Genomic DNA, 144179 nt, shown 5'->3' with positions numbered 1-144179 from the left:
GCACCTTCAGCTGTTGACTTTACAGGGACATCTAGCCACCACCAGTGGAACTGCACCTTCGGTTGTTGCTTCTACAGGTGCCTCTAGCCACGACCAGTGGTACTGCACCTTCTGCTATAAACTCTATAGGAACATCTAGTAACGACCTGCGGCACTACACCCTTGGGCCACTAACTCCACAGTTAAATATTTAAAAGGCCTGCTATGCTTGAAAATCTGTAATACATTACCCCCGCAAGGGACTGATTATATGGTTACACTGCAATGTTTTTTGTCATTCTTTTTTCATGTGATTATACCCTCTAGGAGCTGACTATATGGTTACATGACCATGTTTCTGCCGAATGCTATTTCTAATGTGGTGCTCTGTAGGGGCTGTTCGGATTATTAGAGTCTAATGCCAAGTGTATGAAGAAATGCACAAACACAGTTTATTTCTGATAAAGGTTTAATGTGCGGCATGGCTAAATATTTCAGTCTTTTTACTGAGGACCTGGTACTTCTTCAGCTGTTAGCGGGTTTGGAGGACATTCTGAGCTTCTGACATCAGAAGAAGTTCTGGCAGCGTTCTGTGATACTGTACTCTGAGTGCGTTCGGCTCCCCAGGGACATCTAGCCATGGCCAGTGGTACTGCACCTTCAGCTGTTGACTCTACAGGGACGTCTAGTAACGACCTGTGGCACTGCACCCTTGTGCAACTGACTCCACAGTTAAATTATATTTGAAAGGCCTGCTAGACCTGAAAATGTGTAATACACTATGCCCTCAAGGGGCTGATATATGGTTACATTGCAATGTACTTTATCATTCTTTTTTATGTGATTATGCCCTCTAGGGGCTGAATAAATGGTTATATGAGCATGTTTCTTCCAAATGCTATTTTTACTGTGGCACTCTGTAGGGGCTGTTCAGACCATTACAGTCTAATGCCAAGTGTATGAAGGAATGCACCAACACAGTTTATTTCTGATAAAGGTTTAATGTGATGCCTGCCTAAATATTTATAAGGTCCCAAATGCGAGGTTTTCATTATCATTTAAAACATCAACAGCTCTAACCCTCGCTAATGCAAGACCTATTGCATTGCAAATGCTTGTTTTCATATCTGCCTTGTCTTCTGAAAGGAAAGCAGCAGCTGCCTGACCCACAGGACAAACATTTTGTTTTCTTTTCTCATGCCTTTTTTGGTCCATCACCACAATATGAAGTTTTAAATATGCCATAAACGAATACTAAAATAGTGTGACAGGAAGAATTTGTAGGTGAGTCTAGGTATAATGAACTTAACTCCACACCTATGAGCCTTGACACTATTTATATTAGCAAGGTAGATAGTTAACAATAATAAATCTAAACTTATCTTCACTTTATTTTGGTAGTCAATATTCTAGCTCCAATATTTTTGCAGTACGATAATGTTGTTCTCCATACTCTGAAAAATGTTGTGGGAACCAGAAAATTGCAATAAACTGGGGGGCTTTGAAAAAGCATCCTCTTAGCTAATCTGTGAATCTCGAAGTACAGGATATAATTCTTAATGAGCTCTGTCTAAGGAGGGGACCACTCAACCATTCAGGGTCATGAAAGTAGGAGCTTCCGCCCCCCCCTTTGTGAGATGCAAAGAGTGGGGTTTTAGCATAACTTTTAGCAATAAATGTCCTAAAGCAAGAACCAACAAAAGTAAAGACTCTCAAATTTAGATAATCTGCCCATATTTCTCTGGAAATGCTTCATAAACAGAAACAGAACGTTTGAAAATATCCATGTGATTACAGATATACTGGACAGTCCCTTACAATGCAGACATCAGTAGTAATGTGCCCTGGAAACCTTGTCATTATATGTGTTAATGGAATACACCTTGCAATAAATATTATTTAGTGCAGAGGGGTCACCATCCTCACATATCTCAGTCAGGTTTTGTTGTTACACAAACAACCTCAGGGTGCTACCCCTTATATCCATCTTCCACGCAATAGGTTGTTTATATGTTCCTGCTTCCTTGATGCACATTATACATCATGGTTACCTTAGTAGCTGCCTTTCCTATACCACTGATTATTATAGCTATGATAAATACTTTTTCATGTTTTGTATTTATTTTGTCTGTATTTACTACTTTCTCCGTGCCACTGATTCAGATATGTCAAGATTACTCCTATACTTAAACAGACAAAACCGTTCAAGAACGCTAAAGAGAAGTCAGTATGGCATACCTAACATACTCCCTCCCTCTACATAAAAATCTCTCCCATAGAAAATAGAAGTTTCAATATTCATCTTCCTATCTCTTTTAACCTTTGACCACTCTTTCACTTTTCAGTTCAATCACACTACAATAAATGCAATCTTCTTGGACTTTGCCACAGTAGTTCTTCTGCAATTCAAGATAATTGCATTCTGGTAAAACACCTAAATATCCATTACAAGTTCCCCTATAATTCAGTGGGTCTTTATCACAAGCTATCAGCCAGAATGGATTTACTAGATACACTGGAACACAGCAGAACCATAATGTTTCACCTAGGGAATCATCTTCTGAAAGTGGCCAAAATTTCTAAGTGAAACACCGTGGGAGAATAAAGAATAAGGGCCTGATTACGACCCTGGGGGATGGGATACTCCATCACGAATGTGACGGATAGGATATCCGTCACGTTTGTATCCCATCTGCCAAGATCGTAATCAGGTCCTAAGTGTAGGAAATAGACCAGGAATTACTGATGCCCCTGGAAATTCCTAATTTGTAAGGGAACCTACAAGTTCCACCAGTAATGTAGCGTAATTCCAGTTACCTTGAAGAAAAGGATTGGGGGACTGCAATTTCCACCTGAGAATCCAGGGCACTCTTACTGAGCTCCTAATATTCCAGATCAATCCCCATTACCACGTTGATGTTGGGTTGAACTCAACAAAGGATCTCACTGTCCTCTTGCCTATCTGATTAGGGAGTAGGAATCAAAGTTACTACAAATATGCTTTAAATGCCTTAGTCTGGACCCAGACAGCAATTATCAAATCCAAGGTCAGCAAAACTATCACAGCAGACGAAAGGTCATCTTCTATTGAGGCATAACAACATATTTTAAGATTGGACAGAACAACTATATTCTTATGTCCAAGATGGAACCAGGAAACAGCTAATTTATCTACACACAACATTTCAGTATGTGATCGGAATCAACAATGTTTTTACCGACAACCAACTTTTGGCCACATTTAGAGTTGGGTGGATGATGTGAAGGATGTTCTGGCTCCCATTCTATGAGTGCATTTAAGTCACTGGCACTTAAATTATGGTGGACAGGACATCTGCCACTTTTAGGTGGGTGTCTGCTCTGCAAAACTCTAAGTAAGCCCTTTATTTTTAAAATATTTTTGGGCCTCTCAGTCCATTGAAGAAGGTCCAGATAGGGAGAACTGGGGCGGAGTAGGTCTCCTGTAAGATGCACTCAAAATGAAGAGCAGGAGCATTTGATGGTGAACGCATTTTCTTTAATCAAGTACATCTGTAGGAGGGACCTCATCCACAGCAAAGCCTCTGATAAACTGCCTCTTAAGAACACAACAGTAACTCATAGCAACAACTCCACATCCCAATTGTCTTACATCACTACGAGGGTACCAGTGTTGTACATCATAACCTGGAAACAGAATTATGTTACTCCACACCCTAGATATAGAACATCACATCTACCAACAGCATTATCAAATTTAAAAAGACCAATGGCCAGATGTAACAAAAAAGACATTTGCGATTCGGAAATAGCGATTTTTAAGAAATCGCTATTTCTGATTCGCAAAAGGCAATGTATCATAGTTGCGATTCGGTAATAGCGATTTCTTAAAAATCTCAAATGCTACTACTGAATCACAAATTGTGATACCGGCCCTATTCGCACCTATGGGCCTGTAGGCCCATATTTGCAAATATTTTGCATTTCCCAAATTGCGAATTCCTAACTGGAATTCTCAATTTTGGAAATGCAAAACCCCAGGGTGCTGGAGGCCTAAGACCCCCTCTGCTGCACTCCAAAAACGTTTTTGGGACATGTATGGCGCACACATGCCAAAGGGGCATGTGTGCGTTACATGTCAATTTAAAAAATGCATTTTTATTGCATTTTTAAAATTTGCACATGGTTACCACCAAGTTCAACTTGGTGGTAATAGCGATTCCTTAATGCCCAATTTGCATTAAGGAATTGCTTGTTACATGTGGTTTAGAAATCGCAAATAAGAATTCCAAATGTTGATGCCTTTAAAGGGACGAAAGTGTGCAGCAAATTGCATCTACAATTAGCTTGCCACCAAATTAAACCACTTTCAGATTTAAGACATATGAGAGTGCTTGTTACATCAAAGAATAGCTTTTGTTCTCAAAGACTGATGCAAGAATGCATTCATTATTTCCAGCAAATAATATTGGGGTATACATTTGATGAGGAGAGAACACTGGAAAATGTATTATTAACATGGAGAAAAGCCAAACATTTGAGCTTTTAGGCTGCATCGGTCATGTGCACAGTGGGGTCTCTGATTTCTGAAATTTTAGTGCGGGTGAAGAAAGTTAGGCCCATATTTATACTTTTTGACGCAAACCAGCGCCGGCACTGGTTTGCGTAAAAAATGTTACAGCCGTCTAACGCCATTCCTACGTGCCATGCGTGTGCCTTATTTAAGGAATGACGTTAGCCGGCGCTGCTTACTGGTCTGAGTAAAAAAAAATGACTCAAACCAGGCAGCGCCGGCGTAGGGGAAAATGAGGGTTGTGCGTCAAAAAATGGTGCAAGTCAGGTCTGAGGCAAAAATCATGCCTCAAATCGGACTTGCGCCATTTTTTGACGCACAACCCCCATTGAAATGACTCCTGTCTTAGCAAAGACAGGAGTCATGCCCCCTTGCCCAATGCCATGCCCAGGGGACTTCTGTCCCCTGGGCATGGTCATTGGGGACAGTGGCATGTAGGGGAGCCTATATTAGGCCCCCCTCTGCCCTTTAAAAAATAAAAAAAATACTTACCTCAACTTACCTGTACTTACCTGGGATGGGTCCCCCCATCCATGGGTGTCCTCCAGGGGTGGGCGAGGGTGGCAGGGGGTTTCCCTGGGGGCAGAGAAGGGCACCTCTGGACTCCTTCCGAGCCCACAGGTCCCTTAATGCCTGCCCTGACCCAGGCGTTGCGTCGTTTTTTAAGGCCCACCCCCTCCTGCGCGTCAAAATTACTCTGGAGTATAAATAAGGCGCACAGGCCTTAAGGTCATTTTTTGGGCGGGAACACCTACCTTGCATATCATTAACGCAAGGCAGTTTCCTGCATTCAAAAAATGACGCATACGGTGGAATTTGGACATCCGCGGGGTCGGGCGTCAGAGTTTAAATATGGGGCAAGGTTTGCGCCGAATGTGTGTCAAAATTTTTGACGCACATTTAGCGCAAACAGAGTATAAATATGCCCTGAATTCACAATATTTTACGAAGAATTAGTAAGTAGGGGATAAGTGCTATAACACTTATCCAGCGTTATAGCCACAGACAGTGGTGTACCATTTATATCAAGAGGTGAAGGGGTATCCAATCACAAAGGATAACGAGCTAAAAAACACATCATACCACCCAAAATGAAAACAAATGTTGAGACCATGAAGTGAATGATAACAGGCACGATAAAAATGCTATAACGTCTAATTTAAACATGAAAACAGCAATTCTGAACATGGTAAATGCACACCAAAGCACTACTAACGTGACAACCTAAATATGTGGTGATCACAGATTGTAATCAAAGCACATAGGCAAACTAACACTGGTAAAGGTGCAGAGAAAAGGAATAGTCAGAATGTGCAAAACTATACCATCAAGACGAGAACAAAGCTCATAGAGAAACGGGAAGTCGTGAGGGTGAAGCTGCAAGACACAAGCCACCAAGGCTTTCACATCGACGGAACTGGAAAATTGAGAAAAAGTGAGAGTAGCCTGAGTTGTGCCATTGAAGAAGAAGGAGGAAGACTGCACAGATATCGGTAGCATGGTAAAAAGAGACAAAGTTGTTTTATATGATGACATTACCACTGAGGGAGTTAGGCAACAGCAACCAGGAAGGGAAGAATGACGTGTTGAAAGAAACACTCCCAAATGAATAATCGAATGAGGGCTGAACGTGGGTAAAGGGTTGGGGATCCCTCAGCATCACAGGGGCGTAGGAGACAATACATTTCTGGGTGCAACAGGGACAGCCTTGGGGACTTTTCTATTTCGGATACAAATTATATAAATATAAATATACATTTACACAATGTTATAGTATGGACATGAAATAGGGAGAGAGACAGGAAGGCATGTTGTCACAGTTTGAAAATATGTTTTATTGTTGTTTACATTTGCAAAGTAATTAGACCAAATGTGATAAAACTGGTTGATTAACCTTGTATCCTCATGAACCAAGCAAATAAAGGTGGGAGGGAAAAAAAAACCTTTGTGGCCCGCGCAGACCATGCCCTTCGCTTCAAGCAAATTGAAACCGCACTGGAGCTATCAAAGCGATACGTACAATTGCAAAACTGTGCTCTGAAACGATAGTTCTAATAACACTTCTACTCCTCTGTGTGATCTTGGGCAGCTCAGCTCCACATCAGTCAAAACTGGTAACATTTACACTGAAGAAACTCTTGGTGTCACAAGCTATATAATACAAACTATATAATATATGGGATTCTGTAATCCATGTATGAACTGCAGTCACTAATTTCTTTGTAATGCACCAAGTGACCGACTATAAAAAAAAGACATCGGAGCTCAATTTTTATAATGTTGTTACAGTTGAGTTCTGATGTTATAATGCCTTCTGCCAGAGCCAGCAGCCAAGGTGAAAGGCAGGTCAGGACATGGAGCATAATTAATGCAGCTGTTTAAAGCAACACATGGAATGTTTTAAGCGGTTTGTGGGAAAGTTGATGGTGTGACCATGTATTATATGGGCAAAAGTACCCCCTGTCATACATAATAAGGATATTGCATGTCTCCTTGGAGTTCCATACCTTGTAAACAAGGCATTGGCAAAGCCAGTAGGTCTCACCCATGCAAGAGCTATTGGCTTTGCCAATGTGTTTTAGCCATGTGTACACTAGCATGGCTACTGTTCAGCATGGTTGAAAGTTAATACATAAAGGAGAATGATGTGACGTAGAGTGTCATTGATTGGTGTGGTGTGGGGTGTCACAGAGTGGGTAGAGTGTTGTAGAGTCCAGTAGTGGCATAGAGTGTACTAGCTCCTTTGTCGCCAGGCCTTTTCCCCCTCCTGTGCCGAGCTTTTTTTGGGCTATTTGGGGCAGTTCGTGCTTAGGCCCTCATAACTTTTTGTCTTCATAAGCTACCCATGCCAAATTTGAATCCTTTTTTCCCAACATCCTAGGGATTCTAGAGGTACCCAGAGCTTGTGTTTTTATTTTTTTTACAAAATGGTAAAAAGGGCTGCAGAAGATAGCTTGTGTTTTTTCCCCGAAAATGGCATCAACAAAGCATTTTGTGGTGCTAAAATCACCACCTTCCCAGCTTTCAGGAACAGGCTGATTTGGATTAGAAAACCACATTTTTCAACACAACTGTGGCATTTTACTGGGACATACCCCATTTTTACTCTTTTTTGTGCTTTCAGCCTCTTTCCAGTTAGTGACAGAAAAGAGTGTAAAACCAATGCTGGATCCCAAACAGCTAAAACATTTCTGAAAAGTAGATGAATGCAGCAAGGGGTAATTTGTGTAGATCCTACAAGGTTTTTCTACAGAAAATAACAGCTGAAATTAATAAATATTAAAATTGAGGTGAAAGAATCAGCCATTTCTCTCCACGTTTTGCTCTGTAACTTTTTCCTGCTATGTCAGATATTCAAAAGCAATATACTGTTACGTTTGCTGGACACTTCTTGTTGTGGGGATATAAAGGGCTTGTAGGTTCATCAAGAACCCTAGGTACTCAGAGCCAATAAAGGAGTTGCACCTTGCAATGGGTTTTCATTGTATGCCCGGTACATAGCAATTCATTTCATGAAATATAAAGAGTGAAAAATAGGTATCAAGGAAAAATTTGTATTTCCAAAATAGGCACAAGATAAGGTGTTGAGAAGCAGTGGTTTTTTGCACATCTCTGAATTCTGGGGTCCCCAAACTAGCATGTGAATGACAGGCCATTTCTCAAATAGTCGTCTTTTTTACACACTGTCTTTCATTTGGAAGTAAAAATGTAGAGAAAGATAAGGGGCAATAACACTTGTTCTTCGAATCTGTATTCCCCCAAGTCTCCTCATAAAAATGGTACCTCACGTGTGTGGGTAGGCATAATGCCCCCGACAGGAAACACACCATGGAAACATCACTTTTTACATTGAAATCTGCTTTGTTTTTTGGAAAGTGCCTAGGTGTAGATTTTGGCCTGTAGCTCAGCCAGCACCTATGCAAACCTACCAAACCTGTGCATTTTTTATAACTAGACACCTAGAGGAATCCAGGATGGGGTGACTTTTGGGACTCTCACCAGAATCCTTTGCAAACCTCAAAATTTGGCAAAAAAAACTTTTTCCTCACATTTCAGTGACAGAAAGTTCTGCAATCTAAGAGGAGCCACAAATTTCCTATTACCCAGCATTCCCCCAAGTCTCTTGATAAAAATGGTACCTCACTCGTATGGGTAGGCTTAGTGCCCGCAACAGGAAATGCCCCAAAACACAACATGGGCACATCACATTTTCCCAAGGAAAACTGACCTGTTTTTTGCAAAGTGCCTATCTGTGGATTTTGGCCTCTAGCTCAGCCGGCACCTAGGGAAACCTACCAAACCTGTGCATTTTTGAAAACTAGACACCTAGAGGAATCCAGGATAGGGTGACTTGTGGGGTTCTCACCAGGTTCTGTTACCAGAATCCTCTGCAAACCTCACAATTTGGCAAAAAAACACTTTTTCCTCACATTTCGGCGATAGAAAGTTCTGGAATCTGAGAGGAGCCACAAATTTCCTTCCACTCAGCATTCCCCTAAGTCTCCCGATAAAAACAGTACCTCACTTGGGTGGGAAGGCCTAGTGCCCGCAACAGGAAATTATCAAATACAAAACTACCTGTTTTTGAGGGGAGGGCACCTGCGTTTTTGGTCCTGGGCTCAGCAGCCATCTAGGGAAACCTACTAAACCCAGACATTTCTGAAAACTAGACACCCAAGGGAGTCCAGGGAGGTGTGACTTGCATGGATCCCCCAGTGTTTTCTTACCCAGAATCCTCAGCAAACCTTAAATTTAGCTAAACAAAATCACATTTTTCCCACATTCCTGTGTGGGATCACCACACACGCACAAATTTCCTACCACCCAACGTTCCTCTCAGTCTACTGATGAAAATGATACCTCACTTGTGTAGGTGGGCCAAGTGCCTGTGACAGGGAAGAGCCAAAAACATGTAAAAAATGAGGGGGAACCAAAGCGGGTCCAAAAGGGCAGTTTGGAAAAAAATGATTTTAGGCTGACAAGGGGGGCAGAATTTGTATTGGTATAGATGCAACAATGCTGAGTGGTAGGAATTTTGTGGATTCCTGCAGATTCCGTAAGGTTCCATCACAAAAATGTGAGGAATATTTGGGTTTTCAGGGCATGGTGGGTAAGAAAATGGTACGGGGTGCTTGTGAAGGACACCACCCTGGACTCACCCAGATGTTTAGTTTTCAGATGTGTCTAGGTCTCGTAGATCTTTCTACATGGCAGCGTCCCAAAATCCAAAAAGTGCAGCCCTCACCATTCCAAGTGGGATGATTATGAGAGTAAGACAAGCTCTCGTGGCCCAAATGTAAAACCAAAACCCAAAATAATCAAATGTCCTCTTGCTTGCCATTGGTATAAGATCTTTTAGTGTGCGGGGGAGAGCTGAAAGACTGTTATCCCCTTTAGTTGGGGTGGGAGCATAACCATGCTCTCACTGGTTGGTAGCCACCACCCCACTGTTTTTTATTTATTTAATTCCCTGGTGTCTAGTAGGCTTTCTGCCACCCCCCCCGGAATGGATCGGGGGCAATTGCCCCATCTACCCACCGGTGGGCAGAACAATTCTGTCCCTATTTTTTGGGGGTGAGGGTGTGGCCATACCCCCACCCTCTTTTGTTGAAAAAAAATCTTCCCTGATGTCTCGTGGGTTTTCTGTTCCCCTGGGGCGCAGTTGAGCCTTACAAAAATAGGATGGTCTGCCCCCAAGGGGGGGCAGAAATGGCCTAAAACAAATTTGCCCCCAGGGGAGCGACCCTTGCCTAAGGGGTCGCTCCCCTTTTTTGACATTATCACAAAAAAAATACCCTGGTGTCTACTGGTTTCTGCCCCCCTTGGGGGTAGATTGGCCTAATAAAAATAGGCCGATCTGCCCCCAAGGGGGAGCAGAAACGGCCTAAAAACAATCCCCCCCCCCCCCCGGCCAGGGGAGCAACCCTTGCCTAAGGGGTCTCTCCCCTTATCAATATAAACACACACAAAAAAATCCCCGGGGTCAGATTAGCCTAATTAATATAGGAAGAAATGGCCTTAGCAAAAATGCCCCCCCCCCCCGGGAGAGCGACCTTGCTAAAGGGGTCGCTCCCCTATGACAATTTTAAAAAAACAACAACTCCCTGGTGTCTAGTGGTAGCTATGCGATCGTGCTGCAAGAATGCACAGAGAGACATGAAAAGGAAAGGAGAAGCCTTTCCTTTCGTTTTCATGCCTCCCTGACCTCCCCTGACCCTTTCCGAGGAGAAACTAAGCGATGGCGCGCTGACTTCATCAGACATCACTGGGTAGTCAGGGGGATGGAGGTGGAAAGGGAAGTGATTCCCCTTCCATCCTTGCCATGGGGAGGAGGGTGGGAGGCTCATGGGGGGTGCGGTAGCAAGAGGTAACGGTTACGTCCGTGGCAACCAAGGGGCAGAGGGGCATAGAGTGAAGTGGCAGAGTGTCATAGAGTGGAGAAGCATAAAGACGAGGGGAGTGACGTAGAGTGGAGTAAAGTAACGTGGAGTGGCATAGAGAGAGTTGAATAGCGTGTCATGGAGTGTATAAGTTTGTCTTATAGTGGCGTGGCATAAGGTGTTGTAGAGTGGAGTGGCGTAGAGAGTAGTAGACTATAGTAGATTGAAGTGGCACAGAGTGGAGTGGCATAGAGTGGAGTAGATCGCTATAGAATAGAATGGAGTAAAGTGGCATGGGGTGGCTTAGAGAGAGTTGCATAAAGAGTCACAGAGTGGCAAAGAGTGGAATAGAGTTTAATGGAGTAGAGTGTCAGAGTGGAGTATCATGGAGTGTAATGTCGTAGAGTGAAGTAGGGTGGTCTAGAGTGAAATGGCAGAGAGTACAGTGATGCAGAGTAGTTGGCATAGAGTACAGTGGCATAGAGTGCATTGGTTTTGAACAAAGCTGTGTAGAGTGCATTTGTGTAGAGTGGGCTGGTTTAGAGTAGAGTTCAGTAGTGTAGAGTGGGAAAGAGTAGAGTGGTGAAAAGTAGAGGGGTGCAGAGTGGAGTGGCACTGCATAGATTGGAGTGACACAGAGTGCAGTGGTGCACAATGCTGTGTCGTAGAGTAATGTGGTGCATGGTAGAGTGAAGTGGTGCAAGGTAGAGCAGAATGCCATAGAGTGCAGTGGGGAAGAGTGCAGTGATGCAGAGTAGAGTGGCACAGAGTGGAGTAGCATAGAGTGCATTGGTGGAGAGTGCAGCAGAACAGCATAGAGTTGAGCAGTGCAGAGAAGAGTGCAGTGGTGCAGAGTAGAGTGGCATAGTTCAGTGGCAAAGAGTGCAGTGTTGCAGAGTATAGTGTTGTAAAGGGCAGTGGTGTAGAGTAGAGTGACTTAATGCACTGGTGTTGAGTGCAGTTATGTGGTGCAGAGCAGAATATAGTGGTGTAGTGTGCAGTGTTGCAGAGTAGGGGGTCATAAAGTCCAGAGGTGTAGAGTGAAGTGGAGAGCAGTGGCACAGAGTGCAGGGGTGCAGAGTAGAATAAAGTGGCAGAGAGCGCAGTGCTATAGAGTATACAGATGCAGAGTAGAGTATAGTGGCGAAGAGTAGAGTGCTGCAGAGTAGAGTATAGTGATCTAGAGTGCAGTGGCACAGAGTGGTGTAGAGTATAGCAGTACAGAGTAGAATGGAGTGGCACAGGGGAGATTGGAGTGGTGCATGGTAGATTGGAGTGGACTTGTGTAGAGTGCAGTGGCGTACAGTAGATGGTTTCAGAGAGGAATGTAGTGCCCTAGAATGGAGTGGTGTAAAGTAGTTTAGAGTCGCATAGAGTGCAGTGGTGTAGAGTAGAGTGGTGTAGAGTTCAGTAGCAGAGGTTGCAGTGTTGCAGATTAGAGAGTTGTAGACAACAGTGGTGTATATTAGAGTGGCATAGATAACAGTGGTATAGATAAATTGGCATATTGTGCAGTGGCATAGAGTGCATTGGCTTTGATTAAAGTGATTAGGAGTGCATTGGTATGAAGTGCAGTGGTGTAGTGTGCATTGGTTATAGTAGAATAGTGTAGATTGCAGTGGCCTAGTATAGAGTGGTGCAGAGTAGAGTGGAGTAGTACAGCATAGCATTGGTATAGAATGCAGTGGTGAAAATATCACAGAGTGGAGAAGAGTGACGTAGAGTGTAGTGGCGTAGAATAGATTGATTCAGGGGAGAGTGAAGTGGTGTAGAGTGGAGTGGCCTACAGTGGAGTATGCATGGTATGGTAGCGCACTACCATTACAGGCAACACATCTTCAATTGAAATGAATATTACATTTGCACAGACACAATTTTACTACGAAAAGTATATCGCGCACAAATGTTAGTGAGTGGAAATGTCATTACCTAGTGTATTGATTTATTTTGATCATATTACAATTTTGTTTCCTCCACACATATTCTTAAATATCTGCACATTTCATTTACAGACGTTTCAATTTGTATTGTGTGATAGAAAAACATTGCTGTCCCCTGCCTTCCTCCAGCACACCCCCAGTAGCTAGCATGATTGTCATATAAATTCTCTCACTTTGAAGCCAGAGAACGAAAGATAAACACCAAGCACCATGGTGAGACAGAGCCTTTCATTTGACCCTGGTCTTTGAATGATGCACTTCTTGTGACAAGATAGGAACAGGATTTAAAGGCCTATTTACAGAAATCGATCACTGGTGGAAGGATACAGTAAACAAGGAATGCTCTACAGGAGACATGACCTCAAGATGGACAGTCTAAAAGAAATACCTCTGGCAACTAGAAACAAATCAAGAGTGAGTTACAAACCACAAAGCCAATCGTAGGCAATGGTTGGCATGCAATCCCAGGGAAACTTTCCAAAAATGTCTTAAATGACTTTAGAAAACCAGACAACTGGGCAGTCTGGTAGGCTTCAGCCCAATGAACTCAGCCTTCGGCTATGTTCCTGTAGTGAAAATAAGTATGTTTGACCACTGACTTTGCGTTTCACCACTGTGCATATTAGTTGTTCAATGTTCACCAGTAGTACATTACATTTTGTATTCAGTTTAGCTGCCTATTGGCTTTAACGTTGCATTAGACATTACAGGCCATATATACCAAAGCATTTTCCCATTGACACAGAATGGGTAAAACCCTTTGATACATCTGGCCCTACATTCTGTATTCAGTTTAGCTGCCTATTGGATTTATCGTGGTGTTAGCCATTTCAGTTAAGACATTGCATATGAGCTGTGTTTTTCCACATGGTAAACTAAGCTTGTGTTTTTCGTATTTTCTCTCACCAAACACGATAACATGATAAGAAAGCGCATATTTTGTGTTTTTCTTTAGTGCAGAAAACAGATAGACATTGAGAGGCATGTCTCGAAACGATGGCCAGCTTTCAACACATTCCTGTCAAGGTTTACCTAAACAAGCCAGCATTTTTTAATAATTCATATCTGAGGGGGGAAGGGCCTTTCGAAGGCTTTTTCCCATGCTTATTTAACCTATAAAAGGTGTCCCTGGGCAGCAGTGAGGGGAATTTTCTGAGACTTCAGTCAGGAGTGGACGTCAACTGCCTGACCTCCAGTGAGGGTGGAAAAACTATTTCTCGCAGTTGAACAGGGGTCATCAACTTACTGGCAGGAGAAAGATGAAGAGCAGTGATAGGCCATACGGTGATGAATTTTGACTTTATTCTTTGCTTGGCAGTTATGCTATAATATAATCACATATATTTGCTGTGTACATTGCAGTTGAGAATCACTTTGATATATTTTTAAACGTGTGCCTCCAACCCACTAATCTCTTCTCTCAGGAACCTGGTGGTGAAGTAATAATAAATGTCTACTTAAAACTAAGAAGTGGATTCCAGAGATTTTTGTCAGCTCGGTCATAAGTGAGAGCAAAACATTTTGGCATAGAGTTGTCAGTCTGGGAGTGGAATTGGAGATTGGAAGTGCACGATTTAAAAGTGTAATTTTTTTGTTGTTTAGAGAATTAAAAGAATCACCGCAGACCATGTTTGAAAATGCATGTGGAGTTAAACTGCCATATGGTGCTGTGGCAAACATGTTTTCTTGTATACCAGGACTTTCTAAGTTTTGGGGTGAGTGCTTGGATAAAACAAAAGTGTTTTCATATTTAGAAAAGGTGCTTTTTTAAACCGAGTGATGTCCCTTTTGTTCTTGACAGAAGGGTTTGGATACTATTGTCTGCTTACAGAAAAATACATGAGAGATGTAAACAGTTAGAACATGAAAATAAGAATTTACATGAGCAAATTAGCCAGAACAAATTATTGCAAGATAAAACTGAAATCTACAAAGCTGTTACAGAAGAATCTGATTACTCCCATTCCAGTAATGAGGAGGTAAAAAAAGGTGGGGCCCAGTGTGAGCCTCATGAGCAGAGCGTAGTTCTCCGTGGGCAGAGCAGCCCACAGTTTTTGGCAGGAGTTTTAGTGCATTCTTTAAAAGATTACACTGAGCGAGAAGTTGACGATGTTACCTGTATATTCAGACCACTTGAGTACGATGTGTAAAATTAATTCAGACAAGACAGAGGTACTGTAGCAAAATGTGCAGTTTCTGTGAATTCAGTGGAATCCAGAAAATAGTCAGATGTTGTCACAGGTAAAACAAAAGATTTTAGAGCTTCTTACTATTTGCACTAAGCAAGAGACACCGAGTTTCATGAAATTGTTTGATTTTTGGAAACAGTATAGCCCTCGTCTCAGTAAAATCTTAACCCTTTGGTACAAAGTAACTAGGAAAAAACATGAGTTTGAATGGAGTGAAGAGCAGCTGTGTGATTTTGATTTGGCAAATCAAAGAATTCAACAGACTTCCGATTTGTGCACAGTGCAAGAGGGAAACACTGGGTTACATGTAACTGTTCAGGAACAATATGTAAACTTGAGTATATGGCAGAAACAGGGGAGGACAAGGGTGCCCCTGGGGCTTTGGATTAGAAAACTATCTGACTTTGTGGAGCGCTATACTCCTTTTGAAAAACAGTTTTTGACTTGTTATTGGGCTCTAGTGAATACTGAGCAAATGACACTAGATTACAATGTAATTCCGAAACCTGAAATATCAATCATGCACTGGGTGATGGGTTCACCTAAATCTCACTGTATAGGACATGCACAAGAGGCTAGTATCATACACTGGATCTGGTACATACAAGACAGGGCTCGAGTAGGACCGACCGGCACTGCAGCCCTAAATGAACAGGTATCACAAGCCCCTTTAAAAGATGAGGAGAGAGTGCAGGAGGTACCACAGGTAAAAGAATCATCAGTGAAATTGAGTGCACCATTTGAATTCTTGTCCCCTGAGGATGGAAAGTATGTTTGTTTACTAATGATTAATAGAAATATGTGGGTACTAAAGGACATTGGAAAGCAGTGTTATACAATCCAGTTACTGAAAAGTTGTTGTCAACCACAGGAGAAGGAAAAAGTAGCCAATATGCAGAGTTGTACAATGTGTGTCAGACTTTAAAGCAAGGGCTGCCTGATAAGTGTCATTTTTACACTAATTCTTGGTTCACTGCCAATGAATTAGCCGTTTGGCTTTCCACATGGCTTGCACATAACTGGTTCATTCATTCAAATGAGGTGAGGAGCAAAGAGTTGTGGTAGGAAATTTGGGAAATGTTAGAACAGAGTAAAGTCATAAATGCTCATTGTACCATTGACTCATTAGAACCCTGGTTCAATTCCCTTGCAGATGTAAAAGACAAAAGTGCAAAGGCAGACGTGTCAACCCAGAATTCTGACTTGGTGGGTATGGCTAAGTGGGTGCACCAGAAATGTGGACATCTGGGAGAAAGAGTCACTTACAGGTGGGCAGAGATTAGAGAGATGCACATTTCCCTAGATTTGATAAAAACTGTGATTTTGCAATGTCCTATTTGTCGGCAGGTTTTAAGGGGAGTGATTGCTGCAGATTCCAAAGGTGAAATCAAAGTTATTCTGATAAGAGAATCTGATTCATTCATACAGATTGGAGACAGAATTGCCCAACTTGTCATAAGTGCAGTGAATGTCGGTTTGGTAAGGAAGGAGTCTGCCTCAGCCCTTCTGACAGTGCAAGAAAAGGGAAGCTGTGGTGCAGCCGATAAAAACCTCAGTGCTAAGGTGTGAGTTGAACCCCCAAATGGCCCTCCAGAACCTGCAGGAATTATAGCAAAGGGTCCCAATAATGCCCTGATGATTATAAAACAAGGAAAGGAAAAAGGAGCGCACATTTCAGATGACAAATGTTATTTGCAAGAAAAGTCATACTTTTTTCTTTTGCAGATCCTACTACGGCTCGCCACTGACCGTGAGTGTGCTGTGTGGTCCCCCCTTGGGCGTTTGCATTTGGGGTCGGGGGAGGGACCGCACCCCCACCCTGAACCTGATTGATTAAAGTACAAAACCCATGGATCCATTTTGCGCAACTGGCGTCTCTGGTTCAAGTTCTACATGGGGTCAATATAGAGTACAATGGATGTTCTGTCAACTTGCTTGATTACATTCTTCCACTGGAACTAACCCAGGGTTGGTTATTATCTGATGACTGCTGCCAGTCTCATTAAGCAGCATTGCCAGTTAGCAGTCTGTTTTTCATGTGGAAACTTGACTTCCACTTACATTCCAGCAAACCTTTCAGGTGGACAGTGTACCTTTACATGAGTAGAACTCATGATGTTTTCATCTAATTCTACATCAACTTGCTATTTTAAAGACACTATTCAATCAGTTATTATCCCAATCAGAGTATATAAGCTTTAGTCTTTTCATTGTAGGTGTATCTGATTTGAAAGTTTATAAGATCAATATGTTACTCCACTTCTATTGATCTACAGTGATTGCTTTTATCATTACATTATGTTGCTGTATACAATGCAAACCTGATTTGCTCACAATGTTTTTGTTTTTTCTTTTAAATAAGAGAAAAGTAAATACAAGTCATTGGTCAGAGGGTGGGGATGTAGTGTAAATAAGTATGTTTGACCACTGACTTTGTGTTTCACCACTGTGCATAATAGTTGTTCAATGTTCACCAGCAGCACATTACATTTTGTATTCAGTGTAGCTGCCTATTGGCGTTAACGTGCCATTAGACATTACATTCTGTATTCAGTTTAGCTGCCTATTGGCTTTATCGTGGCGTTAGACATTGCAGTTGAGACATTGCAGATGAGCTGTGTTTTTCCACATGGTAAACTAAGCTTGTGTTTTTCGTATTTCCTTCTACCAAACACGATAGCACGATAAGGAAGCTCATATTTTGTGTTTTTCTTTAGTGCAGAAACCAGATTGACCTTGAGAGGCATGTCTTGAAACGGTGGCCAGCTTTCAACACATTCCTGTCAAGGTTTACCAAAACAAGCCAGCATTTTTTAATAATTCACATCTGAGGGGGGAAGGGCCTTTCAGAAAGCTTTCTCCCATGCTTATTTAATCTATAAAAGGTGTTCCTGGGCAGCAGCAAGGGGAATTTTCAGGGACTTCAGTCAGGAGTGGACGTCAACTGCCTGACCTCCAGTGAGGATAGAAAAACTCTTTCTCACAGTTGAGCAGGGGTCGTCAACTTGCTGGCATGAGAAAGATGAAGAGCAGTGATAGGCCCTACTGTGATGAATTTTGACTTTATTCTTTGCTTGGCAGTTATGCTATAATATAATCACATATATTTGCTGTGTACATTGCAGTTGAGAATCACTTTGATATATTTTTAAACGTGTGCCTCCAACCTACTAATCTCCTGTCTCAGGAACCTCGTGGTGAAGTAATAATAAATGTATTGTTTAAACTAAGAAGTGCATTCCAGAGATTTTTGTCAGCTTGATCATAAGTGAAAGCAAAGCAGTTCCTCTATATGGTTATAGAACACCTTATAATGTACAGCAAAGAGTACTTTACCCCTTACATTGAGAACTGAGTACTGAACTTATAACTTCATGAAAGGCTGGGTGAACCTGCACACTGACCCTCCACACCCCCTTCCACCATACATGTGCACCATCCACCATCCCTACATCACTTGGAGGGGTACTGTTTAAAATCGAAAGTTCATGATGAATCAATTATGATAAACGTCAGAAGACTGGCTGACATACCTTGCCCTCTTTAACATAGATTAAATATATGCAGAACTACCGCTTCCTTCTTTGAGACCTAACGATATCTGAGGTCTGCTATGTACCTTTTTATTCCACTCTGCAGAAGATGATGATGTTAAACCATCAACCTTCTCTAGCCTAACCAACATAGGATTCTATGCCCATTAAATGCTGCCATTACACAGAGATCTGACAGACTGGAATCTACTGGCATCTAATGCTGTGACAGTCAAACGGGGTGACTGGGAAGGTCTAACATGCGCTCTTATGGGCATGGACTGCATTCACTGTATTTTCCTGTAACATTGTTAAATGTGTGCAGATTTATGCTAATGCATTGATACGAACTCTGTATTGCTGATGCTTTGATTATGTGCTTGTGCACTGTAATGTTTTTCACATAATTATAGATATGCCGCATTTGCCACAAAATACATCATCTGATGAATGATCGGCTGAATAATCTGCAGATTTAAACATAAAAATTCTAATTCAAATGATTCAAAAGTTACTAAAAACACAGCAAGATGAGTTGCTGCACAGTCAAAGGCTCCTTTACAAAAGGTGACTGATAACCTTTCTTTAGCTTGTTGCTATATTTAGGGGTTAAACTGGTACTAATGAGGTGCAACCTAAGGCTAGAGAGTGTTAACAAGTGCAAAAATGACAAAGTAATAAAATACTATCACATGCTGCACAATTTGCCTCTGCTTGCTGCATAATTTAGTCAACACTTCCACATAATTTGGCCCTCTCATGCTGCATAATTCCAGTGGACCTATTACCAATGTGTCCACATGTAACTGCTATTCTTTATTTCCCACTTGTTTCTGTCTGTACTCATGAAAATTAATAGAACACATTTAAAATACAAGTCAAACAAGAATGTTGAAAACAGAAAAGATAATTTACTTCAATATACTTCAATATTCTAACAATAACAGCATAATAATAATGCTAGGCAAAACTGCCCAAAATGAAATATGACTTTTCCCTGTTACCCACACTGTAATCTATCCGTTCATTATTACGTATATAAAAACATTAAGCCAAAATGTTAGAAAGAGATATCCCTCTAGTAACTTAATTGTGTGAAAAGGTCAAATCTAGGATTAATCTTGCCTTCCCTGGTGTGATATTCGGCAAATACAAGCACTGCATTTCACAGAGTCTCCTTTCTAGCCTGTAGGCATCAGGCTGAGTAGCACTCTCCTCCATCTTTACTTCTTCCTCATTGTCTTGTAGGGCTGGTCTTAAAGGCGGAAGGTGGGGTTAGGGCCGAGGTTATCAGCAATAAGCAAACACTGTTGTCTCCTCCTCTCTCCCTTTGTTCTCACGGGTGCTTAATGTGAGCAGCTGTAAATAGCACAAACAAAAGGGCAGAGGGTGTAGGTGGCCCCCTTACTCCCCTACATTTGGTGACCAGCAGATCAGTCACTAATAAATGGGGTTAGGTTAGCAGTTCAAGTGCAGGGCCATTATAAGTAGCGCTTTTGCGTGCTAATGGCCCTGCAAATCATAGAACTGAAAGAGGAAGTTATTTTGTCCCCTTGTCAGCCCCCATCCTCGTCCCATGTGTCCCCCATACTACAAAATCTAGGGGGATACCTCCCCCGCATCCCCCAAACATCCTACGCTCAGGGCCCAGAGTTACGCCCCTGCCTAAAGGCCCCTCCTTTCTGTCCTTCACCTTCTGAAGAGAAAACTATACCTGTTTGTCTGTGACACGCCAGAAATGCAACGCGTCACCAGGAGTCACATTTACAACAGGGGGACAAAGTGAGGTATATTCAATAGTGTCCCAGAGCCTACGATACTCCTTCTGCCACCTGAATAACCATCGGTCTATTTAACCCCCTTGGCTGTCCAAGGGAAGCAACAGCAAGCAGGCAAGGAGCCGCTTATTTTTAAATTTACCTCACCAGGAGTTTTATTGCCCTTGGCCCTGGTTAATGCGAAAGATAAACTGTTAAATATCTTCTTGCTTGCTGGGTTTGGTTACTCTTTGCCCAGTACGACTATTTCTGAATTTGTCAAGCACAAAATTACATTTCGCATCAACCTCTTCTAAAATACATTTTAGGTCCACCATAATCTTCATTCCAGTCAAGCCACTGGTGCAGGAATGTCTTAGGGCATTGCTAAATTCCTAGCCACTGAAATCGAACATAAAAACTGAAGCGCATGCGCACTTTCCCTGGTCAGAGGTTAAGATTAAGATGGACCCATCGGCTGCGCCATACAAAATGACAAGCAACGCTGTAAAAACTGTCTCTGTCACTACCTCTCTATTTGTAATGACCTTTCAACAGCAATGGCCTTCACACCACTGTTGCCTTGGTAACAGCGTGCATAATAAGACCCTAGGGAACAGCCGGATGCTCTGATTAATTTTAGCTGGAACTATGGAGCTGCAGAGGCGCAATCTTGTTTTAGAGTGACATTTAGTTAACTCTAATCTAATTTTGAAATGTTTTACATATCACGTCATCACCTAGCAAATGCGTGGCTCCTCGCATTTTTTTTTCTTTTTGATTAGGTCGCTTGGTTTTTAATTTCTATTTGATAGTCTTATGCTATTGTATATTCTTAGTCAGTTCACGTTTCCCACCATATATGGACAAGAGAAGAAATGATCACTGATTGACAATTTCTCATTATCAGCGCCCAGGAACAATGAAGCATGAAATGCTGTTATTCAAGTTTATTAACTATTGTTGTCGTTATCAGAAGGTCTATGACCTGGAAGGGCAGGAGCCGCGCTAAAAATAGATGAAAGTCCATCACATCAATTTGTCTAAACGGGGATAGCACTTCTAAACAGCTCTGGGAGTGATGTCACCTGCTGGCAGCAAGCCTCATTACCAAATATCAAGAAGTAGGTCATAGAAGGCATAGCCCTAGAGTGCTAGGCTAGACATTGCACTCTTAAAGGCACAGTACCACCATGGTACAAAGAACTATTCGCCCTTTTCAGCAGGAAAGCCAATATTCCACAAATATGGACTTCCTACAAACCTTCTTTCTTCAGGTAACTTATGTAACATTAGGGCACAATTTAAGTTATGATTTCTGGAGTATACCTGCTTGTGCTATCCTGTGTGTGCTATATCTTGAACAGTGGTTCCCAACCTGTGGTCCGGGGCCCCCGGAGGTCCTGGAAGCCTCCACAGGCGGTCCGCGACTTCTTAGAAAATTAAATAATATTAACAGATTAGGCCCACAGCTTTTATTATTGACTCGGGGTGGGTCCCCTGATTCAAATAATGATTCATTGGGGGTCCCCGGGTTCCAGTAATGATAAAGTGGGGGTCCACAGAAGTCAAAAAGTTGGGAACCACAGATCTAGAGTATTCCTACATAACAGTATATAACATGCATGGAGCTAGTTCATTGAGCACCACTGAATTGTGCCATTTCATTTGGTGAAGCTTCTAGGTGATTGGGCAGGTCTACTATCCTTCGCCAATTAGAAGGTGCAACGAAATGGGGTGTATAAATAAGGATCAATGGCGCTATGGGTGATATTCTACCTTAGCCAATTAGAAGGTGGAATGGTCAGCGATCCGAGTTTGTCTGAGAAAGGAAGGGTTTGATGTCAGTGTAGCCTCATGCTGTGGTGTTTATGGTACTTAGGAGCTGTAAAACCCATATTTACAGTGATAGCATGTGGTTGTATGAGTTCTGTAATTGTACAGTGTTTGGTTGTTTTGAAAACTGAATTCCCCATGTGGTGCTATGAATCTATAAATAGAATGCCTAGCAAGGTGGAAGTTTTTCTCAGAAGCCTGCAATGCTGCCGAATGTTAGGGTAGTCGAATACCAAGGCAGCTTGGTGTTGATTCCATCACATGCATCTTTCTCTCACTACTGTACACTTCCTGTGTCTTTAGCAGATTCTCGTAAGTTTTCCCTTTCACCTTCTTCTCCCATTTTCTGACTTTTGTTTCTCTTGTTCTACATCAACGTCTGATGATGGAAAATAAGTCCTGGTCCTCAAAAATAAGTACAAGTGGGACTCACCTGCAACCACCTGCACAGTATAAACTCTAATGTTACAGAAGGAAAAAGCCTTTATGAATTACACCTACAGGAAAGATAGAACAAGGTTCCTTAAACCATGGGTACAAATAGGCCATGCAAGCCACTGCCAATGTAAAATAGAAGACAAGACAGGCAGATCAAACTTATTTAAAACAGAGGAGCAGGACAGGCTGAAAAAAACTGTAAAAATGCAAGAGGCAGAGGAAGGTTATCGAAATCACACGTTTTTCTCAAGATTTTTGGTTGGAAGCACCTGGCATTGTCAAAGGTACAGATGCAAGTTGTCCTTACTTGTCCAGGATTCAGGATGCAAGACTCTGACTATGTATGGGCTTTCAATCCCAATTCAAACCTTAACTCCCATTTGAAGACATACCAAGATTACAAAGTGGGTACAAATTGTATGCGATGTGGCAATTGGCACGTGCTGTTCACAGCAGCTATCTTGGGTACAAAGCACATGCTATTCCTATCGGCGCACCTTGGAAGGGGTGAAGTCGTGAATTGTGTAATTTCCCATTCCAGGGGATACAAGCATAAAATAGGATGCAAATTGTGCACTCCAATGTACCAGTAATTAATCAATTTGCAGCTGTGGTTTGCCGGAGATATGCAATTACCACCAGGTCCCCAGGTCCTCGTCCCCTTCATCACTAGTGAGATATTAACTATCTCACATACAGACCGAAAAAGAACAGAGGAATGCTTGCCTCTCCACCTCCTACTGGAGGCTACATAGGTAGCCCTTACCCAGCATTCCACCTGTTCTTTATCTGTCCTGCGTCAGGACGAAGAGGACCAAGAGTGGTGGTGGTCCTGGCAGGGCCTGGTCGACCTATTTTTTGCGGTATGTTCCTGGCCGGAGTGACAGCTGGGTGGTTGTGGCGGCCAGGTGTGTTGGTGTGTTCCAGTGTTGACACGTCTCCCGGGCTGTGGGGCTTGCTAGGAGACATGGTCCTGGCCTGGATGGACTTGCGAATTGTGGCAATGTCTCGTCTTGGCCTTGGGCTTGAAGTCTGGCTTCTGGGTAATGGCGGCCCGGGCAGGCGGGGTCGGGCAGTGCTGTGGCTGACATGGGATGCTCGTTGATTTAGGGTGTGGTGAAAATGAAACCTTTACCTATCCGGGGCACGTAAGTACAGCGTAGCAGTTTTTTAATATATATGTCGGGCTACTCTTGTGCTGTATGGTGTCAGAATGTTGCGACTCCTAGTGACATGAGGAAGCATTCCAGAAAGAGGAGGAATTTGGAGCCCTCTTCTTCCTCTACATGGGATTATTCTTCTTCCCCCTCTCTCCCAAAGTACCCCATGGAATCTTTGGACTCCAGGTTACGGTGCCTCATTAAGGAAACTTTGGGGGAATTTCAGCCTGATCCCTATCTACGCAAGGAAGTGGCATCAACGCCATCTTCTCGTTCCTCAGAGTCTGAGGAGGAGGTACAGGGGTCGGAGGAGCAGAAGGGCAAATATATTACCAGGGAGATATTAACAAATCTTTTGGGGCACGTAAAGGAGAACAGGGGTTTCCCCAGGGAGGAGGTTCCGGCACTTCACCGGCTCTCTTCTTCATCAGTTTCAGAGTTCGGCGCAGTTGGATGTTCTGGTTCATCCTTGTATCTCTGAAGTCCTTAAGTGGGAGTGAAGGGACCCTGGTAAGATTATCCTGCTCCACGTCATGGCGAAATTGTATCCTTTTCATGATATGCAGTCTTCCTGACTCTGTTCCCATTGTTGACTCTTTTGTTGTAACTCTGGTAGGGCGCACATCCTTTGCAGATGGTGCTGTCATTAGGGACTCTGAAGATAAAAAGGTGGATGCTGGCATAAAGAAGGTTTATTCTGGAATGCATTTTAAGCTGTGTTCGGGGATTTATGGGACCCATGTGGCACTTTCTTTGATTTAAGACCTTAAGGCTCTGCACAGGACAGTGATGAATAGGTCTGACTGCGTTGGGCTGCTAAAGGTCATCGAATGTCAGGTGGAATATCTCTCAGATATCTCTTTTGATGTCGTCAGGGTGGCTGTTCCTCCTGGGGGTGCCTTTATTTTGGCGTGGCACAATTTGGTCTTAAAAGATTGGTGCAATGATTTAGCACAGGAGGTTTCCACTCTTCGGCTTCCTTTCCAGGGCACGCTGTTGTTTGGGGCAGAAATGGAGGAAAAACTGCCCAAATTGTTCAAGGAGAAGAAGCAGCTGGTTTCTGATTAACTGTCTAGCAAGCACAAGTCACCTTTTCCCCAACCTTCTTGGCGTTCCATTCAACATGGCAAGTTTCAAGCCTGCAAAAGCAAGGGCAAAAAGGCCAAGTCACTTCTTAAGTCTTGCTCCTGATTATATGATGGCGTCACAGGACAGGGCCATAGGGGGTCATCTTTGGAGGTTCTTTCCTGTTTGGGAGGCCTCTACTTCAGATACCTTGGTGTTGGGCATACTGAGGGTGGGTCACAGGCTCGATTTCTCTGTCCTGTCGGTTCCCTCTGGTGTAAGGCCCACCACTTTGCCCTCAAAGGTGGAAAAGCACGTGGCCCTTTCTAAAGTTATCGACTATTTTCTCTTCTCGTGTGGAAGTCACTCAGGCAGAGCAAGGAAAAAGTTTTTATTCCATAATTTTTCTGGTGGCAAAGTCCACAAGGGGCTTTCTTCTGGTCTTGGACTTAAAGGCTATGAACAAGTTTGTAGTGACGTTGCCATTCAGGATGAAAACTCTTCAGCGGATCATTCCTCTGTTTCTCAGGTATCACTGGATGTGTACACTGGTTCTGCAGGACATGTACTATCCTGTCACCATTCACCCTCTGCACCAGCAGCATCTAACGTTTTGCATTCAAGGTCGGCATTTTCAGTTCTGGGTGTTGCCTTTTGGACTGAAGTCAGAACCCCAGGTGTTCACGAAAGGGGTGGCTCCCTTGGTAGCATTCCTGCATCTGGGGATTACATCAACACCTGTATCTCGATGATTGGCTGGTGTATGCTCCCACGCAGTCTCAGCTGCTTCACAATCCGGGCTTCGTCTGCTCACAGTCTCTGGCTCCTGGCTTCCTCATCATCTGGCCAAGTGTCAACTGGTTCCCTCTAGGGATATGACATTCATCGGCGCCCGTTTTGGACAGACCTCAGCAGGGTATTCCTTCTGATACCAAGAGCAGAGGTCCTGAGGTCCTTGGCCTTGCAAGCCACAGATGGTCCATCTCTGCCTATGAGACTGTGGTTTAGACTATTGGGACATGTGGCAGCAGCAGTGTTCTGGGTGCCTTGGGCCCGCTTCCACCTCTGTCCACTGTGGTGTGATCTGCAGACCTTTTGGGATCCTGTGTCAGGGGATTTTGATTGTGTGGTTCCAGTGACAGATAAGGTGGTGGGTGCCTTGTGACGGTGGACTCTGCTGGCCAACATGAGCAGAGGGGTGGAGCTTCAGTGGGATCCTCCTTTGATGCTTACAACAGAAGCCAGTTCTCTCAGGTGGGGGCTACACTGGGGGACAGGTCACTTCAGGTGAGGTGGTCATTTATGGACAACAGACACTCTTCCAATTGGAAGGAACTCATGGCTGTGTGCAATGCCATAATGGGGTTCCAGTCTGCTTTGGTGGGATGTAATCTTGTGGTCAGATTGGAGAGTCAGGTGACAGTGACATATTAAAACATCCAGGGTGGTGTTAATTCACAGTCCCTCAATGCGGTGGCTACCATGATTTTTTAGTGGGGAGAACCTTTTCTGCAGTCACTGGTGGGAGTGCATGTCAGAGTAGTGGACAATGGGGTAGCAGACTCCCTCAGAAAGTTGTTGTTGACCAGAAAGGTGTTTCATCAGTTGTGCAGGAAGTTTGGTGTGCCTATTCTTGATCTCTTTGCTTTTTGGCTCAATGGCCAGGTCCCCAGGTTTTGTTCTCTGGGTCCTCGGGAAGGGGCCTGGGGGGGTGGATGCACTGATTCATGGCTGGATCGTCTGCTGTGTGCCTTTCCCCTGGTGCCCTTGGCCTCTCCGCTGTTGGCCAGGTTGTCGGGGGAGGACAGAGTCATGATTGTGGTGGTTCCTTTTTGACCCCGGAGGTTGTGGGTTCCTCGGCTCAAAATGCTGGAAATCTAGGGCCCCTGGTTGATCCTGTGTTCTCCTTCTCCTCTCCTCTTCCGTGGCTTCATCTGTTGGTCTGGAAGTTGAGAGGTGGGGGTTGCAGGGAAAGGGTTTGCCCCGGCACATACCGGTGACATCTAGAATTCATTCAAGTCTTCCACTTCACGATTTTACAAGCAGCAGTGGGGTAGTTTCCAGCAGTGGTGTATGCCTCTAGAGTTGTCACCACTGACTTGCAAATTGAGTGACTGTTAGAAATGGGGCATCTGTAATTGGCAGTGACTTGCACCCTGTCCAATTAGGGACCCTTCCTTCTAGTCAGGGTAAGGGGATTACACAACTAAGATAACCCCTGCTCATCCCCTTGGTAGCTTGGCACAACCAGTCAGGCTTATCTCAGGGACAATGTGTAAATAAGTTTTACATAACAAACACAGTAACACAGTGAAAACATTACAAAGGGACACCACACCAGTTTAGAAAATAAACAGTCTTTATCTAGGCAGCAGTGACTTTATTTCTTAGGAAGAATTAGGATGTCTCTGATTTTAATCCTCGAAACCAGGTTGCTTTTTCGAAATGTATTTTATTAAATGTCCATTTCGTGAAATGGTATAATCTTTTGAAACAAGAGAGTTTCAGATCCATATTGGAATGATCAGGGAAGCCATTTGGAAAAAAGCAATTGCTCAAACCTATTTTAGGAAGAGTAAATGAGGAAAAAATCAAGACGTGCTGCAAATTTCAGTTCAGCCGAAGTGCAGATATATTCTGGCTTAGTCAGAACGGCAGTTCTCTAAGGATCTAGCAACATCAGAACTTTTTGAAAAGTAGCCAATAGCCTCTCAATCTTTGATTTTTCTGTCACCGTGTAGGTGTAGTAGAAATTAAGGACGGAATTTGGAGGAAATTGAAATCACCACCAGTAATGATAATGCTTGTACTTCATACAAATTTATGAATTAGATCAATTAGTGAATATAGATTATCCTCAATTGGGGTATAAAAACTGACTAAAATCAATAAAATAGCAAAAACTGTTCTATTAACCCTGATCTAGCAACCATCCTAATCATGTTGCTAATTATAAAGTTTAACTCTAAGATTCTTAGCAATAAAAATCGCCACTCCCTTGTGGGCTGCACTAGCTGAGGAAAACCGTTTAAAACCCACCCATGATTTAAAAATGGTATAACTCGATAATCTAGGAAAATGGGTTTCTTGTAAAAAATAATTGACAGACTTTGCATTGGAACCCATGAGTCGCTGGTCTGAGATTTTCTTCTGTTGTGCAAACCGTTGATTTTAAACAATAAAATGGCTAACTTATGTGTCACTCAAAAACGATTACCAAAGTAGCATTGATGTCTGCGTTCTAAAGTATAACTGATCTCAGAGTTTTCATAATTAGTGGCAAATTTACAATAAGTTATGTGGCTCAATGCATGGCAGCTAAAGGGTGGCAATAAAAAACATTGAATAAAGTGTATATTTTAAAATGTAAAGTGCAAATGCTAGTACTCGTAAAAATGTGAACATAGAACACTATGGGGGTCATTACGACCTCGGCGGTCTTTTCGCAAGACCGCCGAGGTACCGCCGTGCTGAAGACCGCCAGTGATGGCGGTCTTCCGCGCCACGTATTATGACCGCTGGCAGCCCGCTGTCCTTTTTCGTATGGAAAGCCGCCAGCAGCCATACTGGCGGACGGCGAGAAAGTGGAGGTTGGTCAACCTCCACCGCCACATCAACAGAACACCGCCCACTGAATCACGTCCCATGATTCGGTGTGGCGGTGTTCTGGTGACGGTGTTCTGGTGGTGGAGCTGCCCCCATGGATCCCGTCCCCTCCCGGAGGATCAACAGACAAGGCAAGTTGATCGTCCGCTAGGGAAGGGGGTGGGGGGATGTTGTGTGTTGTGTGCGTGCATGGGGGTGTGCGTGTGAGAGTGTAGAGGGGGTTAGTGAGTGAGTGTATGCATGCGGGGGTGTTGTGTGTTTGGGAAATGTGTGCGGGTCGGACGGTGTGCATGTCTGTTTGTATGTGTGCGGGTATGTGCTGTCGGGGTGTATATGTGCGTGTAGGGGTGTGTATATGTGCATGTTCGGGGTTGGGGTGGGGTGGGGAGTTGTGCCACTTTTGGGGGGTGGCAGGGGTGTGTGGTTGTGGGGTTAGCAGGGGTGGGGGAGACCCCTATCAGTGCCAGGGAAGGAATTCCCTGGCACTGATAGTGCCTACCACTATGGATCTCATGGCGGTTCCCAACCACCCGAGATCCATGGTGGTATGCAGCGATCTAGTGACGACCGCCCGCTCGAGGCCACAATCTCCAGCCCAGCGGTCTTCACCGCCATGGCGGTCGGAATGGTGAAGTGGCGGATGACCGCGGCGGTAGCCGCCGCAGTCATAATTTTTTTTTTTTCTGTCAGCCTGTTTGCGGTCTTACCGCCGCTTTACCACTGACCGCCAGGGTTGTAATGAGGGCCTATGTCAACATTTACAGATTTAGTAAGTGCACTCTTTGAACACTGGACTGCGAAGCAAGGAGGATAAAGTGCCAATAATAAAGTGAGAAAGTCCAAACCTGTAATACTGTCCCTGGAGTGGTGAAAGGAATTTGTCATTTTACAGCTTGGCAAGGATGGCACTGAGCTAATCCTATGCCCAAAGATTTTGCTGTACAAATGGCAAAAGACTTTGGGGGTCATTCTGACCCTGGCGGTAATTACCGCCAGGGCGGAGGTTGGCGGTAGCACCGCCAACAGGCTGGCGGTGCTCCGCCGGGCATTCTGACCGCGGCGGTACAGCCGCGGCCAGAAGCGGAAAGCCGGCGGTGTACCGCCGACTTTCCGCTGCCCATGGGAATCCGCCATGGCGGCGCAGCTTGCTGCGCCGCCATGGGGATTCTGACACCCCATACCGCCATCCTGTTCCTGGCGGTTCGCCCGCCAGGAACAGGATGGCGGTATGGGGTGTTGAGGGGCCCCTGGGGGCCCCTGCAGTGCCCATGCCAATGGCATGGGCACTGCAGGGGCCCCCGTAAGAGGGCCCCACAAAGATTTTCACTGTCTGCTTTGCAGACAGTGAAAATCGCGACGGGTGCCACAGCACCCGTCGCACCCCTTCAACTCCGCCGGCTCAATTCTGAGCCGGCTTCCTTGTTGACGGGGCTTTCCCGCTGGGCCGGCCGGCGGTCTTCTGGCGGTCGCCCGCCGGCCCCGCAGGAAAGCCAGAATGACCGCCGCGGTCTTTTGACCGCGGAGCGGTCTTTCGGCGGGAACCGCTTGGCGGGCGGCGACCGCCGACCGCCGCGGTCAGAATCACCCCCTTTGTCGCTTTCTAGCTCGGCATGGATGGCACTGTGCCAATCTTGTGCTTAAAAACTTTGCTAGGAAAAACAGACATTTGAGGTGAGAAAATCTGGAGTGTCGCTGGTGTTGCAGGGTGCTCCTTACTGGAGCTGCTCTCCATGTAAACTTGGGAACTACTTAGAGTTCTATCTTCTGTTTTATATATATATCTCTATATAGTAGCAAAAGTGATTCACTGCACTCCAGAAGATCCCAATGTAATTTCTTTATTTAAATGTTTCAGCAACCACCAACGCGTTTCAGCTCCTTGAGAGTCTTGCTCACGGCCAATTAGTCCTTCTACTATTGTCCTTAAGTAGGGTAAAGTCAGTCTTGCCAATAATGAGGCATTCTGTATTTAGCAGTTTTTAAAAAACCAAAACAAAACATATAACTTAAGTATAAATTTTTAACAAAACGTGATGGTTATATTTGCATAGTACATCTTTAAATGTAACTGAAATCACTGGCAAACGATGCTCAGCACTGTATTATTCATAATGTGACCAGACCCTGCTGGTACCCATTGAGTAATGTATCTAAGTGATTATACTAAATTTCCCTAGAGTTCAAGTTGTACACACATCGATATCCTTTCAATAGAATACAAATCTTAGTACGATTATCCAGCCAGTGTGGGCTAAGTGCCAATTTGATACTGTACTAAGTGAAACCCAATCTCATTGATTTTCTTGAATTCTAAATGAACTCTAGGCTAAGTGCCTATTGTTATTTCAGTTATGATCCTCATCAAGAAACAGAATGTTTTCAATCCCTTCCTCATAAATTACACATCGCTTTCATCAGTGAGTGACTATCAGTTGCAAATATAAAACATATTTGTATGTTTTCTTAACTCAATGGTAACCCAGCTAATTCCATGTTAGTGTCATATCCCTAATAGTAATGAAGTCTTTGTAGAGCTGGCTCCTATGCCTCTAATTTTCAATCTGTAATATGCTCTCTCTTATAAATGTACAAATAGTTTTTTGTCCAGGTTCAATCCATAAGGTTTCGTGGCTCGGAGTCAAATTATATATCTACTCTCAAGTTGTTGCAGTTTCAAAATCCTATCTCCACCACGTTCATTTTTACTGACCTCAGCCAGGCCAAAAAACTTAAGGCTTCTCCAGTCTGTGGTGTGCTGTCTGTTCTGATGTTTTGCAACTACGTAACTTTAACCCTGATGTTGTATTGCCCTAACGTGTTCCAGTATTATTTTTTCCAAATGACAGATCGTGCTGCCTATGTACTGTAGGCCACATTTGCATTCAATTAAGTAGACAACAAACTGGCTATTACATGTTATTCTTCGTCAAATGCAAATTTATTTTCCCTTGTAATCCTTAAAGGTTTTCACATTTTTGGCTATTTGACAGGCCTTGCAATTACTGCATTTATAAAAGCTGTTTGCGACCTAGGAGCTCCTTTTCATATTGTTCAGGGGACCCCATCATTTTTGTGTTATGCCACTGTCTGGGACTCCCTTGAAAGCTTAATGAAAGGACACTGGGCTAGACCCTACTTTGCCCATGCCTTAAAACATCTCTAATGCCTAAGTGTCTGTGTTTCTGTGAGTACCCCAACAACCACACCACAAATAGCACCCCCATGAAAACTATCAGCTACTGGAACAATGTCATGGTGCTTAGGCTCTCCTATTCATGCTAATTATAGCCCTCTCCACCCAGCGGCTACTGCCGCAAATCTCAAAGGTAGGGGCGGGGAGACACAGAGACGGGGGAGGAATGTTTTTTGAAAAAAAGTTACCTTACTCCTGTCTTCGTCTCCTGCCGCCTTGCCCTCCTCTTCCCGCTATGTGGTGTCCCAGCGTACGCTTGGCATCCAGTACAGGCTCCCCTGCAATCCCGGTGTTGCTCTCATGCTAAAGCTAGCATAAAAGCAGTGTCAGGACTGTTCTGAGTGGCAGGGACTACCGCTTAGACACAGTCCTGGGGTCTGTGTAGTTTCACCAGAACGGCTGTTAAAGACAGCCGGTCTGGAGAAACCTAAGCGCGCATGTGCGTTTGACGGGCCACAGACGGCCGGCCAAACACACATGTGCCCTTAGTGACTCTCCCCTCCTCCCCCCTCCCACCCCCACGGCCCAGCCCCTCCCCTCCCTGTACCGCTGGCTGAGTCAGAAGATGAAAGATAAAACGATAGTGGAACTATCCTTTTATTTTTTATCTCCTGGCTCTTGGCCAGGGCGCGACGCTCCTTTGCAATAGCGAAGTTGCTGCCCCTGCCTCCACCCTTCCCTATAAGGCTGATGTAACTTGCGGCCCAACCGTACTGAAATAATCATCAACCTTACTCAATAACCAGAATCGCCTGAAGCATCGACATAAGTATGTGCTTTTGTGTTATTGGTAAACACATAGTACAGGACTTTAAACAAAACGTTCAGTCTGGGCAACCAAACTATAGAGGCCCGTACCCCACTTGTTCGAAACTATGGTATCATATTTTAAGCTCCCTTCATCTGCGAGTCGTTTTAACAGCACTGTACAGAAAGATATGAAAAGAAAAAAAGAAAGAATCAGTTCGGTGAAGTCGATGAAGTTTACCAAGATAGTCAATGGATATTTAGCATGCGCCGGAGTCTGGAGGGAACTGGATTTACCCCCATTATTGTGAGTAATCTGGGAGAACTTGAGTCCGCATAGGCTCCTAAACAGAGGATGTCAGGCTGCCATTATCCTCATAGTGTCGAGCACACCTATAATTCTCAGGTCGGAGTGTCTACAGTGCTTTTCGATTTGTTCGTGCTGATCACGAAACAATGCTAGCCCCGAGTTGAGAAGCTTGTTCTGTGAATGTAATCAGCTGATTCTCGCTCTCAGAAACATGTTGCTCTATTATCTCCGTCTTATCAAGCACTTGGGCCACTTGGCCAGCCGGCTATTTTGTCTAAAGGTGCTTGGGCCTGATATTCTGTGCCTGTCTGAGGCTTTTTTAATAGCTTTATTTCCCAGAGGATCTCCTCTAACATTGGAAGGACACGGCGTGGAAAGAGCTGTCGATATATATTACTTTAGATAACTCAGAAAGAACCGCCTGAGAAGGATTTAATAGGAAAGATTGTAGTCCCTATTCCTCTGCCATGATTTGAGAATGTTCTCTTGGCTGCACAATACTCTGATCAACTCTCTTCTATCCAGCGCAGACTCCGAAATTGGCTTATGTAATTGAAACAGAGGAAAAACAACTATCCACTCTAAGATGGGTACATTAACTGTTGCTTCAGATTGGCCCACGGGAGCCTTGAGCACGCTAGGCAGAACATTTATTTCTTTGTGAGTGGCATCATTCTGCTGTTGTAAGAAGTGGGTTGTAGACTAGAAGTTTCTGCAAATGGTGTGATCTTTTAGGACTTAAATTCTCGACTAGTTATGGGGACTACAATAGAGCAATGTCTTTGTGTCTGTGGAGTATTTTTCTGTAGAGAGCTCTTGTGCAACAAGCATTGGCAAAGCCAATGGGTTACATCTTTGATTTTTGCGTTGCATTCGACCTTACTTACTGGGTTATAAATATTACTAAAATGTTAGAATAATGTTTGTTTTAAATTAGATAAACCGTTAATAGTTGTTTATGTTGTGATGTATGTTGAATTAATATCCCATGATTCCAAACTTGTAATTTGTACCATATTTAATATGGCATTGTATTAGAGTATAGTAATGTGTAGTTAGTAAAGCGTCACTGAACCTGTTGCACCATTCAAATCATGCCCTTTTTAACTGCAGGGTAACCACCACAGTGGTTGCATGTTTAGTAGTAAACTATAGCAATATTTGGTGTTTAGAGGAGCTATGACAACATTTGGCCCGGTGTCACTGCACCTGCTGCACCATTCAAATCATGACCTTAATGCCTGCAAGATAGCTGTACTTGTGACTGCCTGTTTAGAAGTAAAATTTAGTATTAATTTGTGGTTTTATGCATGGTGCCACTGCACCTGCTGCACCATTCAAATCATGCCCATAATGCCTGCAAGGTAACTGCACTTGTGATTGCCTGTTTAGTAGTAAAATATAGCAATATTTGGGCCCATATTTATACTTTTTTAGTGCCGCATTTGCGTCATTTTTTTACGCAAAAACTACGCAAACTTGCAAAATACAATTGTATTTTGCAAGTTTGCAATGTTTTTGCGTCTAAAAGCAGCACAAATGCGGTGCTAAAATGGTATAAATATGGGCCTTGGTGTTTAGAGGAGTTCTGACAACTTTTGGGCCTGGTGCCACTGCACCTGCTGCACCATTCAAATCATGACCCTAATGCCTGCAAGATAACTTCCCTTGTGACTGCCTGTTTAGTAGTGAAATATTGCAATATTTGGTGCTTAGAGGAATTATGGCAACGCTGGGCTTTGGTGCCACCAAACCTGCTGCACGATTCAAATTATGACACTATTGTGTGCAAGGTAGCTGCACTTGTTACTGCCTGTTTAGTAGTAGAATATAGCAATATCTGGTGTTTAGAAGGATTCCTACTGCTTTTAGCCCCAGTGGCTCTACATCACTAAAATTGTGACCCTAGTATCTGCAAGGTAACTGCACGTCTGACTGCCTGTTTAGTAGTAACATTTTGCGACAATCTGTGTTTACAGAGGTTCTGACACTTTGTGGCACTGGTACCACTGCACCTGCTGCACAACTAAAATCATGTAGTGCCTGCAAGGTAACTGCACTTGTGGCTGCCGGTTTAGGAGTGAAATTTAGCAATGATCTGTGTTTAAAGGGGTTGTGGCACTTGAGGCACCAGTGCCACAACACCTGCTGCACCATTAAAGCCATGACTCTAGTGCCTGCAAGATAACTTGACTTTTGATCATGACCCTATTGCCTGCGAGGTAGCTGAACTTGTAATTGCCTGTTTAGTAGTAGAATATAGCACCATCTGGTGTTTAGAAGGGCTCCTAGAGCTTTTAGCCCTGGTGTTGCTGCACCACTAAAATCATGACCCTGGTGTCTGCAAGGTAACCGCACATCTGACTGCCTGTTTAGTAGTACAATTTAGCAATAATCTGTGTTTAGAAGATTCTGACACCTTGTGGCACCAGTATCACTGCACCTGCTGCACCATTAATACAATGACCCTAGTACCTGCAAGATAACTGCACATGTGGCTGCCTGTTTAATATTAAAATATAGAAATATTTGGTGTTTAGAGGAGTTGTGATAACTTCTGGACCTGGTGCCACTGAACCTGCTGCACCACTCAAAGCATGACCCTGGTGCCTGCATGATAACTGTACTTGTGATTGTAATATTTTGCAATATCTAGTGCTTAGAGGAGTTATAAGAAGTTTTGGCTTTGGTGCCACTGCACCTGCTGCACCATTCAAATCACAATCCAAGTGCCTACAAGATAACTGTACTTGTGACTGCTGGATTCATTGCAAAATATAGCAATGCTAAGTGTTTAGTTGGGTGCCTGCAGCTTTTGTTCCTGTGCCACTGCACCTGCTGCATAATGAAATCATGACACTAGTGTCTGCTAGATAACTGCACTTGTAACAGCCTGTCCAGTAGTAACATTTAGCAATAAACTGTGTTTAGAGGGGTCCTGACACCTTGTGGCCCAAGTGTCACTGCACCTGCTACACCATTCAAATCATGGCCCTAATGTCTACAAGGTAACTGCACTTGTGACTGCCTGTTTAGTAGTAAACTATAGCAATATCTGGTGTTTAGAAGAGTTCTGCGGTAGCACTGCGACGGCATGCTTCGGCTCATAAAGTGAGCCTGAAGCACATGCCGCCACAGTGCAGTGCCAGATGTACCTCGGACATACTGTTGCCATGCACAATGTTGTGCATGGCAAACAGTGTGCACCGACAATGCAGGCATAAGGGGGCACAACATGTGCCCCCAGCCACACTGCCCAAGGTACAACATCACCCTGGGGCCCTCTATGAGGCCCCTTCCCTGCCTTTCTGCCGAGCTTTCCATGGCAGGGTCCCTGCCATGAAAAACTCGGCAGAAAGGCCAATCGTAATCAGCACGGGGTGCCACCATCGGCACCGCTTTGAATGATCACTTCTTTCCCTACCACCGCAGGATCCAAGATCCTGGTGGTTGTGGCGATCATGTGGTGGTCCGACCACCATCTTCGTAATCTGGAGTTCGGACCGCCACGGAGGCAGCAGTTGGACCACCACTGTAGTTATAGCGGTCCCAGGACTGCGGTGTACTTGTAATCAGGCCCTAAGTGAGTCACTTGGTTTCATTTTAAACTATCTATCCATATTACCTGCCCACATGATCATTAAATGTTGTAGAGTGACACAATGTTAAAGTTAATACAAATTCAATAAGTTGTCAGGCCCAGGGGAAGTGCAGTGAGACCCTCATAATGACTCATAAGTAGAATGTTGCCAACATATCTGTGAGCTTATAGTGGTTTGTCCTTTGACTTGGTGGCTAGTTTGAGCAGTAGGGAGTCCCAATTAACAATAATTGCTCACTTTCAACTTTATGGTGGTGCAGTCAGCCTGTTGCAATTTCCTCTGTCTCCCATATGTAGCGGCCAGACCACCAAAATGCCATGATTGGTGTTTTCGAGGATCTCCAATCACTTGAAGTGACCTCTTTGCCTGTATCATTGCATGATCAATTTATTTCTCAAGTTTTGTCTGGGGAATCAGTCCCAAGAGGCATAATTTGGATTTGCCCAAATTTTGTTTACTCAACGGGTTCTTGACTCAGTTTAGATACCTCACTCCAAAAGCGCTGAAGTAGAAGACAAGTATCCAATATATGGTGGACGCAGCCTTTGTTCGCCCTATATCTGGGTCAATTATGAGGGACACCAGCTACAAATTGTGTAAGAGCTTCAGAAAAAATGTAGATGCTATGAACGTAGTTAAACTGAATGAGTTTAAATCTCGGACTCCTAGACATTTTGGCAACGTGGCTTAAGGATACTAGCCCTTCTTATTCTGTTAGCCCCTTTCCTGATTTGTCTTCAGCTGATTCAGCTCACACTTAATGGTACCCAATAAGGATATGTATAGATGGTTTACCAGGCTGCAACCCCTCCCCAGGTCAATAATGCATGCAAAGCATCATTGGCCTCTGATTCAGTCAACTGATATCCCCTTGTCAAATTGGTTGCTCCCATAAGTCAAATTGTGAGGTAAGAATTGACACAATGGGATAATATGATCGTCCCTACCCTTCATGAATGGTGATTCACCAGACTTGTATAGCTCCACAATTAGGGTCAGGTTTACTTTAGTCAATAAAGTCAAGAGTGCTGTGTTTGCCACCCTACGAAACCTGGGAGGCACCTCAAAAGCAGCTAAGTTCATTGCACATCGTTCAAAGCAGACTTCTTCACATATTTGTTACAGCAGTATCCAGCTGTACATAGCAAAAGTGGAAAAGAGAGGGCCACTGTATGACCGCCAAACGTGACTTTTGTTATTGTTCTCATGCCCTATGTTTTGAGAACATAGGACCAGATTTACAACAAACTGGTGCATCGCAATGCTGTGCCAAAATCAGCAGAGCCGAGCTGCGCCAGTTTTGAAATGCAGGGATACTCCGCATTTACAAGAATACGGCGCATCCCATCCTTGCACCATAGTGCAGGGGTATCTGCGTTGAGGGGATTGATTGTTTATGTGCAGGAAGATGTCCCTTCCTGCACATAAACAATATACAATGGTGATTTGGCACTTCTATGTGTGCTGTATAATGCAGCAGATAGAAATACCAAACGTCATTTTTGAATGATTGAGTCCTGCACATAAACAATCATTCATGGTGGTTTTGCTCTTTCTATGTGAGCTGCAGAATGCAGCACACATACAAAAAGCAAAAACTAAGAGAAATGAGAGCATTTCTCCTCTTTACGCCATGCTTGTGCCACCCCTGGGGTGGTGTTAGCTTTTGGTACTGCCACAGATTTTCAGATTCTTCTAAATCTGGGGCAGCGTCAAAAGCAATCGGTGTGTGGTGGAATGCCCACAGCAAAACTAAGCACCACTGTCACAGAAAACTGCATAGGGGGTGTATTTACAAGGTAGCATTAAGCCAAAGAAAGTGGCTTAGCGCCGCCTTGTAAATATGCGTAATGCACAGCGCCACCATAGCGTCACAAAAATTGACGCTCCGGTGGCGCTATAGGGCTTGTAAATATGCCCCATAGACTTCTTCCGCATCACTGGTTGCAGGCACTCCACCACCATTGAAGCTACTGTGCAAGGTATTAAGATTCCAAAACAGGTGCCTCTAGGCTAAGCTCATCAATTGCCATATAATTTCTGCAGTGCCATTGTGCCTGCACCTTTTCTTCAGAACAACTCAACGAAAAACATGTTGAGGTCTCAGAAGAATCTGTCCAAGAATCACTGGGACTTGGAATTGGTATATACAGGATTAATCTAAGCAAGGATTCCTCAACCAAAACCCATCATCCTCTAAACACGAAAGAGAGACTCCCAACTGATGGAATCAAAGACCTTCTTCATATCCACGGGACAGCGTTTGCCAAGAAGCATCACTTGTATGATTGTGGTATGCAACTTGTGCAGTAAAGTCATCTGCAACAACATAAAATGAATCAGAGTTTCAAGATGAACATTTTTGGTCGCAATTGTGTAGCATTACACTGTTTATTAGGGCATTTGGCCAGAGTAACATACTTCAAATATTGTGGCACAACAGTATCGTGGACGGAATACTAATTAACGCAATATTGTGAAAGAAAGTATAAATAGGTAAATGTAGATTTCAAATAAATGAACCTATAAGTGTACTATCTTTTATATATGTAGATGCGGGGTTAAGAATAGTATATATGTATTAACTATATATATTCATCTTCATGATAGAGTGGTAACCGAAATATTTAGGCTGCAGCATTTTTGTAGCCAGATATTTTTAACATGATATTCTGATATACAACTGTTTAGTAGATCTTTAATAACAGTATATTGTTGCACTAACAAATCGAAGCTAATGACATTAACTAATGCACAGACACCCAGCAGCCTTTCTAAATCTGGGGTAGCGCTGTTTCCTCTGCGTGATGCATGTGCAAGCTGAAGACCATAGCATTATCAACCAGTCATGAACCACAGTCTACCCCCCTTCACCATGAGCTTTAATCTACTGTCAAGATTACATTTCATTTACTTCCTTTACATTATCTGAAACATGAATTAATTCAGTTTCTAATGAGGATAACACAGATATTAACACATGATAATACTTGGCAGATGCCGCGCTGCTGAGAGGTTTAACACACTCCTGTGTGCTTCCACCACCATGCTGTGTCTGTTGGGCGGTGCATCGAGGGTGTCACCTACTGCACGTTAGGAACAGGGGGCTTCAGGCCACTATGTAAGTGCTGACCTGCAGCTATAAGTGTGGCACAGAGGACCCCTCACAGAACTGGGCCGTGGTGCCACTGCCCTTGCTGCACTACTGATATCTACGCCACTGTATTTCTTTCAGAGCAGAGACGCTTTTGCTGAAATCAGAGCACCGAGGCAATTGCCACTGCAGTGATAAAACTGTGGGGAATACACAGCGTCTATGAAGTCTCATTATTATGAAGGAGGTACACAGTTCAACAACTAAATTCAATTAGTATTCTGAGACAGCTAAGTGCCTTAGCCTCACTCAATGAGGCAGAGAATAGCTTGACCGCTGCGAGAAAGCAAATTGTGAAGGAAGGATTCTGGCAGACTCAGAGAAAGCAGGCACACATCACAGGTGAATAGGAGAGCCGCACTGACGGTGCAGAAAGGGCCAGACACGCCTATTAAACAATCGATCATTTCATGGTAGGCTGGCACCCTTGAAGGCTGCTTTTAAAATCCCAGGGCCACTCCTGGTGCCTTTGTCTCTTTCCCTTGCTCCCCGAGGTTAATTGCAGCAGGCACAGGGTGCTTTAAGGGAGAGAGGAAGCGAGGTGGAAGTTGAACAAAAGCTTTCAGAGAGCGAGAAGAGAGCAGTGGCGGCTCCTCTGGTAAGGCGGGGGAGCGCCACCACCAGCAGCAGGAGCTGCAAAACTTTAATAGTAAAAATATAATAAACCTAACTTATTATGTTTTTACTATCAAAATGGGTGGGGCCACGGGCATGACAGGGATGCACTCCCCTTGGAGCGCATGTATGTTTGGCCGGCCGTCTCGGGCCGTCCAAACATACATGCGCACTGTGGTCTCTCCAGGCAAGCACTGTTTTGCTGGGCTGGAGAGAGCAGGCACAGGCTCCGAGTGTGCATGGGAGCACCCTGGCTGGGCGCTCCTAGTTTTTCCTAACGCTGCTTTGAGCAGCATCAGGATTGGCCACAGGGCAGGCTGGGAGCCTGTGCATGCAGCGATGGAGCAGAGCGGATGGAGCGGCGCGACACGGGAAAAAGGTACGTTTTATTTATTTATTTATTTTTCGGGGTCCCCCACCCCAACCTCCCCACAGGAGACTTTGGGAGCAGGGCAGCTTTGAGCATTGTTGCCAGGGCTGCATTTGGTTCCTCACTCCAGCCCCGAGTGCGCTAGAAACCAGGGGCTGTTTCACCGTGCTCGGTACATGTGACAACATCATCGTCCAACTCACATGTGTCATTGTTTACAACACTATTTCCAACCGTGTGGAAAATGTTATTAACAAACACTGGGGCATACTAAAAACAGGCAAACTTAAATGGGAAGATAAACTTTTTTCCATTTAAAAGGGCAAGAAGCCTCAAGAACAGTTTGGTATCCACCTGCCCAAAGAAAAACGAAATCAGAACAACCGTAATGGACAACTGTGCATTACCCAATGTAACAGCACACTATGGAAAGGGTAACTGCAACGTCTGTCATTTAAAAACGACTACCAAAACACTCAACATGGAACCAGGAAGAGTGGACAATTAGGTAGCAATTCTGCCAATGTAGTGTACTTAACAACCTTCACCTGCATTCTCCGCTATGTTGGCATGACAGTAAGGAAAATTAAGACACAGATTTGTCAACATTTCAGCAACTTCGTTGCAAAAAGAACACAACAAAAATGACTGAACATTTCCTCAGGGAAGGCCATACCATCAACGACATGAAATGGGTTGTCATAGAACAACTGAAGCGCAACAACAGCAACACAGAAAGACAGTTGTTCGACAAGGAAGAACACTGGATATACCAGCTTTCTACACAGAAATCTGGGCAAACCGACAATATTTCATGGAACAGCATACAACTATGAGCTCTGTCCTCTATAATTCCTGACCCCATAACTCAATACCCAATTAAATGGGCAATTTACGAACACCTGGGACCCGAATTGCAAGGAATGATTGTTTTCACATACCGTGCTTCAAAGCATCTTAGCACTATTGGATTGGCATAATTATCCCCACATGTCCTTTGTAGCCGAATAGGGTTATTGACTGTTGGAAGTCTGCCACTACTACATGTAGTAAATAGGTTGCCAAATGATCCCTTATTTGTTTACCTCTTAGTGATATGATTGGTAGTATAAGTCATAAAAAAGGCCAACCTTAAATTTACCAGATTTTCCTAACATTAATTAGGGAGAGAGTCCCCCTCTTTTATGCGCATTTTGAATATTTTCAATATTACTAATTTTTTCTTTTTTTTTCCACAGTATCGTAATCATCCTACGTTTTAATTATTTCCCTCAAACACGTCTCCCCAGTCTTAGCTGCAGCTACTAAAATGCCAACGAGAATCTCTCTTTTGGTCTTCTCAGCAAGCCACGGTGATCGCTGCAGCATTAGCATGTGACTATATGGTTTCCAGGACGCCTGCTTGGGGCGCGACATGTACATGCCCACGTGCAGGCGATGCGTACCCGGAAGCGCCTGCCGAGGACGCTACATGGACACGCCCATATGCACATGACATGTACCTGGAATCGCTGCGCCGATTACACAGTACTTAGTCAAATGCGGCTGGGGGCAAAAGCAATGTATGGAGTTCCAGGGGAAAGAAAGTAGATCAAACGGACAACCACCCTTGATGAAGTAAGTGCTGATTCTAGGGGCTGAGTAGCACAATCTTTTCCTGAAATAAGACCCCAACGATGAAGGGAGTTGTAACTATATATGTGATCCTTAACAGTGTGTAACTAAAGGGCTCGTCCCGTCGGAGCCTCCATGTTGTAAAGAATTACTGAGCAATAGGTATGTAATTTATACCCTAAATACATCGCGATAGTCATGTAATTTACCTCACACCACTTTGTGTGCTATGTCACTTGGAAACTAATCAGTATGAGCCTTATTATCTGACGCGATGCATGTTTCTATACATCACACTGTCATAACACTGCAGTGCATGCTGAGTCGAAATGTGCTACATAGCGGCATTATGCTCGATTTCTATTGCACCCTTTATTAAGCTGCATGATTTGCAATGTAGAGGACATATAGCAGTCTACTACTATTTTCTCCAGGGGCGTGGAGGTCCCCTCACTTGGAACTGCATGCATGGCGTAAGTGCGCTCGGAGTGCTATGCGCATGCTCCCTTGAATGTTTATCTATGAAATGATGCCTTTCTCAATTTTATATTAAACACAACCTAAACGCAAGGTGTAAGAGTTCATTCCTATCTCGTAGCACACCCACCACTGCTTTTAAACCTTGTCCAAGGTTACCACTATAAAATATACCATATTGGATGGTAATCTGAAGAAGATTTTAATTCACCTATTTCCTCACCTGAGAAAACACGCCCAAAAACCCCGCTGCGTGGCAATCAGAGGAGGTGACGTCCATCCTTGATGCACTAGGTTTCTTAGGTGGCGCACCAATGTTGAACCATACTACCAACTAGGTTGGTGGGTCAGGGGTCTTTAAGGAAAACTTAGAGGCGTTTGGTTCATACTGTATGTGAGGGACATCTCCAGCAGACTGACATGAGTATTGTGGCGTGCTCACTTTTCTTTCTTGAATACATTTACACGGGAAGGTGAGTAAGATAACTTCTCACTTTTTTTGTTATCCTCCTGAGTGAGTTATGTCACTTTTTCTGACTTTTATCAGAACATCATTTTTGGGTGGGAAATGTGATTTTCCAACTGTGAAGCCACAGGCATAGCAGTATATGTCTGCAGCATACAAGGTACCACTTTTCTTCTCCATCTTCAAACACTCAGAGCTTATCACCTTCAATCCAGCCAGTCTATTTTTTGATTGAGAGTTTTATAATGTGCATTGCTACCTTAGATGGGGTGTTTTAGTGCTGATCTGTATTTATGAATCATCCATCGTCTTCAACTTCATCTTCTTCAACTTTATGCATTATGCAAGTCTCATCCTCAAAACAGGCAGAAGGCTGGAGGAGTACATTTCCATGAAAGGTGAGGGGGAGCTTAATTTAGCTTTGCCCACGTTGTTAGTTGAGCAGAAGGCAAGTCAGTCCTCTCTGCGTGATAGGCAGATGGGCTGATGGGGGCAGGTGGAGTGTGTGTGTGTGTATTTATATCAGCCAAGGGATGAAGATCAAAGATGTTAGGTTCTCATAGCTACACAGCTTAAGGAGGTGCCTTGCTCCACACCTCAAGGTAAGGTCAGTGCCACACTAAGAGAAGACTGGCAATGGACTTGAGACAAACCCTCACTCAAAAGTACTTAACTTAGCCTCCAGGAATCCTGGAGCTCTGGGTACCATGCATTAAAAACTATTTTGACTGACCTGATAATACTTTAAGGTAGATCGGGATTTGATTTGAAGAATAAAGGATGGATTCACTGATGGGTACTATGAAGAGGTATGCCTAACTATCACAACCCAAAGACTGTAGGATGGTAGTTGCAGTTTCCCTACTGAAAATAGAAGGTCCTCCAGGAAGTGAGTGAACAGCTGTGGAAGTAAATTGTGAAAGAACACCTTTTTTCACAGGCAAAATCAGTTGTCAAATTGGTGAAGAAAAATAATCATATCAGGTTACATGAGAGTGGTATACAAGCTATCCTAGTCTGTATGTGAAATTTTAGTTGGAAGAACCCTTTCAACCCTCATGTAGCACTAAAGTGTACCAGAACATCTGAGTTGGCTATTACTCACAGATAAGGTTTAGTGCTAACAAGGTGGGTCTACTGCCAGTGATTACATTGTGCAGGTGGCTGGCACCAGAACTCACTTTTGGGAGCTTGGACTTATTTTCAGACTTTGATCCAAAGCAAGAGAGAGAAAGGCCTAAAAATGAGAAAGTAGGGAGATAGGAACACAGTTGCAAAGGGAGAAGCATGAATGAAAAGGTACCTGCAAGAGTATGATAAAGAAGTAGGAAGTGTTGGGTCCTGAAAGAAAGAGGAATCTAGTATAACTAACACCTGACAGCCTTGGTATTTAGCAACCCCAGAATCAAGCAGTGCCAGTAGTAGGTTCCAAGGAAAACCTTTGTGCCTCTATAGCTATAATTTTTCCTTTTATAAATTAAACATTATCTACCTGGCAGTCCAATAATTTGAAGCTGCCACTGGTTCAAGAGATTGGAATCATACCTTGTTTACCCACTGCAGATACTCTGAATGTTTTTATGATACAAGGAAAGTGAAATGAAGCTCGGTAAGCCATATACAGCATCTGGGCACAATAAAGAGTAAAGGGTGTAGCACTTTTGAGACTCTTGGTGGACCCAAGCCTTCAGCACCTCCCAACCTAAAGCCTCACCAGACCTAGAGTAGGACATCCAGAACCTTCCCACCCGGATCACTGTATGAGTCGCCCCGCTGAAGCCAGCTAGAACCAACAAAACCCCAAGACAAGCCAGCTGGTACGCACCAGAGCTCAGAACCATCAATCATGGCTGCTACTGACTTGAGAGACAACAGCAATCCACCAGGAACCCCACCCACAGAGCTGGCCACAAATCAACCCTTAGCGGCTACCACCAACAAATCAAGGAAGCCAAGATAGAAGCTATCACTGCCCTCGTCGATCTAGCGATACAGCAGCCAACCACACAAAGGAACTGTTCAAAATAGTCAAAAAGTACTCCAACCCGAGAGCAACAGAGAACACAATCCACCCTTCCCAAGATCCCTGTGATACCTTCTCGGACTACTTTCACAGCACGATTGCCACCATATGCAACACCTCCCCCAACCCACACTCCTCAAACTCAGCAGCCTCAACCAATTAGTGCCACCAGCCGAAAGACCACCTCCTGGACATTGCTCACTTCTCAATCCACCTCGGCCAACGCACTCGCCTCCGTCATCTCCACCCAACTCCTCAAAATACTCCAGGCCATACAAAATGCAGCAGCTTGACTCATCCTGGACCTCCCGAAATGTGCCCACATCACCTCCTACCTCTAAGACCTCCACTGGCTCTCAATCCAGAAGAGATGCCAGCTCAAGATCCTAACACAGGCCTACAAGGCCTTACATGACCAAGGACCAGCCTACATCAATCACCAAGGGAACTTTCATCAACCTGCCAGACACCTGTGCTCCTCCTCGCTGGCTCTTGCACACACACCTTGAATCTGTTGCAGCTGCAGTTGGCGCCTCATTCTCCTACATCACAGCTAAGGCCTAGAACAGCCTGCCTCTCTACCTCCATACAGCACCCTCATTGCAGACTACAGGAAGGAACTCAGGACCTGGCTCTTCGACATAGACCTTGCACCCCAGCACCCAGGGATGATAGTGATAGTGCTGTGCTCTACAATTGGTTGGAGTTGCAGCTAGCCAAACCAATAGCAAGGTGACTCACTCACACACAACCACACACTGACAATCCACAGCAGTGGGAGGACCTGCAACATAACCAATTATCTCCACTCTCAATCTAGGAAAATTACATACAGATCGGTTATGATGAATGTTTCACTCTTACCAGCCACTCTGTGTGAACAGACACTTGTCCCAGAAAGAATGACAGAGCCAGAACAAAGTCGCTTGACTGGAGGTCTGCACAGGGAGGTCATTATCGGTAGTTCTAGATGGGGAGGTCACAATTGGCATCATATTGGATATGGGCACTTTTTTAACAGTGATAATTTCATTGATCAGGAGAAGCTCTCATCCTAGAAAAAAAGGTTGGAGCCTCCTTATACAAAGTTTGCACATGAACAACAATGAGTAAACAAGCCTAAGAAGAATGAGTGAAGGCACCATCAATAACAATACTAATACAAAAAGAATACTATTTAAGGGGAATTCTTATAATAAAACATTAACTTATGTTGTCAAAGGATGAGAGGGTCATTCTCCCATCTCCCATCACAGGGAACACCTAGTAGAAACCACTGAAACACATTATTACATATATTTTCTGTTTCAGCCCAGAGGTAAGGGGGTGAATGTGACAGAATTATGCTTGCAGGAGAGTTTGTAGGTGGGCTTGCTTCCCTTCAGTGTGCAACAATAATTAACACACATCAGATGAATATGCATAAGGACAAGTATATTTATTCTCACTGAAAAATGGGTTAGGAATACAGATAATAGATAAAAAAGCACTGTAGTTTCCCTAGGCTATCACAGTGTTCTACACCAGTGCGGCACTCCAACCCAATACGTTCGGTCTATGGGTTCTTGATGGATGTGAAAATCAATGAGCTGGTGTCCTGGGTGGCTCAAAATGGTGAGAGGATGGACTTTCGGGCTTGATAAAGGATTGCTCTGTAGGTGCAGAGAGACGGTACAGAAATCTGAGCACATCTCTAAGAAAACTTCCAGTATTATTGAAGGAACAAGGATATTGGAATGGAAAACTAGCAACCACTTTATGAGACCATTACCTGTGTTCCTGGTTTTGTCTGTGAGTTAGACCTAGAGACAGGAGTCAGTGGAAATGACAATCTGACTGAAGGCCTCCTACTATCACACTGTTCATGTGGAAGCATTTCATCTTACAATGTATTAGATGTGGTCTCTCCCAATGTAGATGCCCTTCAGCCAGCAGAAATGATGAGCCCTCCTTTTTAGTTTAGGTGGCACAGATGAGGTGAAAAGTAAGATTCTTACATTCTCTTGTATGTTAGTAACAGTTTGTAAGCTTGGTGAGCTGGCGAGCATGCAGTGGTGAGACAGACTGAATTTGGTGTGTCCTGCCTAAGGGAGGAACTGCAGTGGCAGAAGTCTGTCCTTCTCAGGCATTCCAGGCTACTCAATAACAGCACATGGATAGGTCCATGACATACCGGAAAGAGAAGAACACCACACCCACCCCACACTGACGGATTCCATGCAATGGATTCAAGCCACTGGTTACAGTTATAGGTGCCCTAATGGCCCATGAGTACCAGTCAGCACCCAGATGCAAAGGACTGCTCTGCAGAATAGGTGCCACATGTACCTCTGGAAACCCGTGAAACCTGACTGAAGTGTCCTCATGATGTCAACAACATTACCTCCAAACTGGAGTAAGTCTGGCCCTAGAACCCTCTTTCAGTTCCCTAGCCATGTGCCAAGATGTGATGCGTAGTTTGATTTGGGGCGATCAAACCAAAAGCCTAAATAATTAGGCTACTTGCGTGGGCTGCTCAGTTTCCTGAGATATGGAGCATGACCTAGCCCAAGCAAAGCTTCAGAAAAGCCTCTTTAGCACGATTGCTTCTGGGTAGACACGCACATTGTGCATGAGCAGCCCCTCAGAATCCCATCCAACTGCCCTCATATCAGGAATGGCGGTCGCCTGGGGTACTAGGCTTGCACTGGTGATAACTGCAGCATTAGATCTCCTGGTGATTGAGATTCCTTTCCTCACTCGCTCTACTGCCCTCCTTGCTCTTTGTGCTGTAGATGGAGGTATCAGTAACCTCGGACTGCCCCGAGAAACAGATGCTGCAACCCTTACAGCCCATGTCAGTTTTTCCTTAGACTGGGACATGAAGACACATGCTCGCTACATCTTCCTATCATGGTGTTAGCAGGCCCAACAGGCAGTAGCTTATCCACTCATCCGGTCTCCATTTCAGCCTCCCTTGCTTAGGAAAGACCCACTGGGAAACAGAGAGCCTGATGGTTATGATGCCTCAAAGGATGCAGGTCACTGGAGTAAAAGATGCTGAGAGAGGGAAATGGAGATGAAACTGACAAGAGGCATTTGTGTCACTTCCCTCAGAAGGGAGTTTTCTCTGTTTATTACTCTGGCCATCCCATAAAGGAAACAGCCTATCAGGCTAGAAACAGACCTTCATTGAGACATAAATTCAATACAGTTGCAGGATTACATTGATATCAAACGAGATTTTGTAAGTCACCTTCCATATTGAACTATTACACAACTTGTGTGTCACAGCGCTCTCATATGATACACATGTGTGTTACGTGCAAGAAAGGTCTGAATGCTTGTAAGCATGACATTTAATATTGGAGAATGCATGTAATAGGTAAAGGGCCTAGACTAGCAGACTATTTGAACGGGATAAGCTTCTGAACGCTTCCACAAAGGGATATTGTTTGCACATATTTCTAAAAAAGCAGGAGCAGAGCAATTGTGACTGCCCTTTCGCACCCCGGAGCACCATTAATGGCAAAGACATATACGGTACTGATCTAGGGTACACACCAGGGCTCCATTTATCCTCACCTGGAGATAAGAAATCTTCTAATGGGTCTGCTTAGTTCATAACCTTCTGCCTTTAATAGAGCATAACTAGCTAAAGGATGGTGATCGACACTTGCTAGTTCTCCAAAAAAGGTGTTTTCCTTTTGAGATTAAGGGGATGTATCAGTAGTAACCCCAATAATATTTGGGTGATTACAAAACAATCTGGAGTTCATGTAACCGAAAGCCTTCTGATTTTCTTAACAAGCATTCTGTGGCAAACCCATTCCAGTTTGGGGTTATTTGTTCCAAGCCAAAGTCTTTGTTATGCTTCAAATCATTTTCATTGAGAGCTCGAGAATGTTTGGCCGATGAATATGTGTTGTATCCTTTTCTGATTGCTCTGATATACTTCTTTCAGAGGTCTTACGTTTAATTGGGCATTTTATGTTTAGCAAGTGCAAGTTATCTCTCAAAGACATGTATTAGAAGAATGTTCACCCTGAGTCTACAATTGTTAAATGCACTTTCTGTGTCTCAGTGTAGTGGGACTGGCTGGATGTGTACACAGTAGACTCCCTATCCTCTAGTAGAAATGCACTGAATCCTTCTTTGAAGCAAACAACCTACATTATGACTTGCAGACTTTTAATGCTGATGCTCTAATTAGAGCCTTAGCGCATTTGCTGGGGCTCTTTAGGATAATGAAGGCATCCTAACTTGGCTTCTTCGCAGAGAAACACCAATGATTTGTTATCCATCAGACAACATCGAGGACATTCTAGGCAGGAGGGTGAAGCATCCCAACCAATGTTCTAAAGCCATCTTGTGGCGGTGTGCTGGCCACAGAGTCGATCTTGTCTTCTTCAGACTACACACACTGTGCTATTACAATATGCCACATGTTTTTGACATGTGACACTTTAAATCTTGTTGTCTGGGTTAATTTGTACACCTGCCTAAGGTGAAAGTTCTGTCTTTCTTCAGGAAATGGGTGCAGCAATGATTGTTCACATTACCTATGAGTAAAGTTTATTACTCTAGATCTTACACTTTCTCGTCATTGTCCTTACAACCCTACAGCCCTCCTGATAGCTCGGCACAGACCATGCATACAGATAATGCTGGAGTACTGACAAGAAGACCTACCAAGAATTCCTGTTGGTGGGAAGAAGGCAGAGGGAGATGCTGAGGTAGGGTTCTCCCTTTTCAAACCTATGTTTGAAATTAGAGAGAAGTAGCAGCCCTGTCTGACAAGTACTGAATGTCTCGTGAAAGAAGGGACTCTAGGTCATATGTACGTAGGTGTTTTGAGCTCGCAAACTCTCCAGTTCAGAAAAATACTGGTTGAGAGGAAAACCCCGCTTTACATATGTACTAATCTAATTTTGTGACTCATGTATCGTATGGTGCACAGACATCGAAATACAATAATTATTAGTGCATAGCTCAGTTAGCAATGTAAAACACTGGTCGCAAAATCAGTATAGAATTTGCGACTGCTTTTTGTGAGCAGTATGCGGGTACATCTGGCCTAATGAAAGAAAACTAAATGAGAAATGTACTGTAGTTGATGTTGATAATTATGTGGGATTCTAGAGAAGGGCCACCTTCCCTGGGTGTTTGTTTGAGTGTGACTGCAGAGTGCTGAGTGACTGTAGTGGGTGCACATTTTGCAGTGGTGCTCTTTTAGCTGCCTTCAGGGCATACCACAACATAGGAGGTACTCAACGAAGATAAAGAATGCTTCAGCATCAGGAAGGAAAGCATATGATACATTGTTATGCTGTTCCCTTACTGCCGATTAAAGACATGAGCTTCTGCATTCTGATTGGTAAGTGTTGCGGTTCCACGAGTCTATGCTAATGGCCGAATTTAAGAAAAGCGGCACTGCATAGAATGAACATTTCTTGTGCGCCCCTGGGCCCCCATAATGCCACCATGTGTGTGCCATATTGCGTGTGTCTCATTTTAACGCCTGCTCAGAGCAGGCATGAAAACAGACAGAAACAAAGTCTTTTAAATTTCACTGCATCATTTTCTCGGCCCTCTTAACAGGGAATGCCCCCCCCCACCCCCCCCCCCCACTTGTATACACTATGCCTTGTGGTGGCAAAATGTGGCGCAAGGGAGTACAAAGTGGCGCATGCATGCGTTGCAACACTTTGTAAATGTGGCATGGGGCGAAGGCCACCTTAGATTCTCCTTAGCGTAAAAAAAAAGACGCCAAGGTGACGCTAAAGTGGCACAAGCGGCTCTTAACTCTGCCCCAGGTCTGTTATCCTGTGATGCAAATGTAGTACAGAGAATGGAGAGGGGCCGTTAAACCTGGAAGAGTTTCCCACAGACTTCGGCCCACAACCAATGCCAGAAGTTAGGCTCGCTTTTCAAACAGATATTCATGAATAGGCCTTTCATGAGTGCATGAGATAGGCCCAAGGGGTCCTTGGCCAGATTGACAGCGGACCTGCAGTGATGCATTGGTTGCCTTCTAACATTTGTAGTATCAACTGGCCCCACTCGAATAAGTATTGGTCACTTTCTGGATAGTCACCAACGAGAACAGAGGAAGGGCACTTACCAAAGAGGGAAGGAAAAAGGAGCAGTGCCTCACCTCACCTGAGAGAATGTGACCTCAGCGGCTTGTGAGTGAGAGGAAATGTGTAATTATATCATTCCCTAAGTGAATATATAAGTTTAGGTTTGACAATGGTTCATGTGACAAAATGTGCCTGTGCTTTCTAAACCAGAACGTGTGTACGTTCCGAACGCCGTACCATGCATGATGCGCCGCCCAAAGTGATTAGTTCCAAATGCACAGCAAGCAGGCGACAGCGTAATATTAAAAAAATGTCAGGGTCACAAAGTGAAAACCTTCACTGGCTGACTTGTCCTTAAATTATATCAATTCAATGAGAGTTCAGAGCACACATCTTACAGGACTCCCTACCAAGCTCCTGTCATAGGCATGTTTGCTTTGTGGTCCAGAATAGCAAATATTTTCCTCCCAGCAAGTTGAGCTCGTATCCCCCTGGGTGAGACTGGCGTAATTTTGCTTTGTTATGACCTTGTAGAGGTCGCGAAGACATGATCATATTGTGAGTTGTGATTGTTTAACCATTCTTTTATACTGTGTATTTTGTATATTTTCACAGTCTTCTCAGTTTGAATAATGATCCCTTCAGTTAGTTAAGTGCTGAAACTGGGACATTTCTGCCAACACTGCATGCCACAATCAATTAAGCTACCCAGGTGCTTCGAGTGAAATGTAAACCAGATTGTGACAGAAGATTCTCAGTGTGCAGCCCACAGTCTACATTTCTCCTCCACTTTAGCTTCAAGAAAATCAGTGTTTGATGTATTTCATGGAAAAACTCAAAAGCAGGCTATTGCACTCATGACTCCTTTGGCACCTGATGGCTAGGTCCGTTGAGTACCTCGCATACATTTAAATGAAGTACAAATAATTAATATTTATTACAACTTACCCAATTCAACTCACAACACCAGCAAATACCCTCAGCTCCACAACACGCATCAAAGTTGCAGATGAAGTTTCACTGTGCAGTGCTAGTAATGCATGATCAATTGTTATAACCGGAAAAACTTTACTCTGTCATATATCTAGATCTAGGTTTTTGGGGCAGTGCCAGATTTCAAACCCTTGTCCTTGACTGACCTGTGTCTCCGGTGTTTGATGTGCCAGGTTTGCCACTCCGTGTCATCTGGATTCAATCATATGTTGCATATCAACGAGACAAAGTATCATAATTACCCTTGAGAAAGGTATTTTATGATATGTCAAATTTAAAAACAGAGCATGGGCACATAATATGCAAAACAATTATAACGTTAATCCTATCTGGAAAAGGTTAATTGAAGAGGATGTAGACCACAAAGCAATGAATGATAACTCCACTTGTATCTAAAGGAATCATTCCAAAGGATTCAAGGATGTAGGTCTATGAAACAGTTTATAGAGAAGAAGCGGATATACTGCTGGCGTTTCGGTCTCTGCTGTCGGCAGTAGGCAAGACTATCCTCAGTACAGGTTTGGCAAGAGACGCCTGTTGTTGACCCATATTAATCAAGTGGCAATTTTCAATGCTAAAGTACAGTCAGCAATAATCAAATAGATGTAAATGTATACATGGCTTAGAAAATTGATCAATATCTGCCAGCTCGCCAGTCTCTAAAACTGCTCATGACTGGCAGCAGCGGTGTAAGGCAGAAATGCTCGTAACCAGCTCGTAGCTCGCAATAAATATTAACATTAAGTCTGGCTCTTAAAATCAATGTGAAAGAGTCCACCAAAAATAAACACTCTGAACTCCAATTTGTCACATTAAGAAAAAGTTGAAAAAGTGTAAAAGTTGCAAATATATATTTTTTTTGCATACATTCCTGTTGGACCTGGCTCTTTTTGCAGGGTTATCCCTGAACTTTTTGTTCTCTTCCTCTTATTTGTCTGACTTGTTTTGGTTGGCTGTAGGACTCTGGGCACTTTACCACTGCTAACCAGTGGTAAAGTACAAACGCTCCCCGTCTAAAATGTATTGGTGTTTGGTTTCTCCATGATTGGCATGTTTGATTTACTAGTAATTTCCTAGTATAGCGCGCCAGGTGTGTCCAGGGCCTGTAAATCAAATGCTACTAGAGAGCCTGCAGCACTGATTGTGCCACCCACGAGTAGTTCTGCAAACATCTCAGGACTCCAATTTCAGTGTCTGTGTGAGCAGTTGTAAACTGCCATTTCGACCTGGCATGTGCACCCACTTGCCAGGCCCAAACCTTCCCTTTTATTACCTATAAGTCATCCCTAACGTAGGCCCAAGGCAGCCCTATGGGCAGGGTGCAGCGTATTTAAAAGGTAGGACATGTACTGGTGTGTTTTACATGTCCTGATAGTGAAATACTACTAAATTCATTTTTCTCTATTGCAAGGACTACCCCGCCTGTAGTGCAACAGGGGGATTGCCCTGAAATATCTTTTAAGTGTAATTTCCCTATGGGAACAGATAGAGATATGGAGTTTTAGGTTTCTGAACTCACAATTTAATTTTTTTTTTTTTCGTGAAGTTGGGTTTTGAATAGTAACTCTGAAAATGCCACTTTTAGAAAGTGGGCATTTTCTTGCTTAACCATTCTGTGTCTCTGCCTGTCTGCTGAATACACATCTGGGTCAGGATGACAGTTAGGCTGTTTGTGAATTCAGTGTGGACAGTCACACAATGGGAGCTGAGGTGTGTCCTGCATTTCCTGATGGTTCTTCCTGGGTTAGAGAGATGCGAAGAGCTGACACCTGTACCTGAATAGGGCTGTGCAGAAAGATTCACCAACCCCCTGGAGTGTTGTCTGGGGACAGGGCAGGGAAATGCAGAGTCTTGTTCATCTCAAATACTTCTCTATGAATTTTGCCTACTTCAAGACAAAAATGATTATAAGTACTGGCCCTGTGACCCCATATAGTTAGAACACTTCCGGACTGAGAACATTCTGCCAGGTAGAAGAGCTAGATGCTGTAGGTGGGACTGCCACTCTGCCTGTTGCATTGTTGTGCTTGGCTGCTGCTTGTTGCTTCTGTCCTGGGAGAGAAAGGACTTGACTTTGCTTTCTACATTCTGCTTTCCAAGGTTCTCCAAGGGCTTGAACTGAGCTTGCCTCCTGTTAAGAAGTCTCAGGACATCAAAAACTTTATTTGCCAGCACCTGGGATCCCTTGCTGAGAGTCCTGACTTGCCAAGTGGTGCCAAATCCAGTTTCTGGGCCCTTGGGAGTGATTTCTGGTGTAACCAAGAAGAAACAAGCACATCAACTTCATAGCGACTTGAGAACCAGCGCCGCTGTCCGACTCCATGCCACTGTCTGTACCCAGAGCTACGTTCCCTGCTGAGTGTGTCCACGACCAATGCTGAAGACCCAATGCCGTCACAGCGCCTCTGAAATCCCATCACAGCATGAGTCCAGAGTGCCATGCCACTGACGTCCATGACACTCGACTCTTCCACAGCACCTGTGGCCCCATGGTGTGATGGCGACACCGCAAAGTTGATTCCTCATATCTTGACCTGCTGGATTCATCGACCCGGCCTTGTCATAAGGAACCAACACCTCACCATCTAATCACCTCTCCTGCAACCAAAAGGAACTGAACCCTTACCTCCCCTGCTTAGCAGTAAGGAACCAACGCCCCACCTCCCCAGTATCAGTAAGGACTGATGGAGCACTGGTTCCAGCAACGCCTCACCTCCCTGACTCTGTGCAACATCTTTGTTTCCTCATTTTCCAAGGTACTGTACCTGGGGTCTGTGTGACTGTGAATGGCGTCGAACTGTTGGGAATGAGTCCGTCAAGACTTTGTGACAGCCCCAATTGGAGCTATTGTCTTTTTATCTGCTATACTAAGATTTAGGCCCTCATTATGATCTCGGCGGATAAAACCACCGAGATCCACGCTGGCGGTCAATAGATGACCGCCAATGCGACTACCCCTCCCACCGGCCGTATAATGTTTTTCCCGCTGGGCTGGAGGGGGGAAACAGTGTTTCCGCCTTCCGGCCAAGCGGGGAAAAGGGCCGTAACATTGACAGCGGCTCCAAATGGATCCACGCCAATGTTGGTGTGCCGCGGGTGCAGCTGCACTCGTCGCGCAGATCACTGCCCATAAATCGGGCAGTGACCTGCGCGATGGGGCACTGCACAGGGCCTCCACACTGCCCATGCCATGGACCCTAGAGCACAAACAAGGACAGTACTTACATACACAAGACACGCTCTTGTGGGTCCAGCTGGAAACACAGTGGCGATTCCTGAGAAAACAGCAATAGCACACTGTCACTGTTAGGCACGAAAGACAATGTATAACACTAGACAAGGATGAGGGCTGGAATTGCCTCCTGGAAACCAGGAGCCAACCCCAGAACAAAGGAGGACACGTATACACTGGTGAAGACTGATAGAACACTTACCAGACACAAATAACCAAGAAGAAACAGAAACAGGAGGGAACAAACTAAGAGGCAGAGGCAAGAACTAGGAACAGGCTCAGGCTGAAGCAAAACCAGGACTAGGACTTGAAAACAGGGCGCAAACTTCTGGCTGGGACAAACAGAGACAGGACTGGGAAACTGAGAACAGGCTCTGGCTGGAACAGGCGAGGACAGGGCTGGAATAAAGGGAGTAGGAAATGAGCAGTAAACAGGACTGGGAAACAGAGAGAAGGTTCAGGCTGAAACAAGGCAGGAGCAGTGCAGAGAAACAGGGAGCAGGCTCTGGAAGAAACAAACAGGTACAAGGCTAAGAGATAGGGAGCAGACTCTGGCTGGAACAATCAGGAGCAGGGCAGAGAAACAGGAAACAGGATCAAGCTGGAACAGAACAGGAACAAAACTGGAACACCATCCGACAAAGGGTCTGTAACACAAAGGAATCGAACTCCAATACACGACGGGGATCTTAAGGAAATGGCTGCTTATAAGCAGTTCCAAGCTGGGCTGCACAGGAGAGGTCTCAGGTGTGTGTAGTTTCAGACACTTGCAAATCCTGGAGGAGAGGATCCGGTGAAATGGACCAACTGGACTTCTCCCATAGAAAACAATGGGAAACAGAATCCGGGCTTTCCTGACTACCAGGCTGTGCATTATGGGATTTGCAGTCCCAGGAAGCAAATGTAGTACTACACAAGTATACCATGGTGAAAAGTGAAACAAACAGGAGTCGGCAATGGACTCTAGATAAGTGTTTAAGGTGATTCCCAGGCTTCCGACAATCCCCTTACAGTGCCCCCTAGAAATGGGACAACAGAGTCGTAACATTTACCTAGCGGTGTGAAACGCAGTGCTTCCCTGTCAGATTGGAATACACTGCCCCTGCCAGCGTTTCCGCTGGTGGTGGTGGTTTATTCAGCTATGGGGTTTAGGGCGGGTCATTATATGGCGGGCTGGGCCACCATGCCGGATGGCGGTATTTACAGCCACCGCCAGCATGGCAGCCCAGACCGCGACGATCACAATGCGTGCCTTAATCTTTGAAACTGCATAGCTTTGCTTGTGTATGTTGGATTTTTGTTATTTTGCTCTTGTTTTACTCAGATAAATACTACTGGCTGTTTTTCTAAACATATGTGGAGAACGTTTGTGGTTTTTTTCACAGTTACTGTGTATGTGTGTATGTGTGTACAAATACTTTACACATTGCCTCTAAAATAATCCTGACTGCTCGTGCAAAGCTACCAAGAGGGTGAGCAGCGGTAGGGGTTATCTTAGCTGTGTCTCTCCCTTACCCTGACTAGAGTGAGGGTCCCTGCTTGGACAGTGTGCCAACCATTGCCAACTATAGACCCCATTTCTAACAAGTCTCTAATCTCCAACCATAATCTCAGTCAATTTATTTGTCTTATTTATTCCTAAAAGAATATATGATCAATGTTGGAATTGAATTGAAGAAAACCTTCACTAAAGGGTCCTAAAAGCTTTTTTGGTGCACATGTTCATTTGTCAAGAGACTTCTTTTGGCTACAAAATTATTCGCTGTGTTAGATCTTACATCCTTGGCATGGCATTTCCCCAGACCCTTGACTTGACTCCCCTATTTTTACTGAATTAATTTTTGTTGGCATTAGGACTCTGTCCTTTTCCCTTGCTAACAGTGGGAACGTGCTTGTGCTCGCTTCCTTAATCATGGTAAAATTGGCATACACCTAATTGGCACATTTAAAGTCCTTATAAGTCCCTAGTTAATGGTACTACTTGCACCCAGGGTCTGCAAATTAAATTAAATGAGTGGGCAGCAGCATCCATTGTGCTGGCCTAAACCTTCATTTTAATGCTTTATAAGGTACCCCTAAGATGGGTTCTAACCATTCACAGAGCAGGGTATTTGGAATTTAAAAAGAAGGACATGTATATTTAAGGTTTTCATGCTCAGACAGTGAAAAACCCCTTAGTAAGGCAATTTCTCCCATAAGCTAACACTGGGTTCCCTCATTAAACTAAACAAGTGATAACTTTAATTTGCGAAGATATGGAGGAATGCTTCTTCCACACATTTGAATTGTAATTTGAAATCCTCTATAACGATCAGGTCAGATTTTAAGTTACCATTTCGAAAATGCCACTTGCAGAAAGTTGACATTTTTATACTTAAACCAAATGTGCCTTACTGCCAGTGACCAGGATCATATGACAGTGAATGGCTCTCTTGAGGTGTGTTGTCTATTCATTCTAGACATGGGGACACATGGGCCTTGTGTGTGGGCAAGGTGTTCCTCTCCAGAACAGAATACCTGGGGGTTGTACTGAGCCACAGCTGAGCTTTTGCTGAGATCTGAAAAATAAACTAAGGGGGCCATAACAACCCTGGCGGGTGGTGATAAAGTGGGAGTAAATACCACTGAATTATGACCATGGCGGAACAACTAAGACACACAGCCACTTTAACACACCAACTGCCAGGGTGGAATCAACAGGCACCACGGCGGTAACCGCCTACAGCCAGGCATAAGCCAATATTCCGCCCACTGTATTAAGACACAGGAAACCGCCACCTTTTCCGGGGGGTACCAACAACATCAAAAGCTTGACGGAAACAGATCTCAGAAGTCAAAGGACTCACCAGTGGAGACTCAGGGAAGAACCACGACGCTATGGAGCCCGAGTTGCACACATTTCCAATGTTGATTTATGTCCTGCTCCACTACAAACATGAACGACGGCGAAGACGACCACAGTGAGTACAGCCGGCTAGCACACAGGGCAGGATGGGAGGAAAAAAACACCCCAACCCCCAACACCATCTACAAAAGCACATGCAGTAACACAACATATTTACCCCGTACCCCTCAGTATTAATGCAAGGACAACTCCAATAGATCAAAGTGAGTGTAATAAGGTAAAATAGTAGCAATAGGTGCATCCAAATCAAAAGGTATATCCATATTTACAAATGAAGGGACACTGCCCAGTCCTCAATGTTCGTGGACCACAGGGCCACATTACAAAGTCCAAGGCCCCACTTCACTACTGCAACAACACGGAGAAAACACTGCAGGGGCATCAGGTCGAAAATAGGCAGGCACCTCGGGGGGACAGGGAACGGAGGCACCTCAGCTGGCATATGGTACAACGCCACTGGTCCTGGAGGGGGCAACATGCCCTGTGCTTGGTCCTGGGGTGTGCAAAGCCACAGTCTCTCGGGTGGGTGTCTTTCCCACTGGTTCTGGAGGGGGCATCGTTCCAAGTGAGCTTCTTCCTGGGGAGGATGGGGTGAGTGGATGGCATCTCCACTGGTTCTGGAGGGGGTATTGTACCCAGTGAGCTTCATCCTGGGGAGGATGGGGTGAGTGGATAGCATCTTCACTGTTTCTGCAGTGGGCATCTTGCCCTGTGACGCAGATCTTGGAGAGTGCAAGGTCACAGTCTCTCAGCTGAGTGTCATACCCACAGGATTTGCACGGGGCAGGCCGCATAACAGCCCATGGACGCAGGTCTACAGAATGTCCGCCGACGGTGACGGCTGTTCAGTGGTGGCAGTGGTGGTGCTGCTGCTGCTTGTAGTGGTTGGGGGAGGCTCCAGCCAATCCCCTGCAGGCTCGGACGGCTGCCCACTGGTGCTGCTGCTGGTAGTTGTGGGGGGGAGCTCCAGCCTGTCCCCTGCAGCCTCAGGCAGCTGCCCACTGGTGCTGGTGGCAGTGCTGCTGGCAGAGCTGGTGGTGGTGGTGGAGGGAGGCTCCAGCCCATCCCCTGCAGCCTCGGGCAGCTGCCCACTGGTGTTGCTGCTGCTGGTGGTAGTTGTGAGGGGAAGCTCCAGCCCATGCCCTGCAGCCTCGGACGGCTGCCCACTGGTGATGGTGGCGGTGCTGCTGGCAGAGCTGGTGGTGGTGGTGGGGGGAGGCTCCAGCCCATCCCCAGCAGCCTCGGATGGCTGCCCACTGGTGCTGCTGCTGCTGGTGGTAGTTGTGGGGGGGAAGCTCCAGCCCATCCCTTGCAGCCTTGGACGGCTGCCCACTGGTGCTGGTGCTGCTGGCAGAGGTGGTGGTGGGGGGAGGCTCCAGCCCATCCCCTGCAGCCTCTGACGGCTGCCCACTGGTGCTGATGCTGGTGGTGGTGGGGGGAAAGTTCCAGTCCCTCCACTGCAGCCTCGGACAGCTGCCCACTGGTGCTGGTGGTGGTCCTGGTGGAGGTGCTGCTGGCAGAGCTGGTGGTGGTGGTGTGGGGAGGCTCCAGCAAAAAGAACAAGTGATGGACGGAATGCTGAACAATGTCAAACATTCACCCCAAGTACAAAGATCTGGGCCTAAATCCATCGTTTTTTTGCTTCCCATGCCATTCCAGTTTGGACCCAACCATATGCAAATCAGTCTTGACCCTGTTCCCCAGGGGAACAGTCCAACCTGAACTGCCAGGCCAGGTCTTCCCTGGACTGGTAACAAGCATCCTGGGACCAGTTTTGGGGTTTCACCCCTCATCAGCCAGGCTAGCTTGAATCCAGTGGCATGGGAAGCACGGGACCCACGTCTGGGCATACCCTTCCCACTTAGGGTGACAAATGCAAAAAGAACAAGTGATGGACGGAATGCTGATCAATGTCAAACATTCACCCCCAGTACAGAGATCTGGGCCTAAATCCATTGTTTTTTTGCTGCCCATGCCATTCCAGTTCGGACCCAACCATATGCAAATCAGTCTTGACCCTGTTCCCCATGGGAACAGTCCAGCCCGAACTGCCAGGCCAGGTCTTCCCTGGACTGGAAACAAGCATCATGGGACCGGTTTCGGGGTTTCACCCCTCATCAGCCAGGCTAGCTTGAATCCAGTGGCATGGGAAGCACAGGACCCACGTCTGGGCATACCCTTCCCACTTAGGGTGACAAATGCAAAAAGAACAAGTGATGGATGGAATGCTGAACAATGTTAAACATTCACAAGCTCCAGCCCATCCCCTGCAGCCTCAGACGGCTGCCCCCAGGTGCTGGTGGTGGTGCTGGTGGCAGTGCTGCTGGCGGAGCTGGTGGTGGTGGTGGGAAACTGCAGCCCATCCCCTGCAGCCTCCTTCGGCTGCCCACTGTTGCTTCTGATGCTGATGGTGGTGGGGGGAAGCTCCAGCCCATGGACGGCTGCCCACTGGTGCTGGTGCTGGTCCTAGTGGCAGTGCTCCTGACGGAGCTGTTACTGGTGGTGGGGGGATGCCCCAGCCCATCCTCTGCAGCCTCGGACGGCTGCACCACCATGGTTGGTGGTGGGGTCTCTGACTGAGTCCCAGCACCAGGCCCCTTGTCCTTACTGACTGCTGCTGCAGGCCCCTTCCCCTTCCTGCCAGCAGCTGGGGATGGCTCCTTGCCCCTTTTGGCAGCAGCTGGGGCTGGCTCCTTACCCTTCCTTCCTGCAGCTGGGGCTGGCTCCTTGGCCTTCCTTCCTGCAACTGGGGCTGTCTTCATGCCCTTCCTTCCTGCAGCTGGGCTGGCTCCTTGCCCTTCCTTCCTGCAGCACTTGGGGCTGGCTCCTTGCCCTTCCTTCCTGCAGCACTTTGGGCAGGCACCCTTTCCGCCTGGCTGGCTTGTGGCCGGAATCCCTTCCCACCTGGAGTTGCTGGGACACTACTGTGCCCGTGAACTGGGTGGCTGAGGTACTTGCCTGGGTTTTGACCACCCTGGCCTGATATGAAGGACGGGGGGTAGGGAAGAGGTCAATGGTGGAGAGGAAACACTTCTTAGAGACATTGGGGCGGGAAGAGGGAGATGGTTTGGGAGTGGAGGAAGAGGGAGTGGTCGTAGGTGGTGTCAGTTTGCTGTGTTTGGGTGCAGGTGCATGAGCTCGATGCTGTTGTGAGGTGGATTTCTGTTGGGTGTCTAAGTGCTTGCGTTTGTGTACTTTGAGAGGATGGGGCACAGACACAGTGGTAGAGGACACAGGGGATGTGTGCATGGATGTGGGGTTGGTGACTGCCATTGAGGTGTGTGTTCTGATAGGTGTGCTGGTGATGGTGGTAGTGGATGAGGGTGTAGTGCATGCAGGTGTGAGTGGAGACGCAAATGGGAGGGATGTGGACGACGAGGAGGAGGGGGCCACGGTGGAGGCAGTGGATGTTGGTATGTCTGCATCTGGATGGTGTTTGTGTGAGTGCCTGTGGGATGAAGTATGGTGCTTGTGTTTGCCATGTCCACTCTTGTGTGTTGTCCTGTGTGCATGCTTGTCTGCCTGTGTGCTTGGTATAGGTTGGGGTTGAGGGGAATGGGATTGGGTAGAAGACATTGGAGGGGGAGGGTGGAAACAGTGACAATGGCTGCCATTAGAGAGGAGGCCAGAGCCTGGATTGATCTGTGTTGGTCCGCCAAGCCAGTGTGAATGCCCTCCAGAAATGCATTGTCTGCTGCATTTGGGCTGCCAGCCCCTGGATGGCATTTACAATGGTTGACTGCCCAACAGAGATGGATTGCAGGAGGTCAATAGCCTCCTCACTCAAGGCAGCAGGGTAACTGGGGCAGGGGCTGAGGTGCCTGGGGAGAAGGAGATGCCCACCTTCCTGGGTGAGCGGGCATGGGAAACTCGCAGAGGGGCTGCTGGGAGGGCGGTGCTGGTACTGGGGTGGCGGCTGTACCTGTAGCTGGGGTGGGCACAGAGGTGTCCGCAACCACCAGGGAGCTTCCATCGGAGGAGGTATCCATGCCCGAAGTGTCCCCTCCAGTCTCCATTGTGGTGCTCCCCTCACCCTCCGTCCCACTGGTGCCCCCACCATTGGTGGACTCAGCCTCCTGGGTCCTGTGGGATGCAGCTCCCTCCATCACCAGTGCCTCTGCTCCTCTGCTAGATGATGCTAATGCACATAAGAACAGGATGACAAAACAAAAGGGGGGGGAGAGACAAAGGATACACTTGGTCAGTGGCAGCACCAACACCACCGTTGGCGTACACAACACACTCACACACAGGGAACAGCCCTACGCACTAGGCAAGTCACCAGGCCATGGGTAGGGACACATGCAGCCAACTGCAACATACCTGAGACCCACACACCCCTGCCCGGTAGTGGATGCCTATTAACTAGGTTGGTGGAATTTCACATCAGAACCCTGCCCAACATGGGACCTACTCTGCAATGTCAGGCCTGGCCTAGGGGCACCCACAGGCCCACATCCCCCACCCGGATACCACCCCACCAGGCGTAAGTAGTAATGAAGGGCACTGTACTCACCCCCTTGCTGCTTGTGTGATGCCCCCAGCACCCATCCAGCTCTGGATAGGCCATCACTAGTATTTGGGGGGGTCAAGGTTTGACGGGCACCCCTTCCTAGTTGGGAGGCCATCCCCAGCTGGGCCTCTGCCGTCTTCCGTGCCCAGCGTCTCAGGTCCTCCCACAGTTTCTGACAGTGGATGCTACGCCTGCCGTAGACCCCCAGGGACCGCACGTCCTTGGCGATGCACACCATATACCCTTCTTTTGATGAGCGCTGACCTGCAGAGAAATACACAAAGGGAAAGATATTAGTCAGACCGTCTTGCCTGTTACACTCATGGCCCACCATGCCCCTTCCCATCCCCATTAGCACAGACATGGCTCAGCATACATGCTGCACGCTGCCCAGGGCCCAGACACTAACCCCCCCACACGAGGCCTTCACACACAGCACTCAATGCCTTCATGCCCCATGCATCGTACTCACTGTGTACTCACCTGTTGGGCTGGAGGCCCATACAGCAGTCGGTACTGGGGTAGAACCCCATCCACCAATCGCTCCAACTCCGCCGAGGTGAAGGCAGGGGCCCTAGCCCCAGTCACACGCGTCATGGTAGGTTCCAGACACAGGTCACAGCAACACATGCAGTGTAGGTCCTCTCCTGTTGAAGGTCAGGTAGCAAGTGAGTGAACAGATAGAAAATGGCGGTCAGGTCCGTGGCGGTGCGTACCGTCACTGCCGGCATACCTCATCATTGGCCACTGTACCCCATAGGACCCAATGATAACCAATGAGGAGTTACACGGCGGTTCCCGACCGCCTCCTGCAATGGCGCACAACGTAAGCGGAAGGACCTCATTTTCACCTGTCCCTCCATACTGGACAGGCGGATGCCATTTCAGGGGCAGGCCTTGGATCCTAACTGCGTCACAGTTGAAAATTTTACATTCTGGACATATGCCACCAAAATATTGTAACAATCACAATATGCATTGCACTGTAGTAGTTACAATGTACAGGTAATGAACAGCTGCTCACTCTTTTACCCCATAGATTGCAACCGCTGCAGATGAAAAGGAGATGGAGACATCCCCCTGTGTACAGACCCCTGGTGCACTTGGCAACAATGGAAGACAGGCACATTATCCTCACCTACAGACTTGACAGGACCACAATCACTGAGCTGTGTGCCCAATTGGAGGCTGACCTGATATCTGCTATCCGTCACCCCACTGGGATCCCCCCTCTTGTGCAAGGGCTACCAGTGCTCCATTTTTTGGCAACAGATTATTTCCAAGTGACAGTGGGCTTGGCAGCAGGAATGTCACAGCCAATGTTCTCAATAGTGCTGACCAGAGTGTTGTCTGCCCTGATTAAACACATGTGCTACATTGTTTTCCTCCAGGTGGAGGATTTGGCCACAGTGAAGGCTCATTTCTATGCAATGGGGCATATCCCCAACATCATTGGTGCGATTGATGGAACACATATTGCATTTGTCCCTTCTCGGCAAAATGAACAGGTCTTCAGAAATCGTAAAAGTTTTCACTCGATGAATGTGCAGATGGTGTGCCTGGCGGACCAGTACATCTCCCATGTCAATGTTAAGTATCCTGGGTCGGTGCATGATGCCTTTATCCTGAGGAATAGCAGCATCCCAAATGTGATGGCCCAACTCCAGAGGCACAGAGTGTGGCTAATAGGTGAGCCCTGGTTCCCACCCAGTGGCCGTTGGTGTATGGGTATGGTGTGGGCCATATGGCATAGTGTGTGGCTAACAGTTGTCCCTCGATATTTGCAGGTGACTCTGGTTACCTCAACCTATTATGGCTACTGAGCCCTGTGAGGAATCCCAGGACAAGGGCAGAGGAACGTTACAAGGAGGCACATGGCGAACAAGAAGGATTATTGAACGTACCTTCGGCCTCCTGAAGGCCAGGTTTCGGTGCCTCCAACTAACAGGTGGATCCATTTGCGATTCCCCCAAGAAGGTCTGCCAGTTCATCATGGCATGCTGTATGTTGCACAACCTTGTCTTGCGACGCCAAGTGCAAGACTCTGCAGGAGGAGGCTGGAGATGGCCGTGTGGCAGCAGTGGACCTGTGGACAGTGAAGATGAGGAGAATGAGGATGAGGACAACAGAAGTGCAGTCATTTGCTAAAATGTCCAATGACACACAGGTAAGACAGGGTTATTTCACATTTCATTGACAGTTTGATGTGTGACATTGTCACTGGCAGGCTGTGAATTTCTACTTCTATGCCCACTCACTGTACCCTTTGGCATCTCTTTTTGCAGATGTTGGTGCCCCACTATTGCTCCTGTTGTGTTGACTGCAGCCACTACAGGTCTTTCCTATGTAAATAATACTGTACAGTTTAATTGCGTCTTTTGAACCTTGTTAAACTAATACATTTTGAAATAATTTGACATACTCCATACTTGTATTTTTTCAAAGTGTGTTTATTGCAGCGCTCTGAAGAAAAGGGGGAAGTGCAATGGGCTGGGGTGATGATGAAGGAAAGTCCAGGTTAGAGTCCAGTCTAGTTGTGGCACAGGTGCATTGCCCAAGGGGGCATAGGAAGGGGAGCAATGGCAGTTCAAGGTGGACAGGGCGACAAAGTGGGACACAAGGGTGACAATCAGGAGAGTCTTATTTCCTGGCGGGGGTCTTGCCAATAGTCTCTGGCTTCTGCCTGCATCGCAGGGGGAGGGGTGCTGGTGGTCTGTTAGTCCTGTGGCAGGGCCTCCTGCCAACTAGCGGCAGCAGGGGTGGAGGGCTGCTCAGTAGTCTGGCTACTGTCAGTGGCCCGCCGGCGTGCCACTGCCTCCCTCATACTGTTGGCCATGTCTGCCAGCACCCATGCAGTGGAGACCAGGGTGGTGTTAATGGAGTTCAAGTCCTCCCTGATCCCCAGGTACTGTCCCTCCTGCAGCCGCACGTTCCCCTGCATCTTGTCCAGGATCTGGCCCAGCGTATCCTGGGAATGTTGGTATGCTCCCAGGATCGCGGTGAGTGCCTCCTGGAGAGTTGGTTCCTGGGCCTGTCCTCCCCCTGGCACACAGCAGACCTCCCAGCTTCCCTGTTGTCCTGTTCCTCCGTTCCCTGAACCGTATGCCCTCTGCCACTGACCCCAGATCCCTGATTGTCCTGGGTTTGTGGTGTGCCCTGGGGTCCCTGTAGTGGTGGACACACTGCTGATTGACGTGTCCTGGGGACACAGATATGGGCCCACTGAGTGAGTGCAGTGGTGGTGTTTCCTGAGGGGGGAGGCTCTGTGATGATGTGCGACTGTACCTGGGTAACCGACTGTCTGGAGGTCCCTGATGGGCCATGTTGGTCATCCGGAGCCAGGCAACCAGAGCTGCTGTGATCACTGTGGGCCTCTTCTGTGGGGGGGGCTGGATGTTGCTGACAACTCTTCTCCGGTGACACTGGCTGTGATACCTGTGGGGATGTAAATGCAGTTTTATTGTTTCTGTGTGTGACATATTGTGCATGGGTGGGTTGCCCTCTATGGTTGTTATTGCCCTGGCAGCTTTGCCTTGTGTGAGTTGTTATTTGGTGGGCTAGCTGATTGTCTCTAGTGTCCATGCTGTAGTGATAGGTGTCCATGCAGATCTGTGAGTGGTGTCCATGCATTGGTATGGCATGCAGGGCTTGGCATTGGGATGAGTGGGTTGTGATGGTTGGGTGTGTGGGAGGTGGGGGAGTGATGGGAGTGGGGGTAAGGGTGGGGGTATGTGAATGCTTGCAGGTTGGGAGGGGTGATAGTAATAGAGAGTTGACTTACCAGAGTCCAGTCCTCCTGCTACTCCTGCCAGGCACTCAGGATGCAAGATTGCCAAGACTTGCTCCTCCCATGTTGTTAGTTGTGGGAGAGGAGGTTGGGGTCCACCGCCAGTCCTCTGTACTGTGAGCTGGCGCCTTGCTTCAATTGGAACGTACCTTCCCCCATAGGTCGTTCCTCCTCTTCCTGATGTCATCCCTTGTTCTGGGTGCTGTCCCACGCCGTTGACCCTGTCCACAATTCTCCGCCATAGCTCCATCGTCCTGGCAATGGATATCTGCTGGACCTGTGATCCAATTAGCTGTGGCTCCACCCGGATGATTTCCTCTACCATGACCCTTAGCTCCTCCACAGAGAATCTGGGGTGTTGTTGTGGTGCCATGGGTGTAGTGTGAGTGGTGTGGGTGGGGATTTGTAGGGTGATGTGTTGGGGTGTGTGATATAAGGTGCATGGGTGGTGTGTAGGTGATGGTGGTATGTGCCTCTGGTTGTGTGAGTGCTCTTGCTGTCTCTCTCTGGTGGCAATGGTTTGTATTCGTAAAGGGTTGTGGGTAGTGTGGGTGTGTATTTTACAGTGGTGTGGGTGTGTGGGTGTGGTGTGTGTATGGGTGTCAGGTGTGTATATTTTGAATTGTCCAATGTGGTGCTGTTTTGCTTGTGTGTGTGTATTTTGAGCGCAGTGGTATGTACCACCAATGGTTTACCACTGTTGAATGTCCGCTGTAGTGATTCGTGGGTCATAATGTTGTGGGTGTAGTTCTGTTGGCATAACAGTGTGGGTTTTGATACCTGACGTTTGGTGTGGCGGATTTGTGTCTGTATAGTGACAGATTGGTGTGTGTGTGTGTTATAATATGGTTTGCGAAAATCCGCTGCAGTATGTTGGCAGCAGTCAGCATGGCGGTAAGTTGGATTTACCGCCAATGTCATAATGAGGGCCTAAGTCACAGTATAGATATCTTGATTGGGCAAAGTTGTGTAAAGTATCCCTCAGATAAGAGAACTTCTCTGTGTATTAATTTGTTTTACCTTCTTCCACTCAGAGTTTGTCTTGCCAAAACCAACTGCTTCAGTAGGAACTCAACCAGTGGCTATCTAGTTTTGAGAGGACTTCCTCAGATTAAGGCTGCAACCTTGCTTCTCTGGTGGATTTTCAAATCTTGAAATAGAATGAACTAGCTAGGTGTATATAACCCATGCTCCATTGTGGTTGGCCTGAGCCTACACCTACGTCCAGGTCTCCCGCAAAGAGTGACTACTGATTGGCACTTTACTTTTCTTAGTACTTTTGCCTTAACTATTTGAACATTCCTATCTCTAGTTCCACTCATGTTTTTGCTGTTTTGGTGTCTTTTTGTTTACTAGATGTAAATCTATTGTTTCTAAATTGGAATGAGATTTGATTGTATTGTGTTTTAGACTTTTTAACTGGTATCTCTTAATGCTTTAAACACTTAATGCTTATTTACTCTTTGCTATAGCTATCAGGGGTTGAGCTGAGGTTTAGATTATTGATACCTTTTCCTGAATCTAAAAAGTTAGTGTTCTTATTACTTGTGGGAGATTATCATCCACCCCAACTAATAATTAACTTTTTGACACTATCTCTTTCATATCAAAGAGCAAGACACCAACAATCTGACCATGTAATATAAATGATATAATTCTCTCTATTGTATGTTAAAAGGATATTACAAGTCAATCTGGAGCTCCATTATATTATAACGGAACTCAGCTTTTGGCATTGTTCTACTATATTGTCAAGGAACTCCTCAGTGACTTGTAATATCCTCATAATATATGGCTGATGAATGTCTTCCCATATATATTATTTATATTAAGATTATTATTATTATGAGGATATTTCCTGTTCACCTGATTTACACAAGAATAACATAAAACATTTGAATACAAATTAAAATACCAATATCTGCATGTATTGATTTTGGGGCTTGACACATATGTCTGCGTCTTGCCAGCCTTGCCAACACAGTCTTGTGCATAACTCATTGGGAGGGTGAGAGACACCCTCCTGTTTTCCTTTTCTCCAACAAGATCATAGTTTCCTTTTAGAGATCAGGAAACATACCGGGTGACCCTTAAAGTCTTGGGGTACACATAAAATAATAAGATCAAAATGATGTTATCGAGGGGGCAGGAAAATGCCTGAATGTTGTGCTAAGTAAAGAAGATTACAAATTCATGAATATTAAACTTTTAGTGAAGTCAATGTTTAACATGTTTTTCTGGTTACACAGTTAATGGCATTTTGCAGTATAACATGCTATAGATATCCCTTGCAGAATACTACAGAAGATAATGGCACTCATTATGTCAATGGCGGTAATGACCGCCTACTGCTGCGGCGACGGCTGCCATAACACCGTCGTCACGGCTACCTACTGTCCGCCATATTATGACCGTAGCCAGAATTCCGCCAGAAGGCTGGCAGAATTCCAGCTGTGGTCATGGCAGCGGACGGCGGTAAGGTGACACTGCTGCCAGCAGCAGTGCCACGCCAGTAGACCAATGCAGACCAGATCATGACCCATGATATGGCCTGGCAGTGTTCTTTTGGTGGACGCTGCTGCTGGCTGCAGCGCCACATCCCCTCTCCTGCCGGAGGACCCCCTGCAAGTAGGTAAGTCCGGTGCTCCGACAGGGGAGGGGGGGATGGGGTGTGTGTATGTGTGTGTGTGGGGGTGTGGGTGTATGTTTCTGTGTGCGTGCATGCGGGTGTGTGGTGTGTAGAATGCGGGTCTGCATGAATGGGTGTGAGTGTGCGTGTATGTTGTGTTGGGTGAATGCGTGTGTGCTTTTATGTATGTCAGTGGGTGTGGATGTGTGTGTGAATGGATGTATGCATGCGTGGGTGAATGTGGGTTTGAGTGTGTGTGTATACGTGTGTATGTTGGAGCGTGAATGTGCGTGTATGTTGTGGGGGGTCTGGAGTGGGAGGGGGAGGGTGGAGGAGGACTCTGGAAAGGGGAGGGGCGGGGGAGATCCCTATCAGTGACAGGAGAGGAATTCCCTGACACTCATAGGGCCTACCGCCATGGTTTTCGTGGCAGTCAAGAAGCCAAGAGAAAACCATGGCAGTAGGCGGGGTCATAATCCCGCTGGTGGGACAGTGACGGCTGCCTGGCTGGAGAATGTAGTCTCCAACCCAGCGGCTGTTACTGCATTGGCAGACGGAGTGGTACATTGGCGGTTTGGCTTGAGCCAAACCGCGAATGGCATATTTTGGGGAGCAGTACCGCCAGCCTGTTGGCAGTACTGTTCTCCAAAATACCGCCACCCACCAGGGCCATAATGAGGGCCAATATTTTTAAAAAGTAAGTTATATTTAAAAGAAGAAAAGAAGATGTAAGTGTAAGTAATAAAATGCCGTTCTCTCAATCCTGTTGAACATACAAAAATGTATTATTATATGAAAGATTGCTAAAAGTATGTAAATATTTCCTGTATTTAATAAAGCCCTGCTCTAATTGTAAGTGGTTGTGGCATGGTCAGATGCTTAAAACTCTTTAATTATTTAAAGAATTAGTTCAAACAATTTGAATAGTGCCTTATCATTCTGTTATTTTTTTCACCGATTTATATTATGGCTATGGCTCTACTTGATATGAAATTCTAAAATTTGCTATAATGAAATGAGAAGACAATGATAGAATTTCACTATCCAAAACAAAATACTTCTAGTATTCCTTGGCCTAGTTGGTATGGCTCTGACTTTGGATCAGAAGCACACGGGTAGGCAGTGGCAACCTCTTCAACAAATGTCCCACCTCTAATTTATGTTGAAGAGTTAATGATAATGTGTTAATGCACTTCTCGCTATTTAGGACACTCACTAATAGAACAATAATCTTAATTGTATTTTTGACATGCTGTTCTGAGCAGGATACACCCCTGCACAGCTGTGTCTGTGCTACACTATGGGCCAGATTTACAGATCATTTTTTCAGTTGCAAAAAGCCTGATTCGCAGAATCCCTTGCTACTGCTTACGCTTAAAAAATGAAAAGAAAACTTTAAGAGAAACAGGCTGCATTTTAAAAAGAGATTGCTTTATTTAAAAGTAATTACAGACATGGTGGAAGGCTACCATGCCTGTAATTTTTGTGATTCCCAATGGATAGCAAACTGACACCTATCTCATTAATATTTATGAGGTCGTTCTTTTGCGACCTACTGGGAATCGCAGAAACTGTTAAACACACTTTAGTCAAATGGTGTTTGTGATGACCAAATAGCTAATTACAGAAATGTGCTATTTGGTAATCACAAACACTAGTTTTAGCACATTTGGGGCTAGATGTAGCACACAGTTTGCACATCTCAAACAGCGAATTTCGCTGTTTGCGACATACAAACTGCACTTGGCAATGCACAAAACCCTTTTTGCGATTCGGTAACCTGGTTACCGAATCGCAAAACGGGTTTGCGAGTCGCAATTAGGAAGGGGAGTCCCCTTCCTAATTGGCAAGTCGCAGAGCAATGCCAGATTCCTTTGTGACTGTGAACACGGTCGCAAAGCAATCGCAGTTAGCACCCATTTCAAATGGGTGCTAACCCATCCGCAAAAGGGAAGGGGTCACCATGGGACCCCTTCCCCTTTGTGAATGGCATTAACAACATTTTTCCAGAGCAGGCAGTGGTCCGATGGAAAACCAAAATGTTTAATTTTTTAGTTTTGTAATGCATCTTGTTTTCCTTTAAGGAAAACAGGCTGCATTACAAAAAAAAAATAAAAAAAAATGCTTTATTAAAAAGCAGTCACAGACATGGTGGTCTGCTGTCCGCAGCAGGCCATCATCCCTGTGAGGGTCGCCACTCGCAAGGGGGTTGCATATTACCGACCCACCTCATGATTATTCATGAGGTGGGCCTTTGCATCCCCCTTGCAAGTCGCAGACACCATCCAACATTCCGAATCGCTCTGACTCGCAATTTGCGGGTCACAATTTGGAATGTCCTTACATCTGGCCCTTGGCCCTTTATTTCATCCACTCACTACTTTTATGGCACCACATGCTGAAGATCTGCTTTCATGACTGCAGATCATAGTCCTTCTGTTATTTCTTTAATTATTAAAAGGCATAAAGACCACATTATATTATTTCCTTTTTACCCACATGCTGTTGTACCTCCATTATAAATATGGTGTAATAGACATAGTAGGACTACATTCTGAAGTTTTAAAGACAGATCTGCTGTAATATCTTTACTGCTATAAACATAACAGGACTTGTGGATGGCCTGGGAAGGCCCACAATATAGGCCTGCTGCGGTCTGACTTTGTGATGATCTCCATTCCTGCCGCATTTCTTATTTTTAAATGCCATTTAAACTACAGAAATGCACATTTTTAATACATTACAGAGTTAAAACTTCTGTTGAAAGATAACTTTTGAATTTGGGTGATTTGGGGAGTAGAGTGAAGAAGTTCACTTGTGCATAGTTGAATGCTAAGTCCATTTATGGGCTTGTGTTTGTCGGCATACCGGTCTGTACATTATTCAACTGCAACGCTGAAAAACACTTTTAGTTTCAGAAGAGTGCTAGTTGAAGGTTTGTGATTCTGCAATAACACATTTTCCATTATTGAAAAGATGAATATTTAATGGTGTATACTGAATAGCTATTTCAGTCTATCGGCAATAACATGCTGCAATAAAAACGGGTGCAGTTTGAAGAAAGTGATCTTAGAAGATGACCTTTGCAACTTTGATACAAAATCCCCCTATCAACTGAACTTTGTAATTTTGCGAACATTAAACAATACATAAGTAATGTTTGTCATTGGGCTTCTCTAATTATTAATAACAATATAACAGTGAGATGTTTTTAAAGGGCCAAAACTACCTCCAATTGGCTATGTGTTTTGAGGATACATCAGTATATAAACCTGGATACTTTATTATTATTGGTATCATAAAGCCCGAAGAATGTTTCAGTATGTGTCATTTAATGTATATATCATGAGTTACTGTGGTTTTGTGAATGAAGTAAAAACATAACTTATCTCACTTTTCTCTTACTTTCATTTGCTCTCCCTCCCTTTCCTCTTCTGTCTTTCTCTCCCACCTATGCTTTCTCTCTCTGTTTATCAGTCTCTCTCTCTCTCTCTCTTTCGCTCTTACTCTTTCCGCCCTTGTCTCTCTAAATCACTCACACCCTTCATCTGTTCTCGAAATATGTCGGTGGAAGTTTGAAACATTCTTCTTGCAAGTGGTGGTGAATGGATAGAATATTTAAAACATTGTATCACAGGACTTCCTGTGTGAACTTTCAAATATTTACTAACTCTGCAAGGGGAAGAGAATAATGATAATTTCCCCAACTATACCAAAAATGATAAAATACACTATTATACAATTGTAAAATGTATCAAAGTCTGAAATGTATGGGAACATTCTTTGAATCTTATTTTCGTCTTTCCTCTTTTTACCATAGTGTGGTATTCGTATAAGCGTTTTCTGTACGAAGGGCAATATTTACATCTGTGTACAGCACCTTTGAATGGGAAATTTTGTCAGAACGATGGAATTGCCCCAGAAATACATTTCAAGGTATATCCTGAATGGGTTATATCAGGAGCGGGATCTGCACCAAAAAAAGTGCAAACTGACCAGAGTCTGGAAATTCACAATCATTTTCCAGTTTTTTCCCCACCAAAATCCAGTAGTCAAAGTCAAGGGTAAGTGAGTGTTAACAGTTAGCAAAGGGAAACAACACGCACATAGAAAAAGAAGTTGGAATAAAGTTTTTTTTCCTTAGATAAAAGAACGTGTGGATAATGGAGCAACAGAAAAACTAAGGCCCGTATTTATACTTTTTTAGCGCTGCATTTGCGTCATTTTTTGACGCAAAAGCGGCGCAAACTTGCAAAATACAGGGGCATATTTATACTCCGTTTACACCGAAATTGCGTCGTTTTTTTTGACGAAATTTCGACGCAAAACTAACTCCATATTTATACTTTGGCGTTAGACGCGTCTAGCGCCAAAGTCCATGGAGTTAGCGTCATTTTTTAGCGTGGACACCTACTTTGCGTTAATTATATGCAAGGTAGGCGTTCCCGTCTAAAAAATCGACTCCGAGGCATGTGCGTGGGATTTATACTCCCGGGCAAAAATCACGCCCGGGAGTGGGCGGGTCAAAAAAAATGATGTACGGCCGCTTTTGCGCCATTTTTTAGCGCCTGCAAAAGGCAGGCGTTAAGGGACCTGTGGGCTCTGAAGGAGCCCAGAGGTGCCCCCCCATGCCCCCAGGGACACCCCCTGTCATCCATGCCCACCCCAGGAGGACACCCAAGGCTGGAGGGACCCATCCCAGGGACATTAAGGTAAGTTCAGGTAAGTGTTTTTTTTTTTTTTTTTTTTGTGGCATAGGGGGGCCTGATTTGTGCCCCCCTACATGCCACTATGCCCAATGACCATGCCCAGGGGACAGAAGTCCCCTGGGCATGGCCATTGGGCAAGGGGGCATGACTCCTGTCTTTGCTAAGACAGGAGTCATTTCTATGGGGGTTGGGAGTGAAAAAAAATGGCGCAAATCGGGTTGAGGCGAAAAAATTGCGTCAACCTGACTTGCCCCATTTCTTGACGCCCAAGCTCCATATCCCCCTACGCCGGCGCTGCCTGGTGTACGTCGTTTTTTTTAACGCACACCAGACGGCGCCGGCGGCTAACGCCGGCTAACGTCATTCAATAAATACGGCGCCCGCATGGCGCTTCAGAATGGCGTTAGCCGGCGCTAATTTTTTTGACGCAAAACTGCGTTGGCGCAGTTTTGCGTCAAAAAGTATAAATATGGGCCACAATTGTAGTTTGTAAGTTTGTGCCGCTTTTGCGTCAAAAAGTGGCGCTAAAAAAGTGTAAATATGGGCCTAAATACGCAAATTCACGTTTATGTTTTATGGAGGCATACATAGTCTTAGAACTTGTTACTAATCTGCATGTGAAAATGTTACTAAAGACAATCAATAACTGTTGTAGATTTCCTTCAATACTTAAGCTTTATTTTGGAAATCTAATGCAAGATATTTGCTCCAACTATTGGGAGGAAGTCCCATTTTTTTGCCCTGCTCCTTTGTGAATCATGATTTTATCCCTAATCCTGCAGCTGACCTGCTGGTTTAAAAAATGGTATCCGAATTTTGATGATAAAGTTGAAATATTGACAACATTCATGTTTATGTGCTCTTTGTTCATGTACATTGTAACTGGTCGCAAATACAAAATATATTTATTGTTATCTTGCACCCAGTAACTGGAGCTAAGAAAATGCTGGCCTAAACCCATTTCAAACAATGTAATGTGAGTAATGTGGCTTCAGATTTCTTTCAATGTAACGAAAACTCCAGGTTGTGGGTCCGATATAATACTGGTAAATAAACTTAACTGTACTATGCACACTGCAACGGGGTTGGGGGGCAGGTGGACATGGCCTGTGCCTAATGCTCCCCAGATCCCCAGATGCCTACATGGCCATTTCTGTAATATAGATTGAGCCGGTGCACTTTTGGTGCTGGTGTGACCCGGAGGTGGAGTGCCCTTATTTGCATGACTCCATAGAAATGAGGGAATCCTTTGCTATTGCACCCCTGCCATATTACAGATGCAGAGGCCTAAAGGTCATCGGGAGGGCTGCTGACTGTGTTCTATTTTAAGGCATCAGCAAGGTGGACAATTGTCCAGGGCCACACCTTTCACCGGTGATAAGTGAGTGTATATGCCGAGATCTCTGCTATTATAACATTGACGATGAAAAAGAGCTTCTGTTTTTCAATTTCATATCCGAGCACACCTAATAGAAACCTAGGGCCACATTTACTAAGGATTTGCGCCGGGAAAAAGTCAAGTAAATTTAAGTATTTTGATGCAAAATAGCATAAACTTGTGCAAGGGTATTTACATTCCTGTGCTGGGAAGGTGGCTTTTCCTAAGCGCAAAAAGCACTTTGCCCTACTTTGCACACTTTGGCCCATATTTATACCTTTTGAGCGCCGCATTTGTGTCATTTTTTGACGCAAAAGCGGCGCAAACTTACAAAATGCAATTGTATTTTGCAAGTTTGCGCCGTTTTTGCGTCAAAAAGCGGCGCATATGCGGCGCAAAAAAAGTATAAATATGGGTTTGTGTCATTCGAGCGTTACTTGTATGGATTAATGCAAGCACCCACAGAATTTTATTTGGATGCAAAGCCTGATCTACTGCAGATAGCAACGCTGGGTCTGTGCCAGAAACTAAAGTCCATTAAATACAGACACTCACATGGAGAAATGTTTTAATTTTTACAACATTCCACACATGTCATGTGTGCTGCACTGTGGAGCGCATATACAATATTTTGAATGTTTAGGAATTTGTCTAGACAAGGGATTTTGGCCTGGAAGGGCATGCTTCAAGTACTAATCCTATGCTTGATAGCACACACACACTTCTGAGCCATGGTGCAAAGGTTGCGCTCTAGTGTGGGATTAGTCAGCAGCAGCCGTCAATGTTTAATAATATGGCTCTGCACTTTTTCCCCATTAAGCAACTCAGTGCAGCAACTTAGGTTGCTAGCTTGCATTGTGCTTAAAAACAAATGTGCCTCCTCATATGTGTGTCTGGTCTGCCAAGCCTTAATCCTTGCACTCTCAGGCAGGTGGTGCCTTTTCACAGGCTTTTGACTTCAACTCATGTCTTTAACCTTGTGCTTTTACTTCTCTCTCTCTGTAATTCCACATCTCTATGTATTTTTATACTCTATTGCTCTCTCTCTCTCAGCCTCATAGTTGTCTACTTCACCTCTCTCCCAATATACCCAACATACCTCATTCACTTTCATCTCTACCTCTCATGTGACCTCTGTGCTATCTATAGCTATCACTCTAACTCCCCTCTCTCTACTTCAGCTCTCCCTGTACCTCATCCCTTTCTCTCTTCCTCACCGCACATTTTTAATCTTACCTTCTTGTATCTCTCCTCCATCTACTTTACTTCTCACACATCCTCATTTTTTTCTTTACCTTACCTATCTCTTGCCATGTCTCTGCTACCTTAGCTTTCTCTCAGCAATTTCTCTACCTCACCAATCTTCCTCACCTCTCCGTCTCACTTCTCTACCAACCTCACAACTGCTTCATTACCTTATCTCTCCATACACCATCACTCTCAATTCGCTTCAATTTTGGCTCACTACCTCATCTGTCCACCTCCTCTTTCTACCTCTGTTCCAATTCCTTCACCTCTCTACATAGCATACTCTCTTCGGCCTACCTCTATTTCTTCACATATTTTTATCAACAGCTCCTTTGCTACTCCCTCTCTCTGTCTGTCTCTCACACGCAAACACATATTTCTCCCTGGACCTCCCATTTCAATTCACTCCTCAACTTTAACTATCTCTCTCAACCACTTTCTTTATAGAACTCTCTATCTCACAATCACTGCCTCTTTTTCTTGTCACAACTCTCTACCTCCGTATAAACCGCACCTCACTCTACTTCACATATGCCTCTCAACTTCCTGTTTTCATTCCAGAGCATGTCTCCTTTTGCCTGTCATCACTCTTTCTACCTTTCCCTCTTCCCCAGTATTCTCTTTACCTGACCCAGTTTTCTGTGCCTATTCTAATACTTCTCTCTCTCTCTCTCTCTCTCTCTCTCTCTCTCTCTCTCTATATATATATATATATATATATATATATATATATGAATTCCATCTCTTTGTTTTCCTCAGGTCTCTCTGTCTATCGCTACCTCTTTTACCTTTCTCTAATTCCCCTTTTTCAACATTTCTCTTTATCTACCTCACCACGTGGAGTACTGTATTCCTTTGCCTCGCTCTACAATTCCTTTTCCCTATTTCTGTCTCGCTCTAGCTCTCTATAACACTCTAAAACTTACCTATTTCTATGCCTCTCTTTCTGTACCTAGATCGTGCTCTTTCTACCTCTCCTATCTTTCCCTCTTGATAAATCATTTTTTTAAAAATTTACTTTACTTCTTTCTGAACCTCACTTGCCTTTCAACATCATCTCAATTTCTGCCCCCTTCTCCCTCTACTTCACTCTTCATGCTATACTGTTCTCTTTATATCCCTGTCCGTCTGTTGTATACTGTTCCATTTCATTTTTTGATTTGGTATACATACAAAGAAGAGAAGAGAGATAAGGCACGAGAAGAGAAATTAGGAGAAAGCAATCCGTCTTTTACCGAAGGAATGGTGAAAATCGCCAGAGCAGAGCTTTGATTTTAGGAATGGTGAAAATCCTCGGAGCAGTGCTTTGATTTTAGGAATGATGAACATCCTCAGAGCAGTGCTTTGATTTTAAGGATTGCAGCAAGACTGTCATTTGTGAAGAAGGCTATATTTGTGATTACAAATATTAGGCAACTAAGGCTACAATTTCAGGCAACTAAAGCTACAATTTCAACTGATATGTGCAATTGTCTTATGTAAATATTATGCTATCGTCCCCTAAACATCATATGGGAGTAACAAGCAGGCTGACACAGAATTCCACATAGAATGTCACTGAAAGTAAAAATATACATCCAACTCTAAAAGAAATGCTGTTATAAATGCTTGTGAAAGCCTTCTCTTGTTACGTTGGGCTGTGGGACACCATGCGGCTTCAGCACTGGGATGTTTACAGACCTCGTTTCTCATGGTTAAACATATTATTCAATATGGTTTGCTATTAGAATGCCTTGAATGAGCAAAATGGGTTAATAAATTCAAACTTGCTCCAAACAGGGTCTGCAACATATACCTTGCCCAGGGTCCTGCAAATCCTCGTGCAGGAGGCGCACAGTCAGTGTACCCCAGGAATCCCCAAGCAGGCCAGTGCATCAGCTCACTGCAGCTCACCTTTCCTGCTCAAGAGAGCCCATCCTCTTCACTGCCTTTGACCTACCATTTACCTGGGTTATTTCATCCTCTTAAGCCTCCTCCTTTTTCAGCTTTTGTCTCTTCCTCTGTGTGTTTGCTCTCTCCGGTGTTCTTTCATTTTCACTCTCCCTCTCCGTCTCATTTTCTTTATTTCTGTCCTAGCCTCCCTTTGGTTTTTTACTCTTCCCCCTCTCTCCCTCTCCCTCTAGTTCTCTTTCTCTTTCTCTCTCCCTCTCTATTTTTCCCTCACTCTCTCTTAACCACCTTTTCCTGCTCTATTTTCTTCTTGTTACTTGTTTATCTTTTCACTCCCTCCTCCCTCCAACAATCTCCATCCTTGTTTAGTTCCTCTCTCTCTCTCTTTCTATTTCTATTTCTCTCTCTCAGTCTATCTTTCTTAACCAAATCATCCTCTCACTCACCTCCACCACCAGAACCAGGTCCTACAGATGCTTGACAAGCATCCCTGATTGGATCAAGAACAACTGCTTGCAGCTGAACACAGACAAGACGGAAGTCCTGATCTTTGGCAACAACAGCAACACATTCAAGGACTCCTAGTGACCAACCTAGGACCCACACCCACTCCCTCCGACCAAGTCAGAAGCCTGGGAATCATCATTGACAACAAGCTCACCATGAAATAACAGATCAACATTGTCTCCTCTGCCTGCTTCCTCACTTTGTGCATGCTACGTTAGATCTTCAAGTGACTGCCTCTACACACGAGAAGCACCATGGCACAGGCCCTCATCACCAGCCGACTGGACTACGGCAACACCCACTACATAGGATTCACCGCACACCTCCTACAGAGACTTCAGACCATAAAGAATGCCACAGCCAGACTAATCTTCAGCCTTCCCCGATGAACCCAAATCAAACCCCACCTCAGGCAACTCCAGTGGCTCGCCGTACAGAAGAGATGCCAATTCAAGCTGCTGACCTATGCACACAAGGCTCTACACAACCAAGGACCCACATACATTAACCACCACCCAAATTTCCACCAACTATTAAGAAGACTATGCTCTGCCTCCCTTTCACTTGCCCATACTCCCAGCATTTACTGAAGCAGAAGTGGAGGAAGCTCCTTCTCTCACGTTGCATCAAAAACCTAGAACAGCCTCCCCACATGCCTCGAGACCATCACCTCACTTCCGGAATACAGAATGGTCCTAAAGACCAGGCTGTTTGAATACCGGTTTCTAAAAAAGGGGGTGCCTTCTGCCCTTCTAATTACAGACCCATAAGTCTCATTGACAACCTACAGAAAATCTTTGCCAGGCAAGTCATGGATAAATTGTTATCGTGGGTGGAGGAAGAGAAGATTTTGTTCCCTTTGATGGGTTTTTGACCAAAGACTAGTACTACTCATCAGGTCTTTAGGTTAGTTGGCCTCTACTAGAAATATGTTTTACTAGTGAAGCAAAGGATCCATCTAACCTCTGTAGATCTCAAGGCTGCATTTGACCTCATCCCACGTAAAAATTTGTGGCAGGTGCTATCAAGTATCCCCTCAAATTTGCTTGAATTGATCATCAAGCTCCACTCAAAGAATTATGCCCAAACGCAATGGGGAGCGAGTGAGAACTAACTGATAAGATCGCTCTCAGACGTGGTGTGCACTAAGGTTGTGTGCTTGCTCCCACATTATCTATACTATATATAAACGATGTGATGAAGGAACTCCTCAACTGTAACAATGATTCCTCTACTGTTAATAATGCAAAAATCCCTGTCTCACTTTTTGTTGATGACTCCCTACTTATATTTAAAACACCACTGGGGCTGCTGGCGCTCGTTGATAAATTCATGAATTTTTGTGCATCTAGCGGATTGGAGCTGAATACAGGGAAAAACAAATATATGCACGTTGGTCAGAAGGGAGCCAGGAACATGCCAATTCGAGTTGGTGGCGAACTGCTAGAAAGGGTTAACTCTTTTGACTACCTAGGGGTCAACTTAACTAGCAACCTTAAATGGCTGCCCAGTTAATCAAGTCTTCGCTTACTGTGGAACATTAATCTAATGACATTATCAGGGTCTATAAGAATACTATATGCTGATCTGTTTCTCCTGCTCTAGCAGTCTGTCAAGCTAAGACACAAAATGCCGCCTTATTTGGCTCAGAGATCTTGGGCCATTGCAATACGAGCTGTTTAGCTGCTGCTGAAAACAAATTTGAAAGGAAACTGTTATTATTGCCTGCAGGCACCCCACTGATACCACTCCATCTAGCTCTGCGGAGAATAACTGATCTGGCTGCTTTAAAGCCCTTTGTTTGTTGGATCTGTATGTGGTCCACTAATGAATTGAGCCATTATAGAGACTCTCTTAGAGATGTGATGACCCCAGTTAACATCAAACTTATAACCTGGGCAAGTCAGTGCATGATTGGTTTTATAGATTGGGCCTAGGGAGGCAATGGGAAGAGCCAGAAATACTCTGTAAAGCTGATCTCACAGTGCTTGAGAGCCGCTATTGGGAATAAATCAACAAGCAGCCTGCTCTGGCTGATGACCATGGCCCCTTGACGTGTAAATTTTGGAAATTAAGCTTTCCCCAAGCTTTGAGCCATTTTTTGATAAGGTCACTCCTGCTCTTGCCAAAAGTTTGTACACTCGGTTCAGAATTGATACGCTCCCTTTGAGAACTCTTACTAGAAAATGGCACAGGGAAATAAGCTCAAGTGTGTATCCTGCATGTGGCAAAGCAAGCGAAACGGAAGCCTCGTTCTTTATTTTTTGCCCTGAGTATAGAGGGCTACAGAGAAAATGGATTTGCCCAATCTACCTGAGCCTAGGGATGTCTCAATATTTACAAGCTTTAAGGATTTTAAAGTGTGACACAACGGAATTAATTGTTTTTGCTGCGAGCAGATGTTTATTGACTAAAATGTACAAGCGCTTCAAGTTTTTATCATAAGCTGATACACATTAACTTGTATCTTTTTATGGTATCTAGCCATTTTATGATGTAGTTATGTTTATTAGGTCAAAGTACGGTATATTTCTAATGACTGAAGATAAACACAACAAAGTAGACTTCTGGATTGTCTGAAGTATTGGGATATCTCAGATTTTATATAAATATGCATGCAAAATTTCAGAATCTTCTGCTTCTAGTGGTTAACATTTTTTAGCAAATATTCTGTGCTGAAGAATTATTTGTTTTCATATTAACTGTGCTGATTTGAGATAATACTCATATTCTTTTTTCTCTATGTTTTATATATTGAAATGTATTTTACTTTGATGGTTGCTCCTGACCGAATAAAGTATTTTTCTACTTCTACAGATTTACTATTCTGTATGCTCCATTTACAATATGAACCACTTTTCAAACACAAGGATCTGAGGAAAACAACGTGCCCATATTTTTCTTTTAATTTAACAAAAACAGTTTCCATACTTTTTCTAGTAGGACAACGTCCGGAAAGATTAATTCCGATAGTCTTGATGGAGAGGAAACAGAGATGGGTCTCCTGCGCTGTGTTCCCCTTGAAGGGACAGACAGCTAAGGTTGAAATAAGCCTTTTCACCAGAATGCATGAAAGAAATGTAAATATGTGCACTAGGTTAATTTGCAAATATTAAGGCTGCTTGGAAGCCTTTTAATTGATGCAACGAAAGCGTCATGATGACAAGAATGTATTATTTTTGATAGGTTGTGTAAAGGTGCTTGTAGGCGAGCTCTGGAGCACCTGATTTTAATGGAGAAATGCTCGCACTAGATGAAGTTGGATTGCATATTACTAAAATCTATATTTTGAAAGCACTTTTTGATCTTAAACCTGAATCTTTATACACATTGTTTGGCAGCCTATTTTATACTGTCTGGAGTACAAGTTTAAAGTAATGATTTACATATTCACAGTGCTTTCTGTCACAGGCTGACATCGTATAGCGATACAAATTCACGTCACTATTACACACACACCACACACACACACACACACAAACACACACAGCCCCCCGCAGTGATCAAATGAACTATCAAAGGTTTTTCTTGTAAAATGGTGATTAGTTCAACTTGCATTTACTTTTCATTTAAGGTACGTGCGTTATTCTACCTGTAGTTACCGGAAAATGAAAGACCAACTATATACATACAGAATATTTTGTTCTTTTTACCCATGCCTTTAACCCTGTCACTATAATCACTGACTCCACCCCCATTGCTCTTAGGTTCACAGTTGCTATGCTTTTGTTAATGCATTTCGACCACTACTTCCACACCCAAAGTAATTCCTGGACCTCTCCCAATCTGGCTTCAGGAGCAACCACAGCACCGAGACCATTCTCTTCACTGCCACAGACGACATCCGAACCTTTCTTGACCGATGCAAAACAGCAGCCCTCATCTTCCTGGAACTCTCTGGTGCCTTCAACACCATCTCCCACCACACCCTCTGTGCAAGACTCCACGGCGCCGGCATCCACGATAGTGCCCTACAATGGATCCTCTCCTTCCTCACCGGCAGAACAAAGAAAGTCAGACTACCACTGTTCCACTCAGAGCCCACAGAGATCCACTGCTGAGTACCTAAGGGCTCCTCCTGAGCCCTACCCACTGCAACATCTACATGGCCAGCTTGCAGCCATCGTCAGAAGCCATGAACTCAACATCATTTCCTATGCTGATGACACCCAGCTGATTCTTTCCCTCACCGACGATCCAGCAGCCGCCAAGAGCAACTTCCACAACGGGATGAAGGCAGTCACTGCCTGGATGAAGGATTGCTGCATTAAGCTCAACTCATACAAGACCGAAATCCTCATCCTGGGCTCCACCCTCTCTGCCTGGGATGACTCATGGTGGCCTGCAGGACTCGAAACTTCCCCACACCAATGGACCACACATGGAACCTTCAGCTTCATCCTTGACTCCTTGCTCTCCATGAACCACCAAATCAACGCTGTTTCATCCTCCTGCTTCCACACACTCCACCTGCTTTGTAAGATCTTCAAGTAGATCCCCACCGAATCCAGAAACACGGTCATCAAGCTCTGGTCACCAGCATACTCGAGTACGGCTACAATGTCTACAACTGCACCACACAAACAGCCAAAAGAAACTGCAGACATTCAGAGCACCTCCACCAGACTCATCCTGAACATCTCCAGATGCAACCACATCGCCGGACACCTGAAAGACCTCCACTGGCTTCCAATCAACAGGATAATCACCTTCAAACTCCTCATGCATGCCTGCAAAGCTCTCCAGAACCCCGGACCCCCACACCTCAACCACTGCCTCTCTTACACACCCACAGACATGTCTACTCCGCCCAACTGGCCATGGCTACCATTCCACAGATCCGCAAGACGTCGGCTGGAAGAAGATCCTTCTCTTACCTTGCTGCGAACACCTGCAACTCCCTGCCCCTGAATCACCATCTCTGCCTCAATTCAGGAAGGACCTCAAGACCTAGCTCTTCGAATGAATCGCAGATGCTCCCTATCCCCACAGCTCCTTGAGACTCTTATGGATGAGTAGTCATGCTATATAAGAAATCAGATGCATTGATTGATTGACTGAGTTCTTTTTAATGCCAGGGGTTACTATGGCAATGTGTGCCTTTTGGGACAAAAAATGCTTCTATCCAATGCTTTCTTTCCTAGCATCTCCTAAAACATTGCTATGATGCTCTTTCTCATGCAGTGGTGCTGGAACAATTTTCTGGTTGGGGGTGCTGCCATAAATTCTATATCACTGAAGTTATAGGGACTATGAAAAATCGATGCATCAAGTAAAGAACAAGAATAGCAAATGAGCCACGTCCATTCAGCAGGAGAGTGGTAAGTGTGTGGTGTGTAGCCAATGGTGCATTTTGGAGCACACTGCCACAAATATATTATAAGGCATGGTGTGGTAGTGCTCTGCCATTTACAGACAGCACATTTTTTCTTGGAAATGAACACTAAATGTGCACAAAGGTTTATTGATAAAACTTGTGGCATACCTAGTTACAGTGCATAATTACCATTCACACATAACATTCTACAGCCTTCCCTTCACACTCCCTATACTTCAGCGAGATTGCCATATAGTTCACTTTACAAAATCCCCTTACTTTGTAGTCAGAGAATGAAATGTGAACATCTATATCCATGTTAACCTCTTAGCTGCTGGGCCTCCCCCCCCCTCCCCCCCCCCCCCCCCCCCCAGTGCTGAGCCCTTTTTTGGCTATTTGGGGTAGTTCGCGCTTAGGCCTTCATAACGTTTTGTCCACATAAGCTATCCACGCCAAATTAGCGTCCTTTTTTTCAAACATCCTAGGGATTCTAAAGTTACCCAGAGTTTCTGGGTTCCCCAGGTGGAGACCAAGAAATTAGCCAAAATACATCTAAAATGTTTTTTTTTTTCTCCAAAAAATGGGGAAAAAGGGCTGCCGACGAAGGCTTGTGGTTTTTACCCTGAAAATGACATCAACAAAGGGTTTGCGGTGCTAAAATCACCATCTTCCCAGATTTCAGGAACAGGCAGAGTTGAATCAGAAGACCACATTTTGCAACACAATTTTGGCATTTTACTGGGACATACATCATTTTTACTATTTTTGGTGCTTTCATACTCCTTCCAGTTAGTGACAGGAATGGGTGTGAAACCAACAATGGATCCCGGAAAGCTAAGTGTTTCTGAAAAGTAGACAAAAGTCTGAATTCAGCAAGGGGTCATTTGTGTAGATCCTACAAGGTTTTCCTACAGAAAATAACAGCTGAAAAAAAGAAATATTGAAATTGAGCTGAAAAAAACAGCCATTGTTCTCAGCGTTTTACTCTGTAACTTTTTCCTGCAAGGTCAGATTTTTTAAAGCAATATACTGTTACATGTGCTGGACTCTTCTGGTTGCAGGGATATATAGGGCTTGTAGGTTCATCAAGATCCCTAGGTACACAGAGGCAATAAATGAGCTGCACCTTGCAATGGGTTTTCATTCTATACTGGGTATACAGCAATTCATTTGCTGAAATATAAAGAGTGAAAAATAGGTATCAAGAAAACCTTTGTATTTCCAAAATGGGCATAAGATAAGGTATTGAGCAGCAGTGGTTATTTGCCCATCTCTGAATTCCGGGGTGCCCATACTAGCATGTGAATTACAGGCCATTTCGCAAATAGATGTCTTTTTTACACACTGTCTTATATTTGGAAGGATAAATGTAGAGAAAGACACGGGGCAATAACACTTGTTGTGCTATTCTGTGTTCCCCCAAGTCTCCTGATAAAAATGGTACCTCACTTGCGTGGGTAGGACTAATGCTCGCGACAGGAAAGGCAATATGAATACATCACAATTTTACATTGAAATCTGATGTGTTTTTTGCAAAGTGCCTAGCTGTGGATTTTGGCCTCTAGCTCAGCCCGCACCTAGAGAACCCTAGCAAACCTGAACATTTTTGAAAACTAGACACTTAGGGGAATCCAGGATGGGCTGACCTGTGGGGCTCTGATCAGGTTCTGTTACCCAGAATCCTTTGCAAACATCAAAATGTGGCCCAAAAAAACACTTTTTCCTCACATTTCGGTGACAGAAAGTTCTGGAATCTGAGAGGAGCCACAGATTTCCTTCCACCCAGCGTTCCCCCAAGACTCCTTATAAAAATGATACCTCACTTGTGTGGGTAGGCCTAGTGCCTGCGACAGGAAATGCCCCAAAACACAACATGGACATATCACATTTTCACAAAGAAAACATAGCTGTTTTTTGCAAAGTGCCTAGCTGTGGATCTTGGCCTGTAGCTCAGCTGGCACCTAGGGAAACCTAGCAAACCTGCACAGTTTTGAAAACTAGACACCTAGGGGAATCCAAGATGGAGTAACTTGTGGGGCTCTGATCAGGTTCTGTTACCCAGAATCCTTTGCAAACCTTAAAATGTGGCCAAAAAAACACTTTTTCCTCACATTTCGGTGACAGAAAGTTCTGGAATCTGAGAGGAGCCACAGATTTCCTTCCACCCAGCTTTCCCCCAAGCCTCCTTATAAAAATGATACCTCACTTGTGTGGGTAGGCCTAGTGCCTGCGACAGGAAATGCCCCAAAACACAACATGGACATATCACATTTTCACAAAGAAAACATAGCTGTTTTTTGCAAAGTGCCTAGCTGTGGATCTTGGCCTCTAGCTCAGCTGGCACCTAGGGAAACCTGGCAAACCTGCACAGTTTTGAAAACTAGACACCTAGGGGAATCCAAGATGGAGTGACTTGTGGGGCTCTGATCAGGTTCTGTTACCCAGAATCCTTTGCAAACCTCAAAATGTGACCAAAAAAACACTTTTTCCTTACATTTCGGTGACAGAAAGTTCTGGAATCTGAGAGGATCCACAAATTTCCTTCCACCCAGCGTTCCCCCAAGTCTCCCGATAAAAATGGTACCTAAGTTGTGGGGGTAGGCCTAGTGCCAGCGACAGGAAATGCCCCAAAACACAACGTAGAGATATCACATTTTCACAAAGAAAACATAGCTGTTTTTTGCAAAGTGCCTAGCTGTGGATTTGGGCCTCTAGCTCAGCTGGCACCTAGAGAAACCTAGCAAACCTGCACAGTTTTGAAAACTAGACACCTAGGGGAATCCAAGATGGGGTGACTTGTGGGGCTTTGATCAGGTTCTGTTAACCAGAATCCTTTGCAAACCTCACATTGTGGCCCAAAAACACTTTTTCCTCACATTTCGGTGACAGAAAGTTCTGGAATCTGAGAGGAGCCACAAATTTCCTTCCACCCAGCGTTCCCCCAAGTCTCCCGATAAAAATGGTACCTCAGTTGTGGGGGTAGGCCTAGCGCCCGCGACAGGAAATGCCCCAAAACTCAACGTGGACACATCACATTTTCACAAAGAAAACAGAGCTGTTTTTCGCAAAGTGCCTAACTGTGGATTTTGGCCTCTAGCTCAGCTGGCACCTAGGGAAACCTAGCAAACCTGCACCGTTTTGAAAACTAGACACCTAGGGGAATCCAAGATGGGGTGACTTGTGGGGCTTTGATCAGGTTCTGTTACCCAGAATCCTTTGCTAACCTCAATATTTGTAGAAAAAAACACTTTTTCCTCACATTTCGGTGATAGAAAGTTCTGGAATCTGAGAGGAGCCACAAATGTCCTTCCACCCAGCCTTCACCCAAGTCTCCCGATAAAAATGGTACCTCACTTGTGTGGGTAGGCCTAGTGCCCGTGACAGGAATAGGTCACACAATGGTCAATGTTGGTATTTACATGAGGCAACTGTTGACCCTGGGGTGATCCATTCCTTATGCAGGCACTAGGTATAGGCACTCAAGTGGGATAGTGTTTTTATCAGGACAGGTGAGGAATCACTGGGTGGTAGGAATTTTGTGGATCGCAGCTTATTCCTGTAGTTTGTGTGACAGAAATGCTAGAAAAATATAGTTTTTATTCAACATTTCAGCTTTGCAGGGTATTCTGGGTAAGAAAACTTTGGGGAATCCACACACGTCACACCTCTGTGGACTCCCCCGGATGTTTCCAGAAATGTTTGGGTTTAGTATGTTGCCCTATATAGCCGCCGAACCCAGGACCAAAAACATAGGTGCCTGCCTTACAAAACCAGTTTATTTTGTGATAGATAATTTTGATGTCTCCACAATACAATTTGGGCAGTGGAATTCGGGGCTGAACTAAATTGGGGAGCTCCCAAGAGAACACCCTCTCTGTGCTTGCCCCCGCATTCACCTTCTCTCTGAGTTGGGCTAACCCACTATTGACCTGTTGCACAGACTGTGCTTGCGAACGGACAACACGGCTGCCCTCATCACCTTCCTCACAATTTACTGGAAGGAGTTATCCAATGGGACTCCTCCAACTGAAAAATCACTCCCAGAGTCTGCGCCATTGTCCTATCCCTCAGATGCTGTCTCAGTCTCTGATCCTATGTCAGAGCTGTCCTCTATAACCAGAGTGATGTCAGCAGCAGTCATCCATCAAGATGCCATCTCTGCTGTTGGCTAAACTGTTACTCTAAAACACTAGCCTACATAGACAGTCACAAAATTGCTGGTGTGTGTGTGTGATACATGCAACAGTAGAGGCCACCTTACCTGCGCTTCTTCCCTCAATCAGCACATTCTTTCAAGACACTCAAACACCTTGTCACATACCATTTGTCACAGTCTTTAGCACCTCCTGCGCCCAGTCCAACAATCATTATTGGTGCTCCCACTCCCATGTCCTCCTCCTCGGATTCCCTCATTACCACCCAGCAAACGTGCTCTTCATCTCTCCATAGCCACCCCCCACCCCCACCCCGCACATACATTTCATTTGTATTATAGCGCTCTAGGAAAGTACCATCTTGCCTGGCATGTTACCCCCATATTTCACTGTATGTATGTTGTTTTAGTCCTTGTGACACTGGGACCCTACCAGGCAGGGCCCCAGTACTCATAGTATGTGCCCTGTATGTGTTCCCTGTGTGGTGACTAACTTTCTCACTGAGGCTCTGCTAACCAGAACCTCAGTGGTTCTGCTCTCTCTGCTTTCCAAATTTGTCACTACAGGCTAGTGACTAAGTTTACAAATTCACATTGGCATACTGGTACACCCATATAATTCCCTTGTATGTGGGAACTGAGGTACCCAGCGTATTGGGGTTCCAGGAGATCCCTATGGGCTACAGCATTTCTTTTGCCACCCATAGGGAGCTCTGACAATTCTTACACAGGCCTGCCACTGCAGCCTGCATGAAATAACGTCTACGTTATTTCACAGCCATTTACCACTGCACACAAGTAACTTATAAGTCACCTATATGTCTAACCTTCACCTGGTGAAGGTTGGCTGCAAAGTTACTTAGTGTGTGGGCACCCTGGCACTAGCCAAGGTGCCCTCACATCGTTCAGGGCAAATTCCCTGGACTTTGTGAGTGCGGGGACACCATTACACGCGTGCACTATACATAGGTCACTACCTATGTATAGCGTCACAATGGTAACTCCGAACATGGCCATGTAACATGTCTAAGATCATGGAATTGTCACCCCAATACCATTCTGGTATTGGGGGGACAATTCCGTGATCCCCCAGGTCTCTAGCACAGAACCCGGGTACTGTCAAACTGCCTTTCCGGGGTCTCCACTGCAGCTGCTGCCAACCCCTCAGCCAGGTTTCTGCCCTCCTGGCAGCCCTGGCCCAGGTAGGCAGAACAAAGGATTTCCTCTGAGAGAGGGTGTTACACCCACTCCCGTTGAAAATAGGTTTGAAGGGCTGGGGGGGAGTAGCCTCCCCCAGCCTCTGGAAACGCTTGATGGGCACAGATGGTGCCCATCTCTGCAGAAGCCAGTCTACACCGGTTCAGGGATCCCCCAACCCTGCTCTGGCGCGAACCTGGACAAAGGAAAGGGAAGTGACCACTCCCCTGACCAGTACCTCCCAGGGGAGGTGCCCAGAGCTCCTCCAGTGTGTCCCAGACCTCTGCCATCTTGGAAACAGAGGTGTTAGGGGCACACTGGGCTGCTCTGAGTGGCCAGTCCAGCAGGTAACGTCAGATCCTCCTTCTGATAGGCTCTTACCTCTCTTGGTAGCCAATCCTCCTAACTTGGTAGCCAAACCTCCTTTTCTGGCTATTTAGGGTCTCTGCTTTGGGGAATTCTTCAGATAACGAATGCAAGAGCTCACCAGAGTTCCTCTGCATCTCCCTCTTCACCTTCTACCTAGGATCGACCGCTGACTGCTCGAGGACGCCTGCAAAACCACAACAAAGTAGAAAGACGACTACCAGCAACATTGTAGCGCCAAATCCTGCCGGCTTTCTCGACTGTTTCCAGGTGGTGCATGCTCTGGGGGTACCCTGCCTTCACCCTGCACCAGAAGCTCCGAAGAAATCTCCTGTGGGTCGACAGAATCTTCCCCCTGCTAATGCAGGCACCAAAAGACTGCATCACTGGTCCTCTGGTTCCCCTTTCATCCTGACGAGCGTGGTCCCTGGAACACAGCAACTCTGTCCAAGTGACTCCCATAGTCCAGTGACTCTTTAGTCCAAGTGTGGTGGAGGTACGTCCTTGCCTCCCCACGCTAGACTGCAAAGCTGTGCACAGCATGATTTGCAGCTGCTCCGGCTCCTGTGCACTCTTCCAGGATTTCCTTTGTGCACAGCCTAGCCTGGGTCTCCAGCACTCCATCCGGCAGTGCACAACCCTCTGAGTTGGCCTCCGACGTCGTGGGACCCCCTTTTGTAACTTCGCATGGACTCCAGTTCACTATTCTTCTAAGTGCCTATTGGGGTACTTCTGCGGGTGCTGTCTGCTTCTGTGAGGGCTCTCTGAGTTGCTGAGTGCCCCCTCTGTCTCCTCCTCCAAAAGGCAACATCCTGGTCCTTCCTGGTCCTCAGCAGCACCCAAAAACCTCTACTACGACCCTTGCAGCTAGCAAGGCTTGTTTGCAATATTTCTGCGTGTGAACACCTCTGCAAGCTTCATCGCAACGGAGGACATTTGTCTTCCAAAGGAGAAGTCCCTAGTCCTCTTCTTTCTTGCAGAACTCCAAGCTTCTTCCATCCAGAGGCAACTTCCTTGCACCTTCATCCGGGGGTTTCCTGGGCTCCTGCCCTCCCTGGACACTGTTGCGACTATTGGACTTGGTCCCCTTGCCTTGCAGGACCTCAGGTCTGGAAATCCGTTGTCAGTGAACTTCTGGTGTTTGTTCTTCTTGCAGAATCCCCCTATCATGACTATTGTGCTCTCTGGGGGTAGTAGGTGCACTTTACGCCTACTTTTCAGGGTCTCGGGGTGGTGTATCTTGGACACCCTGACTGTTTTCTTACAGTCCCAGCGACCCTCTACAAGCTCCCATAGGTCTGGGGTCCAATCGTGATTCGCATTCCACTTTTGGAGTATGTGGTTTGTGTTGCCCTTATACCTATGCTTGCCTATTGCAACCTATTGTAATTCTACACTGTTTGCATTACTTTTCTGATTCTTACTTACCTATTTTGGGTTTGTGTACATATAACTTGTGTATATTACTTACCTTCTTACTGAGGGTACTCACTGAGATACTTGTGGGATATTGTCATAAAAATAAAGTACCTTTATTTTTAGTAACTCTGTGTATTGTGTTTTCTTATGATATTGTGCATATGATATAAGTGGTATAGTAGGAGCTTTGCATGTCTTCTAGTTCAGCTTAAGCTGCTTTGCCATAGCTACCTTCTATTGGCCTAGCTGCTAGAAACACCTCTATTCTACTAATAAGGGATAACTGGACCTGGCACAAGGTGTAAGTACCTTTGGTACCCACTACAAGCGCAAGTAGTGGCTGACTTTACTAACGTACTCAGCTATTTACATAAAATACAGATTTGCTCTTTGCAGTAGTCATATAACCTTTCGCGCTTCTTTATGGCACTAAAACTGCCACTAGACAAAAGTCTGATCCTTTTCTAGCAGAAACATAATCACAAGACTTACTTGACTTCTTTATTGCTGCCTAAAAGCTACAGTTGAAATGCTTCAGTTGAAGTATGTGCACTGCTTTGAAGACGCAAGCTGCAACTACAAGACAACTGGTGGCAAATATATATATATATATACATATATAGGATTGATATGCAGAACATAAGATTGGAGGGCTTTTTCTGTTGTATGAAATGTAAAGCCTGCAAAACCAGCAACAGCTGCAGGACATTGAATGTTCCAGGAAGATCAGACAGCTTTGTAATTAGAGGTAATTACAGCTGTAACACGTCTTATTGTGTGTATTGTCTGATATGCCCGTGTGGGAAGTTGTATTTGGGCAGTACAATACACAACGCTAAGAAAATACCCACTTGGGTTGATAGGCTCCACTATATGAGAAAGGTTTGTGAGTATCATTATAACAGTATGATATCTTCTAAGAAAGTCTTTTGCAAATATACATGCCCTTTTGGGCGTTATAGGACTAAATGTTAGTAATTTAGACATGGGTATAAATATTCAAGATTTATAAGTAATATATTGAATTTTAATTTTTGAAAAGATTTATATTTATTATACCTTTATGTTATAATGGACTATTCTAAATATTTTTGTATTTTTGCAATTGGATTTTATTATATTTATTCTTTGGAGAGTGACATCATGTTAAATTTTATGATGAATTTTATGATGGATTTGAACAAACATCTGAGCTGAATTTGATCAACAACTTGTAAGACTATGTTACAAACTACTGTGCAATTGATTTATAGGTGCACTTTAAGATGGCCGCCGCATTATGTGCTTCATGTTTGAGGAATTTAGATTTGTCTGTTTTTTATGTCTATGTTTAACTTGGGTTTTTAGTTTGGAGCACTGAGACAATGATTTATCCATGAGTAAGGCTGTTGCCGAAACGCGTTGGATGTTTTGTGCTGAAATAAATTAAATTTCACTTTGGAGGTGTCCTGGGACTCCTGATATCTAAAGGAGTGTTGGAAGTTGTACTGGGGCTTCTCGGAGCCCATCCAGGACCGCTGTGCAGAGCACCTGCATTTCCGAGACTGTTTTGTGAGATATATATATCTATATATATATATATATATATATATATATAGATATATATAGAGAGAGAGAGATCTCTATATAGATAATCTAAGATCTCTATATAGATATATCTATCTACATGGATATATCTATATATATATATATATATAATAATATCTATATATATATAGATCTATCTATAGATATATCCATGTAGATAGACATATCTATCTACATGGATTGATATATCTATACATAAATATATATATATATATATATATATATATATATATATATATATATATATATATATATATATATCTCTGTATTTTTTTTGGTAGTTGTAGGGTTTCCTTGGGGGCCAAAATGGCCCCCAGGGAAACCCTCCAGCAATTTTTTAAAAAATTGCCCCCACAGGGGGTCGCCCTACCTATGAGCGACCCCCTGTCAATTTCATTATTTTTTTGTTTGTTTTAAATTAGCCCCTGGGGGTGGCGCGATCGCGCCCCCCCCCCCCGGGGGCCCCAACATTAAAATGTAAAAATATGACTCCACAGGGGGTCGCCTGCCTACGGGCGACCCCTTGTCAATTTGTTTTTATTTTTTAAATTAGCCCCTGGGGGAGGCGCGATTGCGCCCCCACCCCAGGGAGCCCCAATTTTAAATTTTCAAAATATGGCCCCCGTGGGTGGGGGCCGGTCTGTTTTCCTAGTGGGGCCGACCCCCCCAAGTGGAATCCCTGGTGTCTAGTGGCGTTCCCTGGCTGCGATCGAGGGCCAGGAAACGCGTTCAAGAAGGCCTCGTATGAAAGGGGAGAATCTCCCCTTTCATACAAGGCCTTCCCAAACATGGGGAAGGCCGTTTGGGGCTGTTTTTCCCAACGGAGCAGGAAGCGGCCATACGGCCGCTTCCTGCTCCGATGGGGAAAACAACACTGTGACGTCAGCACAAAGAGGCGGGGGGGGGTGGGGGGGGAGACACAGATGCTCTTCCGTGTCTCCCAGGGTTTAAAAAAAAAAAGAAAATCCTCGGGTGCGTCTGGTGTCGGCTACTGGTCGTGACCCGCACCAGGGAGATAGTGTGGGCGTCGGCCAGTGGCCGACACCCGCATTAAAGGGGTTAAACAAACAAGAAACAATTTGTCTGACATTGCCTGGTATTTAACCTGTGTCCTTGAAAGCAGAGTAATGTAACAAATCAAAGACCCAATTTAAAAGCATCTTTGTTGTTCATTGACTTACTGAACTCAAGCATAATTATTTCTGGCAGTGCTGCAGCACCCCTCTGCACCCCTACTTCCAAGCCTATGTTCTCACATAAGCAGAACATCCAGAACGCTTCTACCAGACTCATCCTGAACATCTCTCGTCACAACTACATCACTGGTCACCTGAGAGACCTCCACTGGCTCCCAATTGACAGGAAAATCACCTTCAAACTCCTCACACACACCTACAAAGCTCTCCACAACATGGGACCTGCACACCTCAACCACTGCCTCTCCTTCTACACACCCACCAGACATCTCTGCTCCAGCCAACTGGCCCTGGCCACCATCCCACAGATCCGCAAGACCTCGGCTGGAGGAAGATCCTTACCTTGCTGTGAAGACCTGGAACTCCCTAAACACTGCATCGCAGGCAATCACCATCCCTGCCTCACTTCAGGAAGGACCTCAAGACCTGGCTATTGGTGTTGTCATTGTTTTTAGCGACCTTGTATGGCAGCAAGGCTGCTGTGCATCATTGCTGAAAGTAACAAGCATTTGCAATGCAATCAATCTTCCATTTGCTCCAATTAGGCCTATTGGCATTGTAAATTCCTAACTGGACTTTTCTTGCAACATAAATTGAAAATTAAAAGTAAAACAGTTGACAAAAGCGAGTTGATTCAAAGTGCCATGGCCGCCATGAGCATGAGCGCGCAGGAGAGACACAAAAGGAAAAAGAAGTTCGCTCACTGTCAAACGTATTGGCAAATGTGCAATTATTCATGTAACATGGGCAGTCAGCAAGGCGGTAACAAAGCCACCCTAAGGAGAGACAAACTTAAAGCATTTACAAATGATGATAAAGGAATTTTGAAAGGCAAGTCCAGAAACGACAGAAAAAGATGGGCATGCAGTAGTCGTGGGTTGAAGCCCACAATTCTTACGACAGTTCAAATCGCTTGCGTACATGACGTAAAAAAAGGACACACAGTTTTTTTAACAGAGTTACCCAGGGGTCTGCGGTATTACTGCATTGGTGAGAGAACAGGTTGTGATGCAGCTGAGTAGGGTTGGCCAGTACTACCTTTTATGAAGATGTTTGTCTCTGTATCACGTAACCTGCCTCCCCTTTAAGTGACTTTGAATGCGAAATTTCCTAGCTCTCGTGAAGGAAAGTTTCAATTCTATTAAGGGCATGGAGGCGAGGATTATGCAGAACTTTCTTCACTGTTTATTAAATAGCAAGTTCAAAGGTTAACAGAAAAAAACACAAAGCTACTACAAGTCCCATGAGTCCGCTTTCATGGCAACCATCATCCAATGTGTATCAGCCCTGCACGCTCGTATAAATATCCCCGACCATGTCACACTTCCTCGACTTCACTGCAAAAGGAATGATAGGTGTCTCAAGTGGCCCTTGCCTCGGATCCTAAGGAAAAATATTTGAAATTAGACCAGAGGAAACATGGCTGGACGCCAATGAAAATAAAATAACCTGTTTGATATACAAGATGTCAGACAATTCCAATGAAATACATATACATCATAAGCAAAGGTCTGATACGTCTAGACTTTAACTGATGAACTAAAGCATGTAGGAAAAAACGGTTCAGTACAAATGTATAAATATATATACCACCTCAGTATGAGTAATCCGAAGTGTTCGGGTGGGATAAACACGTATGCAGTGTAGGGTGGGATAATCCTCGCCTCCGTGTCCTTAATTGAAACTTTCCTTCACAAAAGCTAGGAAATTTTGCATTCTATGGCAGGACCAGAGGCGAGGATTATGCAAGTTCAAAGCTTACTCACCACCAAGGTGACTGCCTCATGTATTGGAAAACAATAAGAAGCACTTGTTAAATCATCATGAGTATAGTGTACAGTACAATAATATCTGCCAGAGTTACTGGAACGGCCTTTAGAGTATTATACACTGCGTTGAAACAAGAAAGCAAAACAGTCTTCAATCTGAGTCCAGAAATTTCATGAATTGTAGTTTTTAATGTCCAAACTCCATCCAGAAAGTTCAATATCCAAGTTCAATAAATAAATTCAAACAAGTTTGTTCAATTCAGCTGCAAATATCTTGAAAAATGTTCCAATCCTGATGCTACAGCCAAGTTCAATATCTGAGTTCAATACACAAATTCAAACCAGTTTGTTCAATTCAGCTGCAAATGTCTTGAGAAATGTTCCAATCCTGACACTACAGCCAACACGTGTTTCGTCTGGGGGGTACCCCATCGATTTCGTCAGGGCTGAAATTTGCCAAAAACAAGCCTTGTGACCAAATTAGAAAAGCCTGCGATTGCTAGAGAAATAGTGAACCCTTCACCATATCAAAAAATTGTGGGATGGATAGCTGTGAATATGATAGTGAATAGAAGTTGTAGAACACAACACTCCATAGTGAAAAAACCCCGCGAAAATAACATCAGAAGTAGTTACAAGCTGTGTAGTTCCCAAGAGAAGCCATCTTGTGCGAAATCAAGTCATATATCAAGAAATTTTTGTAATATATGAGAAAATAGGTCCTATTGGAGAATAACCAAAAGGAAAAGATCATTGTCATCCTAGACTAAGAGACTAAAATATCCAGTATTAATCAAGAAAGGAGTATGCAGCCGCATGAACCATGTGAAATTTCTGGACTCAGATTGAGGACTGTTTCGCTTTCTTGTTTCAACACAGTGTATAATACTCTAAGGACAGTTCCAGTAACTCTGGCAGATATTATTGTACTGTACACTGTACTCATGATGATTTAACGAGTTCCTCTTATTGTTTTCTCTTGGTTATATGGTTGGTTCACCATCCAGTTGGGGATCAGGGTTGTGGTCCTCTAAGAGGGCACCGTGCGAGAACTTATCTCAATACTTATAAGTAACACGTAGCCTTGAGCGCCACTCTTTCCCATAAATACACGCCCTTTTCATAATAGTTATTTGTTGTCAATAAGGGAAAGACTGCTGAGGCAAGGTTATAATAGTAGAACATGGATAGAGAGAAGCTAGCTGAGGAACTGTTTGGCAGTTTGGCATGAGGTGATACAATCCCAGATACAACAATGAATGTCAATCGCTCTTGCAATGAGGGTTTAAGAAGTAAGTTTATAAGACTAGAAAATCTCAAAAGAAACGAACTATTGAAATGGTGGGATGTGGCAACACTAAAACAATATGTTAAACTAAATCGCATCCCACAGGGATTAAGATCCCAGATTTTCCCAACCTCTGATGATTTGGATACAGACCTACTGACTCTTTGGGACAAGGAACTAACCTCTAGTTCATTGAGACTTATGGAAATCCTTATTACCAATGCGGAAAGAAAAGTTTTCAGTTTACAATCAGAGATTTCCATTCTTGAAGCTGAAATCAAAGAATTTGAACCTTCCGGAAGCAACTGAAAAAAACTATAAGATTCTGAATGAGATCATATCGCAATTCCAAGAGGAAGTCACACAGAGAAAGGCAAGTAAGCTTAAAAGAGATGAAAGAGATTACACATCAGGGAGTGTGTTTACATTTGCTAGAAAATATGACCATCTGGTTCAGTCAAACTTAACCAGACAAGGATCTCAGTCGTCTATAGCCTCAGGTTCTACTTCCACAAGTGCTCAGGTGTCTAGTGACAGTGATACTGAGGTGGGGTTGGGCATGTTGTTACAAGGTTCGGCCAACAATAGGGGAGGTTTTTTTACAGGAGTTAATGAGGATCAAGCAGAACAATCGCGATCAAAACAAAAAGAAATTGAATACAGGAAGATCAGGAGGGGAAGGTGAGGGGGAAAACATAACAGAAAAAGCAGGCATGAAAACGAGATCTTGGGACAAAAGAGTCTAAACTCAAATACTATGCATTCAATAAATGTTGTAAACCTGTCTGACATTAGTATTTCGAATGAAATGAAATCACTTGTTGAGAAGGGCTTACATTTTTGCCCCACTAATCGAGGGGATATATGTAGATCTAAGATAGATCTCTATAAATTTATACGTAGATTGAAATTGAAGAAGTACTTTACACTAAATCCTTCTGAATTACAGATAACGGATAGTCCAGCGCAAGGTCTCAATTTGAATGCTTTAACAATTAAAGACATTCAAGATACTGCTACAGTATTATCCATTGCTGAACTTGATGAGACTCCAATCATTCTTTCACAGGTCTTGGAGGATTTAAATATAACGCATGATACCAGTGTCAGCAGTGGTCTCAAGAAGAAGTCACAGTGGGTCCCCAAGTTTTTCGGTAATAACAACTTGGACACTTTTTTTGATCTAGTATGTAGGGACCTAAACAACTACAATTCCAAAGTTACATCACACAATACCACTTCCAAATAAATCTTGCGGAACAGAGAGCCCTCAGGGAACTCCAAAAAAATGATCACATTATGATTAGGCAAGCAGATAAAGGAGGAAATTTGGTGATTATGAATAAATCTGACTATGAGAATGAAATTCTCACACAATTGAATGATGTCCAATGTTATGAAAAACTAACGTACAATCCTATATGTGGGCTATCCAATATTATCTACAAAAGGCTTAACGTGTGGTATGAGCACAAACTACTAAATAAAGATGAATATTATTATCTCTTTGTTGATCATCTCAGGTTTCCATGTCTTTATACCTTGCCAAAAATACACAAGAAGTTACCTTTTCCTCCAGGGAGACCCATCATTTCAGGTATCTCAGGACCCACGGAAAAGATGTCTGAATATGTTGATTTGTTCCTTCAACCAATAGTTAACAACCTTCCATCTTATATCAAAAACACAACACACATTCTGAGTATATTAAGTTATATTGAGTGGGACACCAACATGCCATTGGTCACTTTGGATATTGTTTCTTTGTACTCATGCATAAAACATGATCTTTGTCTCAAAGCGGTGGAACTGTTTCTTAATAAGAGATCAGCTTCATTATGGGGACACACAAAGATGATATTAGAAATGATTGACTTGATTCTTGATAACAACTTCTTCCTCTTCAAAAAAGATTGGTATAGACAAAAGCACGGGGTGGGTATGGGCTCAAGATTTTTTCCCTCGTACGCCACCCTTTTTATGGGCTGATTCGAGGAAAGGTGGGTCTGGGGCCCGGATGCTGCCCAGTGGCACACGGATATACTATACTGGGGCCGCTACATTGATGATTGCCTCGTGATATGGACGGGCAGTGTCGAGCAACTGATGGAGTTTTGCAAATATCTTAATACAAATAACATGAATGTGAGATTCACCTATCACTATAGCGCCAACTGTATCAAATTTCTGGATGTACAACTGTTCACAGAAAACAACAAAATACATAGTAGATTACATAGGAAGTCAACTGCATGCAATTCAGTCCTACATGCTGAAAGTGCCCATCCACAACATCAAATTACTTCAATACCCTTTGGCGAGATGATTAGGGCCAGACGGAATTGTAGCAAACAGGAAGATTTTGAGATATGTATTACAGAAATGTGTGAACGCTTTGAACAGCGAGGATATCAGAGGAACATAATTGATAAAGCACAGCGCAGAATAAGACACACTAGTAAGGGTAATACACTCAGACCCAGAGACCACACACCACAAGAAGAACATGAGAAAGTGAGACTGGTTACAGATTACACCGAAATGTCAAAGATGCTACGAAAGTATATACACAAGCATTGGCACATCTTATAACAAGATGATACTCTGAGGGATATTATTAGTAATAAACCGGAAATTACGTACCGCAGAGGCAAATCCCTTAGGAGTCTACTCAGCCCTAGTTTTCCAACAACACACAATAGAGGAGATTGGTTATCTGCCAGCGGAGTGGGTTTTTATAGTTGTGGGCACTGTGGATTGTGCAGATGGGCCTGGCAGGGCAAGAAGCAATTTTCTGATAGTTCGGGGCAGACTTTCAAAATCAGGTCAAACATCAATTGTACTACAGCATTTGTGGTTTACATTGTTGCTTGTAAATGCAACCGTCTATATGTGGGCAGTGCTATCCGTCCGCTTAGAATAAGGATTGGGGACATGCCAGGGCACTCTTACACGAGGATGTGAGATACCCATTGGTTGCACATATCATGACATGTGGATCACAAGGTGTCTGTAAAACCTTTGAATTTTTGGGAATTGAACACGTAGCAATTGGCCCCACAGGGGGCAATCGGGAATTAGCCTTACGCAGGAAGGAAGCTTTGTGAATATTACGACTTAGAGCCGTAGAAGCAGGTCTCAATACAGATCGGGAATTGGAATATTTTCTAGGAGATTAGGCCATAACACCGGTAAGCTTCAACAAATACACAATGACATTCTATAGTGTTAAGATAAAGAGGATGACCAGTCTCGATGTTTGTATTTTTATAATGTTATTGTCAATGATTTAACTATGTATATACTAAAACCATGAACCAGATAAGCTATGTATATTAAGACTGACAAACATGGGCAGTTGTTTATGACCTACATGCAATGTTACTTATGTTAATCAATATTTTCTGTATCACCTACATCTTCAAAGGATGTCCGATTTTCATGTCTGATGGCTGATTCAGTGGCTATGACAGATTCAGCACATTACGGCTCTTGTTTGCATTCATAAATACTAGAGAACAGAACATATTGAGGTACAGAATTTTTGACGCACATTGACAATTTTTTCCCTTTATTTCTCTGTATTTTCAACATATCCAAATGGATGCATGTATTCATCATTTTTCACACTAATCTTGTGGTGGACACTACCCCCTTCTTTTCTCTTGTATACTCATGAACCATCGTGTTTTTGATCTTCATTTTATGCATGACAGCGATCTAATTACTTACCGTCATAACGCTGTCAGTACTTTCATTTCAGACATTAGTTCACATGAGTATGCCTCTATTCACTTTTTATTGGCTTCCATTCACTGAGCCGCTTCCTGTCACTTAGTCCTCTTTCGTTTTGTTACAGCAGGACCCCTCCATACGCGTACAAAACGTGTATCGGAATTGACAATTATTATGGGCATGCTTATGAAGAATATGACATTATATTCCTAAAGCTAGCCGGATCCTTGGTGTTTCAGTTTTTTTCTTTGTTTGGCGGCCTCTTCCTTTGGGTCCTTTTTTATTTAAGTTCTCAGATATCACCACTAGGAGTATCGCAAATATACTTACAAGATGGCCACGTCTATCTTTTCTTTTCACTAAGTCCTTCCTTTGTTTTGCTGCATTGAGACATCTCCGTACGCGTACACAACGTGTATCGGAAATAGAGCGTTGGAGTCCTTTGTCTATTTTTCGGTCACACTGATTTAGGCTCAGCGGTAAGCGATTCAGACGCGTACTCACGATCGGTGAAGACGTTTCCCTTATGAGGGATAACACAGTGATACATACTCAGGTGGGTGTCTTTATTTCCCCCCCCTTCTTTTTTTCTACCCTTTTACTTTCTTGATTTTGGCGATATTGTTACGATAAATGCTGGGATTTTTTAGCCATTTTGGCTTTAGCTAGGAGTATTTTAAACTTGAATTTAATTTACGATTCAGAGCTGCACAACTATCTCTAAATCATAATATACATACATTATCAAGCAGATTGGCACAGATAATACAAAGGGCAACCTTGATATGGAGTATGTATTTAGCTTATAAACAGAAGACCTACTCACACAGAACCAAAGTTCTTTTGATATATGACAGTATTGTATACACAGGTAATTTGATAACTGGGTCACAAGTTTTTTGTTTCTCACCGACATTCTTGTCAGCATGCAAATTTAGGGCAGATCACATGGTTCATGAGGCTTCATATTCCTTTCTTGATTAATACTGGATATTTTAGTCTCTTAGTCTAGAATGACAATGATCTTTTCCTTTTGGTTATTCTCCAATTGGACCTATTTTCTTCATATATTACAAAAAGTTCTTGATATATGACTTGATTTCACACAAGATGGCTTCTTTTGGGAACTAAACAGCTTGTAACTACTTCTGATGTTATTTTCACAGGATTTTTTCACTATGGAGAGTGTTGTGTTCTACAATTTCTATTCACTATCATATTCACAGCTATCCATCCCACAATTTTTTGATATGGTGAAGGGTTCACTATTCCTCTAGCAATCGCAGGCTTTTCTAATTTGGTCACAAGGCTTGTTTTTGGCAAATTTCAGCCCTGACAAAGTCGATGGGAGACCCCCCAGTCTCCCCCCAGACGAAACACGTGATGGCTGTAGCATCAGGATTGGAAAATTTCTCAAGACATTTGCAGCTGAATTGAACAAACTGGTTTGAATTTGTGTATTGAACTCGGATATTGAACTTGGCTGTAGCGTCAGGATTGGAACATTTTTCAAGACATTTGCAGCTGAATTGAACAAACTGGTTTGAATTTATTTATTGAACTTGGATATTGAACTTTCTGGATGGAGTTTGGACATTAAAAACTACAATTCATGAAATTTCTGGACTCAGATTGAAGACTGTTTCGCTTTCTTGTTTCAACACAGTGTATAATACTCTAAGGACAGTTCCAGTAACTCTTGCAGATATTATTGTACTGTACACTATACTCATGATGATTTAACGAGAGCCTCTTATTGTTTTCTCTTGGTTATCTGGTTGGTTCCCCATCCAGTTGCACCGTGCAAGAACTTATCTCAATACTTATAAGAAACACGTAGCCTTGAGCGCCACTCTTTCCCATAAGTACACACCCTTTTCATAATAGGTATTTGCCTCATGTATTGGTTTAAAATAAAACTTTTTAACAGTTGAGTCGGAAGACCAGTCTGCCGCATTCATGATGTCCTCTAATCTGCCACCCACATGGATGGCCTTTGAGGTCATGGCACCTCGAGTAGAGTGTGCCCCGAACACACAAACATTGATACCTGATTCGGCCAAAATCCATCTGATCCACCTGGCGATGGAAGCAAAGAGACCGCCTTAAAAGGTTTCTTCAAGGATATTAACAGTTGGTTCTCACCCGGAGGTCTAAACTCCGCCGTTACCTCCTCGTAGACTTTCAGGCACCGTACCACACATAATTTGGGAGTATGAGGAAAAACAGGATAGGATACTGACCAGGTATTATTCTTCGTTCTCCTAGAGACCATAAAGGTTACTCCTTCTGGAGAAAACACTCTGGCTGAGATATCCAAGGCTCGAAAATCCGATACCCTTTTACAGGAAATGAAGCACAAAAGCATGGCTAGTTTACCTGACAACTGCTTTCTTGAAAGATATTGGTTGTCCTGCCATGAGAATAGTAGACGAAGTACTAGATTGTTCTGAATATCTTGGTTGCAGAGGTCTGGAAAGCCTGATACCCTTAAGAAGTTTACAGACCCAAGGGTGTTCCCCGATCGGACGGTTATCAAGAGGGGGATGACCCACCGAGATGGCTGACCTAAAATAGTTTATAGTACAATAAGTTAAGCCAGACTCCGCTAATTCAGCCAGGAAGTTTATGATGTCAGTAATGTGGGCCCCCATGGGATCTAAATGTCTGTCAATGCACCAGCTAGACCATAGATTCCATGCAGATCTATACCTTTTGCCCGTACCTGGTGCCCAGGCTTGTGTGATGAATTTCTTAGCCTCTTGTGAAAGTCGGCAATCTTGCCAGCGAGACCTGAAATCTTCCATGCCACTAGAGGTAAATGTCCTTGAAGGACCAGGGGGTGAAAGAGTCCTGCTGGGTCCCGGAGATTGGAAGGGAAGACCAGAAGACGAATCGGAAAATCGCACAAGAGTTCTAGTAGAGTCGGAAACCATGCCTGGGATTTCCACAGAGGGGTTATTAGAACTATTGTCGCTTTCTGACGGAGAACGTGATCCAAAACCCTCTGGATAAGAAGGAAGGGGGGAAATGCATACCCCCGGTGCGATCCCCAGTTCTGCAGGTACGCATCCCCTGCCGCCGCTCCCGGATCCGGGCGCCAACTGAAATACAGAGGAAGCTGGGTGACCCACCTGGAGGCAAACAGGTCCACAGAGCAAGGACCCCATCGGTCCATGATAGCCTGAAATATCATCTGATCCAGCTGCCAATCACTGGAATCCATCAGAAACCGGGAATTCCAGTCTGCCAGAACATTCTGGGACCCCGGGAGATACTCCGCCGTGACGGAAATCTGATGCTGGTGGCAAAAGTGCCAAAAATCTTTTGCCAACTCTGCTAAGGCCTTCGACCGAGTCCCCCCCAAGCGGTTGATGTATTGTACCGCAGACACATTGTCCATTCTCAGGAGAACAACACAGGAGATTTTGTCCCGAGTGAGGGACCTGATCGCAAAAGAACCTGCGAAGAGTTCCAAACAATTGATGTGCATGGTGAGTTCCTGAGGGGTCCAGCGTCCCCCTAATGAGATGTTTCCGCATCGAGCTCCCCATCCAAGGCGACTGGCATCCGACTCTATCACCAGGTCTGGGGAGCCTCCGAAAATGGCTCTGCCATTCCAAGCTTCCATGTGGTCTAGCCACCAGTGTAATTCCGTCATTGCCTCCGGAGAGAAGGAGACTAGTTCAGAGTACGTCACCCTGCGTCGAAGGTGATAGGCTTTGAGGCGCTGAAGAGCCCTGTAGTGGAGGGGACCTGGAAAGATGGCCTGAATCGACAAGGAGAGCAGGCCCACTATCCTGGCTAACTGACATAGCGAAATCATGTCGCACCTCAAAACCTTCCTTAATTCCTTCTTGATCTTGGAGATCTTTGGGCCCAGGAGACTGAAAGACGCTGACTGGGAATCTCTGAGGAACTCCAGGTAAATCATTGACTGAGCCAGTCGAAGGTCTGATTTCTGTAGGTTGATCACAAAACCCAGCTCCTGCAGAAGCACAATAGTTGTGTTCGCATTGGATTTAAGCTGAGACTTGGATTGGTCCATAAGAAGGAGATCTTCCAAGTAAATGATGAGACTGATCCCTTGGGACCGAAGAACCTCCACCACCGGTTTGAGGAGCTTGGTAAAGCACCATGGTGCCAATGACAGGCCAAAGGAGAGAGAAGTGAACTTGAACACCTGACCGTTCCACTGAAATTGAAGGAACCTGCGTTGAGGGGGAAAAATTGGGACTGTGAAATATGCGTCTTTGAGGTCCAGTCGGACCATGCAGTCCCCTTGTAACAGGAGATCTCGAACCAGGTGAATACCCTCCATTTTGAAATGTCGGTATATCACCCATTCGTTGAATGATCAGAGATTGATGACCGGCCGAAAGCCTTTGTCTTTTTTCTCCACCAGGAAAATGTTGCTCAAGAAACCCCTGGGATGGAGAGACATGAGGCATATGGCTTCTTTGCGGAGGAGTTCCTGGACCTCCGAATCTATGAGTCTGGACTCCGCAACTGAAAAAACCAAGGGCGAAGGAATCCTTTCCTGGATTGGGGTTCCCCAAAACTCGATCTGGAACCCGGAGACAGTCTGTAACACCCATGCATCGGAGGTGATGCGCTTCCAATTGTCTCTGAAGAAGCGTAACCTCCCTCCAAGATTTTGAGGGGAAGAAGGGATAAGCCTTACCAGAAGGTCCTCCTGGGGTGTTATTTCCCCCCCTGGCGATCCTGTTCGCCCGGCCTTTTCCTCTGCCTCTATTGGGGAAGAAAGTCCCCTGTCGACTGTCACGCCAGCCGTTATTCCTGTAGGAACCGGGGCCTTGTTGGTATTGGCGGCCACATGAGCGACCCCTGCCTCGTCCAGCCCCTCCCAAAACCTTGCCCAGGAACATTTTCTTGATGGAAGACTGAGCTTTGTCCAGCGCAGAAAAAGTAGCAACAAACTTGCCCAACTCCTTGACAAAAGGATCGCCAAATAAGTTGCCCTGGGCCACTGCCCCTGCCTCCGAGCTGGATAATTCCCCCAATTTAGGGTCTATTTTAATGAGCAAAGACCTGTGCCTTTCAGCTGAAATGGCGCAGTTGGCGTTGCCCAGGAGACAAACTGCTGTCTGGGCCCATCCCACCACGATATCTGTCGGAAGGGGCGTGTTAGACTGCTTGGCAAGTTCTGCCAGCTGGATGATCTGTCAGTTGTCCCAACACGACAAGGAGCTTGTCCTGGCAAGCCCACCAGGACCGGTCAATACCCTTCTTAGGGTCTTTAGTGTACTTCGCGAAGAAGGTACACTTCTTGGAATCAATATCAGATGTAGCTGCAACCTTGTCAGATAAAGTCGGACGCGGGCATTCAGCCTTTAAGCGGGCCCGAACCTCCTTATCGAGCGGTTGGCGAATCTTACTGGTTACATACTCGGCCACCTTGTGGTCTGGTCGCCACTTCGAGGAATGAGGGTGGTAGATGCCCTCTGGCTCGAACATATCGGAGTCCGAGTTCCCTGGATCCAGAGGGTCTGTTCCGGACGTTCCGGGGCGCCAGGAGCAGTCGGGCTCATCGTCCTCCAAAGAGGAGGAGTCCCCCTCTGAGTCAACTGAGATGCATCTAGATGACCCGGTATCAGGGTCTATTTGTTGTGAAGCTTTTCACGTATTACACCGGGTAAGGATCCCTCCCGGGAGGGTAAACGCTTGTGTGCACGCGCACTCTTACTGAAGGTGTCGGCGAGGAGTGCCACGTCTTCAAGGTGCCCCGCATCGCGCTTGCGTGATTTCTTGGGGGCCGATATAGCAGGTGTACTACTCTCCGCCCCTGTCGCCCCAAACATGCCCGTCCCTTTGGCTTCCTGCTCAATAAGCTGTGCCATGCTCTCTTTGAGAGGAGCGAGGGCCTGAGCTATAGCGTGAGAAAACAACATATCCACCCCGGGGGTAGGACGCGGTGAGCGGGCCCTCACCAGGGGACATGCTGGGGAAAGAATAGTGGTCCTGTGTGGACTGCATCATGACTCAGGTGTATGTGACAGAAAAAACACCCAAAAATATATATAAAGGGTAAAACCCTCCCCACTTCTGTCAAACAAAAGAAAAAATAATAAGTACCTGCTGTCTAAAAAACCCGATGGTTCAGAAGCAGCAGTTAAAGTCTTCCCTTGCTGGGGTATTCAACAATGCAGTGGTGTACAGTGGGGGGAAAAGCACAGAGCCTAAGCTCTGCAACCGTAACTGTGAGGAAAAAGTGAGTGCCGAGTGCTTAGGCGTCTCGAGCACTCCATGCACGCTTGAAAAATCGAATGTGCACGGCCTCTCGCGGGCCTGACGCATTACCAAAAGAAAAGAATGCGCTCGGGCTAAACGCCTACGGCGGCTTGGTAACGCGTCGCTAGCAACGCTTCATTGTGAGAATAAATGTTACTAAAAATAACTCGAAACGTGCGCAAGCAGTCTAACAGCGCATGACAGAAATTCAAACAATGCGGAAACAGAGGCAGTAAGCCACTTATCTGACGTAGCAGTGAAGAAAGAGGAAGTGTGACGTGGTCAGGGATATTTATACGAGTGTGCAGGGCCGATACTCATTGGATGATGGTTGCCATGGAAGCGGACTCATGGGGCTTGTAGTCGCTTTGTGTTTTTTTCTGTTAACCTTTGAACTTGCTATTTAATAAACAGTGAAGAAAGTTCTCCATAATCCTCGTCTCCGGTCCTGCCATAAAATTGCACCGCGGTGGTGCAAGGCATGCTTGCTCAAAGCTGGTTTCTCATAGTATGCCTGTATCTCAACTCAGCTCTCTAACTGAAGCCAGCTCGCACAGTAGGAAGTGTGCAGATGCCCACTTTCTCTGCTCTCCCCACCTCCTCCTTGCAGCATGCTTCGCCAAGGCCAGATCCTCCTCCCCATTATGAACAGAGCCCTGACACCAACACTAACAAAACAAGCAACAACTTGGGAGCTGAGGATCCAGGTTCGATTCTCGGTGTCGGCTCAACATCCTGTGATTATGGGCAAACCACAATCTCCCCATACCTACAAAAACAATTAATGTGTCCTTATGCCAACTAACTGGTGCTCATGTAAAGCTCTCTAATACAATAGCTTCAAGTCAAGTTCTCCCTTAAAAAAAAAAAGATGCGGTTTCAGAGGGCAGAAGGGACAGCTGGGCAAAATGTAATGGGCCAGATCCTCCACCCCATTATGAACACAGCCCTGACACCAACACTAACAAAACAAACAACAACTTGGGAGCTGAGGAACCAGGTTCGATTCTCGGTGTCGGCTCAACATTCTGTGATTATGGGCAAACCACAATCTCCCCATACCTACAAAAACAATTAATGTGTCCTTATGCAAACTAACTCGTGCTCATGTAAAGCTCTCTAATACAATGCTTCAAGTCAAGTTCTCCATTAAAAAAAAAAGATGCGGTTTCAGGGGGCAGAAGGAAAGCTGGGCAAAATGTAATGGGGCAGAATGGGGGAGGGTACGGCCGCAAGCAAGGAGTGTGCAGGAAGACTGGCAGGAATAAGCAGCAATGCAGGAGTGCTGGGGCAAGAAGAAACAAAGTGAGAATACAACAGGAAGCAAACAAAGAAGGAGAGCAATATGGGTGCGGGCGTGGGGTGCACATAAGCACATTGCAGTGCAAAACACAAGCACTTATAAGGAGTTCTTGAAATAAACTAAAAAAGTACCTCCAAAAAATGGAGCAGTGGAAGGACACAAGTACTTGGTCTATACTCCAGGGGAGGGCCAAACGCAAGAAGAGGCATGATGCATGCATGCCATGGACAAAGAGGAATAAAGGAAATGAGAGCAATGCTAACACTAACCAATGGTAAGTAGTTGTCACTGTAGACCAGAGAGGTTGTGAATGATCCACACTGACAGCTACAGTAGTGGTTATCTCCCGGGCTTGTGGTGCTGTTATGCATGGTCCTACTAAAATGTATCCTTCCCTCCAGCATATTTCTTCCTTTTTTCCTACATCATTCTATCCATTCTTCTCTGCATCTATCTTTACTTCTATCCTTTTCCCAATACATTTTCTCTAGGTATTCATCCATACATTAATCCTTCTCTCTCAGGGGTGCAAATCTAAAAGGAAGGGGCGGACGGGGGGAGGGACGAGTACAGGTGGGAAGGGGAATAAAAAAATAATTACAAAAATGTACCTGTTCCCGTCGCTGGGCCTGCAGCATTGCTCCTCTGCACTTCTTCTGGTTTTCCAGCATTCACGCGGACACCATGACAGCCTCTCCAGCATCCTGGTGCTGCTCTCATGCTAAACCTAGCATGAAAGCAGTGCCAGGATTGGCCTGAGTGGCTTGTTCTGCCACTCAGACACTACGTGGGAGTCTGTGGAGTTTCTCCAGCCCGACTGTGTAACAACCGGGTTGGAGAAACCTAAGTGTGCATGTGTGTTTGGCCAGCCTGAGACAGCAGGCCATACACACGTGCACTTAGTTTACAGATTCCACTCCCCTCTCCCTCCTCCTGTGGCCCAGCTCCACCCCTTCCTGCACCTGCTGACGGCTGAGTAAGCAGCTGAAAGATAAAACAATAATGAAATGTCTTTTTGTCTTTCAGCTCCTGGCTTAGCCAGGGGGCGACACTCCTTCGCCATTACCAAGGAGCCGCCCCTGTTCCCTCCAGACATCCATCTCTTCATGTTATCATCCATCTCTGCACCCTTCCTGTCTCTCAATTCTTCTGTACGCTGCTCCTTCACCACATCCTTCTCTCCATTCCCCCCTCCCTCCACCGTCTTTTCCTGCCTAACATTGCAAAAGATGTTTATAAGCTTCTGATCAAATGCAAAGAGGAAATAAACACCAATTTAAATGTTACATTTAACACAGCACAACCCTCTGGCACCCCAACCCCCACTCCAACTGCTAAAGTGGCTATTGATGCCCCTTGGGTGGGAGTCTAGGACTGCTAAATCAGCCAAGAACAGAGAAGGCAGAGAATGAGAAATGTTGAACTTGTGGAAAAAGGACAGGGAGAGAAGAAGAGGCAAATACAGTGATTGGGAGAGATAAAGAAAATAAACTAAAAATAAGGATGAAAGAAAAGACCGAAGGATTTGTAGACCAAAGGGTGAAAGGAAGAAATGATGAGAACATCATTAGAAAGGGGTGAAAGAAAGGAGTGGTACTAAATGGCTGCATGAAAGGAAAAAATATGGATGAAGGGGTGAAAGGAATCCATGGTTGAAAAGATGGATGGATCGATGGATGGATTAATCAATGGATGATGTGGGATTTAAATTATGATTAGCTGAATGGTATGGTGAAAAACAAAGGACAAAAGTGGATGGTGGAAGAACAACTTAAAGAATGGACGGATGGATATGTGAATGGACACTTTTTTAAACCAATTTTATTGATTTATAGTGTTCAATCACCATTGTAAGTAGCATACATATATAGCTTAGGCATTTAGCAAATCCTGTATCTTATTGTGTCACACGCAAAACAAGAGTTGCTAGTTCAATAAAACAACATCATGACCTTAACTCAACTGATGAACAAGGAAGTATTACCTTACCGTTTTCCAAGGTAGTTTCAGACAAGCACATTAGTATTGTACTGATAAGTTATACATGATATTGGTCCACAACATTATCGCCAATGCACAACAGATAGAATATATTTGCATCCGCATCTGAGAGATACCTATTATGTGGCTTAGACTACACATGAGTTTCTCTTTGAACCGCAAACTATAAGGCATTAACACCCCCCATCAATGGGATCTCATATATGACTAGCAATTTAGCCGTGGTCTGCACCGCCCTCCCACTGTGATTACCGTTATTATGTTGAAAAGGCTGTATGTGCTCTCTATATATTTGCAACTCTTGAATGTAGATGTCCCAACCACTTGCCATCGGTACCCTCTGCAATTCTCTTGCTTCCTCACTCCTTAGTGCCACCAATTCAGCTCTACCCCACTTCAAGACCACTGCGCACCAATAGGAAAGAGTCGGAAGCATGGGTGACTTCCAAATTGGTAGCAATGGCTCGCCTACCAATGACTAACGCCAAATCAATGAAACAATTAGTTACTATGGCTCTTTGGGGACAGCAGTATGGGCCTAGCAAGGCACGTTTAGTAGTGTATAAATCAGCAGAGTCAGTTAGTTCAGCAAGAGGTTCTGTAATTTGGAGCCAAAAACAATTTGACTTTGAGCAGGTCCAAAACATATAGATCATTTCGGCACCTAGATTGTGACATCAGGGGCACTCTGAAGGGGAACCAGATATTTTGTGCAGTGCTGTTGGTCTGAGATGTGCTCTATGTAATATATTCTACGGTATGTATTGGAATTTGACATTGCGTGTCATCTTTTTGTGATATCTCATCACCCTGTCCCATTCCTTATCCAGCAATTCCCAGCCTAGGTCCTGCTCCCAAATTCGGTGAGTTGTCAGCAGAGGGCCTCGAGCCGTGTCGCTAACGATCTGACAAACCATGTAACTGGACGCCTGCCTCTGTCTATAACATGTAGAGTGTGTAGTAGAGGTGAGGTTCCAGTTCTGTTAGCTGCCAAAGGTCCGCTAGGATAGCGCGTATCCTAACGTATGCCAGAAAGGACCTCTCAGTATGCCCTCATCTGTGTGCAAAGTCAAAAGTTTCCAATACCTTATCTCGAAATAACGATCCCACTGTGGCAATTCCCGCCGCCTCTCAGCACCGGAAATCTCTTTGTCCCAGCAGCACTCAGAGTAGGCTGAAAGGCCGACAGTTTTATTCCCGAGGATATTGTGGAAGCGAGGGCATGAGCTTCACACCTCGCTTATAGCTGGCCTGAGCTGTCATCAAAAGTGTGCCACACTGAGAGGGTGGCGCAACAGACGGGAGAAAGGTTTCCAGTAACCAACCTGCCAATCATCGTACCGGCCACTGTAGCTGTGCTGCAAGATAATAGTGTTCAAAATTAGGAGGCCAAGCCCTCCCTTCTCAACAGGGAGCTGCGGTTTGCGCAATGTTACCCTATGCCTGCTCTTGTTCCAAAGAAAGGTGCCCAGTGCAGCCTGAAGCATGCAGAATACTCTTCTAGGGACCATCAATGGGAGGTTATGAAAGAAGTATAGCAAGTGAAGGGGTATAACCATTTTGGACAGCGCAATTCTACCCTGAACTGTAAGAGGGAGCATGCTCCAGAATCTCATCTGAGAACATACAGCAGTGATGGCCCTCGTAAGATTACTGTCTATTAAATCTGAGGCAGAATGGTAAATGTATATTCCTAGATAGCGGAAGGGATTAGTCTCCCATCGGGACTCTTGCAAGTCCACCTGCAACCGCTGTGGTAGAAATTGTTAGTGAAGGGGAGACAAACAGGATTTATACCAATTAACTACCAGACCTGCAGTGGGTTTGAATTCAGATAAGATTTCAGTTATAGCAGTTAGGCCCTTCCGGATATCACAGATGTAAATCAGCACATCGTCTGCATACAGGGAGGCAGTATATAGGGTTCTGTAAAGGGGAATTCCCCACTCTCTGCCGTGCTGCCGCAGTCTCTGGGCCAATGGCTCCATGGCTAAGGCAAACAGCAAGAGGGACAAAGGCACCCCTGCTGCGTGCGCCTCCTCACCGGGAAGGAAGGAGAAATACTCTTACTCAAGCAATGGGAGCAGCATACAGGAGATGGATAATGCGTTGTATATAGCCAGTAATGTCAAAAGCTGTGAGAGTGGAAAACACATATTTCCGGTCTAGCATATCAAATGCTTTCTCAAGGTCTATGACCGACACGCATAACTCTATGCAGTCTGCGGATATTAAGTGTTGTGGATCTACCCGGCAAAAAAACATTCTTGTCTGGGTGTATATAAATATGATGGGGTATCCATCTAACCCCGGGGTCTTACCTGTTGCTAGCGCCTTTACAGCATCATTTATGTCAATCATTGTGAGGGGCAAATTAAGGACCTCTAAAGTAGAAGAATAGAGCATTGGTATTGTGACCCCTCGAAGAAGGGCATTTAATTCCCGAGTTCTACCTAGTGACGGGAGGCCATACAGATCCCAGTAATAGGCAGTGAAGGCCTCGGTACATCTGCTTGTTCAGTTATTAAGCAGTGGGGGACATCCCAATTGCCATGATGGGGGACACGAGGTCTCAGCTAAGCAACAACCACACCAACATTTGGCCCAATTTGTTCCCCCTCCACATTAATTCAGGCCTGGTAGGCTTTAAAGTCCAGGCAGCATAGCTGCTCAACTAGTTGGGCATGTGTCTCGGCGGCGTCAGTAAGCTGGTCGTTCCCCCTTGGGGCTGTATGTTGTAGGAGTTACACCTCCTGCGGTTTGTTTTCCAATTGTGTTAACTCCTTATGTATTGCTGCTCGAGCACCTACCACAGCGCAGGTAGTGTCCACGCACTACTGCTTTCAATGCCTCCCAGTCAATGAGAGGTAGCAGTGCCCCAGTTATCTGCCAGAAAGTGGCCTCCCTAAAACCTTTGTCTTCCAATGTAGCAGGTTGCAACCTCCATGTGGGCACTGGAGGTCTCAGAGGCCACCAACGGAATTGAACAAGCAAGGGGTTATGGTCAGAGAACGTTTCCCCCAGATATTCTGCAGTAATCTCCAGGGACTGTAAGGGGGTCTGGCAAAACATGTAGTCTAGTCGAGCATGTAAATCATGTGGCGTAGAGTAATATGAAAACTCTCTGTCTTCTGGGTGCAGTGTCACCAGCAGTCATATAGGGCCCACTGCCGCACCCACTGAGTGCCTCCGCGGACACCACAGGTGATATGGGCAATGGGGGACATGACCGATCACATTCAATATTGAGTACAATGTTGAAATCTCTGCCCATCCCACTAGGACTGCAGATAGGCGCATGAGGAAGGCTATCTGAGATACATTGGGACCATAGACGCTACCCAGTAACACCTGTTGGCCACCAAGTGCTGCAATTTAGTGTCCTCTCCCCCCGCTATGTGCATCGCCTGCAATAGCACTTTTGCGCCCCATGTCGCCGGATGTACTGCTGTATTGCATGACTCTTTTGAGTCATGCCTATACCTCGGACATTCCAAGTGACTATCTTAATGTCCGCCAATTAACTACAATAAGGGAGAAGGATGTATACTGTTCATTGTGGGCCCATGGTTAGACCTGTGCTTGTGCATGCTATGTATCTTCCATAAACCAGGTTATAACTATAACTATTACCCGCAACTCACACCCCAGGACATCTTTGAACTCCAAAGTGCACACAAACCTTGAACGTAAAATCTCAGCCTATGGGATCTCCTTTTAGCCCACTGGTAAGAGCCTTGAGCACCCTGGAGCACAGTGTGGGGGTGGATGGTCCACACATTTAACCAATTCGAATTTGTAAAGGCGGCGTGCGCACCACTCAGCCCCAAACAATCACCCACATACATAATGCAGCATCCCATCTCGAACATACAGTGTATTTTTTTATACTCATCACCAAACAGGCGCTATAAGGAGGTAAAAAAAGTGGGGGAACTCTCATTCAAGCAATCAAAGCCATGATAAATTAATGAGTTTACGGGGTGATCTGCGGTAGTATTTCAGAGGGGGACTCGCTGGTCAAGACCTCTGATTCTGAGAGGCACACCCTACTGCAATAAAAGCAATCCCTTGCTAGCCACAGTGTGGATGCCGCCGACAGAGCCTGCTTTTGCTCCATACTCGCCTAAGCTGGAGTGGGGGCGCTAGTCATTTTGTCCTGGTCAGATTTGTGGAGATTGTTCTTTCCTCATTTCTTTCTCTGTTGATTGCACACTTGAGGCGAGGACGATGCAGAAGCCTCATAGCTGCGCTGTTACCCCCAGTCCCACGCGTCTGTGGGCTCTGTGAAAAAGAAGCTGGTGTCGTTAGTTACAAACTTGAGCCTAGCTGGGAATAGCAGTGAGTACTTTATCTCAGCCTGGCACAGCCATTTCTTGACTCCCATTAAGGAGGCTCGCTGCCGCTGGACTGCAGCTGTATAATAAGGGAACAGATAAATGCGCCTCTACTCGGGCCTTATTTGTAGTATCATTTCTTTGTTTCTATAATTCACTAGGCAAATCAACACTGGTCTAGGAGGTGCCTCTGCTGGAGGCCTGCAAGCCGGTACTCTGTGTGTCCCCTCCACTAAATATTGTGAGGATAGACAGACTATTCCTGCTGTTCAAGCCAACCACTCCTCAAAAAAACAAACCAGATTTGAGCTTTCTGCTCCCTCTGGAAATCCCACTATTTGGAGTTTGTTCCGTCGGGATCAACCCTCTGCCTCCTCCACTTGATGCTCCAGCTCCCAGACCTTGGCATTGAGAGGCTGACCCTGTCCCTCCAGTTCCTTAAGCGACGATCGTAAGTCCTTAAGTTCACTCTCTGTACTTGTTACTCTAGCGGACAATTTCTTCTGATTGTCCAGCAATAAGCCAAGCTCCACTGCCACAGCATCCACATGGTTACACAGATCCTGTCGTGTTGCTGCTATGGCTTCATGAGAGTTGGGCGTTGGGGCCTCCTGGTCACCTCGTGCCTCTGGAGGGGCGGCCACAGGTCCTTATAACCAGCGCTCAATTGAGCCAGTGCTGTGATCCCCTCTCCTACCCATGGTACCCAAGCAGCGAGCAGCCGTGACACTGGGGGGACACAGATGGTGGCCGCCTGTCTGGAAATTGATCCTCTTCTCCCAGTCAATAAAACCAGGTAAATGTCCCACACAGTTAACCTCAAACCAGTGGGGCCCGCATAGGCAGCGAAGCAGAGCCCCATGGCACAGATCGGGCAGCCAACAAAGCAGTGGGGGGTTCAACCATTCACACCCCACAACGGTTTGGTAGAAGTAGTCTATAAATGAAGAAGAGTGATGCAGACTATCTGGCAGTAAGTTGTCAACCAATAAGGCCCCTCCACACAATTCAGCCTCATTAGGCAGAGACATTAAGAGTATCTGGGTCAGACCAACTATATGTAGCCGGTGTCCTACTTCACATGAGCGCACCAGTCACCCACTTACCACCTCCTTTTGTGGTCCTCATGCGTCTATTCCGCATCAACACCGCCCAGCACCTCAATCGGTAGGCTCCATTGAGACCTGCCTGCTTACGTTGTCATCGTCTTCCTTGTGCAGGCATACTCACTACCGCCAGACGAGCCGCACTCCCACTATCTAATGCTTCAGGGCTGGGCCCCTCTTGTAGCACCTTTTCATCAGCTGCCTGTCAGTCCATGCCTCAGCACACAGCAGCACCAACCTTGTGGGCCCCAAGTATGGGAGGAAGGGTCTCTCTGTCCCTCGCCGCACTCTCCAGCCACTTTCCACCTAGAAAAAAAGGATCATGTCTCCTTCCCCCTCACGCCGGCCCCTCACATACTGTCTCAGGACCCAAGGTATAGGAGAGAAGGGAGAGGGACACAGGGCCCCAGGGGGAGAGAAGCTTACCACCTGCTTACCACCTGCTGCATGCCATCCCTGCGCCTCTCGCTGCGCCACCTCCAGGCACAGGGAAGAAGGGAGAGGAGTTGCACCTCCTCCTGCGGTGTCCTCACCCGAAGCATGTCAGCTCCGAGGGAGAGGGCCCATTACCAAGCTCTCCAATTCGTGGCCTCCAAGCACAGAGGGGAGCAGGGAGAGAGGTTGCACCTCCCCTCGCGGAATCCCTCAGCTCTGTGCTGGTGCCCCCGGCTGGGGAGAGGCTACTCTTCCAGGCCACAAAGCAGTCTCCGGTTACCCCCCTGGTTCAGGCCCCAGCGCAGCCATCCGATGCGCGTCGCTAGTCGAGATGGCTGTGCACAATGGTCAATCATGAGCCAGATGGCAGGAGCTTCCTTAATCTCTGCCCACCGTCTTGCAGCACCAAGCTATCCAATATCTGCTGCATAATCCTAAATGGATACAAGGTTACTAAAACTTTGGGTCTTGTATCCTGTGCAGTGGAAGGCCATTAACAAAAACTGATTAGACATCTTTCCATTCCTTATTGCTTCATTTGGTTGTTATACGGGTACTCATGAGGAGACCTATTTACCAGATAGCTTTCTCATGAATAAAACATGATAATTTAGTAAAGTAATACTATTAAAAAATATGCTGCATTATGTCACATAATTTAGTCAATCTTGTTGCATAAGTTGGTCCTCCCCTACCACATAATTCCAGTGGCCCAGGGTATGGTGAAAGAATAAATGATGGGATGACCAGGTGGAAAGATAGAATGAAGAAAGGATGGATGGATTGCAGACTGGATGGATGAAAGGGTGAGGCAATGCTTGGGTAGATGAATGCAAGGGTGTAGGCATGGACATCAATTCACCACCGTGCCATGGGTAGCAGAAGTGACATCACACACTATTTCATCTTTATTTTCTCTCACACATATGCTTACACAAACACACATTCTCTCATACACACATTCTTCTACATAAGCACACTCTCACCTGCAAGCAGGCACACAACATACACTTAACAGTGTTTTTAACTTACCTAAGCTTCCAAGAAGGTTCATATTCCAGCTAACTGCCTCCATTTTTATTACATTAATAGTGATTAGTATAGCATTCACTATTAGTGTAATAAAAAGACTAATTGAAAACAAGGAAGTGGAACCCCAACAACGTCCATACTGAGGAGCTCCCCTGTGTTCCTGGCACTGATTTTGCCAACTTTGAGGCCAGGGTTCTCAGAGGCAGTGCCAGGGGTCGCAAGGGGTAAGCTGGGGGTCGGAGCTGCGACCCCTGGCGACCCCTAAATGACGGCCATGGCTGTAGGGTACTCTACTAGAGTGGGCCGGGATTACTATATTCACTTTCTTGGTGTTATTATAGGTTTCGTTCAAATTAAGGGTAGTTTGATTTTCTAGCCACTTCATTGCAAAAGGCATAGTTAAAGCACTACTGCAGCTGTTTTCTTCTGTACCCTAAAATCCAGTGCTCTTTTTGTTGTAAATAGTTAAAGAAACTGTAAATAGTTTTTGGCCACTGTATACCTGACCTGGAAATTGTTCTTAGGCCAGGTTTTTGTTTTTCAAAATGTATCATAAGCAAAATGAAAATTCTCCCAAATACAGATCAAAATCTGCCTACAAAAGGCCTAAGATAATGTGATGAACTTTTATAAATGCAAGCATTGTTCATCTACGAGTGACAACAGTCATACCTTTTTATATAAGTAAGGGAAGAATGTCATTGCTTTGAAGCTTAAGTACACAAGGTACACACACCCAGCCATCCAACACACAAACACACATAGATTTCAATTATTTCTTTACTATACTAGACTCTCTCTTTCTTGCTCTCTCTTATAATACAAAGTTATATACAGTTTTAAAAAGAATTGAGGGCAGGTTAAGAAGGTCAGATAGACGGACATCACAGAGCCGGGCAGCCGGGGTGGAGAGTGGAGTAGGGGGAATAGAGTGGAGTAGAGTGGATTTGTTGAAGTAGAGTGTCATAGAGTGGAGTAGCTGGAGTAGAATGTCACAGTGTGGAGTGGATGAGAGGAGAGTTCAGTGGCAGAGAGTGTTGGAGAGTGAAGTGGTGTAGAGTGGGTTGGAATAGTGTGGAGTGGGTTGAAATGGATGGAGGTAGTGTGGTGGTTTAGATTGAAGTAGAGTGGGGGGATTGGGGTAGAATGGGGTGGTTTGAGTAGAGTGGGCTAGATTGAAGCAGAGAGGGGTAGACTGGAGTACAGTGGGGTGGTTTGGCGTGTAATGGAGTACGATGGACTTCGGTGGAGTGTGGTGGATTGGTGTAGATTGAGTGGGGTGGGGGGGGTGGATTGAAGTGGCATGGATTGGAGTGGGTGGATTGCAGAGGTGCATTGCAGTGGGGTGGACTGTAGTGGGGTGTATTAGATTAGTTTGGGGTGGATTGATTGGATTGGAGGTGCAGATTGGATTGGAGTGATTTAACTAGGGTGAGATGGATTGGATTGGGGTGGGGTGGGGTGGCGTGGATTGGATTTGGGTGGATTGCAGTGGTGTGGGTTGGAGTGGGGTGTTTTGGAGTGGGGTGAATTGGAATGAGGTGGGGTTGATTGGAATTGGAGTGGATTGGATTGGAGTGGGGTGGATTGGAGTGGGGTGGATTGTGGTGGATTGGATTGGACTGGAGGGGTTTGATTGAATTGGGTAGATTGGGGTGGATGGCATTGTATTAGAATGAAGTGGATTGCCTTGGAGAGGGTTGATTGGATTGGGGTGGGGTATACTGGAGTGGAGTGGATGAGTGGGGTGGATGAGTTTGATGGAAGAGTGGGGTGCATTGGGTGGGGTGATTTGGATGGATTGAATCGGAGTGGGGTGGACTTTGGTGAATTGAACTGAACTGGAGTGGGGTGGACTGTGGTTGATTGAACAGGAGTGGGGTAGTTTAGATAGATGTGGATTGGAGTAGAATGGATTGGTTTGGGGTGGGTGGTTTGGACTGAAGCGGGGTGGATTGGATTGAAGTGGTGTGGAGTGAATTGGATTGAAGTGGGGTGGGTCGTGGTGGACTGGACTGGTGTGGAGTGATGTGGACTGGAGTAGGGGTAGTTGATTGGACTGGACAGGTGTAGATTGGGGGTTAACTGGAGTGAGGTGGGGTTGATTGGACTGGAGTGGATTGGACTCGAGTAGAGTGGATCGTGGTGAATTGGAAGAGACTAGAAGGGTGGATTGTACTGGTACAGTGGGGTGGATGGGATTGTATTGGAGTGGAATAGATTGGATTGGAGTGGGTGGATTGGAGTGGGGTACAGTAGAGTGAATGAGTGGGGTGGATGAGTTTGGTGGATGAGTGGGGTGCATTGGATGGGGTGGATTGGATGGACTGAATTGGAGTGAGTTGGACTGTGGTGAACTAGAGTGGACTGGAATGGGATAGACTGGAGTGGGAAGGACTGTGGTTCATTGGACTGGAGTGGGGTGTATTGGATAGGTGTGGATTGGAGTGGGGTGGATTGGATTGGAGTGGGTGGATTGGATTGAAGTGGGATAGATTGGATTGAAGTGGAGTTGGTTGGATTGGAGTGGGGTGGGTTGTGTTGGATTGGACTGGTGTGGGGTAGATTGGACTGGAGTGGGGGGGGTGTATTGGATTGGTGTTGTAGTGTGGATTGTAATTGAGTGTGTGCCTTGGATTGTAGTGGGCTGGATTAGAGTTGGGTGGATGCATGGGGTAGGTGGATTGGATGGATTGGATTGGAGTAGGGTGAATTGAAGTGGGGTGAATTGGAGTAGGGTGGATTGGATTGGAGTGGTGGATTGGATTGGGGTAGAGAGAATTGAAATGGCGCTGTTTGGAATGGGGAGAATTGGAGTGGGGTGGGCTAGATTGGGTTGAAGTGAATTGGAAAGGTTTGGGTTCAGATGGATGTGCGTGGGGTGACTGTGATGGATTGGACTAGAGTGGGGTGAATAGAACTGGAGTGGGGTGGATTGGATACATGTAGATTGACATACGGTGAATTGGATTGGATTGGATTGGAGTGGGGTGGATTAGATTAGATTGGAGTGGAGTGGATGGCTTGGATTGAAGTGGGATTGACTGGACTGGAGTGGAGTAGAGTGGAGTGGGGTGGGTTGTGGTGGATTGTATTGGAGTGGGGTGGGGTGGAATGGAATGGAATAGAATGGAGTGGGGTGGTTTGGATTTGATTTGATTGGAGTGAGGAGGATTGGATTGGAGTGGGGTGGATTGCAGTAGGATTGGATTGGAATGGGGTGGAATGGATTGGGCTGGGGTAGATTAGGTTGGGCTGGGGTTGATTGGATTCAGGTGCAGTGGATTGGATTGGGGTGAATTGTAGTGAGGGGGATGTGACTGGATAGGGGTGGATTGTATTGCAGTCCAGCAGACTAGGTTTGAGTGGTGTTAATTATGGTGATTGGATTGGAGTTGGGTGGCTTGAGGTGGAGTGGACTGGAATGGAGTAGATTGGGATGGCCTGGGGTGGAGTGGATTGCAGTGGGGTGGAATGGATTAGTCTGCGGTGGACTGGAGTGGGGTGGATAGGATTAGTGAGGGTGGATTGGATTGATTAGGGTGGATTGGGTTAGAGTGGGGTGGATTAAGAGGGATTGGAGTGGGGTGGTTTGGACAGGTGTAGGTTGGAGCAGGATGGATTGGATTGGAGTGGGCTTGATTAGATTGAAGTAGGATGGATTGGATTGAAGTGGAGTGGGGTGGGTGGGTTGGATTGGAGGGGGGTGGGTTGTGATGAATTGGACTGGTGTGGGATGGGATGGGATGGATTAGACTTGAGTGGGGGGGTTGGACTGGACATTTGTGGATTGGGTGTAGCCGTGTGTATTGCATTGAGTGGGGTGCATTGAATTGGAGTGGGTTTGGATTGGAGTGGGGTTGGATTGGATTAGAGTAGAATGGATTGGAGTGGGGTGGAAGAGTGGGGTAGCTGAGTGGGGTGGATTGGGTTGGATGGATTGGATGGTTTGGATTTGAGTAGGGTGTTTTGAACTGGGGTGGGGTGGATTGGATTGTGCTGGGGGGATTGGGTTGGGGTAGAGTAGGTTAAAGTGGGGTTGTTTGGAATGGAGTGAATTTGAGTAGGGTGAATGGGAGTGGGGTTGGGTGGATTGGGTTGAAGTGGTATAGAAAGGGGTGGAACAATTTCGTCTAGAGACGTGGCTCGTAACATGTGGTCTTGGACCCACGGGGGACTGCAAAGACTACTCAGGGGGTCTCCGACTGCTAAGAAAATGAAATAATATACTCAGATTATATTAGAAACAGAGTAATAAAGTGTATATAAATAAAGAAGCAAAATGAAAAATAGAAAATTGCAAAGCTTTTGAAGTAATTTGAAATTGGAGGCTAAAAATTAATCTAGTATCGTCCAATTGATTTGTGAGAATAGTGTCAAATATGTAACTTGACAATATATATATATATATATATATATACATATATATCTTCTAGGTACATATAGATGTAGAGTTAAAAATAATACATCTATACCTACCTGTTGGCACTTGCCTTCTGGATATTTGGTCCTCAATATTTTTGACACAATATTCTATCCACATGATATTTGTGTGTTCGATATTCTGCCAATGATCCCCTAAAACAGCAGACGAGAACAATGCTCTGAACACATTGGGTCAAATACAATACAATGACCTCAAACAGAGAAGATACACAACTTGCAATACAGATACAGTACAGTTAAAATTCAATACAATCTGGTGATCAATTAAAAAGATCTCAAGTGAAGTAGTAAACTGTTTGCCTGGAGAATAGCCCAAAGCAAGTCCGCACGCACACAAACAGATGCACCCACACAGACACACACATGAACACACACACCCAACACAAGCACACACACCACATCTGTGAATAATTCTTCTGATATCAATGGCATATGGGGGCAATCTCTTTATGCTCTTAACTTGAGGTCGACTGATCTTTTTCCTGCATGAGGAGTAATCAGGAAGTTAAGTGACAAAGTGATCATCAAACTTTACAGTGTAACCAATTGGCCACACAATGAAAACCCAAATCAGAAATAAAGTTAAAGGGTTTTATTACAAGTTAACACTCAGGTTAATGTAAACACATCTCAAAAATATACCATAGAGATGCAGAATAACCATAGGGTAGCTAACTCTCCTGAAGAAATTTTGACGAGCTAGCATGAGACAGACACAATAACAGTGATAGAAAATAGAAATAACAATATTTTGTGCTTATAAAATAACCTTCAGGTTTCCCTCTTACACATGAGTGGAAGTTGAAAGTATCTAACTGAATAAATCTAAAGGATGAAGAAAAATCTAAAAAATCAAAGTCTATAGCAAAAAGGAAAATTCTAAAAAGGCCTAGGGGCAAATTCAGAAAAGGAAAATGAAGGTGAAGCTGTCAATATTTCAGAAAATCAGTTAAGAGTCTTCTTAAAGAGGGTTAGGTGTAAGCCTAAGCCACACTCAGAAAAGCATGGCGACAAAATGGAAAAGTCTGAGGTCTGTACCTCTTAAAGTCCAAGGAAAATCATTTAGTTTAAGTCCTAGTTAATACTGAAAATGTGTTCAGGTAACACCCTTGATCACACCATCATGTGCCCCACGGTGTAACTTGCAACATCAGCTCTCAGTCCCAGATCAGTCCAGGGAACATGGTTGTCCTTGGTCTTCTAGGTATCATATGCAACATGAATGAATAAGTGACAGTCATCTTCACACTTGGTGTCTTCATGTACTTTTCAAGGTTTTTTTCTCAGACTCTTTGTAAGTAAAATAATAGTAAATCTATTTCCAAACTCACATTTCATGCCAATGCACTTATAATGAAATGAAACTTTAGCATGAAATCTCACATTAAAACAAAATTCAGGCTTAGTAATGTCACCTTTGACATTGTTTAGGAATGCACATTTAATTCATGTTATGCTGTGCACGTATTACTTTTTACAGTTATATGAATGTCAGTTACATTCTTTCAATTAAACTTCATGTTACAATTAAGATAAATATATACATTGTAAATATATGAGTTTAAATGTGTCCAGGAACCACAATTTCAACATTTACTACAAAGCATTAGTGCACACCTTAAATATATTGTTGTTGTACATTCAAATGGTTGTGAAATTATATTCAATTATTATACTTCATTTAATAAGGAAAGGCATTATAAATACGTTTTTTCTAATACTACAAAGGATGCAATTTTTGTTGGTATAATATTAAATCACACAATATATGCTATATCATGGGTCATAAAAATCATGATTGTAACGTCATGAGTGGAAGAAAATCTTTGCTGTTCTAGTCCCCCCTCTGATGGAGAATCAAACCACCACATTAAATTGTAATCTCTTATTAGAGAGCCAAATTGAAGTCTCAGAGGTTTATGGAGGAAAGAACTTCTGGATTGCTCTAACTGCTTCATGTCATCATAATACATGCTTTTCCTTGTTTCAAGTTCTATGTCTGCTCTTTTCCCTTTTTCCCTTCATCCGCACTCTCTTGTGTCCCTTGTAAAGTCCAAGTAAAATCAATCCACAATGATCAAATAACAGCAAAGGTCTCAAGATACTCCAGCAATCCCACTTCCTAAATTTCCAAACCATTTCTTAACAGCTGAAAATTCACTACCTATTGCTTCCCGTGCACCTATTGCCTCTAACTACTTTAAAGTTTCCTTCAAGTCAGTAATGTTCTTAATGTTTTTGTTCAAATTCTTACTATTATCAGGGATGTAAGTGCAACATTGTTGAATTTTTAACATCCGTCAGACTCCGCCCACCTTCGCGAGAAAGGATGTCTAACGCAAGTCTATTTTACAAAACCATTGATGTTATATCTATCATCTTATTGTCCATAAACAGTTAGGCACCTGTTTAACCAGTGGGCAATTTATCTACAAAAGTAGACAACTTCTTGATGTCATTCAGATTCACTCCAATAGATGGAATCAAAACACCAAAAATATCTCCTACATTTTCTGAACCACAGGCACCTCTTTTGATTGGCGTATTTGTTACCCATACAGGATCATCAAAAAGTTCCACATGATAAATCTTTGGACAAACTATACCTAAATAGCATATACCGGACCATCCTTTAGACAACCTAACATATTCATTATCACTACAAATGAAATACACTCCAGCAGGATCTCGTCCAGACAACATAAAAGTTCACTTGCTTTTAACTTCAAATGTGTGTTCACACTCACTCTCTCCCATGAACTCTGTGTCAGTTGTTGATCTCTCTTTATATATACATACTTTCCTTTTAAGTTTCCAATCTTTGTGTCAAGGCAACTTGGTTATTGCATTTGAATGTTCTAATTCTTCTTGTTCCCAATTGTCTTCAAATATACCAGTTTCTAACCTTGATTTAATTTCTCCTCTCCTGTGTTCTACTAGATTTAGAAAATCTAGTGGGTGTGTGTTTGATAGTGGTGTGAGTGTGTGGGTGTGGTATGTGCATATGTATCAGGTGTGTGTATTTGGAATTGTTCAATGTGGTTGTGTTTTGTAAATGTGTGTGTGTATTTTGAGCGCGTGGATTCGTGGGTCGTGATAGTGTGGGCGTATTCCTGTTGGTGTGACGGTGGAGGTTTTGTTATTGCCAGTTTATCACTGACCTTTGGTGTGGCGGACTTGTGTGGGTGTCTGGATTTTGGCGGATTCCGAGCTGTGGGTCATAATAGCTGTGGTGGAATTCCGCTGCCACAGCGGTGTGATGGCGGTCTTCTGCACAGCAGTAAGCGTCATTTACCACCAATGTGTAATGACCCCCCATAGTAGGTTTAAAGAATCCTTTAACTGTATTCTTTGCTTTGGAATTTTTATTCAGGTGTTTCAAAAAGTAAACTTCTGAGAATACCAAATCATAATTCCAAGAATAAATTGAAAGTGTTTGTTTCCATAGAAAAGGCTCATCAACAAACTACAAGTAACTCCATAATTCAAAGGAATATGGTGATACGTTATTCCCTCTGCAGCTGATTGAGGCAAGTGTGTGCAAATGCAGCTATTTTTTCTATCTGTAGTGTCAATGTACTCATAAAGCACTTTTTGGTATCTATTTGATAAAAGATTTGCTCTAGAACCATCTACGTTTAATTCTTTCTCACTCAACGAATGCATTCTACCACCTATAGACTGTGTAGTCTGAGGTGCATTTGTAGATCTAATATTCCCTATGGTAGAATTTATAGATAAACACAAACGTGTCATCAAAGCAATCATTACTATAATTGTTACAGCTAACACTCCTGCAATCATATGTCTACATCTCCCATTTTTGTTTGTAATAGGCTACATTAGTGTTTTTCATTTCAGACCATACAATAAAATGCAGCAGCTGCAATAAGTTCTTTAGTCTGTTTGCACAAAGCAGCAACAAACAATTCTCCTTATCGCAAAGTTAAAATGTTACTTGCAATCTTCATTAGTCTTCCCTAACCCCACTCTGAATTCCTCTAAAATGACAACCCTACTATGATTTCTGCTGACTCAGACCTTGGTACTCTTCTTTATTCACTACAAATCTCTCAAATATCTCTGGTAAATATGAGCTTGAATTCGTTAATAATCACATCCAGAATATAATGCCTCAGTCTGTCAAGTGGCAATGCAATTTCAAAGTTTAGTTCTGCCACAAAGATCTTTTCAAGGACGTTCAGCTGGATTTGAATTGTTAAAACTAAAGATTGCAAATTCTCTCTCCCAGTCATTGGTGGCAAAATAGGTCCATTCAGGTGAAGAGTACCTTCAACAGGGCACTATTTCTCTCTTTGATCTCCGGACTACTGGCCCTTTTCTATCACTGTCACTTTGGCCAGACTCTTCAGTCTTCTCCTAAAAAGTTTGTCAAACTCTCACTTCATACACAGTCTGTTCTCATGGCTACTGACCTCAAGGCACAGCTTATTTTGCTACAGCTCTAGGTACTTTGTCAGCATGAGTTTTGTGCAGTCATTAGCTCTTTACTTGACCCTTATGTACCAGCTTCACCTGTTGACTCACTCCGACCCCCTCAAACTGAACATATGTGGCCCCAGTTACTTGCTTGGCCCCAACAGCTTGACTGGCCTTCTCCCTTCCTCTCACTGTAACCTGCCCTTGAAGGGCAAATGTTATTTTATCATCAAGGGGACACAGGACTCTACGAGTGTATGCTGCATGAAACCAATTGGGGAGACCTCCACACTTCACAGCTGTTGTTATGACCAAGATCACTTGATCACTTTCCACTGTGGCTCCCAACACGTCTTGCATACAAGCGTCTTCACCATAACTCAGTCAGTGGGACTGAGGTCATGGCACTGCTCTTTTTGTCGCTAAGCTGTAGCCTCTCCAACCTGATGAGACACAGAATGAAACACATCAGCCAGTCCTTCGATCCTTTGCAGTAATCAAGAACCATTCCATCTGTAATGTTCACAAGTGCATATGCAGACACAGCTAGCAATCTCATGGCCCTTCTCATGATGATTTAATTGGGAAGCAGTCCTGTTCTTCTATCTAGAGTTCTGTGAAGACTAGTCAACTCAAGAGGCAATGCATCACGCCATTTAAAAAAAGTGGAAGCACATAATTTAGCCAATCTGGATTTCAGCATTCCATTGACCTGTTCCACAAGACCTGAAGTCTGAGGTCGGTAGCTGCAATGTAGACTAAGCTCCAGTGCACACAGTAATTTCAGGACCTCATTATTAAAATTAGTGTTGTGGTCTGACTCCACTGAAGTTGGGAACCTGAAATGTGGAATGAGCTCTCTTAACTATAACTTTGCTACTGTGAGACTGTCATTTCTCCTTGTTGTGTCAGCTGCAACCAAATACGAGAAACTACACACAGCCACCACTACGTATCTCAATCCATTGCACACAGGTAGCTCAATGAAATCTAACTGTATCCTCTTAAAAGGACCTGCTGATCTCCCTATGTGACTCAGTGTTTCTGTAATTCATTTGCGTGCATTACATTCATCTGTTGGCATGTAACACATCTGTGACACAAAGCTTCTGCTTAAACCCTAGGATTGAACTACGTTTATCTAAACAATCTCACCATTGCATCATGTGCCACATAAATGGGACCATGATAATGTCTCCCCATAAATAGTGACAAGCTGGCAACACAGGTTTTTCATCAATCAAAATCCAAACCTAATCTTCATCTTTTTTGACACACCCTGCTCTAATCCCACCCTGCTGTTCAGACTCTGGCACTTCTTTCTGTAACCTTGTAACTTCCTCCTATGTATCTGCTGCAGTTAGTAAAAATTGTAGTACGTCTCACCTATTCCTTCATTTTGGTATTCACCATTGAAAGCACAAGCATTTAGGGCCAGATGTTTGAAACTTTTTTGCATTCGCAAACGGTGCAAAAACGTGGTCTGCGATGCTTGAAAGGCATTCGCATACCAAAAATAAGAGATCGCAAAAATTGTGGTTTTTTGCATTGCAACCTGGTTTTGCGAGTCGCATTTTGCGATTCGGTATTTCCAGTAGGAAATTGCGAGGCGCAAAATGCGATTCGCAAAATCCAAGTCGCAATTCGATGCACCAAAGAATCTCAAATTGCGATTTTTCGCAGAATGGCATTTTGCACATGCAAAATACCACTAAGTGAAACCAGGTGGTAACCAGGTGCAACCTATATAAAGAGGCCCAGAATGCCTCAGACTCTTTTCCACAATGGCTGCACTCAACGTAATGACGAGGAGGATGAGGATCTTGGCAGGTTTGAGGAGAGGGAGGAGGAGACAGGAGCGCATTTTCAGAGTGCACATTACACTTTTTGACCAGACTGAGGAGGAAGTATTTGAGAGGTATAGGTTGAACTCAGCCATGATACTTGATCTGATAGCTGAGCTACAACCCATACTGCAGCGCAGAACACATAGGACTCACAGTATCCCCACCCATGTGCAGGTATTATGCTCCCTCCACCTACTTGCCTCAGGGAGCTATCAAGGGGTCATAGCAGCAGCTGGAGGGGTCTCACAGAGTACCCTCTCTAGATTTTTCAATGCATTTATTAACGCCATGCTGAGCAGGATACACCAGTACATCAGATTCCCCCACACCCCACAGGAAATACAGCAGACAAAAATAGATTTTTACCAGATAGCACAGTCCCCCCATGTCCTAGGTGCCATAGATGGGACACATGTTGCAATCTGTCCACCATCAGCCACAGAGTATGTGTACCGCAACCGTAAATACCAACATTCAATGAACATACAGGTGATATGCAATGCCTCCTACATCATAACAGATCTCGTGGCCAGGTACCCAGGGAGCACCCATGATTCATACATCTTTCGCCATAGCGGCATTCACACAAGACTGCTAGCTGCGGAGTTGGGTGAAGGATATCAACTATGTATTGTCCCTCTGTACACTGGCGCATTGATGGCGTGCTGATGTCAGATGGCTCAGTTACTCAATATACCCTCTGTCCCTTCCAGGAGACAGTGCCTACGCAGTGCGCACCAACATGATGATGCCCTACCTAAATCCTACTACACCTGCTGAACGGAGATACAATGCAGCACACAGGGCGACCCGCAACGTGGTGGAGCGCACCTTTGGCCTGCTGAAGAATCGCTTCCGGTGCCTCCACAAAAGTGGAGGGGCACTACAGTACAGCCCAGAGACGACATGTAGAATAGTGGCTACTTGTGCAATCTTGCACAATATAGCTCCCACCAGGGGCATACCTGTGGAAATATCGGAGCCAGACTCAGATGAGGATGATGAACCCATACCACCCCTACAGCCAGCAGACAGGACCAGTGCAGCAGAGGGAAGGCAAAGGCGTGCTGACATCACACACAACCATTTCAGATGTAAGTATGTAAACACAAATGCACTGACAAATGTACCTGTAGTGATTAAATTTATTACCTTAAGGTCAGGTAATGTTAGTCCAACGAATACCAACAAAAGTGAGTTAAAAAAAAAACAATAGCAGTTCACAGTAAAGCACTATTCCTTCATAGTGTACTCATTACCCCTCTGGCCACTACAGTCACTTCTTGCGGCCACGCACGCCACTCGAGTGACCAGTTGCCTCACTGGCACCACGATTGTCTGCCTCTGTGGCAGTGCTGTGCCTGGCACTGCACCGTCTGGTGTCCATTGCGGGCACAGCTAGGCTGCTGAGGCTGGATGTGTCCTCCGTGTCCCCAAGTCCAAGCTTGCTAGGTGTGGCTGACCTGTTTCCCATGATATTGTCAATCACTTTTGTGATTTGGACTAGTCCGTGAGCCATATCCCTGCTGCTGTGTGCTGCCTCCACCTGTGCAGCCATTGCACAACGTGAAATTTGGGAGGTGGAATTAGCCAGCCTAGTCACAGAGCGACAAAATCCCCGAACCTGCTCATGAAGCGTCGCTCCTGCCTGCGGTGGCTCACCCTGTCATGGCGCAGCTCCTGGCATAGTTCCCTCACAGCAGAAGTGAGCTCCCTTGTGTCCTGCGATGCCTGGACCTGTCCCTCATGCAGCTGTTCAATGTGTGCATTCAGGCACTCCAGCTGGCGATGCAGGCCCCCCATGTTGACATTATGTTGCTGCATCTGTTTTTGTAATGCAGTGATCTTTTATTCTGCAGGCGCTGCTGCAACATAGCCGATTCCAGGCCACCAAAAAATGAGGTTCCCTCACCTGCCTCATACGCCTGTGCACCTGCATTTGTAGCCATCCTGCGGGGTGCTGTGGCTGCTGCGAACTGGGCTCCTGCATCTGGGTGCATCTGCCAGTTGGGGATGGTGTATGTGGGCCTTCCTGCTGCTCATCGGAGTCCTGACTGAGTTCTGGCAGTGGCAGTGCCATGGCCCTGCGTCGGAGTGGCGCAATGTTCAGAGACCCACTCGTATTGGAGTCTGAAGCAGGATGGGTGTCAGTCTCCCCTAAACTGGTACATGCTGTGGCTGCTGGGCCTGGCTCATCTGCAACGACAATATGCAGCATGTCAGTTATGTTTGTTACAATTATGGTCACACAATGATAATAAAGGTACAGGTACTTCTCTTCACTGTGTTGTGGGTGTTGTATTCTTCTGGGTGTCGCTCTACTTAATTACATTGTATGTGCTACTTTTAGCTTTGGGTTGTGGACTGCCACTCCCATAAGGCATTGTTGTGCTGCTTCTAAGATGTGGAATGGACTACTTCTTACAATGTTTTACATTACTTGCTAATTCCTAAGGGGCTTTTGTGCATACACATATGGGGTTACAATTCAATATTGCACTTACCTTTGCTGGTACTTGGTGTGCCAGAGGTGTCAATCTCACTGACCCCACTGACTGCTTCAGAGAGGAGTGTGGACTCCACTAGGTCCTCTATCGGGGGTGGAGGGTGACTCTGTGGGTGGGTCGCATCCTGTGCTCCTGGCCTCCTGCAGTCGTCTTGCCACCCTCTCCTTGGCACGGGACCGCAGGTCGTACCACCTCTTCTTAATTTCTTCTAACGAGCGCTGTACCACTCCAACAGCGCAGATCTTTGTTTGTATGTCTGCCCAGAGTCTCCTTTTCTCACTCTCAGGCACCTGGAGTGAGCTTTTGCCAAAAAGCTGGTCATGGCTCCTGACTACCTCCTCTGTCAGCACCTCCAGCTCTTGCTCGCTAAATTTAAGCTTACGCTTTCTTTCTCCCTTTTCCTTTCCTTGGGCAGAGGTGTCCATGGTTGTTCTGGTGTGCTGCCTCCTTCAGAGTGTTGCTCAGTGTGACTGAGCTGACTCTCTCTGAGTGCTGGTTTGGGTGTGGCACCTGAAACTGCCTGGGATGCCTCACTTCCTGCTTGTGATGTCATCAGGCTCCTCCAGGTGTGCTTTCTTGCAATTTCTCGCAATTTGCGATTTTCAATTACCGAATCACAATTTGCGAAAATGCAAATTGGGATTCGGTAAATGGGCCTCGCAAACCACAAATAGCGATTTTTAAGAAATCGCTAATTCCGAATCGCAATTATGATACATGTCCTATTGCGACTCGGAAATAGCGATTTCTTAAAAATCGCTATTTGCGATTCGCAAAGCCATTTCTTCATACATCTGGCCCTTAATGCACAATTTCTGGGGACCTCATCTGCATAGTTATTTTCACTAGTCACATAGTCAGTTCATTTATGGTGTGCAGAGGACTTCACAACCGCAATCTGTGCAAGCAGCTGTAATGCCTTCAACAGATTATACACCCTCTCTCCATTTATGATCAGAAAACCATATAGGGGCATGAGCCCCCTTTGTAACCATAGCTGTTCAACATCATGGACGACACCAAAGCCATACCGACATCCAATGGAAATGGTCACACACAGTATGCTCGTGTAAGGACAATCAGTTCAGCCACTTTTGCTGAAAATACTAATTGAAGCCAGGAAGCCTTGACTACACCTGTGATGGTACAGACTGCAAAGGCAGCTCTTAGGTTTCCTTCACTGCCTCTTATGCAGGAGCCATTGACAAACATCACATAATCTGTTTCAGAAAGTGGCACATCTTGTATGTCACATTTTGGCTTAGTGCTCAGTTCAGTGACATCTAGGCAGTCATGCTCGACTTCATCTTCAACTTTTACATCATTACAGCTACAGGTAACAAATTTGCATGATTCAACATTGCACATCTCTTTAATCTGACATTGGGGGGGGCTAGGATGACCTGCTCATAGCGTGTCAACCTACTGTTTGTGAGGTGCTGGGTTTTGGTTTGAGTCAACAAAATTTCTACAATGAGGGGAAGAAACCATTCAAAGGATGACCCATAACAATGCTTTTGTACTTTCAATGATGGTACCTGTGGTGGCAACTGCTTTGAGGCAGCCGGGCAACGCCGAAGATACTAGGTCAAATGTAGCAGAAAAATAGGCAACAGGTCTGTGTGTGTTTCCATGCAACTGTGTTATCACTGAGTGCGCAGCTCTCCCTCTCACTGCAGTACAAAGTAAAACATCTGTTTTTCTCAGGTATTCCCAGCACCAGGGCACAACAGACTCTTTCAGTCAGCTCTGAAAAAGTCACACATGCAGATGTCATCCATTGGTACCTGATAAGACACGTCCTTGGGTGTCAGCCTCAGTACAGTCTTGGCCAGTAGGGAAAAGTTGGGAATCCACTGACGACAGTAGCCTACCATTTCCAAAAACATCCTGACATCTTTCAGAGTGGTTGGTGAATTCACCTTCAGAATTGTTGCAATTCTCTCTTATTGTACCTTCCTTGGACCTTTCTCAATGTGATGTCTAAGGTATAAAACTTCTCTCTTACAGTATTGCAATTTGGTTGGGGATACTTCATATCAATTATCAGCCAAGTGGTTCAATAAGGTAATTGTATCTCGTCTGCAAGCTTCTTGTGTATTTGACACCACCAATAGGTTGTCAATTTATTAGATCAGGACTGAATGATAAGGCATCTCTAGGGTCTCCACATTCTTTTTCAGAATCTGATTGAAGATGGATGGACTCTCCATATACCCCTTTGGGATTCAGCACGATGCCAAATCACGACTACCAAACCGAAAAGCGGAGATGAATTTGCTTTCTTCCTGCAATGGTATGGGGAAGAATGCTTGGCAGAAGTCGATCACAGTGAACCATTTTGCCTCACATGGAATCTGAAACAAAATCTCAGCTTGATTTGGTACAACAGGGAACTACAATCTCATTGGTCTTTCTCAGGTCTTAGACTACGCAGTATTTTCCATTGGGATTCTGCAGTCCCATGATGGGAGAGTTACATGGATTCCCCATATTTTCTATGAGTATGCCTTGCTCAAACATAGAGTCAATCACTGGAGCAATCCCAACAATGGTTTCAGGTGCCAGATTGTATTGTGCAATTCTCAGATACTAAGCATTTGGCTTTACAGTTATCTGTACAGGTTCAACACCTTTGTCTTTTCTATGTCTTTTCCTGAAAAGTCCCAAACTTCAGGGAACACTGTGTCTCTCAAGTTTGCAGGTAAATCATCACTTGACAGAAAGAGGCACAATTTGACATCCAGGTTTGATTCACAATTTTGAATATAACGTCCTCATCTTGAGTCTGTAGTTTTATGCCTCTTGCAGTGCAATAGATTTAACAATTAAAGGCCATATTTACAAGCTCCTAGTACCATGCAACACCATAGTGTCAATTTTTTATGCTAAGGCAGTGCTAAGGTGGCTATTCCCCTGCTCATAATTACAAAGTGGCACAATGCGTGCATTCAACCACTTTGTAACTCCTTGTACCATATTATGTCTGCGTCAGGCACAATGTATGCGAAGAGTGCGTTCTGACACAGGGAGGCCCCAAAAACTGGAACGGTGAAAGTTACAAGATTTCACTGTGTCATTTTTTTCCATCATTTTAACGCCTGCTCAGAGCAGGTGTTGAAATGACACACTCATTTTAATCAATGGGCCCCCCTGTTCTTTGCTGCACTAGCATCCAAAGTTTTGACGCTAGTGCAGCAAAGCGCCACTATAGCGTCAAAATTTTGACACTATTGTCCTAACAACCACTGTGGTGCACTGCATTGTAAATACAGCACAACCATGGTGTCATTAGGTGGGGCAGGGGTGCCGCAAGGAAAGAGGTGCATCGGGACAGATGCGCCACTTTCTTGTAAATATGCCCCTAAGTTTGCACAAGAAGTCATGTCCAAGTAGACTCACTGTAATTGAATCACCTACTACAAATTGGTGATTCTCTTCAAAAGACCCTATTCTTACAGGTACAGCTTCTGTGACAGGGCTAGTAAATTATTTATTGGAAACTCCTACAACTTGGATTATTTTTTCCCAAGAGGGGTAGGTTGGGAACCTCTGCTGTTCTCGCAGTGCAGTGGGTAGCACCAGTGTTGATTAAAAAGGACATGGGGTAGCCATTGACCTCACAATCCACAAATGGACCACTCAGGTCTACCTCTAATGGTTCACCAAGTATGCATTCCCCCTCCTCAGTTACCAGCACTGTGACAGGTGAGAATTGTAATACTCATCTCTTGAAATCATGGGGTTTACTTGAATAGGGCTGTTGTTTGATTTCAGATCTGGTTCTGATTAGACCTGGGAACATTTGCATTTTGTTGGAGCATCAGGGCTTGTGGAACTTGTATCAGTTGACCTTTGGGCACATTAAAATTTTGCATTTGCTGTATCTGTATTTGCTGAAAATGAACCAGATTGTTTCCCTGACACTGAACAAACCCACCATTCTGTGTCTGATCCTCATTTGCCCTATTATTCGGATTATTCCCTCTTCCAATGTCTAATTTTGCCACAGACATGGCATGGATTAGTCTTTTTCAAAATTGTCACATTTACTGCTATAGTCGGGTAAATGTGAACACCTTCTCCGCTGCCCTTCTGTTGAAATCCATTACCTCCTTGCATCTTCAAAACTCCCTACTGATACATTCTCTGCATAGCACCAATAATCCCTTCCAATTTATATTCTGATTCCCTTGTCAGACTGCCCTCTGTGCCACCATCACCATTGCCTTCAATTTCTTCTGTTTCATCTCCAGTTCATCTTTGCAATATTTCACATAGCTCTGAATTTCATCAATCAGTTTACTCTGCCAACAAATCAAATGCAGCTGAATCATTGTACTAACTTCATGTTTCAATCCCTGTACAAATCTGAACGCAAAGTGTCCCACATCTTTGGCTTCAATAGTTTCTGTGCCACTGTACTGTTTGAATGCCAGCAACAATCTCTAACAATACAAATGTATTGACTCTTTAGACTCTTGAGTGATTCTGCCAATCTAGACACCATCAATATCCTTAGGGGACACCTTTAATTTAAAAAATGAAAACACCTAATGATACTTCATCACTATCAGAGATTGAGCTTTCATCTTAGATTGGCTCATGGGTTCTTTGTCACGATAGTCCACAGACACTTTGCATTCAACCCACATATCACTTGGAAAAACAATGTCAAACAAGGTGTTAAATCCCTTCACAAATCGTTCAACCTGTTCATACCATTCCAGAGATTCCTCTCTCCTCTGTGGGTAATCATTTGTAAATGATGCACTGTCACTCCTCCTCCTGGGTACATGAACATATTCTCCACCAGGAGCATGTGTATTTATTCCTAATCTTCAACTGCTTCAGCCAGAGGCGGATCCAACCTTACTTTCTTTGACTCATTTTTCTTTACCCAGCTTCCTTTCCATCTATCTAATTCACTCCATTTTCTAATGTAGCCAGTCAGTTCCCTAGTCTGCAGTTTCATTTCTGGAGGTCTCATGTTTGTGAGGTCTTGTTCACTAAAAAGCAACCAATAACTTATTTGTAATACTTTGGACTTAATCAAAACAGTTTCATATCTCTGGACTCATTTAGTTCGTCTCTCATGCGCTTGTCCTGCACATCTTGTGATGTCCCTGCATACAAATAGTAGTTTGTCCTCTTGGTAAGAGTCTAATTAGGATGGGTCAAGTGTATCTAGTATCATTTCTTTAAGTTATAACCCCATTCTGGGAGTTGAAATGTCCTCCCAATGAGTCCTTAACTTCCAGCCTCATTTGGAATGTCTATACCCTTGAGCCTAATCTAATTCTTGAGCACTGAGACCTTGTATTTCTGATGGGATATTAAGTATTATATCTCCTTGGGAAGTGTTTAGATTTGCATTGCCTGGAGTATGTAGAATTCACATTGCAAAATTTGGCATAGTCAAAGGCATTCCTGTCCTAGGAGTACTACAGTTATGAGTTGAAATCACAACTGTTCTAAGCTTGAAAAATAGTGATGTTGCTCCCTGAGGAAACCTTGCCCTGAGGGTTAATTTTCATTTGACATGTTGTCGGGTCTGTGTTTGTATGCATGTAATGTTCCTTTGCTTTGGGACTGAAGGAAGTCTCCGTATGGTCGCAATTCCTTTCAAATATGGGGCACTCCTTTCTGTAGGAACAGTCAGTGTATTGTGCTATTCCCTGTTGCTCCTGGTCCATACAATGAAACTACAGGACAAATTGTAATGGGAACAGTCAGTGCATCTCGAGTGGTCAAAGCTTCAGAATGTCATCCCTGAGCTCTGTCTGATTTGAATTGTGGTAGGTAAATCAAAATTCTCATTTATTATTGTCTCAGTTGCCCCTCCTGTTTAGATCAAGTTGTATGGAGATGGACGATTCAACAATAACTCATTTATGAAATCCTCATCTGGATTACTATCGCTGTCCTCATTCCTATTCTCAGTGTTTCTTGTCTCTTCATTATTTTCCATTTAGTTTTCCCCTCTTTTTCACTCCTCAAAGCAGGATATAATTTAGTTCCTTCAATTATGTCTGTTCTCCAAGCTTTTTGTTGGTTATCCCATCTAGCGTCTGCACAAGTACTCAGCACTTTTCTGATCTTTCTCTCACATTTCTCTTTCTGTCACTGACACACTACGTGTTCCCAAGCATTAAGAGCTTCATACTGTGAGGGTCTCGGAGGCGGTTTTGTCTCTTATAAAATTAGTCTCAATTTTTTCAATGATTCTCAAATTATGTGTTCCATACGTGGAAATGCCAGTGCACCCTCTTATGCAGTGATCTTGTGCAATTGTTTAAGCCATATACATGTGAAGACCTATGTTTGACACCATATAATGACTGGTGTACCTTTGTGAGGAGTCCCACTACCTCTCTACCTGGTATAATTACATCTCCCTTTTTCAAACTTAAAGAATTTCAATTTTCAATCATATTGCAGTTCATAACAATTAGCTGTTTATTTACCATCAAAAAGTAATTCTTCACCCACAGTCCTCTGTTTGCATTCACAACCAAAACCAGCTCATCTCTGTATGACCCAATCCACCAATACTAGTGTGGCTTTACACCAACCAACCTATACCAGCACTGCACAATGTACCGTCACTCTCGCTCCTTGTAGCAGCTCACCCTCCCTTACAATTTATCTTTCACTCAAAATCTTTGCAAAAAAACAAATGCAAGTGATTTTTCAACAACAACTTTGTCTGCTCCTCTAAAGGTTAGGTATTCAATTACTTCAAAAACAGTTTGGAGCTACCCTTACTGATCTACTCTCACCCACTCTTGAATAACACCTCAACCAGCGGATCTCACTTGAATTGATACAGTTCCTCCCTTTGTATTTGAGACTCACTATACCAACCTTTCACAATCACTAAAAAGAGAGTCCCTTAGTGATGGTACTTTAGATGATGTCTCACTATCAGCACCGCTAAACAGTTGACAAGAACAACAAGTGTCTTCTGCACTTTCTAATATATCCCTGGATCTTAGGCCACGACGTGCCCAATAACCATTTCAACTTCTTTGCAATAAGTGTCACATTCACACAACAATTTCATTTTTTTTCCACAGAATCATGGCAAACCAACACAACCTAGCATAAGCAATTGCAATCCACCAAATTGTTCCGATGCTGGAACTGATTACTCCTCCGAACCATCCACAGGGTTAGAATTTTGGGCTGGACAAACACCAGACATCGCCATACCCGAAGTCTACAAGACAACATACCAGCACCAAATCAATAAGCACAGAGGTGGAATTGCCATCATCTACAAGGACAACATTGCTGCAGAACCTCCTCAGAGGACCAACGCCAATAATGGAGCATCTCAATTTCCAGCTTCACACAGACAGAAAAAGCACCATCAGAGGCACCCTTCCATATGAACCACTGGGACCACACCCCAGCTTCTGCAGCACCATCCCTGACCTCATCGCCCTGACTGCCATTGATTCTGAGTAGTACATTTTCCTAGGAGCCCCCAACTTCCACCTCAATGACCCAGACAACACCACAGACCTCCTGTAAAGCATGAGCAATATCAGCCTCCAACAACTTGCCACCAATCCACCCACATTGCAGGACACATACTTGACCTCATTTTTATGCCCAGGAACAGAGTCAAGTACAACCATGTATCACAACTCACCTGAACCAACTACTACAGTGTACTCTTTACCATCTCAGGATCTACCAACACTGGCACCATGCCCCCAAGCTCCACATAAAGAAACTAGAAAAATATATCAGACCAGTGGAACAACACATGTAAATCCCAGACACATAACCCAACCCAGAGCAGGCTGCAAAGAGATCTCCCAGTGGATCCCATAATGCGACAACACAATTGTCTCCACCAAGCCAGTCAGACCCAACGCACTGGCCAGGAGAGCCAGCTGGTTCACTGCACAGCTGAAATCCTCCAAATGCAACTGCAGCAACTAGAAAGGAAGTGGCGGATTAGACAAAAACAGAATACCATACCACCTTCAAAACATAACTCAACCAGTATATCCACCTCCTGAGAGAAACAAAGAAGAATACTCTAGCAGAATGTTTAGAAGCCAGCACGAACCACAGTAAGGAGTGCTTCACCATTGTGAAGGAGTTCTCTAACCCCGCAACCACTGGGAACAGCATTACCCCTCCTTAAGAACTGTGTGACACCCTTACTGACTTCTTCCACAACAGGATCTCAGCCATTGACGAGAACGTCAAACCCCAACCGCTGCCTACGACAGCATCAGCCTATTCACATCCACGAACACAAACCCAAAACACCTACACACTCTCTCACAACTCAAGCCACAATGTCCATCATGAACTCCATACACTCAGCACCACCCATTGACCTATGTCCCCACAACATCTTCAACCTCGGTAGCAAGACGATTGTCGATGAGCTAAAAAAATCCTGAATGCCTCCATCACCACAGCCTCCTTCCCTGAAGACTGGAAACACACTGAAGTGAGGCCCCTTCTGAAGAAACTATCTGCCGATCCAGCCGATCCGATGAACTACCGGCCCATCTGACTTCTCCCCTTTCAAGCAAAGGTTCTCAAAAATCAACGAGCAACTGACAAAATACTTGGAACACTACAACCTCCATGGACCCCTCTCAATCCAAATTCCAAGCCGAACACAGCACTGAGACAGCCCTGATTGCAGCCACCGACGACTTCAGGGCCCTCCTAGACTACAACAAAAAAACAGCCCTCATCCTCCTGGACCTGTCAGCCACCTTTGACACAGTCTCCTACCACATCTTGATCAACAGACTCCACCATCTTGGAATTCTCGCAGACACCTTCAAATGGATCACCTCATACCTCACCAGAAGAACCCAGAGAATCTGTCTCCCACCATTCACCTCAGAACCCATGGAGATCATCTGCGACATCTCACACGGATTGTCCCTCAACCCCACCCTCCTCGATACATACATGACCCTTCTGGCCAACACTGTCAGATCACATGGGCTCAACATCATCTCGTATGCCTTTGTACCAAGCTCATCCTCTCGCTGTCAGACAACCCCTCCACCACCAGAACCAAATTCCACAGATGTATGGTGAACGTCACAGACTGGATAAAGGACAATTGTCTCCAGCTCGATACGAACAAGACAAAAGTCCACATCTTTGGGAAGAACACCTTGCCATGGAACAACACTTGGTGGCCGGCTGAACCTGGCCCTTCCCCCACCCCAACAGATCACACCCACAGCCTCAGCATCATCCTGGATAGCAAGTTATCGATGAAGAAATGGGTAAATGCAATCTTGTCCGCCTGCTTCCACACCATGTGCACATTCTGTAAGATCTTCAGGTGGCTCCCAATAAACACCAGAATGACCCACTCAAGTCCTCGTCACCGGCAGGCTGGACTACGATAACACTCTTTACTCAGGAATCACTGCACGCCTCCTGAAGGGACTACAGATGATACAAAACTCAGAGTCAAGAGTCATCCTTGACCTTCCCAGACAGACTCACATCACCCTGCACCTCTGGAAGCTACACTGTCTTCCAATACAGAAGAGATGGCAGTTCAAGGTGATGACCCACCCATAAAGAGCCCTGCACAACGAAGGACCAGCATCTATCAACAAACAAATGACCTTCCACCAACCAACCAGACACTTGCAATCCTCCTCCCTTTTCCTCAGAGACTCCCCCCACCCGGCGCTGCTGATCCAATAGCAGAGGAAGCTCCTTCTCTTACCTGGTGGCCAAAGCCTGGAACAGTATTCCTGTGCACCTCAGGAACACCGTATCAATCTGGGAATTCAGAAAAGGCCTCAGGACATGGCTGTTCGATTTAACAGAGTACCGTGAAGTAGCTGGCAACTTCAGCCCCTTTAGACCCTTACAGGTGATTTGCTGCGCTTTATAAATCCTGATTGATGATTAGGACACCGTAATTCCCTAAATCCCTAAGAGAAACCCACTATGAACTATCCTTAACTTCCTCTATCCCCTAGGGAACCAGACCTTGGCTACCAGATTTGATGGAACATTTCTTTGTGCACTTAAGTTGCGATTGACTGATCTTATTCCTTGCATAACGATTAACCAGGAAGTTAACTGAAAAATCAATCATCAAATTTTACAGTGCAACCAACTTAGCCACACAGTGACACCCAAATCGGAAATAAAGTTAAAGGGTTTTGTTGCACGTGAACAGTCAGGTTAATGTAAACAAATCTCAAAAATATACTGTGCAGATACAGAATAACCATAGAGTAGCCAAATCTCCTGAAGAAATTTGTACCAATGTATTCTTCTGTCCAACAGTGTAACTTGCAACATCAGGTCTTAGTCTAGGCATCATTTGTGTCAGCACTTCTGGCCTTATTTTGTCTCTAATAATTTAGGTATAAGGGGGCATGTTAGAGGTTCAATGGACCTTTTGACTTCGCTTAGAGTGATTCCACCATGGATCATGAGTCCAAACCGCAATACAGTCACACATTCATTTTAACACCATTAACATTTTGCAGTCAGTGCATTTTACTCACCATGACCCATGCGGCCATGAATAACCACACCTTTCAGTGTAATTGAAGATTTATTTCCCTATATTAACAATGCTAATATCATGTAGATTAGTCTCAAAACCAAATGATAAGCGTATACAAACAACACAGGCTGACAAAAATGTTGAAAGAATCTCGATTTAATTAGTGCATTGATAATTAGGCACTCAAGAGTCACAGTACAAATTTGTAGCATCAATAACTGAACCACAGCGATAGCATACATCTAGATTCAACAGGTGAACACAATAAATTCTTAATTAACTAACATTTCCTACACATTGGACACCCTAACTAATCCTCCAATTTGAATAGAATGTTTGGGCTTCATGCAAAACAATTTAGTCAAAGGTTTAATTGGGAAAACATCTAACTAGGGCTCTATCAAAATAGCGGTTGGTACCTAAAAGAAAAGAACAAAAATTTTGTAGCAGAAGCAATAGCATTTAGTTATACCTTTCCTCAATGGACCAGCAAGCTGCGATTTCTCTTCGGCAGTTGGACATCTGTTTGGTCAGTGTCAGAAATGGGACAATAAAGAAAATGGCTCAGCCACGGTTAGGCTCTAAGTTACTCGAGCCACAAAAGGGAATCAAGCTAAAGAATCAGCATTAACACTATTAATCTATGAGGGTGGTCGTCAGGCTAGGAAATTAGCATTAATGCAATTACTCTATGAGGACGGTTACGGAAAAATACATCTAGAACTACAGTGCTCCACGAATAGGACTTGGACAAGAGTAGGGGGAAAACGAAATGATAAAGGTGGCAAAAAAGAAAAATGGCTAACTGCTCTACAAAGTACAGTCTGGATATACTAATTTCCCTAACGCATTTTCTCACGTTGTCATCAGTCAGGAAATCGTACGCTTGCAGTAGGACCAATAGTGTTCAAAACCTAGGTATAAATTATAACTAAACAGTCTTTCAAACATCAATGATTTGCTCCTCTTATCCCGCTCCCATAGTCAGGTTTGTCAGGTAACTTCTTGTTGCAATCCTAGCTGTAGGCAGTGCATTCATTGTTAGCTCGTGGAACGTCTCTTTCTCACGCGTCAAATCTACAAAGTAATAACTTCTAATGCAGAAAATGTCAACAGGCAGTTCTCATGAGAAAGTTAAAACATTTACAAATCGCTTGGTCAGCACTTTGTGAAAAATGGTTACCATCATTTCTCTGCTTTCACAAGACATTTATGAGCATTTATTTATGTCAGGAAACTTAACACGAGTCTTAGTCGACTAGGCCCAAAACTCCTACAGTTAGTCAATGTTAAAATATTCTCGGCAAATACATAATACTGATACATTATTATGACCCACTAATACATTTTGTTCTACACGTGCACATTTGTTAAACCTCAAATACGAACTCTTCATTAATTGTTAGACACGTCATGGTAGCCACTCAAGTGGGCACATTCTACAAAACACATTATTTTCTACACTTTAGCCTAATTCATCTAAATTCTTAAACATTAATCAATACAAATTTATTAGCAAATAATTTGGCTTTCACATTTGCAACATGTATAAATAACAGTCATCTTCACACTTGGGTGGTCATTCCGACCTCGGCGGTCTTTTAAATAGACCGCCGAGGGACCGCCGTACGGAAGACCGCCAGTGCTGGCGGTCTTCCGCACGGGCCATTATGACCGTTGGCAGCGCTCCGCCCGTTTCCGGACGAAGAGCCGCCAACAGCCATACTGGCGGCAGGCGGAGAAGTGGAGGTAGCTCCACCTCCACCGCCACGCCAACAGAACACCGCCCAGCAAGACCTGTGATTCGCTGTGGCGGTGTTCTGTTGGCGTAGCGGTGTCGGCGGAGCTGCCCCCATGGGTCCCATTCCGTCCCGGAGGATCACCGGAACAGGTAAGGTGATAGTCCGTTAGGGAAGGGGGGTAGGGGGTTGTTGTGAGTTGTGTGCGTGCATGGGGGTGTGCGTGTGTGTATGTTGAGGGGGCGTGTGAGTGTGTGCATGAATGCGGGGGGTGTGTGTATGTGCATGAGTGCGTGCATGAATGCGGGGGGGGTGTGTATGTGCATGAGTACGTGCATGAATGCGTGCGTGTATGTGTGTATGTGTGTGTATATGTTGGGGATCGGGCTGGGGAGGGGGGTCCTGCAACCTTTTGGGGGTGGCACAGGTGGTGGGGGGGTAGGGGAGGGAGTCGGGGTGGGGTTTGGGGGTCGGGGAGACCCCTATCAGTGCCAGGGAAGGGATTCCCTGGCACTGATAGTGCTTACCGCCATGGATTTTATGGCGGTCCCAAATGTAATGTAGCCAGTCAGTTCGCTAGTCTGCAGTTTCATTTCTGGAGGTCTCATGTTTGTGAGGTCTTGTTCACTAAAAAGCAACCAATAACTTATTTGTAATACTTTGGACTTAATCAAAACAGTTTCATATCTCTGGACTCATTTAGTTCGTCTCTCATGAGCTTGTCCTGCACATCTTGTGATGTCCCTGCATACAAATAGTAGTTTGTCCTCTTGGTAAGGGTCTAATTAGGATGGGTCAAGTGTATCTAGTATCATTTCTTTAAGTTATAACCCCATTCTGGGAGTTGAAATGTCCTCCCAATGAGTCCTTAACTTCCAGCCTCATTTGGAATGTCTATACCCTTGAGCCTAATCTAATTCTTGCGCACTGAGACCTTGTATTTCTGATGGGATATTAAGTATTATATCTCCTTGGGAAGTGTTTAGATTTGCATTGCCTGGAGTATGTAGAATTCACATTGCAAAATTTGGCATAGTCAAAGGCATTCCTGTCCTAGGAGTACTACAGTTATGAGTTGAAATCACAACTGTTCTAAGCTTGAAAAATTGTGATGTTGCTCCCTGAGGAAACCTTGCCCTGAGGGTTAATTTTCATTTGACATGTTGTCGGGTCTGTGTTTGTATGCATGTAATGTTCCTTTGCTTTGGGACTGAAGGAAGTCTCCGTATGGTCGCAATTCCTTTCAAATATGGGGCACTCCTTTCTGTAGGAACAGTCAGTGTATTGTGCTATTCCCTGTTGCTCCTGGTCCAT

The 144179-nt window shown here is 44.7% G+C and overlaps 1 long non-coding RNA gene across 1 annotated transcript; it reads left to right on the top strand.

Annotated features, from left to right (window-relative positions):
* Positions 1 to 41898: 41898 nt before the first annotated feature.
* On the top strand, positions 41899 to 130344 carry LOC138260752 (uncharacterized). Its single transcript, XR_011198961.1, has 3 exons — positions 41899 to 42043; positions 128799 to 129179; positions 129945 to 130344. It is a non-coding gene; the product is annotated as an uncharacterized lncRNA (long non-coding RNA).
* Positions 130345 to 144179: the final 13835 nt, after the last annotated feature.

This window comes from Pleurodeles waltl, chromosome 10 (genome assembly GCF_031143425.1).
Source record: "Pleurodeles waltl isolate 20211129_DDA chromosome 10, aPleWal1.hap1.20221129, whole genome shotgun sequence".
In the NCBI taxonomy this organism is placed as follows: Eukaryota; Metazoa; Chordata; class Amphibia; order Caudata; family Salamandridae; genus Pleurodeles; species Pleurodeles waltl.
This window is presented reverse-complemented; position numbering and strand designations above follow the sequence as displayed.